Here is a 135,783-nt window from a genome sequence, read left to right as displayed (position 1 = left end):
GGTCATTTTGCATGTCCGGCAATGGTTCCGGCGAGTCGAGCCGGTGGTTCCGGTGTGTCCGGCTGGTGGTCCCGGTCTGTCCAGCAGGTGGTTCTGGTGTGTCCGGCACGTCTGAGAGGTTGTGTCGCCATGCACTTCATGTGATTCCGGCTTGTCCGCCAAGCGGTTCTGCTGTAGCCGGCAGGTGATTTTGGTGTGTGCGGCAGGTGGGACTGGTGAGTCAAGCAGGGGGTTCCGGCGAGTGTTTCCTGTGTTTCCGGTCTGTCCGGGAGATGGTTCCGGCCTGTCCGGCACGTGCTTCTGGCACTTCTGAGAGGTTGTGCTGGCATGCCCAGCAGGTGATTCTGGAGTGTCCGCCAAGTGGTTTTGGCATAGCCGGCATATCATTTTGGCCTGTGAGGCAGGTGGTTCTGGCATGTCCAGCAGGTCGTTCCGGCGTGCTCGGCAGGTGCTTCCGGTCTCTCCGGCATGTGGTTGTGGCATGTCTGAGAGACGGTTCCGGCATGCCCGGCAGGTGATTCCAGAGTATCCGGAATGTGGTTCTGGCACCTCTGAGAGGTGGTTCCGGCATGCCCGGCAGGTGATACCGGAGTCTCCGGCATTTGGTTCTGGCACCTCTGACAGGTGGTTCCGGAATGCCTGGCATGTGATTCCAGAGTGTCTGCCGAGTGGTTCTGGCATAGCCGGAAGTTGATTTTGGCGTGTCCACTAGGTGGTTCTGGGGTGTGGATCAGCTGGTTCCGGAGTACTCGGCAGGTGGTACCGGCGTGTCCAGAACATGGTTCTGGCAAGTCTGAGAGGTGGTTCCGGCATGCCCGACAGGTGATTCCGGAGTGTCCGCTAAGTGTTTCTGGCGTACCCGGCAGGTGATTTTGGCATGTCCGACAGGTGTTTCTTGCGAGTCGAGCAGGTGGCTCAGGCATGCTCAGCTGGTGCTTCCGGCGTCTCTGGCACGTGGTTCTGGTGTGACTGAGAGCTGGTTCTGGCATGTCTGGCGGATGATTCCGGAGTGTCCACCAAGTGGTTCTGGTATACCTGGCAGGTGATTTTGGCGTGTCAGGAAGGTGGTTCCGGCTAGTTGAGCAGGTGGATCAGGCGTGCTCGCCAGGGGGTTCAGGCGGGTCTGGCAGGTGGTTTCGGTCTGTTCGGGGATTGGTTCCGGCATCTCAGGTACATGGTTCTGGCACGTTTGAGAGGTGGTTCCGGCCGGCCCGACAGGTGTTTCCGGAGTGTCCGCCAAGTGGTTCTGGTGTAGCTGAAAGCTGATGTTGGCGTGACCGGTAGGTGGTTCCAGCAAGCCCGGCAGTTGATTCCGGAGTGTCTGCCGAGTGGTTCTGGCGTAGCCGGCAGGTGATTTTGGCGTGTCCAGCAGGTGGTTCCGGCGAGCTCGGCAGGTGGTACCGGCGTGTCTGGAACATGGTTCTGGCACGTCTGAGATATGGTTCCGGCATGCCCAGCAGGTGATTCCGGAGTGTCCAGCATGTGGTTCTGGCAAACTTAGAGGTGGTTCCGGCCTGCCAGGCAGGTGGTTCCGGAGTGTCAGCCGAGTGGTTCAGGCGTAGCCGGAAGGTGATTCTGGCGTGTCCAGCAGCAGCTTCTGGGGCGTGGATCAGGTGGTTCCGGCATACTCGACAGGTGGTACCGGCGTGTCCGGAACATGGTTCTGGCACGTCTGAGAGGTGTTTCCGGCATGCCCGACAGGTGATTCCGGAGTGTTCGCCAAGTGGTTCTGGCGTAGCCGGCAGGTCATTTTGCATGTCCGGCGGTGGTTCCGGCAAGTCGAGCCGGTGATTCCAGCGTGTCCAGGAGGTGGTTCCGGGCTGTCCGGCAGGTGGTTCTGGCGTGTCCGGCACGAGGTTCTGGCACGTCTGAGAGGTGGTTCCGGCATGCCCGGCAGGTGATTCCGGAGTGTTCGCCAAGTGGTTCTGGCGTAGCCGGCAGGTCATTTTGCATGTCCGGCAATGGTTCCGGCGAGTCGAGCCGGTGGTTCCGGTGTGTCCGGCAGGTGATTCCGGTCTGTCCAGCAGGTGGTTCTGGTGTGTCCGGCACATCTGAGAGGTTGTGTCGCCAGGCAGTTCACGTGATTCTGGCTTGTCCGCCAAGCGGCTCTGGTGTAGCGGGCAGGTGATTTTGACGTGTCCGGCAGGTGGGACCGGTGAGTCAAGCAGGGGGTTCCGGCGAGTGTTTCCTGTGTTTCCGGTCTGTCCGGGAGATGGTTCCGGCCTGTCCGGCACGTGCTTCTGGCACTTCTGACAGGTTGTGCTGGCATGCCCGGCAGGTGATTCTGGAGTGTCCGCCAAGTGGTTTTGGCGGAGCCGGCATATGATTTTGGCGTGTCCACTAGGTAGTTCTGGGGAGTGGATCAGCTGGTTCCGGCATACTCGGCAGGTGGTACCGGCGTATCCAGAACATGGTTCTGGCAAGTCTGAGAGGTGCTTCCGGCATGCCCGACAGGTGATTATGGAGTGTCCGACAAGTGTTTCTGGCGTACCCGGCAGGTGATTTTGGCATGTCCGACAGGTGTTTCTTGCGAGTCGAGCAGGTGGCTCAGGCATGCTCAGCTGGTGCTTCCGGCGCCTCTGGCACGTGGTTCTGGTGTGTCTGAGAGCTGGTTCTGGAATGTCCGGAAGATGATTCCGGAGTGTCCACCAAGTGGTTCTGGTATAACCGGCAGGTGATTTTGGCATGTCAGGAAGGTGGTTCCGGCTAGTTGAGCAGGTGGATCAGGCGTGCTCGCCAGGGGATTCTGGCGGGTCTGGCAGGTGGTTTCGGTCTGTTCGGGGTGTGGTTCCGGCATCTCAGGCACATGGTTCTGGCACGTCTGAGAGGTGGTTCCGGCCGGCCCGACAGGTGTTTCCATGGTGTCCGCCAACTGGTTCTGGCATAGCTGGCAGGTGATGTTGGCGTGACCGGCAGGTGGTTCCAGCCAGCCCGGCAGGTGATTCCGAAGTGTTCACCCAATGGTTGTGGCGTAGCCGGCAGGTGATTTTGGCGTGTCCAGCAGGTGGTTTTGGCGAGTCGAGCAGGTGGTTCTGGCGTGCTCGGCAGGTGATTCCGGTGTCATTGGCATGTGGTTCCGGCATGTCTGAGAGGTGGTTCCGCCATGCCCGGCAGGTGATTCCGGAGTGTTCGCCAAGTGGTTCTGGCGTAGCCGGCAGGTGATTTGGCATGTCCGGCAATGGTTCCGGCGAGTCGAGCCGGTGGTTCCGGCCTGTCCGTCAGGTGCTTCGGGCACTTCTGAGAGATTGTGCTGGCATGCCCGGCAGGTGGTTCCAGAGTGTCTGCCGAGTAGTTCTGGCGTAGCCAGCAGGTGATATTGGCGTGTTCAGCAGCTGTTTCTATGGAGTGGAACAGGTGGTTCCGGCATACTCGGCAGTTGGTCCCGGCGTGTCCGTCACATGGTTCTGATACGTCTGACAGGTGGTTCCAGCATGCCCGGCAGGTGATCCCGGAGAGTCCTCCAAGTGGTTCTGGCGTACCCCGCATGTGTTTCTGGTGTGTCCGGCAGGTGGCTCTGGTGAGTCGAGCAGCTGGTTCCGGCGTGCTCGTCAGGTGGTTCCGGCAGGTCCGGCAGGTGTTTGCCGTCTGTCCATGACGTGGTTCCGCCTTGCCCGCAAGTTGATTCTGGAGTGTCCACCAAGTGGTTTTGGCGTAGCCAGCATATGATTTTGGCCTGTGAGGCAGGTGGTTCCGGCATGTCCAGCAGGTGGTTCCGGCGCGCTCGGCAGGTGCTTCCGGTCTCTCCGGCACGTGGTTGTGCCACGTCTGAGAGATGGTTCCGGCATGCCCGGCAGGTGATTCCGGAGTGTCCGGCATGTGGTTCTGGCACCTCTGAGATGTGGTTCCAGCATGCCCTGCAGGTGATTCCGGAGTGTCTGCCGAGTGCTTCTGACGTAGCTGACAGGTGATTCTGGCGTGTCCAGCAGGTGGTTCTGGGGAGTGGATCAGGTGGTTCCGGCATACTCGGCAGGTGGTAACGGCGTGTCCGGAAGATGGTTCTGGCACGTCTGAGAGGTGGTTCCGGCATGCCCGGCAGGTGATTCCGGAGTGTCCGGCATGTGGTTCTGGCACCTCTGAGATGTGGTTCCAGCATGCACTGCAGGTGGTTCCGGAGTGTCTGCCGAGTGCTTCTGAGGTAGCTGGCAGGTGATTCTGGCGTGTCCAGCAGGTGGTTCTGGGGAGTGGATCAGGTGGTTCCAGCATACTCGGCAGGTGGTAACGGCGTGTCCGGAAGATGGTTCTGGCACGTCTGAGAGGTGGTTCCGGCATGCCCGGCAGGTGATTCCGGAGTGTTCGCCAAGTGGTTCTGGCGTAGCCGGCAGGTCATTTTGCATGTCCGGCAATGGTTCCGGCGAGTCGAGCCGGTGGTTCCGGCGTGTCCGGCAGGTGGTTCCAGTCTGTCCAGCAGGTGGTTCTGGTGTGTCCGGCACGTCTGAGAGGTTGTGTCGCCATGCAATTCACGTGATTCCGGCTTGTCCGCCAAGCGGCTGTGGTGTAGCAGGCAGGTGATTTTGGCGTGTCCGGCAGGTGGGACCGGTGAGTCAAGCAGGGTGTTCCGGCGAGTGTTTCCTGTGTTTCCGGTCTGTCCGTGAGATGGTTCCGGCCTGTCCGGCACGTGCTTCTGGCACTTCTGAGAGGTTGTGCTGGCATGCCCGGCAGGAGATTCTGGAGTGTCCGCCGACTGGTTCTGGCATAGCCGGCAGGTGATTTTGGCGTGTCCGGCAGGTGGTTCTTGGGAGTGGATCAGGAACTTCCGGCATTCTCGGCAGGTGCTTCCGCCGTCTCCGGCATGTGGTTGTGGCACCTCTGAGAGGTGGTTCCAGCATGCCCGGCAGCTGATTCCGGAGTGTCCGACAAGTGGTTGTGGCGTAGCCGGCTGGTGATTCTGGCGAGTCCGGCAGGTGGTTCTGGCGAGTCAAGCAGGTGGTCCCGGCGTGTCCGGCAGCTGGTTCCGGTCTGTCCTGGAGGTGGTTCCGGAGTGTCTGCCGAGTGGTTCTGGCGTAGCCGGCAGGTGATTTTGGCGTGTCCAGCAGGTGGTTCTGGGGAGTGGAGCAGGTGGTTCCGGCATACTCGGCAGGTGGTTCCGGCGTGTCCGGCACATGGTTCTGGCCCGTCTGAGAGGTGGTTCCGGCATGCCAGGCAGGTGATCCCGGAGAGTCCTCCAAGTGGTTCTGGCGTGCCCCGCAGGTGTTTCTGGTGTGTCCGGCAGGTGGCTCTGGTGAGTCGAGCAGGTGGTTCCGGCGTGCTCGGCAGGTGGTTCCGGCAGGTCCGACAGGTGTTTGCCGTCTGTCCATGACGTGGTTCCGGCATGCCCGCAAGGTGATTCTGGAGTGTCCACCCAGTGGTTTTGGTGTAGCCGTCATATGATTTTGGCCTGTGAGGCAGGTGGTTCCGGCATGTCCAGCAGGTGGTTCCGGAGAGCCCGGCAGGTGCTTCCGGTCTCTCCGGCACGTGGTTGTGGCACGTCTGAGAGAAGGTTCCGGCATGCCCGGCAGTTGATTCCAGAGTCTCCGGCATGTGGTTCTGGCACCTTTGATAGGTGGTTCCGGCAGGCCAGGCAGGTGATTCCGGAGTCTCCGGCATGTGGTTCTGGCACCTCTGAGAGGTGGTTCCGGAATGCCTGGCATGTGATTCCGGAGTGTCTGCCGTGTGGTTCTGGCGTAGCCGGCAGTTGATTTTGGCGTGTCCAGTAGGTGGTTCTGGGGAGTGGATGAGCTGGTTCCGGAATGCTCGGCAGGTGGTACCGGCGTGTCCAGAACATGGTTCTGGCAAGTCTGAGAGGTGGTTCCGGCATGCCCGACAGGTGATTCCGGAGTGTCCGCCAAGTGTTTCTGGCGTACCCGGCAGGTGATTTTGGCCTGTCCGACAGGTGTTTCTTGCGAGTCGTGCAGGTGGCTCAGGCATGCTCAGCTGGTGCTTCCGGCATCTCTGGCACGTGGTTCTGGTGTGTCTCAGAGCTGGTTCTGGCATGTCTGGCAGATGATTCCAGAGTGTCCACCAAGTGGTTCTGGTATACCTGGCAGGTGATTTTGGCGTGTCAGGAAGGTGGTTCCGGCTAGTTGAACAGGTGGATCAGGCGTGCTCGCCAGGGCGTTCAGGCGGGTCTGGCAGGTGGTTTCGGTCTGTTCGGGGTGTGGTTCCCGCATCTCAGGCACATGGTTCTGGCACGTCTGAGAGGTGGTTCCGGCCGGCCCGACAGGTGTTTCCATTGTGTCCGCCAAGTGGTTCTGTCGTAGCTGGCAGGTGATGTTGGCGTGACCGGCAGGTGGTTCCAGCAAGCCCGGCAGGTGATTCTGGATTTCCGACAAGTGGTTGTGGCGTAGCCGGCAGGTGATTTTGGCGTGTCCAGCAGGTGGTTCCGGCGAGCTCGGCAGGTGGTAGCGGCGTGTCTGGAACATGGTTCTGGCACGTCTGAGAGATGGTTCCGGCATGCCCGGCAGGTGATTCCGGAGTGTCCGCCATGTGGTTCTGGCACGTCTGAGAGGTGCTTCCGGCATGCCCGGCAGGTGGTTCCTGAGTGTCTGCCGAGTGGTTCTGGCGTAGACGGCAGGTGATTCTGGCGTGTCCAGCAGGTGGTTCCGGGGAGTGGATCAGGTGGTTCCGGCATACTCGGCAGGTGGTACCGGCGTGTCCGGAACATGGATCTGGCAAGCCTGATAGGTGGTTCCCGCATGCCCGGCAGCTGATTCGGGAGTGTTCGCCAAGTGGTTCTGGCGTAGCCGGCAGGTGATTTTGCATGTCCGGCGGTGGTTCCGGCGAGTCGAGCAGGTGGTTCCGGCGTGTCCGGCAGGTGGTTCCGGTCTGTCCGGCAGGTGGTTCTGGCGTGTACAGCACGAGGTTCTGGCACGTCTGAGAGGTGGTTCCGGCATGCCCGGCAGCTGATTCGGGAGTGTTCGCCAAGTGGTTCTGGCGTAGCTGGCAGGTGATGTTGGCGTGACCGGCAGGTGGTTCCAGCAAGCCCGGCAGGTGATTCTGGATTTCCGACAAGTGGTTGTGGCGTACCCGGCAGGTGATTCTGGCGTGTCCAGCAGGTGGTTCCGGGGAGTGGATCAGGTGGTTCCGTCATACTCGGCAGGTGGTACCGGCGTGTCCGGAACATGGTTCTGGAAAGCCTGATAGGTGGTTCCCGCATGCTCGGCAGCTGATTCGGGAGTGTTCGCCAAGTGGTTCTGGCGTAGCCGGCAGGTGATTTTGCATGTGCGGCGGTGGTTCTGGCGTGTCCGGCAGGAGGTTCTGGCACGTCTGAGAGGTGGTTCCGGCATGCCCGACAGGTGATTCCGGAGTGTCCGCCACGTGGTTCTGGCGTACCCGGCAGGTGATTTTGGCGTGTCTGGCAGGTCTTTCTTGCAAGTCGAGCATGTGGCTCAGGCATGCTCAGCACGTGCTTCCGGCGTGTCCGGCACGTGGTTCTGGTGTGTCTGAGAGCTGGTTCTGGCATGTCCGGCGGATGATTCCGGAGTGTCCACCAAGTGGTTCTGGCATACCCGGCAGGTGATTTTGGCGTGTCAGGTAGGTGGTTCCGGCGAGTCGAGTAGGTGGTTCCGGCGTGCTCGGCAGGTGGTTCAGGCGGGTCTGGCAGGTGGTTTCGGTCTGTTCGCGGTGTGGTTCCGGCATCTCTGGCACATGGTTCTGGCACGTCTGAGAGGTGGTTCTGGCCGGCCCGACAGGTGTTTCCATTGTGACCGCCAAGTGGTTCTGGCATAGCTGGCAGGTGATGTTGGCGTGACCGGCAGGTGGGTCCAGCCAGCCCGGCAGGTGATTCCGAAGTGTTCACCAAATGGTTGTGGCGTAGCCGGCAGGTGATTTTGGCGTGTCCAGCAGGTGGTTTAGGCGAGTCGAGCAGGTGGTTCTGGCGTGCTCGGCAGGTGCTTCCGGTGTCATTGGCATGTGGTTCCGGCATGTCTGAGAGGTGGTTCCGCCATGCCCGGCAGGTGATTCCGGAGTGTTCGCCAAGTGGTTCTGGCGTAGCCGGCAGGTGATTTTGCATGTCCGGCAATGGTTCCGGCGAGTCGAGCCGGTGGTTCTGGCATGTCCAGCAGGTGGTCCCGGCATGCCCGGCAGGTGATACCGGTCTGTCCGGCATTTGGTTCTGGCACCTCTGAGAGGTGGTTCCGGAATGCCTGGCATGTGATTCCGGAGTGTCTGCCGAGTGGTTCTGGCGTAGCCGGCAGGTGATTTTGGCGTGTCCATCAGGTGGTTCCGGCGAGCTCGGCAGGTGGTTCCGGCATGTAGGGTACATGGTTCTGGCACGTCTGAGAGATGGTTCCGGCATGCCCGGCAGGTGATTCCGGAGTGTCCGGCATGTGGTTCTGGCACCTCCGGCAGGTGATTTTGCATGTCCGGCGGTGGTTCCGGCGAGTCGAGCTGGTGGTTCCGGCGCGTCCGGCAGGTGGTTCCGGTCTGTCCGGCAGGTGGTTCTGGCGTGTCCAGCACGAGGTTCTGGCAAATCTGAGAGGTGGTTCCGGGATGCCCTACAGGTGTTTCCGGAGTGTCCGCCAGCTGGTTCCGGCGTAGCTGAAAGGTGATGTTGGCGCGACCAGGAGGTGGTTGCACACAGCCCGGCAGGTGATTCCGGAGTGTCTGCTGAGTGGTTCTGGCGTAGCCGGCAGGTGATTTTGGCGTGTCCAGCAGTTGGTTCCGGCGAGCTCGGCAGGTGTTACCGGCATGTCCGGAAAATGGTTCTGGCACGTCTGAGAGATGGTTCCGGCATGCCCGGCAGGTGATTCCGGAGTGTCCGGCATGTGGTTCTGGCACCTCTGAGAGGTGGTTCCGGAAGGCCTGGCAGGTGGTTCCGGAGTGTATGCCGAGTGGTTCTGGCGTAGCCGGCAGTTGATTTTGGCGTGTCCACTAGGTGGTTCTGGGGAGTGGATCAGCTGGTTCCGGCATACTCGGCAGGTGGTACCGGCGTGTCCAGAACATGGTTCTGGCAAGTCTGAGAGGTGGTTCCGGCATGCCCGACAGGTGATTCCGGAGTGTCCGCCAAGTGTTTCTGGCGTACCCGGGAGGTGATTTTGGCATGTCAAACAGGTGTTTCTTGCGAGTCGAGCAGGTGGCTCAGGCATGCTCAGCTGGTTCTTCCGGCGTCTCTGGCACGTGGTTCTGGTGTGTCTGAGAGCTGGTTATGGCATGTCCGGCAGATGATTCCGGAGTGTCCACCAAGTGGTTCTGGTATACCTGGCAGGTGATTTTGGCGTGTCAGGAAGTTGGTTCCGGCTAGTTGAGCAGGTGGATCAGGCATGCTCGCCAGGGGGTTCAGGCGGGTCTGGCAGGTGGTTTCGGTCTGTACGGGGAGTGCTTCCGGCATCTCAGGTACATGGCTCTGGCACGTCAGAGAGGTGGTTCCGGCCGGCCCGACAGGTGTTTCCGGAGTGTCCGCCAAGTGGTTCTGGCGTAGCTGAAAGGTGATGTTGGCGTGACCGGCAGGTGGTTCCAGCAAGCCCGGCAGGTGATTCCGGAGTGTCTGCCGAGTGGTTCTGGCGTAGCCGGCAGGTGATTTTGGCATGTACAGCAGGTGATTCCGGCGAGCTCAGCTGGTTGTACCGGCGTGTCCGGAACATGGTTCTGGCACGTCTGAGAGATGGTTCCGGCATGCCCGGAAGGTGATTCCGGAGTGTCTGGCATGTGGTTCTGGCACCTTTGAGAGGTGGTTCCGGCATGCCCGGCAGGTGGTTCCGGAGTGTCTGGCGAGTGGTTCTGGCATAGCCGGCAGGTGATTCTGGCGTGTCCAGCAGGTGGTTCTGGGGAGTGGATCAGGTGGTTCCGGCATACTCGACAGGTGGTACCGGAGTGTCCGGAACAGGGTTCTGCCAAGTCTGAGAGGTGTTTCCGGCATGCCCGACAGGTGATTCCGGAGTGTTCGCCAAGTGGTTCCGGCGTAGCCGGCAGGTGATTTTGCATGTCCGGCAGTGGTTCCTGCAAGTCGAGCCGGTGGTTCCGGCGTGTCCAGCAGGTGGTTCTGGGCTGTCCGGCAGGTGGTTCTGGTGTGTCTGGCACGTCTGAGAGGTTGTGTCGCCATGCACTTCACGTGATTCCGGCTTGTCCGCCAAGCGGCTCTGGTGTAGCGGGCAGGTGATTTTGGCGTGTCCGGCAGGTGGGACCGGTGAGTCAAGCAGGGGGTTCCGGCGAGTGTTTCCTGTGTTTCCGGTCTGTCCGGGAGATGGTTCCGGCCTGTCCGGCACGTGCTTCTGGCACTTCTGAGAGGTTGTGCTGGCATGCCCGGCAGGAGATTCTGGAGTGTCCGCCAAGTGGTTTAGGCGTAGCCGGCATATAATTTTGGCCTGTGAGGCAGGTGGTTCCGGCATGTCCAGCAGGTGGTTCCGGCGAGCTCGGAAGCTGCTTCTGGTCTCTCCGGCACGTGGTTGTGACATGTCTGAGAGATGGTTCCGGCATGCCCGGCAGGTGAGTCCGGAGTGTCCGGCATGTGGTTCTGGCACCTCTGAGAGGTGGTTACGGAATGCCTGGCATGTGATTCCGGAGTGTCTGCCGAGTGGTTCTGGCGTAGCCGGCAGTTGATTTTGGCGTGTCCACTAGGTGGTTCTGGGGAGTGGATCAGCTGGTTCCGGCATACTCGGCAGGTGGTACCGGCGTGTCCAGAACATGGTTCTGGCAAGTCTGAGAGGTGGTTCCGGCATGCCCGGCAGCTGATTCGGGAGTGTTCGCCAAGTGGTTCTGGCGTAGCCGGCAGGTGATTTTGCATGTCCGGCGGTGGTTCCGGCGAGTTGAGCTGGTGGTTCCGGCGTGTCCGGCAGGTGGTTCCGGTCTGTCCGGCAGGTGGTTCTGGCGTGTCCGGCACGAGGTTCTGGCACGTCTGAGAGGTGGTTCCGGAATGCCCGACAGGTGATTCCGGAGTGTCCGCCACGTGGTTCTGGCGTACCCGGCAGGTGATTTTGGCGTGTCTGGCAGGTGTTTCTTGCAAGTCGAGCATGTGGCTCAGGCATGCTCAGCACGTGCTTCCGGAGTGTCCGGCACGTGGTTCTGGTGTGTCTGAGAGCTGGTTCTGGCATGTCCGGCAGATGATTCCGGAGTGTCCACCAAGTGGTTCTGGCATACCCGGCAGGTGATTTTGGCGTGTCAGGTAGGTGGTTCCGGCGAGTCGAGTAGGTGGTTCCGGCGTGCTCGGCAGGTGGTTCAGGTGGGTCTGGCAGGTGGTTTCGGTCTGTTCGGCATGTGGTTCCGGCATCTCAGGCACATGGTTCTGGCACGTCTGAGAGGTGGTTCCGGCCGGCCCGACAGGTGTTTCCATGGTGTCCGCCAAGTGGTTCTGGCATAGCTGGCAGGTGATGTTGGCGTGACCGGCAGGTGGTTCCAGCCAGCCCGGCAGGTGATTCCGAAGTGTTCACCAAATGGTTGTGGCGTAGCCGGCAGGTGATTTTGGCGTGTCCAGCAGGTGGTTTTGGCGAGTCGAGCAGGTGGTTCTGGCGTGCTCGGCAGGTGCTTCCGGTGTCATTGGCATGTGGTTCCGGCATGTCTGAGAGGTGGTTCCCCCCTGCCCGGCAGGTGATTCCGGAGTGTTCGCCAAGTGGTTCTGGCGTAGCCGGCAGGTGATTTTGCATGTCCGGCAATGGATCCGGCGAGTCGAGCCGGTGGTTCTGGCGTGTCCGGCAGGTGGTTCCGGTCTGTCCAGCAGGTGGTTCTGGGGTGTCCGGCACGAGGTTCTGGCACGTCTGAGAGGTTGTGTCGGTATGCCCTTCACGTGTTTCCAGCTTGTCCACCAAGTGGCTCTGGTGTAGCGGGCAGGTGATTTAGGCGTGCCGGCAGCTGGGACCGGTGAGTCAAGCAGGTGGTTCCGGCGAGTGTTTCCTGTGTTTCCGGTCTGTCCGGGAGATGGTTCCGGCCTGTCCGGCACGTGCTTCTGGCACTTCTGAGAGGTTGTGCTGGCATGCCCGGCAGGTGATTCTGGAGTGTCCGCCGAGTGGTTCTGGCGTAGCCGCCAGGTGATTTTGGCGTGTCCGGCAGGTGGTTCTGGGGCGTGGATCAGGAACTTCCGGCATTCTCGGCAGGTGCTTCCGCCGTCTCCGGCATGTGGTTGTGGCACCTCTGAGAGGTGGTTCCAGCATGCCCGGCAGCTGATTCCGGAGTGTCCGACAAGTGGTTGTGGCGTAGCCGGCTGGTGATTCTGGCGTGTCCGGCAGGTGGTTCTGGCGAGTCAAGCAGGTGGTCCCGGCGTGTCCGGTGGCTGGTTCCGGTCTGTCCTGGAGGTGGTTCCGGAGTGTCTGCCAAGTGGTTCTGGCGTAGCCGGCAGGTGATTTTGGCGTGTCCAGCAGGTGGTTCTGGGGAGTGGAGCAGGTGGTTCCGGCATACTCGGCAGGTGGTTCCCGCGTGTCCGGCACATGGTTCTGGCACGTCTGAGAGGTGGTTCCGGCATGCCCGGCAGGTGATCCTGGAGAGTCCTCCAAGTGGTTCTGGCGTACCCCGCAGGTGTTTTTGGTGTGTCCGGCAGGTGGCTCTGGTGAGTCGAGCAGGTGGTTCCGGCGTGCTCGGCAGGTGGTTCCGGCAGGTCCGGCAGGTGTTTGCCGTTTGTCCATGACGTGGTTCCGGCATGCCCGCAAGGTGATTCTGGAGTGTCCACCCAGTGGTTTTGGCGTAGCCGGCATATGATTTTGGCCTGTGAGGCAGGTGGTTCCGGCATGTCCAGCAGGTGGTTCCGAAGAGCTCGGCAGGTGCTTCCGGTCTCTCCGGCACGTGGTTGTGGCACGTCTGAGAGAAGGTTCCGGCATGCCCGGCAGGTGATTCCAGAGTCTCCGGCATGTGGTTCTGGCACCTTTGATAGGTGGTTCCGGCATGCCCGGCAGGTGATTCCGGAGTCTCCGGCATGTGGTTCTGGCACCTCTGAGAGGTGGTTTCGGAATGCCTGGCATGTGATTCCGGAGTGTCTGCCGTGTGGTTCTGGCATAGCCGGCAGTTGATTTTGGCGTGTCCAGTAGGTGGTTCTGGGGAGTGGATCAGCTGGTTCCGGCATACTCGGCAGGTGGTACCGGCGTGTCCAGAACATGGTTCTGGCAATTCTGAGAGGTGGTTCCGGCATGCCCGACAGGTGATTCCGGAGTGTCCGCCAAGTGTTTCTGGCGTACCCGGCAGGTGATTTTGGCCTGTCCGACAGGTGTTTCTTGCGAGCCGTGCAGGTGGCTCAGGCATGCTCAGCTGGTGCTTCGGGCGTCTCTGGCACGTGGTTCTGGTGTGTCTGAGAGCTGGTTCTGGCAGGTCCGGAAGATGATACCAGAGTGTCCACCAAGTGGTTCTGGTATACCTGGCAGGTGATTTTGGCGTGTCAGGAAGGTGGTTCCGGCTAGTTGAACAGGTGGATCAGGTGTGCTCGCCAGGGGGTTCAGGCTGGTCTGGCAGGTGGTTTCGGTCTGTTCGGGGTGTGGTTCCGGCATCTCAGGCACGAGGTTCTGGCACGTCTGAGAGGTGGTTCCGGCATGCCCGACAGGTGATTCCGGAGTGTCCGCCACGTGGTTCTGGCGTACCCGGCAGGTGATTTTGGCGTGTCTGGCAGGTGTTTCTTGCAAGTAGAGCATGTGGCTCAGGCATGCTCAGCACGTGCTTCCGGCGTGGCCGGCACGTGGTTCTGGTGTGTCTGAGAGCTGGTTCTGGCATGTCCGGCGGATGATTCCGGAGTGTCCACCAAGTGGTTCTGGCATACCCGGCAGGTGATTTTGGCATGTCAGGTAGGTGGTTCCGAGGAGTCGAGTAGGTGGTTCCGGCGTGCTCGGCAGGTGGTTCAGGCGGGTCTGGCAGGTGGTTTCGGTCTGTTCGGGGTGTGGTTCCGGCATCTCAGGCACATGGTTCTGGCACGTCTGAGAGGTGGTTCCGGCCGGCCCGACAGGTGTTTCCATGGTGTCCGCCAAGTGGTTCTGGCATAGCTGGCAGGTGATGTTGGCGTGACCGGCAGGTGGTTCCAGCCAACCCGGCAGGTGATTCCGAAGTGTTCACCAAATGGTTGTGGCGTAGCCGGCAGGTGATTTTGGCGTGTCCAGCAGGTGGTTTTGGCGAGTCGAGCAGGTGGTTCTGGCGTGCTTGGCAGGTGCTTCCGGTGTCATTGGCATGTGGTTCCGGCATGTCTGAGAGCTGGTTCCGCCATGCCCGGCAGGTGATTCCGGAGTGTTCGCCAAGTGGTTCTGGCGTAGCCGGCAGGTGATTTTGCATGTCCGGCAATGGTTCCGGCGAGTCGAGCCGGTGGTTCTGGCGTGTCCGGCAGGTGGTTCCGGTCTGTCCAGCAGGTGGTTCTGGGGTGTCCGGCACGAGGTTCTGGCACGTCTGAGAGGTTGTGTCGGCATGCCCTTCACGTGATTCCGGCTTGTCCACCAAGTGGTTCTGGTGTAGCGGGCAGGTGATTTTGGCGTGTCCGGCAGGTGGGACCGGTGAGTCAAGCAGGTGGTTCCGGCGAGTGTTTCCTGTGTTTCCGGTCTGTCCGGGAGATGGTTCCGGCCTGTCCGGCACGTGCTTCTGGCACTTCTGAGAGGTTGTGCTGGCATGCCCGGCAGGTGATTCTGGAGTGTCCGCCGAGTGGTTCTGGCGTAGCCGCCAGGTGATTTTGGCGTGTCCGGCAGGTGGTTCTGGGGAGTGGATCAGGAACATCCGGCATTCTCGGCAGGTGCTTCCGCCGTCTCCGGCATGTGGTTGTGGCACCTCTGAGAGGTGGTTCCAGCATGCCCGGCAGCTGATTCCGGAGTGTCCGACAAGTGGTTGTGGCGTAGCCGGCTGGTGATTCTGGCGTGTCCGGCAGGTGGTTCCGGTCTGTCCTGGAGGTGGTTCCGGAGTGTCTGCCGAGTGGTTCTGGCGTAGCCGGCAGGTGATTTTGGCGTGTCCAGCAGGTGGTTCTGGGGAGTGGAGCAGGTGGTTCCGGCATACTCGGCAGGTGGTTCCGGCGTGTCCGGCACATGGTTCTGGCACGTCTGAGAGGTGGTTCCGGCATGCCCGACAGGTGATTCCGGAGTGGCCGCCAAGTGTTTCTGGCGTACCCGGCAGGTGATTTTGGCCTGTCCGACAGGTGTTTCTTGCGAGTCGTGCAGGTGGCTCAGGCATGCTCAGCTGGTGCTTCCGGCGTCTCTGGCACGTGGTTCTGGTGTGTCTGAGAGCTGGTTCTGGCATGTCCGGAAGATGATTCCAGAGTGTCCACCAAGTGGTTCTGGTGTACCTGGCAGGTGATTTTGGCGTGTCAGGAAGGTGGTTCCGACTAGTTGAACAGGTGGATCAGGCGTGCTCGCCAGGGGGTTCAGGCGGGTCTGGCAGGTGGTTTCGGTCTGTTCGGGTTGTGGTTCCGGCATCTCAGGCACATGGTTCTGGCACGTTTGAGAGGTGGTTGCGGCCAGCCCGACAGGTGTTTCCGGAGTGTCTGCCAAGTGGTTCTGGCGTAGCTGGCAGGTGATGTTGGCGTGACCGGCAGGTGGTTCCAGCAAGCCCGGCAGGTGATTCTGGAGTGTCCGCCAAGTGGTTCTGGCGTAGCCGGCAGGTGATTTTGGCGTGTCCAGCAGGTGGTTCCGGCGAGCTCGGCAGGTGGTAGCGGCGTGTCCGGAACATGGTTCTGGCACGTCTGAGAGATGGTTCCGGCATGCCCGGCAGGTGATTCCGGAGTGTCCGGCATGTGGTTCTGGCACCTCTGAGAGGTGGTTCCGGCATGCCCGGCAGGTGGTTCCGGAGTGTCTGCCGAGTGGTTCTGGCGTAGACGGCAGGTGATTCTGGCGTGTCCAGCAGGTGGTTCTGGGGAGTGGACCAGGTGGTTCCGGCATACTCGGCAGGTGGTACCGGCGTGTCCGGAACATGGTTCTGGCAAGCCTGATAGGTGGTTCCCGCATGCCCGGCAGCTGATTCGGGAGTGTTCGCCAAGTTGTTCAGGCGTAGCCGGCAGGTGATTTTGCATGTCCGGCGGTGGTTCCGGCGAGTCGAGCTGGTGGTTCCGGCGTGTCCGGCACGTGGTTCCGGTCTGTCCGGCAGGTGGTTCTGGCGTGTCCGGCACGAGGTTCTGGCACGTCTGAGAGGTGGTTCCGGCATGCCCGACAGGTGATTCCGGAGTGTCCGCCACGTGGTTCTGGCGTACCCGGCAGGTGATTTTGGCGTGTCTGGCAGGTGTTTCTTGCAAGTCGAGCATGTGGCTCAGGCATGCTCAGCACGTGCTTCCGGCGTTTCCGGCACGTGGTTCTGGTGTGTCTGAGAGCTGGTTCTGGCATGTCAGGCGGATGATTCCGGAGTGTCCACCAAGTGGTTCTGGCATACCCGGCAGGTGATTTTGGCGTGTCAGGTAGGTGGTTCCGGCGAGTCGAGTAGGTGGTTCCGGCGTGCTCGGCAGGTGGTTCAGGCGGGTCTGGCAGCTGGTTTCGGTCTGTTCGGGGTGTGGTTCTGGCATCTCAGGCAAATGGTTCTGGCACGTCTGAGAGGTGGTTCCGGCCGGCCCGACAGGTGTTTCCATGGTGTCCGCCAAGTGGTTCTGGCATAGCTGGCAGGTGATGTTGGCGTGACCGGCAGGTGGTTCCAGCCAGCCCGGAAGGTGATTCCGAAGTGTTCACCAAATGGTTGTGGCGTAGCCGGCAGGTGATTTTGGCGTGTCCAGCAGGTGGTTTTGGCGAGTCGAGCAGGTGGTTTTGGCGATTCGAGCAGGTGGTTCTGGCGTGCTCGGCAACTGCTTCCGGTGTCATTGGCATGTGGTTCCGGCATGTCTGAGAGGTGGTTACGCCATGCCCGGCAGGTGATTCCGGAGTGTTCGCCAAGTGGTTCTGGCGTAGCCGGCAGGTGATTTTGCATGTCCGGCAATGGTTCCGGCGAGTCGAGCCGGTGGTTCTGGCGTGTCCGGCAGGTGGTTCCGGTCTGTCCAGCAGGTGGTTCTGGGGTGTCCGGCACGAGGTTCTGGCACGTCTGAGAGGTTGTGTCGGCATGCCCTTCACGTGATTCCGGCTTGTCCACCAAGTGGTTCTGGTGTAGCGGGCAGGTGATTCTGGCGTGACCGGCAGTTGGGACCGGTGAGTCAAGCAGGTGGTTCTGGTGAGTGTTTCCTGTGTTTCCGGTCTGTCCGGGAGATGGTTCCGGCCTGTCCGGCACGTGCTTCTGGCACTTCTGAGAGGTTGTGCTGGCATGCCCGGCAGGTGATTCTGGAGTGTCTGCCGAGTGGTTCTGGCGTAGCCGGCAGTTGATTTTGGCGTGTCCACTAGGTGGTTCTGGGGAGTGGATCAGCTGGTTCCGGCATACTCGGCAGGTGGTACCGGCGTGTCCAGAACATGGTTCTGGCAAGTCTGAGAGGTGGTTCCGGCATTCCCGACAGGTGATTCCGGAGTGTCCGCCAAGTGTTTCTGGCGTACCCGGGAGGTGATTTTGGCATGTCAAACAGGTGTTTCTTGCGAGTCGAGCAGGTGGCTCAGGCATGCTCAGCTGGTTCTTCCGGCGTCTCTGGCACGTGGTTCTGGTGTGTCTGAGAGCTGGTTATGGCATGTCCGGCAGATGATTCCGGTGTGTCCACCAAGTGGTTCTGGTATACCTGGCAGGTGATTTTGGCGTGTCAGGAAGTTGGTTCCGGCTAGTTGAGCAGGTGGATCAGGCGTGCTCGCCAGGGGGTTCAGGCGTGTCTGGCAGGTGGTTTCGGTCTGTACGGGGAGTGCTTCCGGCATCTCAGGTACATGGCTCTGGCACGTCAGAGAGGTGGTTCCGGCCGGCCCGACAGGTGTTTCCGGAGTGTCCGCCAAGTGGTTCTGGCGTAGCTGAAAGGTGATGTTGGCGTGACCGGCAGGTGGTTCCAGCAAGCCCGGCAGGTGATTCCGGAGTGTCTGCCGAGTGGTTCTGGCGTAGCCGGCAGGTGATTTTGGCATGTACAGCAGGTGATTCCGGCGAGCTCACCTGGTTGTACCGGCGTGTCCGGAACATGGTTCTGGCACGTCTGAGAGATGGTTCCGGCATGCCCGGAAGGTGATTCCGGAGTGTCTGGCATGTGGTTCTGGCACCTTTGAGAGGTGGTTCCGGCATGCCCGGCAGGTGGTTCCGGAGTGTCTGGCGAGTGGTTCTGGCATAGCCGGCAGGTGATTCTGGCGTGTCCAGCAGGTGGTTCTGGGGAGTGGATCAGGTGGTTCCGGCATACTCGACAGGTGGTACCGGAGTGTCCGGAACAGGGTTCTGCCAAGTCTGAGAGGTGTTTCCGGCATGCCCGACAGGTGATTCCGGAGTGTTCGCCAAGTGGTTCCGGCGTAGCCGGCAGGTGATTTTGCATGTCCGGCAGTGGTTCCTGCAAGTCGAGCCGGTGGTTCCGGCGTGTCCAGCAGGTGGTTCTGGGCTGTCCGGCAGGTGGTTCTGGTGTGTCTGGCACGTCTGAGAGGTTGTGTCGCCATGCACTTCACGTGATTCCGGCTTGTCCGCCAAGCGGCTCTGGTGTAGCGGGCAGGTGATTTTGGCGTGTCCGGCAGGTGGGACCGGTGAGTCAAGCAGGGGGTTCCGGCGAGTGTTTCCTGTGTTTCCGGTCTGTCCGGGAGATGGTTCCGGCCTGTCCGGCACGTGCTTCTGGCACTTCTGAGAGGTTGTGCTGGCATGCCCGGCAGGAGATTCTGGAGTGTCCGCCAAGTGGTTTAGGCGTAGCCGGCATATAATTTTGGCCTGTGAGGCAGGTGGTTCCGGCATGTCCAGCAGGTGGTTCCGGCGAGCTCGGAAGCTGCTTCTGGTCTCTCCGGCACGTGGTTGTGACATGTCTGAGAGATGGTTCCGGCATGCCCGGCAGGTGAGTCCGGAGTGTCCGGCATGTGGTTCTGGCACCTCTGAGAGGTGGTTACGGAATGCCTGGCATGTGATTCCGGAGTGTCTGCCGAGTGGTTCTGGCGTAGCCGGCAGTTGATTTTGGCGTGTCCACTAGGTGGTTCTGGGGAGTGGATCAGCTGGTTCCGGCATACTCGGCAGGTGGTACCGGCGTGTCCAGAACATGGTTCTGGCAAGTCTGAGAGGTGGTTCCGGCATGCCCGGCAGCTGATTCGGGAGTGTTCGCCAAGTGGTTCTGGCGTAGCCGGCAGGTGATTTTGCATGTCCGGCGGTGGTTCCGGCGAGTTGAGCTGGTGGTTCCGGCGTGTCCGGCAGGTGGTTCCGGTCTGTCCGGCAGGTGGTTCTGGCGTGTCCGGCACGAGGTTCTGGCACGTCTGAGAGGTGGTTCCGGAATGCCCGACAGGTGATTCCGGAGTGTCCGCCACGTGGTTCTGGCGTACCCGGCAGGTGATTTTGGCGTGTCTGGCAGGTGTTTCTTGCAAGTCGAGCATGTGGCTCAGGCATGCTCAGCACGTGCTTCCGGAGTGTCCGGCACGTGGTTCTGGTGTGTCTGAGAGCTGGTTCTGGCATGTCCGGCAGATGATTCCGGAGTGTCCACCAAGTGGTTCTGGCATACCCGGCAGGTGATTTTGGCGTGTCAGGTAGGTGGTTCCGGCGAGTCGAGTAGGTGGTTCCGGCGTGCTCGGCAGGTGGTTCAGGTGGGTCTGGCAGGTGGTTTCGGTCTGTTCGGCATGTGGTTCCGGCATCTCAGGCACATGGTTCTGGCACGTCTGAGAGGTGGTTCCGGCCGGCCCGACAGGTGTTTCCATGGTGTCCGCCAAGTGGTTCTGGCATAGCTGGCAGGTGATGTTGGCGTGACCGGCAGGTGGTTCCAGCCAGCCCGGCAGGTGATTCCGAAGTGTTCACCAAATGGTTGTGGCGTAGCCGGCAGGTGATTTTGGCGTGTCCAGCAGGTGGTTTTGGCGAGTCGAGCAGGTGGTTCTGGCGTGCTCGGCAGGTGCTTCCGGTGTCATTGGCATGTGGTTCCGGCATGTCTGAGAGGTGGTTCCCCCCTGCCCGGCAGGTGATTCCGGAGTGTTCGCCAAGTGGTTCTGGCGTAGCCGGCAGGTGATTTTGCATGTCCGGCAATGGATCCGGCGAGTCGAGCCGGTGGTTCTGGCGTGTCCGGCAGGTGGTTCCGGTCTGTCCAGCAGGTGGTTCTGGGGTGTCCGGCACGAGGTTCTGGCACGTCTGAGAGGTTGTGTCGGTATGCCCTTCACGTGTTTCCAGCTTGTCCACCAAGTGGCTCTGGTGTAGCGGGCAGGTGATTTAGGCGTGCCGGCAGCTGGGACCGGTGAGTCAAGCAGGTGGTTCCGGCGAGTGTTTCCTGTGTTTCCGGTCTGTCCGGGAGATGGTTCCGGCCTGTCCGGCACGTGCTTCTGGCACTTCTGAGAGGTTGTGCTGGCATGCCCGGCAGGTGATTCTGGAGTGTCCGCCGAGTGGTTCTGGCGTAGCCGCCAGGTGATTTTGGCGTGTCCGGCAGGTGGTTCTGGGGCGTGGATCAGGAACTTCCGGCATTCTCGGCAGGTGCTTCCGCCGTCTCCGGCATGTGGTTGTGGCACCTCTGAGAGGTGGTTCCAGCATGCCCGGCAGCTGATTCCGGAGTGTCCGACAAGTGGTTGTGGCGTAGCCGGCTGGTGATTCTGGCGTGTCCGGCAGGTGGTTCTGGCGAGTCAAGCAGGTGGTCCCGGCGTGTCCGGTGGCTGGTTCCGGTCTGTCCTGGAGGTGGTTCCGGAGTGTCTGCCAAGTGGTTCTGGCGTAGCCGGCAGGTGATTTTGGCGTGTCCAGCAGGTGGTTCTGGGGAGTGGAGCAGGTGGTTCCGGCATACTCGGCAGGTGGTTCCCGCGTGTCCGGCACATGGTTCTGGCACGTCTGAGAGGTGGTTCCGGCATGCCCGGCAGGTGATCCTGGAGAGTCCTCCAAGTGGTTCTGGCGTACCCCGCAGGTGTTTTTGGTGTGTCCGGCAGGTGGCTCTGGTGAGTCGAGCAGGTGGTTCCGGCGTGCTCGGCAGGTGGTTCCGGCAGGTCCGGCAGGTGTTTGCCGTTTGTCCATGACGTGGTTCCGGCATGCCCGCAAGGTGATTCTGGAGTGTCCACCCAGTGGTTTTGGCGTAGCCGGCATATGATTTTGGCCTGTGAGGCAGGTGGTTCCGGCATGTCCAGCAGGTGGTTCCGAAGAGCTCGGCAGGTGCTTCCGGTCTCTCCGGCACGTGGTTGTGGCACGTCTGAGAGAAGGTTCCGGCATGCCCGGCAGGTGATTCCAGAGTCTCCGGCATGTGGTTCTGGCACCTTTGATAGGTGGTTCCGGCATGCCCGGCAGGTGATTCCGGAGTCTCCGGCATGTGGTTCTGGCACCTCTGAGAGGTGGTTTCGGAATGCCTGGCATGTGATTCCGGAGTGTCTGCCGTGTGGTTCTGGCATAGCCGGCAGTTGATTTTGGCGTGTCCAGTAGGTGGTTCTGGGGAGTGGATCAGCTGGTTCCGGCATACTCGGCAGGTGGTACCGGCGTGTCCAGAACATGGTTCTGGCAATTCTGAGAGGTGGTTCCGGCATGCCCGGCAGGTGATTCCGGAGTGTCCGCCAAGTGTTTCTGGCGTACCCGGCAGGTGATTTTGGCCTGTCCGACAGGTGTTTCTTGCGAGTCGTGCAGGTGGCTCAGGCATGCCCAGCTGGTGCTTCCGGCGTCTCTGGCACGTGGTTCTGGTGTGTCTGAGAGCTGGTTCTGGCATGTCCGGCAGATGATTCCAGAGTGTCCACCAAGTGGTTCTGGTATACCTGGCAGGTGATTTTGGCGTGTCAGGAAGGTGGTTCCGGCTAGTTGAACAGGTGGATCAGGCTTGCTCGCCAGGGGGTTCAGGCGTGTCTGGCAGGTGGTTTCGGTCTGTTGGGGGTGTGGTTCCGGCATCTCAGGCACATGGTTCTGGCACTTCTGAGAGGTTGTGCTGGCATGCCCGGCAGGTGATTCTGGAGTGTCCGCCGAGTGGTTCTGGCGTAGCCGGCAGGTGATTTTGGCGTGTCCGGCAGGTGGTTCTGGGGAGTGGATCAGGAACTTCCGGCATTCTCGGCAGGTGCTTCCGCCGTCTCCGGCATGTGGTTGTGGCACCTCTGAGAGGTGGTTCCAGCATGCCCGGCAGCTGATTCCGGAGTGTCCGACAAGTGGTTGTGGCGTAGCCGGCTGGTGATTCTGGCGTGTCTGGCACGAGGTTCTGGCACGTCTGAGAGGTGGTTCCGGCATGCCCGACAGGTGATTCCGGAGTGTCCGCCACGTGGTTCTGGCGTAGCCGGCAGGTGATTTTGCATGTCCGGCGGTGGTTCCGGCGAGTCGAGCTGGTGGTTCCGGCGTGTCCGGCAGGTGGTTCCGGTCTGTCCGGCAGGTGGTTCTGGCGTGTCCGGCACGAGGTTCTGGCACGTCTGAGAGGTGGTTCCGGCATGCCCGACAGGTGATTCCGGAGTGTCCGCCACGTGGTTCTGGCGTACCCGGCAGGTGATTTTGGCGTGTCTGGCAGGTGTTTCTTGCAAGTAGAGCATGTGGCTCAGGCATGCTCAGCACGTGCTTCCGGCGTGGCCGGCACGTGGTTCTGGTGTGTCTGAGAGCTGGTTCTGGCATGTCCGGCGGATGATTCCGGAGTGTCCACCAAGTGGTTCTGGCATACCCGGCAGGTGATTTTGGCATGTCAGGTAGGTGGTTCCGAGGAGTCGAGTAGGTGGTTCCGGCGTGCTCGGCAGGTGGTTCAGGCGGGTCTGGCAGGTGGTTTCGGTCTGTTCGGGGTGTGGTTCCGGCATCTCAGGCACATGGTTCTGGCACGTCTGAGAGGTGGTTCCGGCCGGCCCGACAGGTGTTTCCATGGTGTCCGCCAAGTGGTTCTGGCATAGCTGGCAGGTGATGTTGGCGTGACCGGCAGGTGGTTCCAGCCAACCCGGCAGGTGATTCCGAAGTGTTCACCAAATGGTTGTGGCGTAGCCGGCAGGTGATTTTGGCGTGTCCAGCAGGTGGTTTTGGCGAGTCGAGCAGGTGGTTCTGGCGTGCTTGGCAGGTGCTTCCGGTGTCATTGGCATGTGGTTCCGGCATGTCTGAGAGCTGGTTCCGCCATGCCCGGCAGGTGATTCCGGAGTGTTCGCCAAGTGGTTCTGGCGTAGCCGGCAGGTGATTTTGCATGTCCGGCAATGGTTCCGGCGAGTCGAGCCGGTGGTTCTGGCGTGTCCGGCAGGTGGTTCTGGTCTGTCCAGCAGGTGGTTCTGGGGTGTCCGGCACGAGGTTCTGGCACGTCTGAGAGGTTGTGTCGGCATGCCCTTCACGTGATTCCGGCTTGTCCACCAAGTGGTTCTGGTGTAGCGGGCAGGTGATTTTGGCGTGTCCGGCAGGTGGGACCGGTGAGTCAAGCAGGTGGTTCCGGCGAGTGTTTCCTGTGTTTCCGGTCTGTCCGGGAGATGGTTCCGGCCTGTCCGGCACGTGCTTCTGGCACTTCTGAGAGGTTGTGCTGGCATGCCCGGCAGGTGATTCTGGAGTGTCCGCCGAGTGGTTCTGGCGTAGCCGCCAGGTGATTTTGGCGTGTCCGGCAGGTGGTTCTGGGGAGTGGATCAGGAACATCCGGCATTCTCGGCAGGTGCTTCCGCCGTCTCCGGCATGTGGTTGTGGCACCTCTGAGAGGTGGTTCCAGCATGCCCGGCAGCTGATTCCGGAGTGTCCGACAAGTGGTTGTGGCGTAGCCGGCTGGTGATTCTGGCGTGTCCGGCAGGTGGTTCCGGTCTGTCCTGGAGGTGGTTCCGGAGTGTCTGCCGAGTGGTTCTGGCGTAGCCGGCAGGTGATTTTGGCGTGTCCAGCAGGTGGTTCTGGGGAGTGGAGCAGGTGGTTCCGGCATACTCGGCAGGTGGTTCCGGCGTGTCCGGCACATGGTTCTGGCACGTCTGAGAGGTGGTTCCGGCATGCCCGACAGGTGATTCCGGAGTGGCCGCCAAGTGTTTCTGGCGTACCCGGCAGGTGATTTTGGCCTGTCCGACAGGTGTTTCTTGCGAGTCGTGCAGGTGGCTCAGGCATGCTCAGCTGGTGCTTCCGGCGTCTCTGGCACGTGGTTCTGGTGTGTCTGAGAGCTGGTTCTGGCATGTCCGGAAGATGATTCCAGAGTGTCCACCAAGTGGTTCTGGTGTACCTGGCAGGTGATTTTGGCGTGTCAGGAAGGTGGTTCCGACTAGTTGAACAGGTGGATCAGGCGTGCTCGCCAGGGGGTTCAGGCGGGTCTGGCAGGTGGTTTCGGTCTGTTCGGGTTGTGGTTCCGGCATCTCAGGCACATGGTTCTGGCACGTTTGAGAGGTGGTTGCGGCCAGCCCGACAGGTGTTTCCGGAGTGTCTGCCAAGTGGTTCTGGCGTAGCTGGCAGGTGATGTTGGCGTGACCGGCAGGTGGTTCCAGCAAGCCCGGCAGGTGATTCTGGAGTGTCCGCCAAGTGGTTCTGGCGTAGCCGGCAGGTGATTTTGGCGTGTCCAGCAGGTGGTTCCGGCGAGCTCGGCAGGTGGTAGCGGCGTGTCCGGAACATGGTTCTGGCACGTCTGAGAGATGGTTCCGGCATGCCCGGCAGGTGATTCCGGAGTGTCCGGCATGTGGTTCTGGCACCTCTGAGAGGTGGTTCCGGCATGCCCGGCAGGTGGTTCCGGAGTGTCTGCCGAGTGGTTCTGGCGTAGACGGCAGGTGATTCTGGCGTGTCCAGCAGGTGGTTCTGGGGAGTGGACCAGGTGGTTCCGGCATACTCGGCAGGTGGTACCGGCGTGTCCGGAACATGGTTCTGGCAAGCCTGATAGGTGGTTCCCGCATGCCCGGCAGCTGATTCGGGAGTGTTCGCCAAGTTGTTCAGGCGTAGCCGGCAGGTGATTTTGCATGTCCGGCGGTGGTTCCGGCGAGTCGAGCTGGTGGTTCCGGCGTGTCCGGCACGTGGTTCCGGTCTGTCCGGCAGGTGGTTCTGGCGTGTCCGGCACGAGGTTCTGGCACGTCTGAGAGGTGGTTCCGGCATGCCCGACAGGTGATTCCGGAGTGTCCGCCACGTGGTTCTGGCGTACCCGGCAGGTGATTTTGGCGTGTCTGGCAGGTGTTTCTTGCAAGTCGAGCATGTGGCTCAGGCATGCTCAGCACGTGCTTCCGGCGTTTCCGGCACGTGGTTCTGGTGTGTCTGAGAGCTGGTTCTGGCATGTCAGGCGGATGATTCCGGAGTGTCCACCAAGTGGTTCTGGCATACCCGGCAGGTGATTTTGGCGTGTCAGGTAGGTGGTTCCGGCGAGTCGAGTAGGTGGTTCCGGCGTGCTCGGCAGGTGGTTCAGGCGGGTCTGGCAGCTGGTTTCGGTCTGTTCGGGGTGTGGTTCTGGCATCTCAGGCAAATGGTTCTGGCACGTCTGAGAGGTGGTTCCGGCCGGCCCGACAGGTGTTTCCATGGTGTCCGCCAAGTGGTTCTGGCATAGCTGGCAGGTGATGTTGGCGTGACCGGCAGGTGGTTCCAGCCAGCCCGGAAGGTGATTCCGAAGTGATCACCAAATGGTTGTGGCGTAGCCGGCAGGTGATTTTGGCGTGTCCAGCAGGTGGTTTTGGCGAGTCGAGCAGGTGGTTTTGGCGATTCGAGCAGGTGGTTCTGGCGTGCTCGGCAGGTGCTTCCGGTGTCATTGGCATGTGGTTCCGGCATGTCTGAGAGGTGGTTACGCCATGCCCGGCAGGTGATTCCGGAGTGTTCGCCAAGTGGTTCTGGCGTAGCCGGCAGGTGATTTTGCATGTCCGGCAATGGTTCCGGCGAGTCGAGCCGGTGGTTCTGGCGTGTCCGGCAGGTGGTTCCGGTCTGTCCAGCAGGTGGTTCTGGGGTGTCCGGCACGAGGTTCTGGCACGTCTGAGAGGTTGTGTCGGCATGCCCTTCACGTGATTCCGGCTTGTCCACCAAGTGGTTCTGGTGTAGCGGGCAGGTGATTCTGGCGTGTCCGGCAGGTGGTTCTGGCGAGTCAAGCAGGTGGTCCCGGCGTGTCCGGCAGCTGGTTCCGGTCTGTCCTGGAGGTGGTTCCGGAGTGTCTGCCGAGTGGTTCTGGCATAGCCGGCAGGTGATTTTGGCGTGTCCAGCAGGTGGTTCTGGGGAGTGGAGCAGGTGGTTCCGGCATACTCGGCAGGTGGTTCCGGCGTGTCCGGCACATGGTTCTGGCACGTCTGAGAGGTGGTTCCGGCATGCCCGGCAGGTGATCCCGGAGAGTCCTCCAAGTGGTTCTGGCGTACCCCGCAGGTGTTTCTGGTGTGTCCGGCAGGTGGCTCTGGTGAGTCGAGCAGGTGGTTCCGGCGTGCTCGGCAGGTGGTTGCGGCAGGTCCGGCAGGTGTTAGCCGTCTGTCCATGACGTGGTTCCGGCATGCCCGCAAGGTGATTCTGGAGTGTCCACCCAGTGGTTTTGGCGTAGCCGGCATATGATTTTGGCCTGTGAGGCAGGTGGTTCCGGCATGTCAGGCAGGTGGTTCCGGAGAGCCCGGCAGGTGCTTCCGGTCTCTCCGGCACGTGGTTGTGGCACGTCTGAGAGAAGGTTCCGGCATGCCCGGCAGGTGATTCCAGAGTCTCCGGCATGTGGTTCTGGCACCTTTGATAGGTGGTTCCGGCATGCCCGGCAGGTGATTCCGGAGTCTCCGGCATGTGGTTCTGGCACCTCTGAGAGGTGGTTCCGGAATGCCTGGCATGTGATTCCGGAGTGTCTGCCGTGTGGTTCTGGCATAGCCGGCAGTTGATTTTGGCGTGTCCAGTAGGTGGTTCTGGGGAGTGGATCAGCTGGTTCCGGCATACTCGGCAGGTGGTACCGGCGTGTCCAGAACATGGTTCTGGCAAGTCTGAGAGGTGGTTCCGGCATGCCCGACAGGTGATTCCGGAGTGGCCGCCAAGTGTTTCTGGCGTACCCGGCAGGTGATTTTGGCCTGTCCGACAGGTGTTTCTTGCGAGTCGTGCAGGTGGCTCAGGCATGCTCAGCTGGTGCTTCCGGCATCTCTGGCACGTGGTTCTGGTGTGTCTCAGAGCTGGTTCTGGCATGTCCGGCAGATGATTCCAGAGTGTCCACCAAGTGGTTCTGGTATACCTGGCAGGTGATTTTGGCGTGTCAGGAAGGTGGTTCCGGCTAGTTGAACAGGTGGATCAGGCGTGCTCGCCAGGGGGTTCAGGCGGGTCTGGCAGGTGGTTTCGGTCTGTTCGGGGTGTGCTTCCGGCATCTCAGGCACATGGTTCTGGCACGTCTGAGAGGTGGTTGCGGCTGGCCCGACAGGTGTTTCCATTGTGTCCGCCAAGTGGTTCTGGCGTAGCTGGCAGGTGATGTTGGCGTGACCGGCAGGTGGTTCCAGCAAGCCCGGCAGGTGATTCTGGAGTTCCGACAATTGGTTGTGGCGTAGCCGGCAGGTGATTTTGGCGTGTCCAGCAGGTGGTTCCGGCGAGCTCGGCAGGTGGTAGCGGCGTGTCCGGAACATGGTTCTGGCACGTCTGAGAGATGGTTCCGGCATGCCCGGCAGGTGGTTCCGGAGTGTCCGGCATGTGGTTCTGCCACCTCTGAGAGGTGGTTCCGGCATGCACGGCAGGTGGTTCCGGAGTGTCTGCCGAGAGGTTCTGGCGTAGACGGCAGGTGATTCTGGCGTGTCCAGCAGGTGGTTCCGGGGAGTGGATCAGGTGTTTCCGGCATACTCGGCAGGTGGTACCGGCGTGTCCGGAACATGGTTCTGGCAAGCCTGATAGGTGGTTCCGGCATGCCCGGCAGCTGATTCGGGAGTGTTCGCCAAGTTGTTCAGGCGTAGCCGGCAGGTGATTTTGCATGTCCGGCGGTGGTTCCGGCGAGTCGAGCTGGAGGTTCTGGCGTGTCCGGCAGGTGGTTCCGCTCTGTCCGGCAGGTGGTTCTGGCGTGTCCAGCACGAGGTTCTGGCACGTCTGAGAGGTGGTTCCGGCATGCCCGACAGGTGATTCCGGAGTGTCCGCCATGTGGTTCTGGCGTACCCGGCAGGTGATTTTGGCGTGTCTGGCAGGTGTTTCTTGCAAGTCGAGCATGTGGCTCAGGCATGCTCAACACGTGCTTCCGGCGTGTCCGGCACGTGGTTCTGGTGTGTCTGAAAGCTGGTCCTGGCGTGTCTGGAAGATGATTCCAGAGTGTCCACCAAGTGGTTCTGGTATACCTGGCAGGTGATTTTGGCGTGTCAGGAAGGTGGTTCCGGCTACTTGAACAGGTCGATCAGGCGTGCTCGCCAGGGGGTTCAGGCGGGTCTGGCAGGTGGTTTCGGTCTGTTGGGGGTGTGGTTCCGGCATCTCAGGCTCATGGTTCAGGCACGTCTGAGAGGTGTTTCCGGCATGCCCGACAGGTGATTCCGGAGTGTTCGCCAAGTGGTTGTGGTGTAGCCGGCAGGTGATTTTGGCGTGTCCAGCAGGTATTTTTGGCGAGTCGAGCAGGTGGTTCTGGCGTGCTCGGCAGGTGCTTCCGGTGTCATTGGCATGTGGTTCCGGCATGTCTGAGAGGTGGTTCCACCATGCCCGGCAGGTGATTCCGGAGTGTTCGCCAAGTGGTTCTGGCGTAGCCGGCAGGTCATTTTGCATGTCCGGCAATGGTTCCGGCGAATCGAGCCGGTGGTTCCGGCATGTCCGGCAGGTGGTTCCCGTCTGCCCAGCAGGTGATTCTGGTGTGTCCTGCACGTCTGAGAGGTTGTGTCGCCATGCACTTCACGTGATTCCGGCTTGTCCGCCAAGCGACTCTGGTGTAGCGGGCAGGTGATTTTGGCGTGTCCGGCAGGTGGGACCGGTGAGTCAATCAGGGGGTTCCAGCGAGTGTTTCCTGTGTTTCCGGTCTGTCCGGGAGATGGTTCCGGCCTGTCCGGCACGTGCTTCTGGCACTTCTGAGAGGTTGTGCTGGCATGCCCGGCAGGTGATTCTGGAGTGTCCGCCAAGTGGTTCTGGCGTAGCCGGCATATGATTTTGGCCTGTGAGGCAGGTGGTTCCGGCGTGTCCGGCAGGTGGTTCCGGTCTGTGCAGCAGGTGGTTCTGGTGTGTCCGGCACGAGGTTCTGGCGCGTCTGAGAGGTTGTGTCGCCATGCACTTCACGTGATTCCGGGTTGTCCACCAAGCGGCTCTGGTGTAGCGGGCAGGTGATTTTGGCGTGTCCGGCAGGTGGGACCGGTGATTCAAGCAGTTGGTTCCAGCGAGTGTTTCCTTTGTTTCCGGTCTGTCCAGGAGATGGTTCCGGCCTGTCTGGCACGTGCTTCTGCCACTTCAGAGAGGTTGTGCTGGCATGCCCGGCAGGTGATTCTGGAGTGTCCGCCAAGTGGTTTTGGCGTAGCCGGCATATGATTTTGGCGTGTCCACTAGGTGGTTCTGGGGTGTGGATCAGCTGGTTCCGGCATACTCGGCAGGTGGTACCGGCGTATCCAGAACATGGTTCTGGCAAGTCTGAGAGGTGCTTCCGGCATGCCCGACAGGTGATTATGGAGTGTCTGCCAAGTGTTTCTGGCGTACCCGGCAGGTGATTTTGGCATGTCCGACAGGTGTTTCTTGCGAGTCGAGCAGGTGGCTCATGCATGCTCAGCTGGTGCTTCCTGCGTCTCTGGCACGTGGTTCTGGTGTGTCTGAGAGCTGGTTCTGGAATGTCCGGAAGATGATTCCGGAGTGTCCACCAAGTGGTTCTGGTATAACCGGCAGGTGATTTTGGCATGTCAGGAATGTGGTTCCGGCTAGTTGAGCAGGTGGATCAGGCGTGCTCGCCAGGGGATTCTGGCGGGTCTGGCAGGTGGTTTCGGTCTGTTCGGGGTGTGCTTCCGGCATCTGAGGCACATGGTTCTGGCACGTCTGATAGGTGGTTCCGGCCGGCCCGACAGGTGTTTCCATGGTGTCCGCCAACTGGTTCTGGCATAGCTGGCAGGTGATGTTGGCGTGACCGGCAGGTGGGTCCTTCCAGCCCGGCAGGTGATTCCGAAGTGTTCACCAAATGGTTGTGGCGTAGCCGGCAGGTGATTTTGGCGTGTCCAGCAGGTGGTTTTGGCGAGTCGAGCAGGTGGTTCTGGCGTGCTCGGCAGGTGCTTCCGGTGTCATTGGCATGTGGTTCCGGCATGTCTCAGAGGTGGTTCCGCCATGCCCGGCAGGTGATTCCGGAGTGTTCGCCAAGTGGTTCTGGCGTAGCCGGCAGGTGATTTGGCATGTCCGGCAATGGTTCCGGCGAGTCGAGCCGGTGGTTCCGGCGTGTCCGGCAGGTGGTTCCGGCATGTCCAGCAGGTGGTTCCGGCGCGCTCGGCAGGTGCTTCCGGTCTCTCCGGCACGTGGTTGTGGCACGTCTGAGAGATGGTTCCGGCATGCCCGGCAGCTGATTCCGGAGTGTCCGGCATGTGGTTCTGGCACCTCTGAGATGTGGTTCCAGCATGCACTGCAGGTGGTTCCGGAGTGTCTGCCGAGTGCTTCCGACGTAGCTGGCAGGTGATTCAGGCGTGTCCAGCAGGTGGTTCTGGGGAGTGGATCAGGTGGTTCCGGCATACTCGGCAGGTGGTAACGGCGTGTCCGGAAGATGGTTCTGGCACGTCTGAGAGGTGGTTCCGGCATGCCCGGCAGGTGATTCCGGAGTGTTCGCCAAGTGGTTCTGGCGTAGCCGGCAGGTGATTTGGCATGTCCGGCAATGGTTCCGGCGAGTCGAGCCGGTGGTTCCGGCGTGTCCGGCAGGTGGTTCCGGCATGTCCAGCAGGTGGTTCCGGCGCGCTCGGCAGGTGCTTCTGGTCTCTCCGGCACGTGGTTGTGGCATGTCTGAGAGGTGTTTCCGGCATGCCCGACAGGTGATTCCGGAGTGTTCGCCAAGTGGTTCTGGCGTAGCCGGCAGGTCATATTTCATGTCCGGCGGTGGTTCCGGCAAGTCGAGCTGGTGGTTCCGGCGTGTCCATCAGGTGGTTCCGGGCTGTCCGGCAGGTGGTTCTGGCGTGTCCGGCACGAGGTTCTGGCACGTCTGAGAGGTGGTTCCGGCATGCCCGACAGGTGATTTTGGAGGGTCCGCCACGTGGTTCTGGCGTACCCGGCGGGTGATTTTGGCGTGTCTGGCAGTTGTTTCTTGCGAGTCGAGCATGTGGCTCAGGCATTATCAGCAGGTGCTTCCGGCGTGTCCGGCACGTGGTTCTGGCACCTCTGAGATGTGGTTCCAGCATGCCCTGCAGGTCGTTCCGGAGTGTCTGCCGAGTCCTTCTGACGTAGCTGGCAGGTGATTCTGGCGTGTCCAGCAGGTGGTTCTGGGGAGTGGATCAGGTGGTTCTGGGGAGTGGATCAGGTGGTTCCGGCATACTCGACAGGTGGTACCGGCGTGTCCGGAACATGGTTCTGGCAAGACTGAGAGGTGTTTCCGGCATGCCCGACAGGTGATTCCGGAGAGTTCGCCAAGTGGTTCTGGTGTAGACGGCAGGTCATTTTGCATGTCCGGCGGTGGTTCCGGCACATCGAGCCGTGGTTCCGGCGTGTCTAGCATGTGGTTCCGGGCTGTCCGGCAGGTGGTTCTGGCGTGTCCGGCACGAGGTTCTGGCATGTCTGAGAGGTGGTTCTGGCATGCCCGACAGGTGATTCCGGAGTGTCCGCCACGTGGTTCTGGCGTACCCGGCAGGTGATTTTGGCGTGTCTGGCAGGTTTTTGTTGCAAGTCAAGCATGTGGCTCAGGCATGATCAGCAGGTGTCTGGCACGTGGTTCTGGTGTGTCTGAGAGCTGGTTCTGGCATGTCCGGCGGATGATTCCGGAGTGTCCACCAAGTGGTTCTGGCATACCCGGCAGGTGATTTTAGCGTGTCAGGCAGGTGGTTCCGGCAAGTCGAGTAGGTGGTTCCGGCGTGCTCGGCAGGTGGTTCAGGCGGGTCTGGCAGGTGGTTTCGGTCTGTTCGGGGTGTGGTTCCGGCATCTCAGGCACATGGTTCTGGCACGTTTGATAGGTGGTTCCCGCCGGCCCGACAGGTGTTTCCATGGTGTCCGCCAAGTGGTTCTGGCATAGCTGGCAGGTGATGTTGGCGTGACCGGCACGTGGTTCCAGCCAGCCCGGCAGGTGATTCCGAAGTGTTCACCAAATGGTTGTGGCGTAGCTGGCAGGTGATTTTGGCATGTCCAGCAGGTGGTTTTGGCTAGTCGAGCAGGTGGTTCTGGCGTGCTCGGCAGGTGCTTCCGGTGTCATTGGCATGTGGTTCCGGCATGTCTGAGAGGTGGTTCCGCCATGCCCGGCAGGTGATTCCGGAGTGTTCGCCAAGTGGTTCTGGCGTAGCCGGCAGGTGATTTTGCATGTCCGGCAGTGGTTCCGGCGAGTCGAGCCGGTGGTTCCGGCGTGTCCGGCAGGTGGTTCCGACATGTCCAGCAGGTGGTTCCGGCGCGCTCGGCAGGTGCTTCCGGACTCCCCAGCACGTGGTTGTGGCACGTCTGAGAGATGGTTCCGGCATGCCCGGCAGGTGATTTTGGAGTGTCCGGCATGTGGTTCTGGCACCTCTGAGATGTGGTTCCAGCATGCCCTGCAGGTGGTTCCGGAGTGTCTGCCGAGTGCTTCTGACGTAGCTGGCAGGTGATTCTGGCGTGTCCAGCAGGTGGTTCTGGGGAGTGGATCAGGTGGTTCCGGCATACTCGGCAGGTGGTAACGGCGTGTCCGGAAGATGGTTCTGGCACGTCTGAGAGGTGTTTCCGGAATGCCTGGCATGTGATTCCGGAGTGTCTGCTGAGTGGTTCTGGCGTAGCCGGCAGTTGATTTTGGCGTGTCCACTAGGTGGTTCTGGGGAGTGGATCAGCTGGTTCCGGCATACTCGGCAGGTGGTACCGGCGTGTCCAGAACATGGTTCTGGCAAGTCTGAGAGGTGGTTCCGGCATGCCCGACAGGCGATTCCGGAGTGTCCGCCAAGTGTTTCTGGCGTACCCGGCAGGTGATTTTGGCATGTCCGACAGGTGTTTCTTGTGAGTCGAGCAGGTGGCTCAGGCATGCTCAGCTGGTGCTTCCGGCGTCTCTGGCATGTGGTTCTGGTGTGTCTGAGAGCTGGTTCTGGCATCTCCGGCAGATGATTCTGGAGTGTCCACCAAGTGGTTCTGGTATACATGGCAGGTGATTTTGGCATGTCAGGAAGGTGGTTCCGGCTAGTTGAGCAGGTGGATCAGGCGTGATCGGCAGGGGGTTCAGGTGGGTCTGGCAGGTGGTTTCGGTCTGTTCGGGGAGTGGTTCCGACATCTCAGGTACATGGTTCTGGCACGTCTGTGAGGTGGTTCCGGCCGGCCCGACAGGTGTTTCCGGAGTGTCCGCCAAGTGGTTCTGGCGTAGCTGAAAGGTGATGTTGGCGTGACCGGCAGGTGGTTCTGGGGAGTGGATCAGGTGGTTCCGGCATACTCGGTGATTCCAGAGGGTCTGCCGAGTGGTTCTGGCGTAGCCGGCAGGTGATTCTCGCGTGTCCAGCAGGTGGTTCTGGGGAGTGGATCAGGTGGTTCCGGCATACTCGACATGTGGTACCGGCGTGTCCGGTACATGGTGCTGGCAAGTCTGAGAGGTGTTTCCGGCATGCCCGACAGGTGATTCCGGAGTGTTCGCCAAGTGGTTCTGGCGTAGCCGGCAGGTGATTTGGCATGTCCGGCAATGGTTCCGGCGAGTCGAGCCGGTGGTTCCGGCCTGTCCGTCAGGTGCTTCGGGCACTTCTGAGAGGTTGTGCTGGCATGCCCGGCAGGTGGTTCCGGAGTGTCTGCCGAGTAGTTCTGGCGTAGCCAGCAGGTGATTTTGGCGTGTTCAGCAGCTGTTTCTATGGAGTGGAACAGGTGGTTCCGGCAAACTCGGCATGTGGTTCCGGCGTGTCCGGCACATGGTTCTATCACGTCTGAGAGGTGGTTCCGGCATGCCCGGCAGGTGATCCCAGAAAGGCCTCCAAGTGGTTCTGGCGTACCCCGCAGGTGTTTCTGGTGTGTCCGGCAGGTGGCTCTGGTGAGTCGATCCAGTGGTTCCAGCGTGCTCGGCAGGTGGTTACGGCATGTCCAGCAGGTGGTTCTGGCGAGCTCGGCAGGTGCTTCTGGTCTCTCCGGCAAGTGGTTGTGGCACGTCTGAGAGATGATTCCGGCATGCCCGGCTGGTGATTCCGGAGTGTCCGACAAGTGGTTGTGGCGTAGCCGGCTGGTGATTCTGGCGTGTCCGGCAGGTGGTTCTGGCGAGTCAAGCAGGTGGTCCCGCCGTGTCCGGCAGGTGGTTGCGGTCTGTCCTGGAGGTGGTTCCGGAGTGTCTGCCGAGTGGTTGTGGCATAGCCGGCAGGTGATTTTGGCATGTCCAGCAGGTGGTTCTGGGGAGTGGAGCAGGTGGTTCCGGCATACTCGGCAGGTGGTCCCGGCGTGTCCGGCACATGGTTCTGATACGTCTGACAGGTGGTTCCAGCATGCCCGGCAGGTGATCCCGGAGAGTCCTCCAAGTGGTTCTGGCGTACCCCGCATGTGTTTCTGGTGTGTCCGAAAGGTGGCTCTGGTGAGTCGAGCAGCTGGTTCCGGCGTGCTCGTCAGGTGGTTCCGGCAGGTCCGGCAGGTGTTTGCCGTCTGTCCATGACGTGGTTCCGCCTTGCCCGCAAGTTGATTCTGGAGTGTCCACCAAGTGGTTTTGGCGTAGCCAGCATATGATTTTGGCCTGTGAGGCAGGTGGTTCCGGCATGTCCAGCAGGTGGTTCCGGCGCGCTCGGCAGGTGCTTCCGGTCTCTCCGGCAGGTGGTTGTGGCACGTCTGAGAGATGGTTCCGGCATGCCCGGCAGCTGATTCCGGAGTGTCCGGCATGTGGTTCTGGCACCTCTGAGATGTGGTTCCAGCATGCCCTGCAGGTGATTCCGGAGTGTCTGCCGAGTGCTTCTGACGTAGCTGGCAGGTGATTCTGGCGTGTCCAGCAGGTGGTTCTGGGGAGTGGATCAGGTGGTTCCGGCATACTCGGCAGGTGGTAACGGCGTGTCCGGAAGATGGTTCTGGCACGTCTGAGAGGTGGTTCCGGCATGCCCGGCAGGTGATTCCGGAGTGTCCGGCATGTGGTTCTGGCACCTCTGAGATGTGGTTCCAGCATGCCCTGCAGGTGGTTCCGGAGTGTCTGCCGAGTGCTTCTGAGGTAGCTGGCAGGTGATTCTGGCGTGTCCAGCAGGTGGTTCTGGGGAGTGGATCAGGTGGTTCCGGCATACTCGGCAGGTGGTAACGGCGTGTCCGGAAGATGGTTCTGGCACGTCTGAGAGGTGGTTCCGGCATGCCCGGCAGGTGATTCCGGAGTGTTCGCCAAGTGGTTCTGGCGTAGCCGGCAGGTGATTTTGCATGTCCGGCGGTGGTTCCGGCGAGTCGAGCCGGTGGTTCCGGCGTGTCCGGCAGGTGGTTCCGGTCTGTCCAGCAGGTGGTTCTGGTGTGTCCGGCACGTCTGAGAGGTTGTGTCGCCATGCACTTCACGTGATTCCGGCTTGTCCGCCACGCGGCTCTGGTGTAGCAGGCAGGTGATTTTGGCGTGTCCGGCAGGTGGGACCGGTGAGTCAAGCAGGGTGTTCCGGCGAGTGTTTCCTGTGTTTCCGGTCTGTCCGTGAGATGGTTCCGGCCTGTCCAGCACATGCTTCTGGCACTTCTGAGAGGTTGTGCTGGCATGCCCGGCAGGTGATTCTGGAGTGTCCGCCGAGTGGTTCTGGCGTAGCCGGCAGGTGATTTTGGCGTGTCCGGCAGGTGGTTCTGGGGAGTGGATCAGGAACTTCCGGCATTCTCGGCAGGTGCTTCCGCCGTCTCCGGCATGTGGTTGTGGCACCTCTGAGAGGTGGTTCCAGCATGCCCGGCAGCTGATTCCGGAGTGTCCGACAAGTGGTTGTGGCGTAGCCGGCTGGTGATTCTGGCGTGTCCGGCAGGTGGTTCTGGCGAGTCAAGCAGGTGGTCCCGGCGTGTCCGGCAGCTGGTTCCGGTCTGTCCTGGAGGTGGTTCCGGAGTGTCTGCCGAGTGGTTCTGGCGTAGCCGGCAGGTGATTTTGGCGTGTCCAGCAGGTGGTTCTGGGGAGTGGATCAGGTGGTTCCGGCATACTCGGCAGGTGGTACCGGCGTGTCCGGAACATGGTTCTGGCAAGCCTGATAGGTGGTTCCGGCATGCCCGGCAGCTGATTCGGGAGTGTTCGCCAAGTGGTTCTGGCGTAGCCGGCAGGTGATTTTGCATGTCCGGCGGTGGTTCCGGCGAGTCGAGCTGGTGTTTCCGGCGTGTCCGGCAGGTGGTTCCGGTCTGTCCGGCAGGTGGTTCTGGCGTGTCCAGCACGAGGTTCTGGCACGTCTGAGAGGTGGTTCCGGCATGCCCGACAGGTGATTCCGGAGTGTCCGCCACGTGGTTCTGGCGTACCCGGCAGGTGATTTTGGCGTGTCTGGCAGGTGTTTCTTGCAAGTCGAGCATGTGGCTCAGGCATGCTCAGCACGTGCTTCCGGCGTGTCCGGCACGTGGTTCTGGTGTGTCTGAGAGCTGGTTCTGGCATGTCCGGCGGATGATTCCGGAGTGTCCACCAAGTGGTTCTGGCATACCCGGCAGGTGATTTTGGCATGTCAGGTAGGTGGTTCCGGCGAGTCGAGTAGGTGGTTCCGGCGTGCTCGGCAGGTGGTTCAGGCGGGTCTGGCAGGTGGTTTCGGTCTGTTCGGGGTGTGGTTCCGGCATCTCTGGCACATGGTTCTGGCACGTCTGAGAGGTGGTTCTGGCCGGCCCGACAGGTGTTTCCATGGTGTCCGCCAAGTGGTTCTGGCATAGCTGGCAGGTGATGTTGGCGTGACCGGCAGGTGGTTCCAGCCAGCCCGGCAGGTGATTCCGAAGTGTTCACCAAATGGTTGTGGCGTAGCCGGCAGGTGATTTTGCATGTCCGGCAATGGTTCCGGCGAGTCGAGCCGGTGGTTCCGGCATGTCCAGCAGGTGGTCCCGGCATGCCCGGCAGGTGATACCGGACTGTCCGGCATTTGGTTCTGTCACCTCTGAGAGGTGGTTCCGGAATGCCTGGCATGTGATTCCGGAGTGTCTGCCGAGTGGTTCTGGTGTAGCCGGCAGGTGATTTTGGCGTGTCCAGCAGGTGGTTCCGGCGAGCTCGGCAGGTGGTTCCGGCATGTCCGGAACACGGTTCTGGCACGTCTGAGAGATGGTTCCGGCATGCCCGGCAGGTGATTCCGGAGTGTCCGGCATGTGGTTCTGGCACCTCTGAGAGGTGGTTCCGGCATGCCCGGCAGTTGGTTACGGAGTGTCTGGCGAGTGGTTCTGGAGTAGCCGGCAGGTGATTCTGGCGTATCCAGCACTTGCTTCTGTGGAGTGGATCAGGTGGTTCCGGCATACTCGGCAGGTGGTAGCGGCGTGTCCGGAACTTGGTTCTGGCAAATCTGAGAGGTGGTTCCGGGATGCCCTACAGGTGTTTCCGGAGTGTCCGCCAGCTGGTTCCGGCGTAGCTGAAAGGTGATGTTGGCGCGACCGGGAGGTGGTTGCACACAGCCCGGCAGGTGATTCCGGAGTGTCTGCTGAGTGGTTCTGGCGTAGCCGGCAGGTGATTTTGGCGTGTCCAGCAGGTGGTTCCGGCGAGCTCGGCAGGTGGTACCGGCATGTCCGGAACATGGTTCTGGCACGTCTGAGAGATGGTTCCGGCATGCCCGGGAGGTGATTCCGGAGTGTCCGGCATGTGTTTCTGGCACCTCTGAGAGGTGGTTCCGGAAGGCCTGGCAGGTGGTTCCGGAGTGTATGCCGAGTGGTTCTGGCGTAGCCGGCAGTTGATTTTGGCGTGTCCACTAGGTGGTTCTGGGGAGTGGATCAGCTGGTCCCGGCATACTCGGCAGGTGGTACCGGCGTGTCCAGAACTTGGTTCTGGCAAGTCTGAGAGGTGGTTCCGGCATGCCCGACAGGTGATTCCGGAGTGTCCGCCAAGTGTTTCTGGCGTACCCGGGAGGTGATTTTGGCATGTCAAACAGGTGTTTCTTGCGAGTCGAGCAGGTGGCTCAGGCATGCTCAGCTGGTTCTTCCGGCTTCTCTGGCACGTGGTTCTGGTGTGTCTGAGAGCTGGTTATGGCATGTCCGGCAGATGATTCCGGAGTGTCCACCAAGTGGTTCTGGTATACCTGGCAGGTGATTTTGGCGTGTCAGGAAGTTGGTTCCGGCTAGTTGAGCAGGTGGATCAGGCGTGCTCGCCAGGGGGTTCAGGCGGGTCTGGCAGGTGGTTTCGGTCTGTACGGGGAGTGCTTCCGGCATCTCAGGTACATGGCTCTGGCACGTCAGAGAGGTGGTTCCGGCCGGCCCGACAGGTGTTTCCGGAGTGTCCGCCAAGTGGTTCTGGCGTAGCTGAAAGGTGATGTTGGCGTGACCGGCAGATGGTTCCAGCAAGCCCGGCAGGTGATTCCGGAGTGTCTGGCGAGTGGTTCTGGCATAGCCGGCAGGTGATTCTGGCGTGTCCAGCAGGTGGTTCTGGGGAGTGGATCAGGTGGTTCCGGCATACTCGACAGGTGGTACCGGAGTGTCCGGAACAGGGTTCTGCCAAGTCTGAGAGGTGTTTCCGGCATGCCCGACAGGTGATTCCGGAGTGTTCGCCAAGTGGTTCTGGCGTAGCCGGCAGGTGATTTTGCATGTCCGGCAGTGGTTCCTGCAAGTCGAGCCGGTGGTTCCGGCGTGTCCAGCAGGTGGTTCTGGGCTGTCCGGCAGGTGGTTCTGGTGTGTCCGGCACGTCTGAGAGGTTGTGTCGCCATGCACTTCACGTGATTCCGGCTTGTCCGCCAAGCGGCTCTGGTGTAGCGGGCAGGTGATTTTGGCGTGTCCGGCAGGTGGGACCGGTGAGTCAAGCAGGGGGTTCCGGCGAGTGTTTCCTGTGTTTCCGGTCTGTCCGGGAGATGGTTCCGGCCTGTCCGGCACGTGCTTCTGGCACTTCTGAGAGGTTGTGCTGGCATGCCCGGCAGGTGATTCTGGAGTGTCCGCCAAGTGGTTTAGGCGTAGCCGGCATATAATTTTGGCCTGTGAGGCAGGTGGTTCCGGCATGTCCAGCAGGTGGTTCCGGCGAGCTCGGAAGCTGCTTCCGGTCTCTCCGGCACGTGGTTTTGACATGTCTGAGAGATGGTTCCGGCATGCCCGGCAGGTGAGTCCGGAGTGTCCGGCATGTGGTTCTGGCACCTCTGAGAGGTGGTTACGGAATGCCTGGCATGTGATTCCGGAGTGTCTGCCGAGTGGTTCTGGCGTAGCCGGCAGTTGATTTTGGCGTGTCCACTAGGTGGTTCTGGGGAGTGGATCAGCTGGTTCCGGCATACTCGGCAGGTGGTACCGGCGTGTCCAGAACATGGTTCTGGCAAGTCTGAGAGGTGGTTCCGGAATGCCCGGCAGCTGATTCGGGAGTGTTCGCCAAGTGGTTCTGGCGTACCCGGCAGGTGATTTTGGCCTGTCCGACAGGTGTTTCTTGCGAGTCGTGCAGGTGGCTCAGGCATGCTCAGCTGGTGCTTCCGGCATCTCTGGCACGTGGTTCTGGTGTGTCTCAGAGCTGGTTCTGGCATGTCCGGCAGATGATTCCAGAGTGTCCACCAAGTGGTTCTGGTATACCTGGCAGGTGATTTTGGCGTGTCAGGAAGGTGGTTCCGGCTAGTTGAACAGGTGGATCAGGCGTGCTCGCCAGGGGGTTCAGGCGGGTCTGGCAGGTGGTTTCGGTCTGTTCGGGGTGTGCTTCCGGCATCTCAGGCACATGGTTCTGGCACGTCTGAGAGGTGGTTGCGGCTGGCCCGACAGGTGTTTCCATTGTGTCCGCCAAGTGGTTCTGGCGTAGCTGGCAGGTGATGTTGGCGTGACCGGCAGGTGGTTCCAGCAAGCCCGGCAGGTGATTCTGGAGTTCCGACAATTGGTTGTGGCGTAGCCGGCAGGTGATTTTGGCGTGTCCAGCAGGTGGTTCCGGCGAGCTCGGCAGGTGGTAGCGGCGTGTCCGGAACATGGTTCTGGCACGTCTGAGAGATGGTTCCGGCATGCCCGGCAGGTGGTTCCGGAGTGTCCGGCATGTGGTTCTGCCACCTCTGAGAGGTGGTTCCGGCATGCACGGCAGGTGGTTCCGGAGTGTCTGCCGAGTGGTTCTGGCGTAGACGGCAGGTGATTCTGGCGTGTCCAGCAGGTGGTTCCGGGGAGTGGATCAGGTGTTTCCGGCATACTCGGCAGGTGGTACCGGCGTGTCCGGAACATGGTTCTGGCAAGCCTGATAGGTGGTTCCGGCATGCCCGGCAGCTGATTCGGGAGTGTTCGCCAAGTTGTTCAGGCGTAGCCGGCAGGTGATTTTGCATGTCCGGCGGTGGTTCCGGCGAGTCGAGCTGGAGGTTCTGGCGTGTCCGGCAGGTGGTTCCGCTCTGTCCGGCAGGTGGTTCTGGCGTGTCCAGCACGAGGTTCTGGCACGTCTGAGAGGTGGTTCCGGCATGCCCGACAGGTGATTCCGGAGTGTCCGCCATGTGGTTCTGGCGTACCCGGCAGGTGATTTTGGCGTGTCTGGCAGGTGTTTCTTGCAAGTCGAGCATGTGGCTCAGGCATGCTCAGCACGTGCTTCCGGCGTGTCCGGCACGTGGTTCTGGTGTGTCTGAAAGCTGGTCCTGGCGTGTCTGGAAGATGATTCCAGAGTGTCCACCAAGTGGTTCTGGTATACCTGGCAGGTGATTTTGGCGTGTCAGGAAGGTGGTTCCGGCTACTTGAACAGGTCGATCAGGCGTGCTCGCCAGGGGGTTCAGGCGGGTCTGGCAGGTGGTTTCGGTCTGTTCGGGGTGTGGTTCCGGCATCTCAGGCTCATGGTTCTGGCACGTCTGAGAGGTGTTTCCGGCATGCCCGACAGGTGATTCCGGAGTGTTCGCCAAGTGGTTGTGGTGTAGCCGGCAGGTGATTTTGGCGTGTCCAGCAGGTATTTTTGGCGAGCCGAGCAGGTGGTTCTGGCGTGCTCGGCAGGTGCTTCCGGTGTCATTGGCATGTGGTTCCGGCATGTCTGAGAGGTGGTTCCGCCATGCCCGGCAGGTGATTCCGGAGTGTTCGCCAAGTGGTTCTGGCGTAGCCGGCAGGTCATTTTGCATGTCCGGCAATGGTTCCGGCGAATCGAGCCGGTGGTTCCGGCATGTCCGGCAGGTGGTTCCCGTCTGCCCAGCAGGTGATTCTGGTGTGTCCTGCACGTCTGAGAGGTTGTGTCGCCATGCACTTCACGTGATTCCGGCTTGTCCGCCAAGCGACTCTGGTGTAGCGGGCAGGTGATTTTGGCGTGTCCGGCAGGTGGGACCGGTGAGTCAATCAGGGGGTTCCAGCGAGTGTTTCCTGTGTTTCCGGTCTGTCCGGGAGATGGTTCCGGCCTGTCCGGCACGTGCTTCTGGCACTTCTGAGAGGTTGTGCTGGCATGCCCGGCAGGTGATTCTGGAGTGTCCGCCAAGTGGTTCTGGCGTAGCCGGCATATGATTTTGGCCTGTGAGGCAGGTGGTTCCGGCGTGTCCGGCAGGTGGTTCCGGTCTGTGCAGCAGGTGGTTCTGGTGTGTCCGGCACGAGGTTCTGGCGCGTCTGAGAGGTTGTGTCGCCATGCACTTCACGTGATTCCGGGTTGTCCACCAAGCGGCTCTGGTGTAGCGGGCAGGTGATTTTGGCGTGTCCGGCAGGTGGGACCGGTGATTCAAGCAGTTGGTTCCAGCGAGTGTTTCCTTTGTTTCCGGTCTGTCCAGGAGATGGTTCCGGCCTGTCTGGCACGTGCTTCTGCCACTTCAGAGAGGTTGTGCTGGCATGCCCGGCAGGTGATTCTGGAGTGTCCGCCAAGTGGTTTTGGCGTAGCCGGCATATGATTTTGGCGTGTCCACTAGGTGGTTCTGGGGAGTGGATCAGCTGGTTCCGGCATACTCGGCAGGTGGTACCGGCGTATCCAGAACATGGTTCTGGCAAGTCTGAGAGGTGCTTCCGGCATGCCCGACAGGTGATTATGGAGTGTCTGCCAAGTGTTTCTGGCGTACCCGGCAGGTGATTTTGGCATGTCCGACAGGTGTTTCTTGCGAGTCGAGCAGGTGGCTCAGGCATGCTCAGCTGGTGCTTCCGGCGTCTCTGGCACGTGGTTCTGGTGTGTCTGAGAGCTGGTTCTGGAATGTCCGGAAGATGATTCCGGAGTGTCCACCAAGTGGTTCTGGTATAACCGGCAGGTGATTTTGGCATGTCAGGAAGGTGGTTCCGGCTAGTTGAGCAGGTGGATCAGGCGTGCTCGCCAGGGGATTCTGGCGGGTCTGGCAGGTGGTTTCGGTCTGTTCGGGGTGTGCTTCCGGCATCTGAGGCACATGGTTCTGGCACGTCTGATAGGTGGTTCCGGCCGGCCCGACAGGTGTTTCCATGGTGTCCGCCAACTGGTTCTGGCATAGCTGGCAGGTGATGTTGGCGTGACCGGCAGGTGGTTCCAGCCAGCCCGGCAGGTGATTCCGAAGTGTTCACCAAATGGTTGTGGCGTAGCCGGCAGGTGATTTTGGCGTGTCCAGCAGGTGGTTTTGGCGAGTCGAGCAGGTGGTTCTGGCGTGCTCGGCAGGTGCTTCCGGTGTCATTGGCATGTGGTTCCGGCATGTCTGAGAGGTGGTTCCGCCATGCCCGGCAGGTGATTCCGGAGTGTTCGCCAAGTGGTTCTGGCGTAGCCGGCAGGTGATTTGGCATGTCCGGCAATGGTTCCGGCGAGTCGAGCCGGTGGTTCCGGCGTGTCCGGCAGGTGGTTCCGGCATGTCCAGCAGGTGGTTCCGGCGCGCTCGGCAGGTGCTTCCGGTCTCTCCGGCACGTGGTTGTGGCACGTCTGAGAGATGGTTCCGGCATGCCCGGCAGGTGATTCCGGAGTGTCCGGCATGTGGTTCTGGCACCTCTGAGATGTGGTTCCAGCATGCACTGCAGGTGGTTCCGGAGTGTCTGCCGAGTGCTTCCGACGTAGCTGGCAGGTGATTCAGGCGTGTCCAGCAGGTGGTTCTGGGGAGTGGATCAGGTGGTTCCGGCATACTCGGCAGGTGGTAACGGCGTGTCCGGAAGATGGTTCTGGCACGTCTGAGAGGTGGTTCCGGCATGCCCGGCAGGTGATTCCGGAGTGTTCGCCAAGTGGTTCTGGCGTAGCCGGCAGGTGATTTGGCATGTCCGGCAATGGTTCCGGCGAGTCGAGCCGGTGGTTCCGGCGTGTCCGGCAGGTGGTTCCGGCATGTCCAGCAGGTGGTTCCGGCGCGCTCGGCAGGTGCTTCTGGTCTCTCCGGCACGTGGTTGTGGCATGTCTGAGAGGTGTTTCTGGCATGCCCGACAGGTGATTCCGGAGTGTTCGCCAAGTGGTTCTGGCGTAGCCGGCAGGTCATATTTCATGTCCGGCGGTGGTTCCGGCAAGTCGAGCTGGTGGTTCCGGCGTGTCCATCAGGTGGTTCCGGGCTGTCCGGCAGGTGGTTCTGGCGTGTCCGGCACGAGGTTCTGGCACGTCTGAGAGGTGGTTCCGGCATGCCCGACAGGTGATTTTGGAGGGTCCGCCACGTGGTTCTGGCGTACCCGGCGGGTGATTTTGGCGTGTCTGGCAGTTGTTTCTTGCGAGTCGAGCATGTGGCTCAGGCATGATCAGCAGGTGCTTCCGGCGTGTCCGGCACGTGGTTCTGGCACCTCTGAGATGTGGTTCCAGCATGCCCTGCAGGTCGTTCCGGAGTGTCTGCCGAGTCCTTCTGACGTAGCTGGCAGGTGATTCTGGCGTGTCCAGCAGGTGGTTCTGGGGAGTGGATCAGGTGGTTCTGGGGAGTGGATCAGGTGGTTCCGGCATACTCGACAGGTGGTACCGGCGTGTCCGGAACATGGTTCTGGCAAGACTGAGAGGTGTTTCCGGCATGCCCGACAGGTGATTCCGGAGAGTTCGCCAAGTGGTTCTGGTGTAGACGGCAGGTCATTTTGCATGTCCGGCGGTGGTTCCGGCACGTCGAGCCGTGGTTCCGGCGTGTCTAGCATGTGGTTCCGGGCTGTCCGGCAGGTGGTTCTGGCGTGTCCGGCACGAGGTTCTGGCATGTCTGAGAGGTGGTTCTGGCATGCCCGACAGGTGATTCCGGAGTGTCCGCCACGTGGTTCTGGCGTACCCGGCAGGTGATTTTGGCGTGTCTGGCAGGTTTTTGTTGCAAGTCAAGCATGTGGCTCAGGCATGATCAGCAGGTGTCTGGCACGTGGTTCTGGTGTGTCTGAGAGCTGGTTCTGGCATGTCCGGCGGATGATTCCGGAGTGTCCACCAAGTGGTTCTGGCATACCCGGCAGGTGATTTTAGCGTGTCAGGCAGGTGGTTCCGGCAAGTCGAGTAGGTGGTTCCGGCGTGCTCGGCAGGTGGTTCAGGCGGGTCTGGCAGGTGGTTTCGGTCTGTTCGGGGTGTGGTTCCGGCATCTCAGGCACATGGTTCTGGCACGTTTGATAGGTGGTTCCCGCCGGCCCGACAGGTGTTTCCATGGTGTCCGCCAAGTGGTTCTGGCATAGCTGGCAGGTGATGTTGGCGTGACCGGCACGTGGTTCCAGCCAGCCCGGCAGGTGATTCCGAAGTGTTCACCAAATGGTTGTGGCGTAGCTGGCAGGTGATTTTGGCATGTCCAGCAGGTGGTTTTGGCTAGTCGAGCAGGTGGTTCTGGCGTGCTCGGCAGGTGCTTCCGGTGTCATTGGCATGTGGTTCCGGCATGTCTGAGAGGTGGTTCCGCCATGCCCGGCAGGTGATTCCGGAGTGTTCGCCAAGTGGTTCTGGCGTAGCCGGCAGGTGATTTGGCATGTCCGGCAATGGTTCCGGCGAGTCGAGCCGGTGGTTCCGGCGTGTCCGGCAGGTGGTTCCGGCATGTCCAGCAGGTGGTTCCGGCGCGCTCGGCAGGTGCTTCCGGTCTCTCCGGCACGTGGTTGTGGCACGTCTGAGAGATGGTTCCGGCATGCCCGGCAGGTGATTCCGGAGTGTCCGGCATGTGGTTCTGGCACCTCTGAGATGTGGTTCCAGCATGCACTGCAGGTGGTTCCGGAGTGTCTGCCGAGTGCTTCCGACGTAGCTGGCAGGTGATTCAGGCGTGTCCAGCAGGTGGTTCTGGGGAGTGGATCAGGTGGTTCCGGCATACTCGGCAGGTGGTAACGGCGTGTCCGGAAGATGGTTCTGGCACGTCTGAGAGGTGGTTCCGGCATGCCCGGCAGGTGATTCCGGAGTGTTCGCCAAGTGGTTCTGGCGTAGCCGGCAGGTGATTTGGCATGTCCGGCAATGGTTCCGGCGAGTCGAGCCGGTGGTTCCGGCGTGTCCGGCAGGTGGTTCCGGCATGTCCAGCAGGTGGTTCCGGCGCGCTCGGCAGGTGCTTCTGGTCTCTCCGGCACGTGGTTGTGGCATGTCTGAGAGGTGTTTCCGGCATGCCCGACAGGTGATTCCGGAGTGTTCGCCAAGTGGTTCTGGCGTAGCCGGCAGGTCATATTTCATGTCCGGCGGTGGTTCCGGCAAGTCGAGCTGGTGGTTCCGGCGTGTCCATCAGGTGGTTCCGGGCTGTCCGGCAGGTGGTTCTGGCGTGTCCGGCACGAGGTTCTGGCACGTCTGAGAGGTGGTTCCGGCATGCCCGACAGGTGATTTTGGAGGGTCCGCCACGTGGTTCTGGCGTACCCGGCGGGTGATTTTGGCGTGTCTGGCAGTTGTTTCTTGCGAGTCGAGCATGTGGCTCAGGCATGATCAGCAGGTGCTTCCGGCGTGTCCGGCACGTGGTTCTGGCACCTCTGAGATGTGGTTCCAGCATGCCCTGCAGGTCGTTCCGGAGTGTCTGCCGAGTCCTTCTGACGTAGCTGGCAGGTGATTCTGGCGTGTCCAGCAGGTGGTTCTGGGGAGTGGATCAGGTGGTTCTGGGGAGTGGATCAGGTGGTTCCGGCATACTCGACAGGTGGTACCGGCGTGTCCGGAACATGGTTCTGGCAAGACTGAGAGGTGTTTCCGGCATGCCCGACAGGTGATTCCGGAGAGTTCGCCAAGTGGTTCTGGTGTAGACGGCAGGTCATTTTGCATGTCCGGCGGTGGTTCCGGCACGTCGAGCCGTGGTTCCGGCGTGTCTAGCATGTGGTTCCGGGCTGTCCGGCAGGTGGTTCTGGCGTGTCCGGCACGAGGTTCTGGCATGTCTGAGAGGTGGTTCTGGCATGCCCGACAGGTGATTCCGGAGTGTCCGCCACGTGGTTCTGGCGTACCCGGCAGGTGATTTTGGCGTGTCTGGCAGGTTTTTGTTGCAAGTCAAGCATGTGGCTCAGGCATGATCAGCAGGTGTCTGGCACGTGGTTCTGGTGTGTCTGAGAGCTGGTTCTGGCATGTCCGGCGGATGATTCCGGAGTGTCCACCAAGTGGTTCTGGCATACCCGGCAGGTGATTTTAGCGTGTCAGGCAGGTGGTTCCGGCAAGTCGAGTAGGTGGTTCCGGCGTGCTCGGCAGGTGGTTCAGGCGGGTCTGGCAGGTGGTTTCGGTCTGTTCGGGGTGTGGTTCCGGCATCTCAGGCACATGGTTCTGGCACGTTTGATAGGTGGTTCCCGCCGGCCCGACAGGTGTTTCCATGGTGTCCGCCAAGTGGTTCTGGCATAGCTGGCAGGTGATGTTGGCGTGACCGGCACGTGGTTCCAGCCAGCCCGGCAGGTGATTCCGAAGTGTTCACCAAATGGTTGTGGCGTAGCTGGCAGGTGATTTTGGCATGTCCAGCAGGTGGTTTTGGCTAGTCGAGCAGGTGGTTCTGGCGTGCTCGGCAGGTGCTTCCGGTGTCATTGGCATGTGGTTCCGGCATGTCTGAGAGGTGGTTCCGCCATGCCCGGCAGGTGATTCCGGAGTGTTCGCCAAGTGGTTCTGGCGTAGCCGGCAGGTGATTTTGCATGTCCGGCAGTGGTTCCGGCGAGTCGAGCCGGTGGTTCCGGCGTGTCCGGCAGGTGGTTCCGACATGTCCAGCAGGTGGTTCCGGCGCGCTCGGCAGGTGCTTCCGGACTCCCCAGCACGTGGTTGTGGCACGTCTGAGAGATGGTTCCGGCATGCCCGGCAGGTGATTTTGGAGTGTCCGGCATGTGGTTCTGGCACCTCTGAGATGTGGTTCCAGCATGCCCTGCAGGTGGTTCCGGAGTGTCTGCCGAGTGCTTCTGACGTAGCTGGCAGGTGATTCTGGCGTGTCCAGCAGGTGGTTCTGGGGAGTGGATCAGGTGGTTCCGGCATACTCGGCAGGTGGTAACGGCGTGTCCGGAAGATGGTTCTGGCACGTCTGAGAGGTGTTTCCGGAATGCCTGGCATGTGATTCCGGAGTGTCTGCTGAGTGGTTCTGGCGTAGCCGGCAGTTGATTTTGGCGTGTCCACTAGGTGGTTCTGGGGAGTGGATCAGCTGGTTCCGGCATACTCGGCAGGTGGTACCGGCGTGTCCAGAACATGGTTCTGGCAAGTCTGAGAGGTGGTTCCGGCATGCCCGACAGGCGATTCCGGAGTGTCCGCCAAGTGTTTCTGGCGTACCCGGCAGGTGATTTTGGCATGTCCGACAGGTGTTTCTTGTGAGTCGAGCAGGTGGCTCAGGCATGCTCAGCTGGTGCTTCCGGCGTCTCTGGCATGTGGTTCTGGTGTGTCTGAGAGCTGGTTCTGGCATCTCCGGCAGATGATTCTGGAGTGTCCACCAAGTGGTTCTGGTATACATGGCAGGTGATTTTGGCATGTCAGGAAGGTGGTTCCGGCTAGTTGAGCAGGTGGATCAGGCGTGATCGGCAGGGGGTTCAGGTGGGTCTGGCAGGTGGTTTCGGTCTGTTCGGGGAGTGGTTCCGACATCTCAGGTACATGGTTCTGGCACGTCTGAGAGGTGGTTCCGGCCGGCCCGACAGGTGTTTCCGGAGTGTCCGCCAAGTGGTTCTGGCGTAGCTGAAAGGTGATGTTGGCGTGACCGGCAGGTGGTTCTGGGGAGTGGATCAGGTGGTTCCGGCATACTCGGTGATTCCAGAGGGTCTGCCGAGTGGTTCTGGCGTAGCCGGCAGGTGATTCTCGCGTGTCCAGCAGGTGGTTCTGGGGAGTGGATCAGGTGGTTCCGGCATACTCGACATGTGGTACCGGCGTGTCCGGTACATGGTGCTGGCAAGTCTGAGAGGTGTTTCCGGCATGCCCGACAGGTGATTCCGGAGTGTTCGCCAAGTGGTTCTGGCGTAGCCGGCAGGTGATTTGGCATGTCCGGCAATGGTTCCGGCGAGTCGAGCCGGTGGTTCCGGCCTGTCCGTCAGGTGCTTCGGGCACTTCTGAGAGGTTGTGCTGGCATGCCCGGCAGGTGGTTCCGGAGTGTCTGCCGAGTAGTTCTGGCGTAGCCAGCAGGTGATTTTGGCGTGTTCAGCAGCTGTTTCTATGGAGTGGAACAGGTGGTTCCGGCAAACTCGGCATGTGGTTCCGGCGTGTCCGGCACATGGTTCTATCACGTCTGAGAGGTGGTTCCGGCATGCCCGGCAGGTGATCCCAGAAAGGCCTCCAAGTGGTTCTGGCGTACCCCGCAGGTGTTTCTGGTGTGTCCGGCAGGTGGCTCTGGTGAGTCGATCCAGTGGTTCCAGCGTGCTCGGCAGGTGGTTACGGCATGTCCAGCAGGTGGTTCTGGCGAGCTCGGCAGGTGCTTCTGGTCTCTCCGGCAAGTGGTTGTGGCACGTCTGAGAGATGATTCCGGCATGCCCGGCTGGTGATTCCGGAGTGTCCGACAAGTGGTTGTGGCGTAGCCGGCTGGTGATTCTGGCGTGTCCGGCAGGTGGTTCTGGCGAGTCAAGCAGGTGGTCCCGCCGTGTCCGGCAGGTGGTTGCGGTCTGTCCTGGAGGTGGTTCCGGAGTGTCTGCCGAGTGGTTGTGGCATAGCCGGCAGGTGATTTTGGCATGTCCAGCAGGTGGTTCTGGGGAGTGGAGCAGGTGGTTCCGGCATACTCGGCAGGTGGTCCCGGCGTGTCCGGCACATGGTTCTGATACGTCTGACAGGTGGTTCCAGCATGCCCGGCAGGTGATCCCGGAGAGTCCTCCAAGTGGTTCTGGCGTACCCCGCATGTGTTTCTGGTGTGTCCGAAAGGTGGCTCTGGTGAGTCGAGCAGCTGGTTCCGGCGTGCTCGTCAGGTGGTTCCGGCAGGTCCGGCAGGTGTTTGCCGTCTGTCCATGACGTGGTTCCGCCTTGCCCGCAAGTTGATTCTGGAGTGTCCACCAAGTGGTTTTGGCGTAGCCAGCATATGATTTTGGCCTGTGAGGCAGGTGGTTCCGGCATGTCCAGCAGGTGGTTCCGGCGCGCTCGGCAGGTGCTTCCGGTCTCTCCGGCAGGTGGTTGTGGCACGTCTGAGAGATGGTTCCGGCATGCCCGGCAGCTGATTCCGGAGTGTCCGGCATGTGGTTCTGGCACCTCTGAGATGTGGTTCCAGCATGCCCTGCAGGTGATTCCGGAGTGTCTGCCGAGTGCTTCTGACGTAGCTGGCAGGTGATTCTGGCGTGTCCAGCAGGTGGTTCTGGGGAGTGGATCAGGTGGTTCCGGCATACTCGGCAGGTGGTAACGGCGTGTCCGGAAGATGGTTCTGGCACGTCTGAGAGGTGGTTCCGGCATGCCCGGCAGGTGATTCCGGAGTGTCCGGCATGTGGTTCTGGCACCTCTGAGATGTGGTTCCAGCATGCCCTGCAGGTGGTTCCGGAGTGTCTGCCGAGTGCTTCTGAGGTAGCTGGCAGGTGATTCTGGCGTGTCCAGCAGGTGGTTCTGGGGAGTGGATCAGGTGGTTCCGGCATACTCGGCAGGTGGTAACGGCGTGTCCGGAAGATGGTTCTGGCACGTCTGAGAGGTGGTTCCGGCATGCCCGGCAGGTGATTCCGGAGTGTTCGCCAAGTGGTTCTGGCGTAGCCGGCAGGTGATTTTGCATGTCCGGCGGTGGTTCCGGCGAGTCGAGCCGGTGGTTCCGGCGTGTCCGGCAGGTGGTTCCGGTCTGTCCAGCAGGTGGTTCTGGTGTGTCCGGCACGTCTGAGAGGTTGTGTCGCCATGCACTTCACGTGATTCCGGCTTGTCCGCCACGCGGCTCTGGTGTAGCAGGCAGGTGATTTTGGCGTGTCCGGCAGGTGGGACCGGTGAGTCAAGCAGGGTGTTCCGGCGAGTGTTTCCTGTGTTTCCGGTCTGTCCGTGAGATGGTTCCGGCCTGTCCAGCACATGCTTCTGGCACTTCTGAGAGGTTGTGCTGGCATGCCCGGCAGGTGATTCTGGAGTGTCCGCCGAGTGGTTCTGGCGTAGCCGGCAGGTGATTTTGGCGTGTCCGGCAGGTGGTTCTGGGGAGTGGATCAGGAACTTCCGGCATTCTCGGCAGGTGCTTCCGCCGTCTCCGGCATGTGGTTGTGGCACCTCTGAGAGGTGGTTCCAGCATGCCCGGCAGCTGATTCCGGAGTGTCCGACAAGTGGTTGTGGCGTAGCCGGCTGGTGATTCTGGCGTGTCCGGCAGGTGGTTCTGGCGAGTCAAGCAGGTGGTCCCGGCGTGTCCGGCAGCTGGTTCCGGTCTGTCCTGGAGGTGGTTCCGGAGTGTCTGCCGAGTGGTTCTGGCGTAGCCGGCAGGTGATTTTGGCGTGTCCAGCAGGTGGTTCTGGGGAGTGGATCAGGTGGTTCCGGCATACTCGGCAGGTGGTACCGGCGTGTCCGGAACATGGTTCTGGCAAGCCTGATAGGTGGTTCCGGCATGCCCGGCAGCTGATTCGGGAGTGTTCGCCAAGTGGTTCTGGCGTAGCCGGCAGGTGATTTTGCATGTCCGGCGGTGGTTCCGGCGAGTCGAGCTGGTGTTTCCGGCGTGTCCGGCAGGTGGTTCCGGTCTGTCCGGCAGGTGGTTCTGGCGTGTCCAGCACGAGGTTCTGGCACGTCTGAGAGGTGGTTCCGGCATGCCCGACAGGTGATTCCGGAGTGTCCGCCACGTGGTTCTGGCGTACCCGGCAGGTGATTTTGGCGTGTCTGGCAGGTGTTTCTTGCAAGTCGAGCATGTGGCTCAGGCATGCTCAGCACGTGCTTCCGGCGTGTCCGGCACGTGGTTCTGGTGTGTCTGAGAGCTGGTTCTGGCATGTCCGGCGGATGATTCCGGAGTGTCCACCAAGTGGTTCTGGCATACCCGGCAGGTGATTTTGGCATGTCAGGTAGGTGGTTCCGGCGAGTCGAGTAGGTGGTTCCGGCGTGCTCGGCAGGTGGTTCAGGCGGGTCTGGCAGGTGGTTTCGGTCTGTTCGGGGTGTGGTTCCGGCATCTCTGGCACATGGTTCTGGCACGTCTGAGAGGTGGTTCTGGCCGGCCCGACAGGTGTTTCCATGGTGTCCGCCAAGTGGTTCTGGCATAGCTGGCAGGTGATGTTGGCGTGACCGGCAGGTGGTTCCAGCCAGCCCGGCAGGTGATTCCGAAGTGTTCACCAAATGGTTGTGGCGTAGCCGGCAGGTGATTTTGCATGTCCGGCAATGGTTCCGGCGAGTCGAGCCGGTGGTTCCGGCATGTCCAGCAGGTGGTCCCGGCATGCCCGGCAGGTGATACCGGACTGTCCGGCATTTGGTTCTGTCACCTCTGAGAGGTGGTTCCGGAATGCCTGGCATGTGATTCCGGAGTGTCTGCCGAGTGGTTCTGGTGTAGCCGGCAGGTGATTTTGGCGTGTCCAGCAGGTGGTTCCGGCGAGCTCGGCAGGTGGTTCCGGCATGTCCGGAACACGGTTCTGGCACGTCTGAGAGATGGTTCCGGCATGCCCGGCAGGTGATTCCGGAGTGTCCGGCATGTGGTTCTGGCACCTCTGAGAGGTGGTTCCGGCATGCCCGGCAGTTGGTTACGGAGTGTCTGGCGAGTGGTTCTGGAGTAGCCGGCAGGTGATTCTGGCGTATCCAGCACTTGCTTCTGTGGAGTGGATCAGGTGGTTCCGGCATACTCGGCAGGTGGTAGCGGCGTGTCCGGAACTTGGTTCTGGCAAATCTGAGAGGTGGTTCCGGGATGCCCTACAGGTGTTTCCGGAGTGTCCGCCAGCTGGTTCCGGCGTAGCTGAAAGGTGATGTTGGCGCGACCGGGAGGTGGTTGCACACAGCCCGGCAGGTGATTCCGGAGTGTCTGCTGAGTGGTTCTGGCGTAGCCGGCAGGTGATTTTGGCGTGTCCAGCAGGTGGTTCCGGCGAGCTCGGCAGGTGGTACCGGCATGTCCGGAACATGGTTCTGGCACGTCTGAGAGATGGTTCCGGCATGCCCGGCAGGTGATTCCGGAGTGTCCGGCATGTGTTTCTGGCACCTCTGAGAGGTGGTTCCGGAAGGCCTGGCAGGTGGTTCCGGAGTGTATGCCGAGTGGTTCTGGCGTAGCCGGCAGTTGATTTTGGCGTGTCCACTAGGTGGTTCTGGGGAGTGGATCAGCTGGTTCCGGCATACTCGGCAGGTGGTACCGGCGTGTCCAGAACTTGGTTCTGGCAAGTCTGAGAGGTGGTTCCGGCATGCCCGACAGGTGATTCCGGAGTGTCCGCCAAGTGTTTCTGGCGTACCCGGGAGGTGATTTTGGCATGTCAAACAGGTGTTTCTTGCGAGTCGAGCAGGTGGCTCAGGCATGCTCAGCTGGTTCTTCCGGCGTCTCTGGCACGTGGTTCTGGTGTGTCTGAGAGCTGGTTATGGCATGTCCGGCAGATGATTCCGGAGTGTCCACCAAGTGGTTCTGGTATACCTGGCAGGTGATTTTGGCGTGTCAGGAAGTTGGTTCCGGCTAGTTGAGCAGGTGGATCAGGCGTGCTCGCCAGGGGGTTCAGGCGGGTCTGGCAGGTGGTTTCGGTCTGTACGGGGAGTGCTTCCGGCATCTCAGGTACATGGCTCTGGCACGTCAGAGAGGTGGTTCCGGCCGGCCCGACAGGTGTTTCCGGAGTGTCCGCCAAGTGGTTCTGGCGTAGCTGAAAGGTGATGTTGGCGTGACCGGCAGATGGTTCCAGCAAGCCCGGCAGGTGATTCCGGAGTGTCTGGCGAGTGGTTCTGGCATAGCCGGCAGGTGATTCTGGCGTGTCCAGCAGGTGGTTCTGGGGAGTGGATCAGGTGGTTCCGGCATACTCGACAGGTGGTACCGGAGTGTCCGGAACAGGGTTCTGCCAAGTCTGAGAGGTGTTTCCGGCATGCCCGACAGGTGATTCCGGAGTGTTCGCCAAGTGGTTCTGGCGTAGCCGGCAGGTGATTTTGCATGTCCGGCAGTGGTTCCTGCAAGTCGAGCCGGTGGTTCCGGCGTGTCCAGCAGGTGGTTCTGGGCTGTCCGGCAGGTGGTTCTGGTGTGTCCGGCACGTCTGAGAGGTTGTGTCGCCATGCACTTCACGTGATTCCGGCTTGTCCGCCAAGCGGCTCTGGTGTAGCGGGCAGGTGATTTTGGCGTGTCCGGCAGGTGGGACCGGTGAGTCAAGCAGGGGGTTCCGGCGAGTGTTTCCTGTGTTTCCGGTCTGTCCGGGAGATGGTTCCGGCCTGTCCGGCACGTGCTTCTGGCACTTCTGAGAGGTTGTGCTGGCATGCCCGGCAGGTGATTCTGGAGTGTCCGCCAAGTGGTTTAGGCGTAGCCGGCATATAATTTTGGCCTGTGAGGCAGGTGGTTCCGGCATGTCCAGCAGGTGGTTCCGGCGAGCTCGGAAGCTGCTTCCGGTCTCTCCGGCACGTGGTTTTGACATGTCTGAGAGATGGTTCCGGCATGCCCGGCAGGTGAGTCCGGAGTGTCCGGCATGTGGTTCTGGCACCTCTGAGAGGTGGTTACGGAATGCCTGGCATGTGATTCCGGAGTGTCTGCCGAGTGGTTCTGGCGTAGCCGGCAGTTGATTTTGGCGTGTCCAGTAGGTGGTTCTGGGGAGTGGATCAGCTGGTTCCGGCATACTCGGCAGGTGGTACCGGCGTGTCCAGAACATGGTTCTGGCAAGTCTGAGAGGTGGTTCCGGCATGCCCGGCAGCTGATTCGGGAGTGTTCGCCAAGTGGTTCTGGCGTAGCCGGCAGGTGATTTTGCATGTCCGGCGGTGGTTCCGGCGAGTTGAGCTGGTGGTTCCGGCGTGTCCGGCAGGTGGTTCCGGTCTGTCCGGCAGGTGGTTCTGGCGTGTCCGGCACGAGGTTCTGGCACGTCTGAGAGGTGGTTCCGGCATGCCCGACAGGTGATTCCTGAGTGTCCGCCACGTGGTTCTGGCGTACCCGGCAGGTGATTTTGGCGTGTCTGGCAGGTGTTTCTTGCAAGTCGAGCATGTGGCTCAGGCATGCTCAGCAAGTGCTTCCGGCGTGTCCGGCACGTGGTTCTGGTGTGTCTGAGAGCTGGTTCTGGCATGTCCGGCGGATGATTCCGGAGTGTCCAGCAAGTGGTTCTGGCATACCCGGCAGGTGATTTTGGCGTGTCAGGTAGGTGGTTCCGGCGAGTCGAGTAGGTGGTTCCGGCGTGCTCGGCAGGTGGTTCAGTCGGGTCTGGCAGGTGGTTTCGGTCTGTTCGTGGTGTGGTTCCGGCATCTCAGGCACATGGTTCTGGCACGTCTGAGTGGTGGTTCCGGCCGGCCCGACAGGTGTTTCCATGGTGTCCGCCAAGTGGTTCTGGCATAGCTGGCAGGTGATGTTGGCGTGACCGGCAGGTGGTTCCAGCCAGCCCGGCAGGTGATTCCGAAGTGTTCACCAAATGGTTGTGGCGTAGCCGGCAGGTGATTTTGGCGTGTCCAGCAGGAGGTTTTGGCGAGTCGAGCAGGTGGTTCTGGCGTGCTCGGCAGGTGCTTCCGGTGTCATTGGCATGTGGTTCCGGCATGTCTGAGAGGTGGTTCCGCCCTGCCCGGCAGGTGATTCCGGAGTGTTCGCCAAGTGGTTCTGGCGTAGCCGGCAGGTGATTTTGCATGTCCGGCGGTGGTTCCGGCGAGTCGAGCTGGTGGTTCCGGCGTGTCCGGCAGGTGGTTCCGGTCTGTCCAGCAGGTGGTTCTGGGGTGTCCGGCACGAGGTTCTGGCACGTCTGAGAGGTTGTGTCGGCATGCCCTTCACGTGATTCCGGCTTGACCACCAAGTGGTTCTGGTGTAGCGGGCAGGTGATTTTGGCGTGTCCGGCAGGTGGGACCGGTGAGTCAAGCAGGTGGTTCCGGCGAGTGTTTCCTGTGTTTCCGGTCTGTCCGGGAGATGGTTCCGGCCTGTCCGGCACGTGCTTCTGGCACTTCTGAGACGTTGTGCTGGCATGCCCGGCAGGTGATTCCGGAGTCTCCGGCATGTGGTTCTGGCACCTCTGAGAGGTGGTTCCGGAATGCCTGGCATGTGATTCCGGAGTGTCTGCCGTGTGGTTCTGGCATAGCCGGCAGTTGATTTTGGCGTGTCCAGTAGGTGGTTCTGGGGAGTGGATCAGCTGGTTCCGGCATACTCGGCAGGTGGTACCGGCGTGTCCAGAACATGGTTCTGGCAAGTCTGAGAGGTGGTTCCGGCATGCCCGACAGGTGATTCCGGAGTGGCCGCCAAGTGTTTCTGGCGTACCCGGCAGGTGATTTTGGCCTGTCCGACAGGTGTTTCTTGCGAGTCGTGCAGGTGGCTCAGGCATGCTCAGCTGGTGCTTCCGGCATCTCTGGCACGTGGTTCTGGTGTGTCTCAGAGCTGGTTCTGGCATGTCCGGCAGATGATTCCAGAGTGTCCACCAAGTGGTTCTGGTATACCTGGCAGGTGATTTTGGCGTGTCAGGAAGGTGGTTCCGGCTAGTTGAACAGGTGGATCAGGCGTGCTCGCCAGGGGGTTCAGGCGGGTCTGGCAGGTGGTTTCGGTCTGTTCGGGGTGTGCTTCCGGCATCTCAGGCACATGGTTCTGGCACGTCTGAGAGGTGGTTGCGGCTGGCCCGACAGGTGTTTCCATTGTGTCCGCCAAGTGGTTCTGGCGTAGCTGGCAGGTGATGTTGGCGTGACCGGCAGGTGGTTCCAGCAAGCCCGGCAGGTGATTCTGGAGTTCCGACAATTGGTTGTGGCGTAGCCGGCAGGTGATTTTGGCGTGTCCAGCAGGTGGTTCCGGCGAGCTCGGCAGGTGGTAGCGGCGTGTCCGGAACATGGTTCTGGCACGTCTGAGAGATGGTTCCGGCATGCCCGGCAGGTGGTTCCGGAGTGTCCGGAACATGGTTCTGGCAAGCCTGATAGGTGGTTCCGGCATGCCCGGCAGCTGATTCGGGAGTGTTCGCCAAGTTGTTCAGGCGTAGCCGGCAGGTGATTTTGCATGTCCGGCGGTGGTTCCGGCGAGTCGAGCTGGAGGTTCTGGCGTGTCCGGCAGGTGGTTCCGCTCTGTCCGGCAGGTGGTTCTGGCGTGTCCAGCACGAGGTTCTGGCACGTCTGAGAGGTGGTTCCGGCATGCCCGACAGGTGATTCCGGAGTGTCCGCCATGTGGTTCTGGCGTACCCGGCAGGTGATTTTGGCGTGTCTGGCAGGTGTTTCTTGCAAGTCGAGCATGTGGCTCAGGCATGCTCAGCACGTGCTTCCGGCGTGTCCGGCACGTGGTTCTGGTGTGTCTGAAAGCTGGTCCTGGCGTGTCTGGAAGATGATTCCAGAGTGTCCACCAAGTGGTTCTGGTATACCTGGCAGGTGATTTTGGCGTGTCAGGAAGGTGGTTCCGGCTACTTGAACAGGTCGATCAGGCGTGCTCGCCAGGGGGTTCAGGCGGGTCTGGCAGGTGGTTTCGGTCTGTTCGGGGTGTGGTTCCGGCATCTCAGGCTCATGGTTCTGGCACGTCTGAGAGGTGTTTCCGGCATGCCCGACAGGTGATTCCGGAGTGTTCGCCAAGTGGTTGTGGTGTAGCCGGCAGGTGATTTTGGCGTGTCCAGCAGGTATTTTTGGCGAGTCGAGCAGGTGGTTCTGGCGTGCTCGGCAGGTGCTTCCGGTGTCATTGGCATGTGGTTCCGGCATGTCTGAGAGGTGGTTCCACCATGCCCGGCAGGTGATTCCGGAGTGTTCGCCAAGTGGTTCTGGCGTAGCCGGCAGGTCATTTTGCATGTCCGGCAATGGTTCCGGCGAATCGAGCCGGTGGTTCCGGCATGTCCGGCAGGTGGTTCCCGTCTGCCCAGCAGGTGATTCTGGTGTGTCCTGCACGTCTGAGAGGTTGTGTCGCCATGCACTTCACGTGATTCCGGCTTGTCCGCCAAGCGACTCTGGTGTAGCGGGCAGGTGATTTTGGCGTGTCCGGCAGGTGGGACCGGTGAGTCAATCAGGGGGTTCCAGCGAGTGTTTCCTGTGTTTCCGGTCTGTCCGGGAGATGGTTCCGGCCTGTCCGGCACGTGCTTCTGGCACTTCTGAGAGGTTGTGCTGGCATGCCCGGCAGGTGATTCTGGAGTGTCCGCCAAGTGGTTCTGGCGTAGCCGGCATATGATTTTGGCCTGTGAGGCAGGTGGTTCCGGCGTGTCCGGCAGGTGGTTCCGGTCTGTGCAGCAGGTGGTTCTGGTGTGTCCGGCACGAGGTTCTGGCGCGTCTGAGAGGTTGTGTCGCCATGCACTTCACGTGATTCCGGGTTGTCCACCAAGCGGCTCTGGTGTAGCGGGCAGGTGATTTTGGCGTGTCCGGCAGGTGGGACCGGTGATTCAAGCAGTTGGTTCCAGCGAGTGTTTCCTTTGTTTCCGGTCTGTCCAGGAGATGGTTCCGGCCTGTCTGGCACGTGCTTCTGCCACTTCAGAGAGGTTGTGCTGGCATGCCCGGCAGGTGATTCTGGAGTGTCCGCCAAGTGGTTTTGGCGTAGCCGGCATATGATTTTGGCGTGTCCACTAGGTGGTTCTGGGGAGTGGATCAGTTTGTTCCGGCATACTCGGCAGGTGGTACCGGCGTATCCAGAACATGGTTCTGGCAAGTCTGAGAGGTGCTTCCGGCATGCCCGACAGGTGATTATGGAGTGTCTGCCAAGTGTTTCTGGCGTACCCGGCAGGTGATTTTGGCATGTCCGACAGGTGTTTCTTGCGAGTCGAGCAGGTGGCTCAGGCATGCTCAGCTGGTGCTTCCGGCGTCTCTGGCACGTGGTTCTGGTGTGTCTGAGAGCTGGTTCTGGAATGTCCGGAAGATGATTCCGGAGTGTCCACCAAGTGGTTCTGGTATAACCGGCAGGTGATTTTGGCATGTCAGGAAGGTGGTTCCGGCTAGTTGAGCAGGTGGATCAGGCGTGCTCGCCAGGGGATTCTGGCGGGTCTGGCAGGTGGTTTCGGTCTGTTCGGGGTGTGCTTCCGGCATCTGAGGCACATGGTTCTGGCACGTCTGATAGGTGGTTCCGGCCGGCCCGACAGGTGTTTCCATGGTGTCCGCCAACTGGTTCTGGCATAGCTGGCAGGTGATGTTGGCGTGACCGGCAGGTGGTTCCAGCCAGCCCGGCAGGTGATTCCGAAGTGTTCACCAAATGGTTGTGGCGTAGCCGGCAGGTGATTTTGGCGTGTCCAGCAGGTGGTTTTGGCGAGTCGAGCAGGTGGTTCTGGCGTGCTCGGCAGGTGCTTCCGGTGTCATTGGCATGTGGTTCCGGCATGTCTGAGAGGTGGTTCCGCCATGCCCGGCAGGTGATTCCGGAGTGTTCGCCAAGTGGTTCTGGCGTAGCCGGCAGGTGATTTGGCATGTCCGGCAATGGTTCCGGCGAGTCGAGCCGGTGGTTCCGGCGTGTCCGGCAGGTGGTTCCGGCATGTCCAGCAGGTGGTTCCGGCGCGCTCGGCAGGTGCTTCCGGTCTCTCCGGCACGTGGTTGTGGCACGTCTGAGAGATGGTTCCGGCATGCCCGGCAGGTGATTCCGGAGTGTCCGGCATGTGGTTCTGGCACCTCTGAGATGTGGTTCCAGCATGCACTGCAGGTGGTTCCGGAGTGTCTGCCGAGTGCTTCCGACGTAGCTGGCAGGTGATTCAGGCGTGTCCAGCAGGTGGTTCTGGGGAGTGGATCAGGTGGTTCCGGCATACTCGGCAGGTGGTAACGGCGTGTCCGGAAGATGGTTCTGGCACGTCTGAGAGGTGGTTCCGGCATGCCCGGCAGGTGATTCCGGAGTGTTCGCCAAGTGGTTCTGGCGTAGCCGGCAGGTGATTTGGCATGTCCGGCAATGGTTCCGGCGAGTCGAGCCGGTGGTTCCGGCGTGTCCGGCAGGTGGTTCCGGCATGTCCAGCAGGTGGTTCCGGCGCGCTCGGCAGGTGCTTCTGGTCTCTCCGGCACGTGGTTGTGGCATGTCTGAGAGGTGTTTCCGGCATGCCCGACAGGTGATTCCGGAGTGTTCGCCAAGTGGTTCTGGCGTAGCCGGCAGGTCATATTTCATGTCCGGCGGTGGTTCCGGCAAGTCGAGCTGGTGGTTCCGGCGTGTCCATCAGGTGGTTCCGGGCTGTCCGGCAGGTGGTTCTGGCGTGTCCGGCACGAGGTTCTGGCACGTCTGAGAGGTGGTTCCGGCATGCCCGACAGGTGATTTTGGAGGGTCCGCCACGTGGTTCTGGCGTACCCGGCGGGTGATTTTGGCGTGTCTGGCAGTTGTTTCTTGCGAGTCGAGCATGTGGCTCAGGCATGATCAGCAGGTGCTTCCGGCGTGTCCGGCACGTGGTTCTGGCACCTCTGAGATGTGGTTCCAGCATGCCCTGCAGGTCGTTCCGGAGTGTCTGCCGAGTCCTTCTGACGTAGCTGGCAGGTGATTCTGGCGTGTCCAGCAGGTGGTTCTGGGGAGTGGATCAGGTGGTTCCGGCATACTCGACAGGTGGTACCGGCGTGTCCGGAACATGGTTCTGGCAAGACTGAGAGGTGTTTCCGGCATGCCCGACAGGTGATTCCGGAGAGTTCGCCAAGTGGTTCTGGTGTAGACGGCAGGTCATTTTGCATGTCCGGCGGTGGTTCCGGCACGTCGAGCCGTGGTTCCGGCGTGTCTAGCATGTGGTTCCGGGCTGTCCGGCAGGTGGTTCTGGCGTGTCCGGCACGAGGTTCTGGCATGTCTGAGAGGTGGTTCTGGCATGCCCGACAGGTGATTCCGGAGTGTCCGCCACGTGGTTCTGGCGTACCCGGCAGGTGATTTTGGCGTGTCTGGCAGGTTTTTGTTGCAAGTCAAGCATGTGGCTCAGGCATGATCAGCAGGTGTCTGGCACGTGGTTCTGGTGTGTCTGAGAGCTGGTTCTGGCATGTCCGGCGGATGATTCCGGAGTGTCCACCAAGTGGTTCTGGCATACCCGGCAGGTGATTTTAGCGTGTCAGGCAGGTGGTTCCGGCAAGTCGAGTAGGTGGTTCCGGCGTGCTCGGCAGGTGGTTCAGGCGGGTCTGGCAGGTGGTTTCGGTCTGTTCGGGGTGTGGTTCCGGCATCTCAGGCACATGGTTCTGGCACGTTTGATAGGTGGTTCCCGCCGGCCCGACAGGTGTTTCCATGGTGTCCGCCAAGTGGTTCTGGCATAGCTGGCAGGTGATGTTGGCGTGACCGGCACGTGGTTCCAGCCAGCCCGGCAGGTGATTCCGAAGTGTTCACCAAATGGTTGTGGCGTAGCTGGCAGGTGATTTTGGCATGTCCAGCAGGTGGTTTTGGCGAGTCGAGCAGGTGGTTCTGGCGTGCTCGGCAGGTGCTTCCGGTGTCATTGGCATGTGGTTCCGGCATGTCTGAGAGGTGGTTCCGCCATGCCCGGCAGGTGATTCCGGAGTGTTCGCCAAGTGGTTCTGGCGTAGCCGGCAGGTGATTTTGCATGTCCGGCAGTGGTTCCGGCGAGTCGAGCCGGTGGTTCCGGCGTGTCCGGCAGGTGGTTCCGACATGTCCAGCAGGTGGTTCCGGCGCGCTCGGCAGGTGCTTCCGGACTCCCCAGCACGTGGTTGTGGCACGTCTGAGAGATGGTTCCGGCATGCCCGGCAGGTGATTTTGGAGTGTCCGGCATGTGGTTCTGGCACCTCTGAGATGTGGTTCCAGCATGCCCTGCAGGTGGTTCCGGAGTGTCTGCCGAGTGCTTCTGACGTAGCTGGCAGGTGATTCTGGCGTGTCCAGCAGGTGGTTCTGGGGAGTGGATCAGGTGGTTCCGGCATACTCGGCAGGTGGTAACGGCGTGTCCGGAAGATGGTTCTGGCACGTCTGAGAGGTGTTTCCGGAATGCCTGGCATGTGATTCCGGAGTGTCTGCTGAGTGGTTCTGGCGTACCCGGCAGGTGATTTTGGCATGTCCGACAGGTGTTTCTTGTGAGTCGAGCAGGTGGCTCAGGCATGCTCAGCTGGTGCTTCCGGCGTCTCTGGCATGTGGTTCTGGTGTGTCTGAGAGCTGGTTCTGGCATCTCCGGCAGATGATTCTGGAGTGTCCACCAAGTGGTTCTGGTATACATGGCAGGTGATTTTGGCATGTCAGGAAGGTGGTTCCGGCTAGTTGAGCAGGTGGATCAGGCGTGATCGGCAGGGGGTTCAGGTGGGTCTGGCAGGTGGTTTCGGTCTGTTCGGGGAGTGGTTCCGACATCTCAGGTACATGGTTCTGGCACGTCTGAGAGGTGGTTCCGGCCGGCCCGACAGGTGTTTCCGGAGTGTCCGCCAAGTGGTTCTGGCGTAGCTGAAAGGTGATGTTGGCGTGACCGGCAGGTGGTTCTGGGGAGTGGATCAGGTGGTTCCGGCATACTCGGTGATTCCAGAGGGTCTGCCGAGTGGTTCTGGCGTTGCCGGCAGGTGATTCTCGCGTGTCCAGCAGGTGGTTCTGGGGAGTGGATCAGGTGGTTCCGGCATACTCGACATGTGGTACCGGCGTGTCCGGTACATGGTGCTGGCAAGTCTGAGAGGTGTTTCCGGCATGCCCGACAGGTGATTCCGGAGTGTTCGCCAAGTGGTTCTGGCGTAGCCGGCAGGTGATTTGGCATGTCCGGCAATGGTTCCGGCGAGTCGAGCCGGTGGTTCCGGCCTGTCCGTCAGGTGCTTCGGGCACTTCTGAGAGGTTGTGCTGGCATGCCCGGCAGGTGGTTCCGGAGTGTCTGCCGAGTAGTTCTGGCGTAGCCAGCAGGTGATTTTGGCGTGTTCAGCAGCTGTTTCTATGGAGTGGAACAGGTGGTTCCGGCAAACTCGGCATGTGGTTCCGGCGTGTCCGGCACATGGTTCTATCACGTCTGAGAGGTGGTTCCGGCATGCCCGGCAGGTGATCCCAGAAAGGCCTCCAAGTGGTTCTGGCGTACCCCGCAGGTGTTTCTGGTGTGTCCGGCAGGTGGCTCTGGTGAGTCGATCCAGTGGTTCCAGCGTGCTCGGCAGGTGGTTACGGCATGTCCAGCAGGTGGTTCTGGCGAGCTCGGCAGGTGCTTCTGGTCTCTCCGGCAAGTGGTTGTGGCACGTCTGAGAGATGATTCCGGCATGCCCGGCTGGTGATTCCGGAGTGTCCGACAAGTGGTTGTGGCGTAGCCGGCTGGTGATTCTGGCGTGTCCGGCAGGTGGTTCTGGCGAGTCAAGCAGGTGGTCCCGCCGTGTCCGGCAGGTGGTTGCGGTCTGTCCTGGAGGTGGTTCCGGAGTGTCTGCCGAGTGGTTGTGGCATAGCCGGCAGGTGATTTTGGCATGTCCAGCAGGTGGTTCTGGGGAGTGGAGCAGGTGGTTCCGGCATACTCGGCAGGTGGTCCCGGCGTGTCCGGCACATGGTTCTGATACGTCTGACAGGTGGTTCCAGCATGCCCGGCAGGTGATCCCGGAGAGTCCTCCAAGTGGTTCTGGCGTACCCCGCATGTGTTTCTGGTGTGTCCGAAAGGTGGCTCTGGTGAGTCGAGCAGCTGGTTCCGGCGTGCTCGTCAGGTGGTTCCGGCAGGTCCGGCAGGTGTTTGCCGTCTGTCCATGACGTGGTTCCGCCTTGCCCGCAAGTTGATTCTGGAGTGTCCACCAAGTGGTTTTGGCGTAGCCAGCATATGATTTTGGCCTGTGAGGCAGGTGGTTCCGGCATGTCCAGCAGGTGGTTCCGGCGCGCTCGGCAGGTGCTTCCGGTCTCTCCGGCAGGTGGTTGTGGCACGTCTGAGAGATGGTTCCGGCATGCCCGGCAGCTGATTCCGGAGTGTCCGGCATGTGGTTCTGGCACCTCTGAGATGTGGTTCCAGCATGCCCTGCAGGTGATTCCGGAGTGTCTGCCGAGTGCTTCTGACGTAGCTGGCAGGTGATTCTGGCGTGTCCAGCAGGTGGTTCTGGGGAGTGGATCAGGTGGTTCCGGCATACTCGGCAGGTGGTAACGGCGTGTCCGGAAGATGGTTCTGGCACGTCTGAGAGGTGGTTCCGGCATGCCCGGCAGGTGATTCCGGAGTGTCCGGCATGTGGTTCTGGCACCTCTGAGATGTGGTTCCAGCATGCCCTGCAGGTGGTTCCGGAGTGTCTGCCGAGTGCTTCTGAGGTAGCTGGCAGGTGATTCTGGCGTGTCCAGCAGGTGGTTCTGGGGAGTGGATCAGGTGGTTCCGGCATACTCGGCAGGTGGTAACGGCGTGTCCGGAAGATGGTTCTGGCACGTCTGAGAGGTGGTTCCGGCATGCCCGGCAGGTGATTCCGGAGTGTTCGCCAAGTGGTTCTGGCGTAGCCGGCAGGTGATTTTGCATGTCCGGCGGTGGTTCCGGCGAGTCGAGCCGGTGGTTCCGGCGTGTCCGGCAGGTGGTTCCGGTCTGTCCAGCAGGTGGTTCTGGTGTGTCCGGCACGTCTGAGAGGTTGTGTCGCCATGCACTTCACGTGATTCCGGCTTGTCCGCCACGCGGCTCTGGTGTAGCAGGCAGGTGATTTTGGCGTGTCCGGCAGGTGGGACCGGTGAGTCAAGCAGGGTGTTCTGGCGAGTGTTTCCTGTGTTTCCGGTCTGTCCGTGAGATGGTTCCGGCCTGTCCAGCACATGCTTCTGGCACTTCTGAGAGGTTGTGCTGGCATGCCCGGCAGGTGATTCTGGAGTGTCCGCCGAGTGGTTCTGGCGTAGCCGGCAGGTGATTTTGGCGTGTCCGGCAGGTGGTTCTGGGGAGTGGATCAGGAACTTCCGGCATTCTCGGCAGGTGCTTCCGCCGTCTCCGGCATGTGGTTGTGGCACCTCTGAGAGGTGGTTCCAGCATGCCCGGCAGCTGATTCCGGAGTGTCCGACAAGTGGTTGTGGCGTAGCCGGCTGGTGATTCTGGCGTGTCCGGCAGGTGGTTCTGGCGAGTCAAGCAGGTGGTCCCGGCGTGTCCGGCAGCTGGTTCCGGTCTGTCCTGGAGGTGGTTCCGGAGTGTCTGCCGAGTGGTTCTGGCGTAGCCGGCAGGTGATTTTGGCGTGTCCAGCAGGTGGTTCTGGGGAGTGGATCAGGTGGTTCCGGCATACTCGGCAGGTGGTACCGGCGTGTCCGGAACATGGTTCTGGCAAGCCTGATAGGTGGTTCCGGCATGCCCGGCAGCTGATTCGGGAGTGTTCGCCAAGTGGTTCTGGCGTAGCCGGCAGGTGATTTTGCATGTCCGGCGGTGGTTCCGGCGAGTCGAGCTGGTGGTTCCGGCGTGTCCGGCAGGTGGTTCCGGTCTGTCCGGCAGGTGGTTCTGGCGTGTCCAGCACGAGGTTCTGGCACGTCTGAGAGGTGGTTCCGGCATGCCCGACAGGTGATTCCGGAGTGTCCGCCACGTGGTTCTGGCGTACCCGGCAGGTGATTTTGGCGTGTCTGGCAGGAGTTTCTTGCAAGTCGAGCATGTGGCTCAGGCATGCTCAGCACGTGCTTCCGGCGTGTCCGGCACGTGGTTCTGGTGTGTCTGAGAGCTGGTTCTGGCATGTCCGGCGGATGATTCCGGAGTGTCCACCAAGTGGTTCTGGCATACCCGGCAGGTGATTTTGGCATGTCAGGTAGGTGGTTCCGGCGAGTCGAGTAGGTGGTTCCGGCGTGCTCGGCAGGTGGTTCAGGCGGGTCTGGCAGGTGGTTTCGGTCTGTTCGGGGTGTGGTTCCGGCATCTCTGGCACATGGTTCTGGCACGTCTGAGAGGTGGTTCTGGCCGGCCCGACAGGTGTTTCCATGGTGTCCGCCAAGTGGTTCTGGCATAGCTGGCAGGTGATGTTGGCGTGACCGGCAGGTGGTTCCAGCCAGCCCGGCAGGTGATTCCGAAGTGTTCACCAAATGGTTGTGGCGTAGCCGGCAGGTGATTTTGCATGTCCGGCAATGGTTCCGGCGAGTCGAGCCGGTGGTTCCGGCATGTCCAGCAGGTGGTCCCGGCATGCCCAGCAGGTGATACCGGACTGTCCGGCATTTGGTTCTGGCACCTCTGAGAGGTGGTTCCGGAATGCCTGGCATGTGATTCCGGAGTGTCTGCCGAGTGGTTCTGGTGTAGCCGGCAGGTGATTTTGGCGTGTCCAGCAGGTGGTTCCGGCGAGCTCGGCAGGTGGTTCCGGCATGTCCGGAACACGGTTCTGGCACGTCTGAGAGATGGTTCCGGCATGCCCGGCAGGTGATTCCGGAGTGTCCGGCATGTGGTTCTGGCACCTCTGAGAGGTGGTTCCGGCATGCCCGGCTGTTGGTTACGGAGTGTCTGCCGAGTGGTTCTGGAGTAGCCGGCAGGTGATTCTGGCGTATCCAGCACTTGCTTCTGTGGAGTGGATCAGGTGGTTCCGGCATACTCGGCAGGTGGTAGCGGCGTGTCCGGAACTTGGTTCTGGCAAATCTGAGAGGTGGTTCCGGGATGCCCTACAGGTGTTTCCGGAGTGTCCGCCAGCTGGTTCCGGCGTAGCTGAAAGGTGATGTTGGCGCGACCGGGAGGTGGTTGCACACAGCCCGGCAGGTGATTCCGGAGTGTCTGCTGAGTGGTTCTGGCGTAGCCGGCAGGTGATTTTGGCGTGTCCAGCAGGTGGTTCCGGCGAGCTCGGCAGGTGGTACCGGCATGTCCGGAACATGGTTCTGGCACGTCTGAGAGATGGTTCCGGCATGCCCGGCAGGTGATTCCGGAGTGTCCGGCATGTGTTTCTGGCACCTCTGAGAGGTGGTTCCGGAAGGCCTGGCAGGTGGTTCCGGAGTGTATGCCGAGTGGTTCTGGCGTAGCCGGCAGTTGATTTTGGCGTGTCCACTAGGTGGTTCTGGGGAGTGGATCAGCTGGTTCCGGCATACTCGGCAGGTGGTACCGGCGTGTCCAGAACTTGGTTCTGGCAAGTCTGAGAGGTGGTTCCGGCATGCCCGACAGGTGATTCCGGAGTGTCCGCCAAGTGTTTCTGGCGTACCCGGGAGGTGATTTTGGCATGTCAAACAGGTGTTTCTTGCGAGTCGAGCAGGTGGCTCAGGCATGCTCAGCTGGTTCTTCCGGCGTCTCTGGCACGTGGTTCTGGTGTGTCTGAGAGCTGGTTATGGCATGTCCGGCAGATGATTCCGGAGTGTCCACCAAGTGGTTCTGGTATACCTGGCAGGTGATTTTGGCGTGTCAGGAAGTTGGTTCCGGCTAGTTGAGCAGGTGGATCAGGCGTGCTCGCCAGGGGGTTCAGGCGGGTCTGGCAGGTGGTTTCGGTCTGTACGGGGAGTGCTTCCGGCATCTCAGGTACATGGCTCTGGCACGTCAGAGAGGTGGTTCCGGCCGGCCCGACAGGTGTTTCCGGAGTGTCCGCCAAGCGGTTCTGGCGTAGCTGAAAGGTGATGTTGGCGTGACCGGCAGATGGTTCCAGCAAGCCCGGCAGGTGATTCCGGAGTGTCTGGCGAGTGGTTCTGGCATAGCCGGCAGGTGATTCTGGCGTGTCCAGCAGGTGGTTCTGGGGAGTGGATCAGGTGGTTCCGGCATACTCGACAGGTGGTACCGGAGTGTCCGGAACAGGGTTCTGCCAAGTCTGAGAGGTGTTTCCGGCATGCCCGACAGGTGATTCCGGAGTGTTCGCCAAGTGGTTCTGGCGTAGCCGGCAGGTGATTTTGCATGTCCGGCAGTGGTTCCTGCAAGTCGAGCCGGTGGTTCCGGCGTGTCCAGCAGGTGGTTCTGGGCTGTCCGGCAGGTGGTTCTGGTGTGTCCGGCACGTCTGAGAGGTTGTGTCGCCATGCACTTCACGTGATTCCGGCTTGTCCGCCAAGCGGCTCTGGTGTAGCGGGCAGGTGATTTTGGCGTGTCCGGCAGGTGGGACCGGTGAGTCAAGCAGGGGGTTCCGGCGAGTGTTTCCTGTGTTTCCGGTCTGTCCGGGAGATGGTTCCGGCCTGTCCGGCACGTGCTTCTGGCACTTCTGAGAGGTTGTGCTGGCATGCCCGGCAGGTGATTCTGGAGTGTCCGCCAAGTGGTTTAGGCGTAGCCGGCATATAATTTTGGCCTGTGAGGCAGGTGGTTCCGGCATGTCCAGCAGGTGGTTCCGGCGAGCTCGGAAGCTGCTTCCGGTCTCTCCGGCACGTGGTTTTGACATGTCTGAGAGATGGTTCCGGCATGCCCGGCAGGTGAGTCCGGAGTGTCCGGCATGTGGTTCTGGCACCTCTGAGAGGTGGTTACGGAATGCCTGGCATGTGATTCCGGAGTGTCTGCCGAGTGGTTCTGGCGTAGCCGGCAGTTGATTTTGGCGTGTCCACTAGGTGGTTCTGGGGAGTGGATCAGCTGGTTCCGGCATACTCGGCAGGTGGTACCGGCGTGTCCAGAACATGGTTCTGGCAAGTCTGAGAGGTGGTTCCGGCATGCCCGGCAGCTGATTCGGGAGTGTTCGCCAAGTGGTTCTGGCGTAGCCGGCAGGTGATTTTGCATGTCCGGCGGTGGTTCCGGCGAGTTGAGCTGGTGGTTCCGGCGTGTCCGGCAGGTGGTTCCGGTCTGTCCGGCAGGTGGTTCTGGCGTGTCCGGCACGAGGTTCTGGCACGTCTGAGAGGTGGTTCCGGCATGCCCGACAGGTGATTCCGGAGTGTCCGCCACGTGGTTCTGGCGTACCCGGCAGGTGATTTTGGCGTGTCTGGCAGGTGTTTCTTGCAAGTCGAGCATGTGGCTCAGGCATGCTCAGCAAGTGCTTCCGGCGTGTCCGGCACGTGGTTCTGGTGTGTCTGAGAGCTGGTTCTGGCATGTCCGGCGGATGATTCCGGAGTGTCCAGCAAGTGGTTCTGGCATACCCGGCAGGTGATTTTGGCGTGTCAGGTAGGTGGTTCCGGCGAGTCGAGTAGGTGGTTCCGGCGTGCTCGGCAGGTGGTTCAGTCGGGTCTGGCAGGTGGTTTCGGTCTGTTCGTGGTGTGGTTCCGGCATCTCAGGCACATGGTTCTGGCACGTCTGAGTGGTGGTTCCGGCCGGCCCGACAGGTGTTTCCATGGTGTCCGCCAAGTGGTTCTGGCATAGCTGGCAGGTGATGTTGGCGTGACCGGCAGGTGGTTCCAGCCAGCCCGGCAGGTGATTCCGAAGTGTTCACCAAATGGTTGTGGCGTAGCCGGCAGGTGATTTTGGCGTGTCCAGCAGGTGGTTTTGGCGAGTCGAGCAGGTGGTTCTGGCGTGCTCGGCAGGTGCTCCCGGTGTCATTGGCATGTGGTTCCGGCATGTCTGAGAGGTGGTTCCGCCCTGCCAGGCAGGTGATTCCGGAGTGTTCGCCAAGTGGTTCTGGCGTAGCCGGCAGGTGATTTTGCATGTCCGGCGGTGGTTCCGGCGAGTCGAGCTGGTGGTTCCGGCGTGTCCGGCAGGTGGTTCCGGTCTGTCCAGCAGGTGGTTCTGGGGTGTCCGGCACGAGGTTCTGGCACGTCTGAGAGGTTGTGTCGGCATGCCCTTCACGTGATTCCGGCTTGACCACCAAGTGGTTCTGGTGTAGCGGGCAGGTGATTTTGGCGTGTCCGGCAGGTGGGACCGGTGAGTCAAGCAGGTGGTTCCGGCGAGTGTTTCCTGTGTTTCCGGTCTGTCCGGGAGATGGTTCCGGCCTGTCCGGCACGTGCTTCTGGCACTTCTGAGACGTTGTGCTGGCATGCCCGGCAGGTGATTCCGGAGTGTCCGCCAAGTGTTTCTGGCGTACCCGGCAGGTGATTTTGGCCTGTCCGACAGGTGTTTCTTGCGAGTCGTGCAGGTGGCTCAGGCATGCCCAGCTGGTGCTTCCGGCGTCTCTGGCACGTGGTTCTGGTGTGTCTGAGAGCTGGTTCTGGCATGTGCGGCAGATGATTCCAGAGTGTCCACCAAGTGGTTCTGGTATACCTGGCAGGTGATTTTGGCGTGTCAGGAAGGTGGTTCCGGCTAGTTGAACAGGTGGATCAGGCTTGCTCGCCAGGGGGTTCAGGCGTGTCTGGCAGGTGGTTTCGGTCTGTTGGGGGTGTGGTTCCGGCATCTCAGGCACATGGTTCTGGCACTTCTGAGAGGTTGTGCTGGCATGCCCAGCAGGTGATTCTGGAGTGTCCGCCGAGTGGTTCTGGCGTAGCCGGCAGGTGATTTTGGCGTGTCCGGCAGTTGGTTCTGGGGAGTGGATCAGGAACTTCCGGCATTCTCGGCAGGTGCTTCCGCCGTCTCCGGCATGTGGTTGTGGCACCTCTGAGAGGTGGTTCCAGCATGCCCGGCAGCTGATTCCGGAGTGTCCGACAAGTGGTTGTGGCGTAGCCGGCTGGTGATTCTGGCGTGTCTGGCACGAGGTTCTGGCACGTCTGAGAGGTGGTTCCGGCATGCCCGACAGGTGATTCCGGAGTGTCCGCCACGTGGTTCTGGCGTAGCCGGCAGGTGATTTTGCATGTCCGGCGGTGGTTCCGGCGAGTCGAGCTGGTGGTTCCGGCGTGTCCGGCAGGTGGTTCCGGTCTGTCCGGCAGGTGGTTCTGGCGTGTCCGGCACGAGGTTCTGGCACGTCTGAGAGGTGGTTCCGGCATGCCCGACAGGTGATTCCGGAGTGTCCGCCACGTGGTTCTGGCGTACCCGGCAGGTGATTTTGGCGTGTCTGGCAGGTGTTTCTTGCAAGTCGAGCATGTGGCTCAGGCATGCTCAGCACGTGCTTCCGGCGTGGCCGGCACGTGGTTCTGGTGTGTCTGAGAGCTGGTTCTGGCATGTCCGGCGGATGATTCCGGAGTGTCCACCAAGTGGTTCTGGCATACCCGGCAGGTGATTTTGGCGTGTCAGGTAGGTGGTTCCGAGGAGTCGAGTAGGTGGTTCCGGCGTGCTCGGCAGGTGGTTCAGGCGGGTCTGGCAGGTGGTTTCGGTCTGTTCGGGGTGTGGTTCCGGCATCTCAGGCACATGGTTCTGGCACGTCTGAGAGGTGGTTCCGGCCGGCCCGACAGGTGTTTCCATGGTGTCCGCCAAGTGGTTCTAGCATAGCTGGCAGGTGATGTTGGCGTGACCGGCAGGTGGTTCCAGACAACCCGGCAGGTGATTCCGAAGTGTTCACCAAATGGTTGTGGCGTAGCCCGCAGGTGATTTTGGCGTGTCCAGCAGGTGGTTTTGGCGAGTCGAGCAGGTGGTTCTGGCGTGCTCGGCAGGTGCTTCCGGTGTCATTGGCATGTGGTTCCGGCATGTCTGAGAGCTGGTTCCGCCATGCCCGGCAGGTGATTCCGGAGTGTTCGCCAAGTGGTTCTGGCGTAGCCGGCAGGTGATTTGGCATGTCCGGCAATGGTTCCGGCGAGTCGAGCCGGTGGTTCTGGCGTGTCCGGCAGGTGGTTCCGGTCTGTCCAGCAGGTGGTTCTGGGGTGTCCGGCACGAGGTTCTGGCACGTCTGAGAGGTTGTGTCGGCATGCCCTTCACGTGATTCCGGCTTGTCCACCAAGTGGTTCTGGTGTAGCGGGCAGGTGATTTTGGCGTGTCCGGCAGGTGGGACCGGTGAGTCAAGCAGGTGGTTCCGGCGAGTGTTTCCTGTGTTTCCGGTCTGTCCGGGAGATGGTTCCGGCCTGTCCGGCACGTGCTTCTGGCACTTCTGAGAGGTTGTGCTGGCATGCCCGGCAGGTGATTCTGGAGTGTCCGCCGAGTGGTTCTGGCGTAGCCGGCAGGTGATTTTGGCGTGTCCGGCAGGTGGTTCTGGGGAGTGGATCAGGAACATCCGGCATTCTCGGCAGGTGCTTCCGCCGTCTCCGGCATGTGGTTGTGGCACCTCTGAGAGGTGGTTCCAGCATGCCTGGCAGCTGATTCCGGAGTGTCCGACAAGTGGTTGTGGCGTAGCCGGCTGGTGATTCTGGCGTGTCCGGCAGGTGGTTCCGTTCTGTCCTGGAGGTGGTTCCGGAGTGTCTGCCGAGTGCTTCTGGCGTAGCCGGCAGGTGATTTTGGCGTGTCCAGCAGGTGGTTCTGGGGAGTGGAGCAGGTGGTTCCGGCATACTCGGCAGGTGGTTCCGGCGTGTCCGGCACATGGTTCTGGCACGTCTGAGAGGTGGTTCCGGCATGCCCGGCAGGTGATCCCGGAGAGTCCTCCAAGTGGTTCTGGCGTACCCCGCAGGTGTTTCTGGTGTGTCCGGCAGGTGGCTCTGGTGAGTCGAGCAGGTGGTTCCGGCGTGCTCGGCAGGTGGTTGCGGCAGGTCCGGCAGGTGTTAGCCGTCTGTCCATGACGTGGTTCCGGCATGCCCGCAAGGTGATTCTGGAGTGTCCAACCAGTGGTTTTGGCGTAGCCGGCATATGATTTTGGCCTGTGAGGCAGGTGGTTCCGGCATGTCCAGCAGGTGGTTCCGGAGAGCCCGGCAGGTGCTTCCGGTCTCTCCGGCACGAGGTTGTGGCACGTCTGAGAGAAGGTTCCGGCATGCCCGGCAGGTGATTCCAGAGTCTCCGGCATGTGGTTCTGGCACCTTTGATAGGTGGTTCCGGCATGCCCGACAGGTGATTCCGGAGTGTCCGCCAAGTGCTTCTGGCGTACCCGGCAGGTGATTTTGGCCTGTCCGACAGGTGTTTCTTGCGAGTCGTGCAGGTGGCTCAGGCATGCTCAGCTGGTGCTTCCGGCGTCTCTGGCACGTGGTTCTGGTGTGTCTGAGAGCTGGTTCTGGCATGTCCGGAAGATGATTCCAGAGTGTCCACCAAGTGGTTCTGGTGTACCTGGCAGGTGATTTTGGCGTGTCAGGAAGGTGGTTCCGGCTAGTTGAACAGGTGGATCAGGCGTGCTCGCCAGGGGATTCAGGCGGGTCTGGCAGCTGGTTTCGGTCTGTTCGGGTTGTGGTTCCGGCATCTCAGGCACATGGTTCTGGCACGTTTGAGAGGTGGTTGCGGCCAGCCCGACAGGTGTTTCCGGAGTGTCTGCCAAGTGGTTCTGGCGTAGCTGGCAGGTGATGTTGGCGTGACCGGCAGGTGGTTCCAGCAAGCCCGGCAGGTGATTCTGGAGTGTCCGCCAAGTGGTTCTGGCGTAGCCGGCAGGTGATTTTGGCGTGTCCAGCAGGTGGTTCCGGCGAGCTCGGCAGGTGGTAGCGGCGTGTCCGGAACATGGTTCTGGCACGTCTCAGAGATGGTTCCGGCATGCCCGGCAGGTGATTCCGGAGTCTCCGGCATGTGGTTCTGGCACCTCTGAGAGGTGGTTCCGGAATGCCTGGCATGTGATTCCGGAGTGTCTGCCGTGTGGTTCTGGCATAGCCGGCAGTTGATTTTGGCGTGTCCAGTAGGTGGTTCTGGGGAGTGGATCAGCTGGTTCCGGCATACTCGGCAGGTGGTACCGGCGTATCCAGAACATGGTTCTGGCAAGTCTGAGAGGTGGTTCCGGCATGCCCGACAGGTGATTCCGGAGTGGCCGCCAAGTGTTTCTGGCGTACCCGGCAGGTGATTTTGGCCTGTCCGACAGGTGTTTCTTGCGAGTCGTGCAGGTGGCTCAGGCATGCTAAGCTGGTGCTTCCGGCATCTCTGGCACGTGGTTCTGGTGTGTCTCAGAGCTGGTTCTGGCATGTCCAGCAGATGATTCCAGAGTGTCCACCAAGTGGTTCTGGTATACCTGGCAGGTGATTTTGGCGTGTCAGGAAGGTGGTTCCGGCTAGTTGAACAGGTGGATCAGGCGTGCTCGCCAGGGGGTTCAGGCGGGTCTGGCAGGTGGTTTCGGTCTGTTCGGGGTGTGCTTCCGGCATCTCAGGCACATGGTTCTGGCACGTCTGAGAGGTGGTTGCGGCTGGCCCGACAGGTGTTTCCATTGTGTCCGCCAAGTGGTTCTGGCGTAGCTGGCAGGTGATGTTGGCGTGACCGGCAGGTGGTTCCAGCAAGCCCGGCAGGTGATTCTGGAGTTCCGACAATTGGTTGTGGCGTAGCCGGCAGGTGATTTTGGCGTGTCCAGCAGGTGGTTCCGGCGAGCTCGGCAGGTGGTAGCGGCGTGTCCGGAACATGGTTCTGGCACGTCTGAGAGATGGTTCCGGCATGCCCGGCAGGTGGTTCCGGAGTGTCCGGCATGTGGTTCTGCCACCTCTGAGAGGTGGTTCCGGCATGCACGGCAGGTGGTTCCGGAGTGTCTGCCGAGTGGTTCTGGCGTAGACGGCAGGTGATTCTGGCGTGTCCAGCAGGTGGTTCCGGGGAGGGGATAAGGTGTTTCCGGGATACTCGGCAGGTGGTACCGGCGTGTCCGGAACATGGTTCTGGCAAGCCTGATAGGTGGTTCCGGCATGCCCGGCAGCTGATTCGGGAGTGTTCGCCAAGTTGTTCAGGCGTAGCCGGCAGGTGATTTTGCATGTCCGGCGGTGGTTCCGGCGAGTCGAGCTGGAGGTTCTGGCGTGTCCGGCAGGTGGTTCCGCTCTGTCCGGCAGGTGGTTCTGGCGTGTCCAGCACGAGGTTCTGGCACGTCTGAGAGGTGGTTCCGGCATGCCCGACAGGTGATTCCGGAGTGTCCGCCATGTGGTTCTGGCGTACCCGGCAGGTGATTTTGGCGTGTCTGGCAGGTGTTTCTTGCAAGTCGAGCATGTGGCTCAGGCATGCTCAGCACGTGCTTCCGGCGTGTCCGGCACGTGGTTCTGGTGTGTCTGAAAGCTGGTCCTGGCGTGTCTGGAAGATGATTCCAGAGTGTCCACCAAGTGGTTCTGGTATACCTGGCAGGTGATTTTGGCGTGTCAGGAAGGTGGTTCCGGCTACTTGAACAGGTCGATCAGGCGTGCTCGCCAGGGGGTTCAGGCGGGTCTGGCAAGTGGTTTCGGTCTGTTCGGGGTGTGGTTCCGGCATCTCAGGCTCATGGTTCTGGCACGTCTGAGAGGTGTTTCCGGCATGCCCGACAGGTGATTCCGGAGTGTTCGCCAAGTGGTTGTGGTGTAGCCGGCAGGTGATTTTGGCGTGTCCAGCAGGTATTTTTGGCGAGTCGAGCAGGTGGTTCTGGCGTGCTCGGCAGGTGCTTCCGGTGTCATTGGCATGTGGTTCCGGCATGTCTGAGAGGTGGTTCCACCATGCCCGGCATGTGATTCCGGAGTGTTCGCCAAGTGGTTCTGGCGTAGCCGGCAGGTCATTTTGCATGTCCGGCAATGGTTCCGGCGAATCGAGCCGGTGGTTCCGGCATGTCCGGCAGGTGGTTCCCGTCTGCCCAGCAGGTGATTCTGGTGTGTCCTGCACGTCTGAGAGGTTGTGTCGCCATGCACTTCACGTGATTCCGGCTTGTTCGCCAAGCGACTCTGGTGTAGCGGGCAGGTGATTTTGGCGTGTCCGGCAGGTGGGACTTGTGAGTCAATCAGGGGGTTCCAGCGAGTGTTTCCTGTGTTTCCGGTCTGTCCGGGAGATGGTTCCGGCCTGTCCGGCACGTGCTTCTGGCACTTCTGAGAGGTTGTGCTGGCATGCCCGGCAGGTGATTCTGGAGTGTCCGCCAAGTGGTTCTGGCGTAGCCGGCATATGATTTTGGCCTGTGAGGCAGGTGGTTCCGGCGTGTCCGGCAGGTGGTTCCGGTCTGTGCAGCAGGTGGTTCTGGTGTGTCCGGCACGAGGTTCTGGCGCGTCTGAGAGGTTGTGTCGCCATGCACTTCACGTGATTCCGGGTTGTCCACCAAGCGGCTCTGGTGTAGCGGGCAGGTGTTTTTGGCGTGTCCGGCAGGTGGGACCGGTGATTCAAGCAGTTGGTTCCAGCGAGTGTTTCCTTTGTTTCCGGTCTGTCCAGGAGATGGTTCCGGCCTGTCTGGCACGTGCTTCTGCCACTTCAGAGAGGTTGTGCTGGCATGCCCGGCAGGTGATTCTGGAGTGTCCGCCAAGTGGTTTTGGCGTAGCCGGCATATGATTTTGGCGTGTCCACTAGGTGGTTCTGGGGAGTGGATCAGCTGGTTCCGGCATACTCGGCAGGTGGTACCGGCGTATCCAGAACATGGTTCTGGCAAGTCTGAGAGGTGCTTCCGGCATGCCCGACAGGTGATTATGGAGTGTCTGCCAAGTGTTTCTGGCGTACCCGGCAGGTGATTTTGGCCTGTCCGACAGGTGTTTCTTGCGAGTCGAGCAGGTGGCTCAGGCATGCTCAGCTGGTGCTTCCGGCGTCTCTGGCACGTGGTTCTGGTGTGTCTGAGAGCTGGTTCTGGAATGTCCGGAAGATGATTCCGGAGTGTCCACCAAGTGGTTCTGGTATAACCGGCAGGTGATTTTGGCATGTCAGGAAGGTGGTTCCGGCTAGTTGAACAGGTGGATCAGGCGTGCTCGCCAGGGCATTCTGGCGGGTCTGGCAGGTGGTTTCGGTCTGTTCGGGGTGTGCTTCCGGCATCTGAGGCACATGGTTCTGGCACGTCTGATAGGTGGTTCCGGCCGGCCCGACAGGTGTTTCCATGGTGTCCGCCAACTGGTTCTGGCATAGCTGGCAGGTGATGTTGGCGTGACCGGCAGGTGGGTCCTTCCAGCCTGGCAGGTGATTCCGAAGTGTTCACCAAATGGTTGTGGCGTAGCCGGCAGGTGATTTTGGCGTGTCCAGCAGGTGGTTTTGGCGAGTCGAGCAGGTGGTTCTGGCGTGCTCGGCAGGTGCTTCCGGTGTCATTGGCATGTGGTTCCGGCATGTCTGAGAGGTGGTTCCGCCATGCCCGGCAGGTGATTCCGGAGTGTTCGCCAAGTGGTTCTGGCGTAGCCGGCAGGTGATTTTGCACGTCCGGCAATGGTTCCGGCGAGTCGAGCCGGTGGTTCCGGCGTGTCCGGCAGGTGGTTCCGGCATGTCCAGCAGGTGGTTCCGGCGCGCTCGGCAGGTGCTTCCGGTCTCTCCGGCACGTGGTTGTGGCACGTCTGAGAGATGGTTCCGGCATGCCCGGCAGGTGATTCCGGAGTGTCCGGCATGTGGTTCTGGCACCTCTGAGATGTGGTTCCAGCATGCACTGCATGTGGTTCCGGAGTGTCTGCCGAGTGCTTCCGACGTAGCTGGCAGGTGATTCAGGCGTGTCCAGCAGGTGGTTCTGGGGAGTGGATCAGGTGGTTCCGGCATACTCGGCAGGTGGTAACGGCGTGTCCGGAAGATGGTTCTGGCACGTCTGAGAGGTGGTTCCGGCATGCCCGGCAGGTGATTCCGGAGTGTTCGCCAAGTGGTTCTGGCGTAGCCGGCAGGTGATTTGGCATGTCCGGCAATGGTTCCGGCGAGTCGAGCCGGTGGTTCCGGCGTGTCCGGCAGGTGGTTCCGGCATGTCCAGCAGGTGGTTCCGGCGCGCTCGGCAGGTGCTTCTGGTCTCTCCGGCACGTGGTTGTGGCATGTCTGAGAGGTGTTTCTGGCATGCCCGACAGGTGATTCCGGAGTGTTCGCCAAGTGGTTCTGGCGTAGCCGGCAGGTCATATTTCATGTCCGGCGGTGGTTCCGGCAAGTCGAGCTGGTGGTTCCGGCGTGTCCATCAGGTGGTTCCGGGCTGTCCGGCAGGTGGTTCTGGCGTGTCCGGCACGAGGTTCTGGCACGTCTGAGAGGTGGTTCCGGCATGCCCGACAGGTGATTTTGGAGGGTCCGCCACGTGGTTCTGGCGTACCCGGCGGGTGATTTTGGCGTGTCTGGCAGTTGTTTCTTGCGAGTCGAGCATGTGGCTCAGGCATGATCAGCAGGTGCTTCCGGCGTGTCCGGCACGTGGTTCTGGCACCTCTGAGATGTGGTTCCAGCATGCCCTGCAGGTCGTTCCGGAGTGTCTGCCGAGTCCTTCTGACGTAGCTGGCAGGTGATTCTGGCGTGTCCAGCAGGTGGTTCTGGGGAGTGGATCAGGTGGTTCTGGGGAGTGGATCAGGTGGTTCCGGCATACTCGACAGGTGGTACCGGCGTGTCCGGAACATGGTTCTGGCAAGTCTGAGAGCTGTTTCCGGCATGCCCGACAGGTGATTCCGGAGAGTTCGCCAAGTGGTTCTGGTGTAGACGGCAGGTCATTTTGCATGTCCGGCGGTGGTTCCGGCACGTCGAGCCGTGGTTCCGGCGTGTCTAGCATGTGGTTCCGGGCTGTCCGGCAGGTGGTTCTGGCGTGTCCGGCACGAGGTTCTGGCATGTCTGAGAGGTGGTTCTGGCATGCCCGACAGGTGATTCCGGAGTGTCCGCCACGTGGTTCTGGCGTACCCGGCAGGTGATTTTGGCGTGTCTGGCAGGTTTTTGTTGCAAGTCAAGCATGTGGCTCAGGCATGATCAGCAGGTGTCTGGCACGTGGTTCTGGTGTGTCTGAGAGCTGGTTCTGGCATGTCCGGCGGATGATTCCGGAGTGTCCACCAAGTGGTTCTGGCATACCCGGCAGGTGATTTTAGCGTGTCAGGCAGGTGGTTCCGGCAAGTCGAGTAGGTGGTTCCGGCGTGCTCGGCAGGTGGTTCAGGCGGGTCTGGCAGGTGGTTTCGGTCTGTTCGGGGTGTGGTTCCGGCATCGAAGGCACATGGTTCTGGAACATCTGAGAGGTGGTTCCCGCCGGCCCGACAGGTGTTTCCATGGTGTCCGCCAAGTGGTTCTGGCATAGCTGGCAGGTGATGTTGGCGTGACCGGCACGTGGTTCCAGCCAGCCCGGCAGGTGATTCCGAAGTGTTCACCAAATGGTTGTGGCGTAGCTGGCAGGTGATTTTGGCGTGTCCAGCAGGTGGTTTTGGCTAGTCGAGCAGGTGGTTCTGGCGTGCTCGGCAGGTGCTTCCGGTGTCATTGGCATGTGGTTCCGGCATGTCTGAGAGGTGGTTCCGCCATGCCCGGCAGGTGATTCCGGAGTGTTCGCCAAGTGGTTCTGGCGTAGCCGGCAGGTGATTTTGCCTGTCCGGCAGTGGTTCCGGCGAGTCGAGCCGGTGGTTCCGGCGTGTCCGGCAGGTGGTTCCGACATGTCCAGCAGGTGGTTCCGGCGCGCTCGGCAGGTGCTTCCGGACTCCCCGGCACGTGGTTGTGGCACGTCTGAGAGATGGTTCCGGCATGCCCGGCAGGTGATTTTGGAGTGTCCGGCATGTGGTTCTGGCACCTCTGAGATGTGGTTCCAGCATGCCCTGCAGGTGGTTCCGGAGTGTCTGCCGAGTGCTTCTGACGTAGCTGGCAGGTGATTCTGGCGTGTCCAGCAGGTGGTTCTGGGGAGTGGATCAGGTGGTTCCGGCATACTCGGCAGGTGGTAACGGCGTGTCCGGAAGATGGTTCTGGCACGTCTGAGAGGTGTTTCCGGAATGCCTGGCATGTGATTCCGGAGTGTCTGCTGAGTGGTTCTGGCGTAGCCGGCAGTTGATTTTGGCGTGTCCACTAGGTGGTTCTGGGGAGTGGATCAGCTGGTTCCGGCATACTCGGCAGGTGGTACCGGCGTGTCCAGAACATGGTTCTGGCAAGTCTGAGAGGTGGTTCCGGCATGCCCGACAGGCGATTCCGGAGTGTCCGCCAAGTGTTTCTGGCGTACCCGGCAGGTGATTTTGGCATGTCCGACAGGTGTTTCTTGCGAGTCGAGCAGGTGGCTCAGGCATGCTCAGCTGGTGCTTCCGGCGTCTCTGGCATGTGGTTCTGGTGTGTCTGAGAGCTGGTTCTGGCATCTCCGGCAGATGATTCTGGAGTGTCCACCAAGTGGTTCTGGTATACATGGCAGGTGATTTTGGCATGTCAGGAAGGTGGTTCCGGCTAGTTGAGCAGGTGGATCAGGCGTGATCGGCAGGGGGTTCAGGCGGGTCTGGCAGGTGGTTTCGGTCTGTTCGGGGAGTGGTTCCGACATCTCAGGTACATGGTTCTGGCACGTCTGAGAGGTGGTTCCGGCCGGCCCGACAGGTGTTTCCGGAGTGTCCGCCAAGTGGTTCTGGCGTAGCTGAAAGGTGATGTTGGCGTGACCGGCAGGTGGTTCTGGGGAGTGGATCAGGTGGTTCCGGCATACTCGACATGTGGTACCGGCGTGTCCGGTACATGGTGCTGGCAAGTCTGAGAGGTGTTTCCGGCATGCCCGACAGGTGATTCCGGAGTGTTCGCCAAGTGGTTCTGGCGTAGCCGGCAGGTGATTTGGCATGTCCGGCAATGGTTCCGGCGAGTCGAGCCGGTGGTTCCGGCCTGTCCGTCAGGTGCTTCGGGCACTTCTGAGAGGTTGTGCTGGCATGCCCGGCAGGTGGTTCCGGAGTGTCTGCCGAGTAGTTCTGGCGTAGCCAGCAGGTGATTTTGGCGTGTTCAGCAGCTGTTTCTATGGAGTGGAACAGGTGGTTCCGGCAAACTCGGCATGTGGTTCCGGCGTGTCCGGCACATGGTTCTATCACGTCTGAGAGGTGGTTCCGGCATGCCCGGCAGGTGATCCCAGAAAGGCCTCCAAGTGGTTCTGGCGTACCCCGCAGGTGTTTCTGGTGTGTCCAGCAGGTGGCTCTGGTGAGTCGATCCAGTGGTTCCAGCGTGCTCGGCAGGTGGTTACGGCATGTCCAGCAGGTGGTTCTGGCGAGCTCGGCAGGTGCTTCTGGTCTCTCCGGCAAGTGGTTGTGGCACGTCTGAGAGATGATTCCGGCATGCCCGGCTGGTGATTCCGGAGTGTCCGACAAGTGGTTGTGGCGTAGCCGGCTGGTGATTCTGGCGTGTCCGGCAGGTGGTTCTGGCGAGTCAAGCAGGTGGTCCCGCCGTGTCCGGCAGGTGGTTGCGGTCTGTCCTGGAGGTGGGCCCGGAGTGTCTGCCGAGTGGTTGTGGCATAGCCGGCAGGTGATTTTGGCATGTCCAGCAGGTGGTTCTGGGGAGTGGAGCAGGTGGTTCCGGCATACTCGGCAGGTGGTCCCGGCGTGTCCGGCACATGGTTCTGATACGTCTGACAGGTGGTTCCAGCATGCCCGGCAGTTGATCCCGGAGAGTCCTCCAAGTGGTTCTGGCGTACCCCGCAGGTGTTTCTGGTGTGTCCGAAAGGTGGCTCTGGTGAGTCGAGCAGCTGGTTCCGGCGTGCTCGTCAGGTGGTTCCGGCAGGTCCGGCAGGTGTTTGCCGTCTGTCCATGACGTGGTTCCGCCTTGCCCGCAAGTTGATTCTGGAGTGTCCACCAAGTGGTTTTGGCGTAGCCAGCATATGATTTTGGCCTGTGAGGCAGGTGGTTCCGGCATGTCCAGCAGGTGGTTCCGGCGCGCTCGGCAGGTGCTTCCGGTCTCTCCGGCAGGTGGTTGTGGCACGTCTGAGAGATGGTTCCGGCATGCCCGGCAGGTGATTCCGGAGTGTCCGGCATGTGGTTCTGGCACCTCTCAGATGTGGTTCCAGCATGCCCTGCAGGTGATTCCGGAGTGTCTGCCGAGTGCTTCTGACGTAGCTGGCAGGTGATTCTGGCGTGTCCAGCAGGTGGTTCTGGGGAGTGGATCAGGTGGTTCCGGCATACTCGGCAGGTGGTAACGGCGTGTCCGGAAGATGGTTCTGGCAAGTCTGAGAGGTGGTTCCGGCATGCCCGACAGGTGATTCCGGAGTGGCCGCCAAGTGTTTCTGGCGTACCCGGCAGGTGATTTTGGCCTGTCCGACAGGTGTTTCTTGCGAGTCGTGCAGGTGGCTCAGGCATGCTAAGCTGGTGCTTCCGGCATCTCTGGCACGTGGTTCTGGTGTGTCTCAGAGCTGGTTCTGGCATGTCCGGCAGATGATTCCAGAGTGTCCACCAAGTGGTTCTGGTATACCTGGCAGGTGATTTTGGCGTGTCAGGAAGGTGGTTCCGGCTAGTTGAACAGGTGGATCAGGCGTGCTCGCCAGGGGGTTCAGGCGGGTCTGGCAGGTGGTTTCGGTCTGTTCGGGGTGTGCTTCCGGCATCTCAGGCACATGGTTCTGGCACGTCTGAGAGGTGGTTGCGGCTGGCCCGACAGGTGTTTCCATTGTGTCCGCCAAGTGGTTCTGGCGTAGCTGGCAGGTGATGTTGGCGTGACCGGCAGGTGGTTCCAGCAAGCCCGGCAGGTGATTCTGGAGTTCCGACAATTGGTTGTGGCGTAGCCGGCAGGTGATTTTGGCGTGTCCAGCAGGTGGTTCCGGCGAGCTCGGCAGGTGGTAGCGGCGTGTCCGGAACATGGTTCTGGCACGTCTGAGAGATGGTTCCGGCATGCCCGGCAGGTGGTTCCGGAGTGTCCGGCATGTGGTTCTGCCACCTCTGAGAGGTGGTTCCGGCATGCACGGCAGGTGGTTCCGGAGTGTCTGCCGAGTGGTTCTGGCGTAGACGGCAGGTGATTCTGGCGTGTCCAGCAGGTGGTTCCGGGGAGGGGATAAGGTGTTTCCGGGATACTCGGCAGGTGGTACCGGCGTGTCCGGAACATGGTTCTGGCAAGCCTGATAGGTGGTTCCGGCATGCCCGGCAGCTGATTCGGGAGTGTTCGCCAAGTTGTTCAGGCGTAGCCGGCAGGTGATTTTGCATGTCCGGCGGTGGTTCCGGCGAGTCGAGCTGGAGGTTCTGGCGTGTCCGGCAGGTGGTTCCGCTCTGTCCGGCAGGTGGTTCTGGCGTGTCCAGCACGAGGTTCTGGCACGTCTGAGAGGTGGTTCCGGCATGCCCGACAGGTGATTCCGGAGTGTCCGCCATGTGGTTCTGGCGTACCCGGCAGGTGATTTTGGCGTGTCTGGCAGGTGTTTCTTGCAAGTCGAGCATGTGGCTCAGGCATGCTCAGCACGTGCTTCCGGCGTGTCCGGCACGTGGTTCTGGTGTGTCTGAAAGCTGGTCCTGGCGTGTCTGGAAGATGATTCCAGAGTGTCCACCAAGTGGTTCTGGTATACCTGGCAGGTGATTTTGGCGTGTCAGGAAGGTGGTTCCGGCTACTTGAACAGGTCGATCAGGCGTGCTCGCCAGGGGGTTCAGGCGGGTCTGGCAAGTGGTTTCGGTCTGTTCGGGGTGTGGTTCCGGCATCTCAGGCTCATGGTTCTGGCACGTCTGAGAGGTGTTTCCGGCATGCCCGACAGGTGATTCCGGAGTGTTCGCCAAGTGGTTGTGGTGTAGCCGGCAGGTGATTTTGGCGTGTCCAGCAGGTATTTTTGGCGAGTCGAGCAGGTGGTTCTGGCGTGCTCGGCAGGTGCTTCCGGTGTCATTGGCATGTGGTTCCGGCATGTCTGAGAGGTGGTTCCACCATGCCCGGCATGTGATTCCGGAGTGTTCGCCAAGTGGTTCTGGCGTAGCCGGCAGGTCATTTTGCATGTCCGGCAATGGTTCCGGCGAATCGAGCCGGTGGTTCCGGCATGTCCGGCAGGTGGTTCCCGTCTGCCCAGCAGGTGATTCTGGTGTGTCCTGCACGTCTGAGAGGTTGTGTCGCCATGCACTTCACGTGATTCCGGCTTGTTCGCCAAGCGACTCTGGTGTAGCGGGCAGGTGATTTTGGCGTGTCCGGCAGGTGGGACTTGTGAGTCAATCAGGGGGTTCCAGCGAGTGTTTCCTGTGTTTCCGGTCTGTCCGGGAGATGGTTCCGGCCTGTCCGGCACGTGCTTCTGGCACTTCTGAGAGGTTGTGCTGGCATGCCCGGCAGGTGATTCTGGAGTGTCCGCCAAGTGGTTCTGGCGTAGCCGGCATATGATTTTGGCCTGTGAGGCAGGTGGTTCCGGCGTGTCCGGCAGGTGGTTCCGGTCTGTGCAGCAGGTGGTTCTGGTGTGTCCGGCACGAGGTTCTGGCGCGTCTGAGAGGTTGTGTCGCCATGCACTTCACGTGATTCCGGGTTGTCCACCAAGCGGCTCTGGTGTAGCGGGCAGGTGATTTTGGCGTGTCCGGCAGGTGGGACCGGTGATTCAAGCAGTTGGTTCCAGCGAGTGTTTCCTTTGTTTCCGGTCTGTCCAGGAGATGGTTCCGGCCTGTCTGGCACGTGCTTCTGCCACTTCAGAGAGGTTGTGCTGGCATGCCCGGCAGGTGATTCTGGAGTGTCCGCCAAGTGGTTTTGGCGTAGCCGGCATATGATTTTGGCGTGTCCACTAGGTGGTTCTGGGGAGTGGATCAGCTGGTTCCGGCATACTCGGCAGGTGGTACCGGCGTATCCAGAACATGGTTCTGGCAAGTCTGAGAGGTGCTTCCGGCATGCCCGACAGGTGATTATGGAGTGTCTGCCAAGTGTTTCTGGCGTACCCGGCAGGTGATTTTGGCATGTCCGACATGTGTTTCTTGCGAGTCGAGCAGGTGGCTCAGGCATGCTCAGCTGGTGCTTCCGGCGTCTCTGGCACGTGGTTCTGGTGTGTCTGAGAGCTGGTTCTGGAATGTCCGGAAGATGATTCCGGAGTGTCCACCAAGTGGTTCTGGTATAACCGGCAGGTGATTTTGGCATGTCAGGAAGGTGGTTCCGGCTAGTTGAACAGGTGGATCAGGCGTGCTCGCCAGGGCATTCTGGCGGGTCTGGCAGGTGGTTTCGGTCTGTTCGGGGTGTGCTTCCGGCATCTGAGGCACATGGTTCTGGCACGTCTGATAGGTGGTTCCGGCCGGCCCGACAGGTGTTTCCATGGTGTCCGCCAACTGGTTCTGGCATAGCTGGCAGGTGATGTTGGCGTGACCGGCAGGTGGGTCCTTCCAGCCTGGCAGGTGATTCCGAAGTGTTCACCAAATGGTTGTGGCGTAGCCGGCAGGTGATTTTGGCGTGTCCAGCAGGTGGTTTTGGCGAGTCGAGCAGGTGGTTCTGGCGTGCTCGGCAGGTGCTTCCGGTGTCATTGGCATGTGGTTCCGGCATGTCTGAGAGGTGGTTCCGCCATGCCCGGCAGGTGATTCCGGAGTGTTCGCCAAGTGGTTCTGGCGTAGCCGGCAGGTGATTTTGCACGTCCGGCAATGGTTCCGGCGAGTCGAGCCGGTGGTTCCGGCGTGTCCGGCAGGTGGTTCCGGCATGTCCAGCAGGTGGTTCCGGCGCGCTCGGCAGGTGCTTCCGGTCTCTCCGGCACGTGGTTGTGGCACGTCTGAGAGATGGTTCCGGCATGCCCGGCAGGTGATTCCGGAGTGTCCGGCATGTGGTTCTGGCACCTCTGAGATGTGGTTCCAGCATGCACTGCATGTGGTTCCGGAGTGTCTGCCGAGTGCTTCCGACGTAGCTGGCAGGTGATTCAGGCGTGTCCAGCAGGTGGTTCTGGGGAGTGGATCAGGTGGTTCCGGCATACTCGGCAGGTGGTAACGGCGTGTCCGGAAGATGGTTCTGGCACGTCTGAGAGGTGGTTCCGGCATGCCCGGCAGGTGATTCCGGAGTGTTCGCCAAGTGGTTCTGGCGTAGCCGGCAGGTGATTTGGCATGTCCGGCAATGGTTCCGGCGAGTCGAGCCGGTGGTTCCGGCGTGTCCGGCAGGTGGTTCCGGCATGTCCAGCAGGTGGTTCCGGCGCGCTCGGCAGGTGCTTCTGGTCTCTCCGGCACGTGGTTGTGGCATGTCTGAGAGGTGTTTCTGGCATGCCCGACAGGTGATTCCGGAGTGTTCGCCAAGTGGTTCTGGCGTAGCCGGCAGGTCATATTTCATGTCCGGCGGTGGTTCCGGCAAGTCGAGCTGGTGGTTCCGGCGTGTCCATCAGGTGGTTCCGGGCTGTCCGGCAGGTGGTTCTGGCGTGTCCGGCACGAGGTTCTGGCACGTCTGAGAGGTGGTTCCGGCATGCCCGACAGGTGATTTTGGAGGGTCCGCCACGTGGTTCTGGCGTACCCGGCGGGTGATTTTGGCGTGTCTGGCAGTTGTTTCTTGCGAGTCGAGCATGTGGCTCAGGCATGATCAGCAGGTGCTTCCGGCGTGTCCGGCACGTGGTTCTGGCACCTCTGAGATGTGGTTCCAGCATGCCCTGCAGGTCGTTCCGGAGTGTCTGCCGAGTCCTTCTGACGTAGCTGGCAGGTGATTCTGGCGTGTCCAGCAGGTGGTTCTGGGGAGTGGATCAGGTGGTTCTGGGGAGTGGATCAGGTGGTTCCGGCATACTCGACAGGTGGTACCGGCGTGTCCGGAACATGGTTCTGGCAAGTCTGAGAGCTGTTTCCGGCATGCCCGACAGGTGATTCCGGAGAGTTCGCCAAGTGGTTCTGGTGTAGACGGCAGGTCATTTTGCATGTCCGGCGGTGGTTCCGGCACGTCGAGCCGTGGTTCCGGCGTGTCTAGCATGTGGTTCCGGGCTGTCCGGCAGGTGGTTCTGGCGTGTCCGGCACGAGGTTCTGGCATGTCTGAGAGGTGGTTCTGGCATGCCCGACAGGTGATTCCGGAGTGTCCGCCACGTGGTTCTGGCGTACCCGGCAGGTGATTTTGGCGTGTCTGGCAGGTTTTTGTTGCAAGTCAAGCATGTGGCTCAGGCATGATCAGCAGGTGTCTGGCACGTGGTTCTGGTGTGTCTGAGAGCTGGTTCTGGCATGTCCGGCGGATGATTCCGGAGTGTCCACCAAGTGGTTCTGGCATACCCGGCAGGTGATTTTAGCGTGTCAGGCAGGTGGTTCCGGCAAGTCGAGTAGGTGGTTCCGGCGTGCTCGGCAGGTGGTTCAGGCGGGTCTGGCAGGTGGTTTCGGTCTGTTCGGGGTGTGGTTCCGGCATCGAAGGCACATGGTTCTGGAACATCTGAGAGGTGGTTCCCGCCGGCCCGACAGGTGTTTCCATGGTGTCCGCCAAGTGGTTCTGGCATAGCTGGCAGGTGATGTTGGCGTGACCGGCACGTGGTTCCAGCCAGCCCGGCAGGTGATTCCGAAGTGTTCACCAAATGGTTGTGGCGTAGCTGGCAGGTGATTTTGGCGTGTCCAGCAGGTGGTTTTGGCTAGTCGAGCAGGTGGTTCTGGCGTGCTCGGCAGGTGCTTCCGGTGTCATTGGCATGTGGTTCCGGCATGTCTGAGAGGTGGTTCCGCCATGCCCGGCAGGTGATTCCGGAGTGTTCGCCAAGTGGTTCTGGCGTAGCCGGCAGGTGATTTTGCCTGTCCGGCAGTGGTTCCGGCGAGTCGAGCCGGTGGTTCCGGCGTGTCCGGCAGGTGGTTCCGACATGTCCAGCAGGTGGTTCCGGCGCGCTCGGCAGGTGCTTCCGGACTCCCCGGCACGTGGTTGTGGCACGTCTGAGAGATGGTTCCGGCATGCCCGGCAGGTGATTTTGGAGTGTCCGGCATGTGGTTCTGGCACCTCTGAGATGTGGTTCCAGCATGCCCTGCAGGTGGTTCCGGAGTGTCTGCCGAGTGCTTCTGACGTAGCTGGCAGGTGATTCTGGCGTGTCCAGCAGGTGGTTCTGGGGAGTGGATCAGGTGGTTCCGGCATACTCGGCAGGTGGTAACGGCGTGTCCGGAAGATGGTTCTGGCACGTCTGAGAGGTGTTTCCGGAATGCCTGGCATGTGATTCCGGAGTGTCTGCTGAGTGGTTCTGGCGTAGCCGGCAGTTGATTTTGGCGTGTCCACTAGGTGGTTCTGGGGAGTGGATCAGCTGGTTCCGGCATACTCGGCAGGTGGTACCGGCGTGTCCAGAACATGGTTCTGGCAAGTCTGAGAGGTGGTTCCGGCATGCCCGACAGGCGATTCCGGAGTGTCCGCCAAGTGTTTCTGGCGTACCCGGCAGGTGATTTTGGCATGTCCGACAGGTGTTTCTTGCGAGTCGAGCAGGTGGCTCAGGCATGCTCAGCTGGTGCTTCCGGCGTCTCTGGCATGTGGTTCTGGTGTGTCTGAGAGCTGGTTCTGGCATCTCCGGCAGATGATTCTGGAGTGTCCACCAAGTGGTTCTGGTATACATGGCAGGTGATTTTGGCATGTCAGGAAGGTGGTTCCGGCTAGTTGAGCAGGTGGATCAGGCGTGATCGGCAGGGGGTTCAGGCGGGTCTGGCAGGTGGTTTCGGTCTGTTCGGGGAGTGGTTCCGACATCTCAGGTACATGGTTCTGGCACGTCTGAGAGGTGGTTCCGGCCGGCCCGACAGGTGTTTCCGGAGTGTCCGCCAAGTGGTTCTGGCGTAGCTGAAAGGTGATGTTGGCGTGACCGGCAGGTGGTTCTGGGGAGTGGATCAGGTGGTTCCGGCATACTCGACATGTGGTACCGGCGTGTCCGGTACATGGTGCTGGCAAGTCTGAGAGGTGTTTCCGGCATGCCCGACAGGTGATTCCGGAGTGTTCGCCAAGTGGTTCTGGCGTAGCCGGCAGGTGATTTGGCATGTCCGGCAATGGTTCCGGCGAGTCGAGCCGGTGGTTCCGGCCTGTCCGTCAGGTGCTTCGGGCACTTCTGAGAGGTTGTGCTGGCATGCCCGGCAGGTGGTTCCGGAGTGTCTGCCGAGTAGTTCTGGCGTAGCCAGCAGGTGATTTTGGCGTGTTCAGCAGCTGTTTCTATGGAGTGGAACAGGTGGTTCCGGCAAACTCGGCATGTGGTTCCGGCGTGTCCGGCACATGGTTCTATCACGTCTGAGAGGTGGTTCCGGCATGCCCGGCAGGTGATCCCAGAAAGGCCTCCAAGTGGTTCTGGCGTACCCCGCAGGTGTTTCTGGTGTGTCCAGCAGGTGGCTCTGGTGAGTCGATCCAGTGGTTCCAGCGTGCTCGGCAGGTGGTTACGGCATGTCCAGCAGGTGGTTCTGGCGAGCTCGGCAGGTGCTTCTGGTCTCTCCGGCAAGTGGTTGTGGCACGTCTGAGAGATGATTCCGGCATGCCCGGCTGGTGATTCCGGAGTGTCCGACAAGTGGTTGTGGCGTAGCCGGCTGGTGATTCTGGCGTGTCCGGCAGGTGGTTCTGGCGAGTCAAGCAGGTGGTCCCGCCGTGTCCGGCAGGTGGTTGCGGTCTGTCCTGGAGGTGGTTCCGGAGTGTCTGCCGAGTGGTTGTGGCATAGCCGGCAGGTGATTTTGGCATGTCCAGCAGGTGGTTCTGGGGAGTGGAGCAGGTGGTTCCGGCATACTCGGCAGGTGGTCCCGGCGTGTCCGGCACATGGTTCTGATACGTCTGACAGGTGGTTCCAGCATGCCCGGCAGGTGATCCCGGAGAGTCCTCCAAGTGGTTCTGGCGTACCCCGCATGTGTTTCTGGTGTGTCCGAAAGGTGGCTCTGGTGAGTCGAGCAGCTGGTTCCGGCGTGCTCGTCAGGTGGTTCCGGCAGGTCCGGCAGGTGTTTGCCGTCTGTCCATGACGTGGTTCCGCCTTGCCCGCAAGTTGATTCTGGAGTGTCCACCAAGTGGTTTTGGCGTAGCCAGCATATGATTTTGGCCTGTGAGGCAGGTGGTTCCGGCATGTCCAGCAGGTGGTTCCGGCGCGCTCGGCAGGTGCTTCCGGTCTCTCCGGCAGGTGGTTGTGGCACGTCTGAGAGATGGTTCCGGCATGCCCGGCAGCTGATTCCGGAGTGTCCGGCATGTGGTTCTGGCACCTCTCAGATGTGGTTCCAGCATGCCCTGCAGGTGATTCCGGAGTGTCTGCCGAGTGCTTCTGACGTAGCTGGCAGGTGATTCTGGCGTGTCCAGCAGGTGGTTCTGGGGAGTGGATCAGGTGGTTCCGGCATACTCGGCAGGTGGTAACGGCGTGTCCGGAAGATGGTTCTGGCACGTCTGAGAGGTGGTTCCGGCATGCCCGGCAGGTGATTCCGGAGTGTCCGGCATGTGGTTCTGGCACCTCTGAGATGTGGTTCCAGCATGCCCTGCAGGTGGTTCCGGAGTGTCTGCCGAGTGCTTCTGAGGTAGCTGGCAGGTGATTCTGGCGTGTCCAGCAGGTGGTTCTGGGGAGTGGATCAGGTGGTTCCGGCATACTCGGCAGGTGGTAACGGCGTGTCCGGAAGATGGTTCTGGCACGTCTGAGAGGTGGTTCCGGCATGCCCGGCAGGTGATTCCGGAGTGTTCGCCAAGTGGTTCTGGCGTAGCCGGCAGGTGATTTTGCATGTCCGGCGGTGGTTCCGGCGAGTCGAGCCGGTGGTTCCGGCGTGTCCGGCAGGTGGTTCCGGTCTGTCCAGCAGGTGGTTCTGGTGTGTCCGGCACGTCTGAGAGGTTGTGTCGCCATGCACTTCACGTGATTCCGGCTTGTCCGCCACGCGGCTCTGGTGTAGCAGGCAGGTGATTTTGGCGTGTCCGGCAGGTGGGACCGGTGAGTCAAGCAGGGTGTTCCGGCGAGTGTTTCCTGTGTTTCCGGTCTGTCCGTGAGATGGTTCCGGCCTGTCCAGCACATGCTTCTGGCACTTCTGAGAGGTTGTGCTGGCATGCCCGGCAGGTGATTCTGGAGTGTCCGCCGAGTGGTTCTGGCGTAGCCGGCAGGTGATTTTGGCGTGTCCGGCAGGTGGTTCTGGGGAGTGGATCAGGAACTTCCGGCATTCTCGGCAGGTGCTTCCGCCGTCTCCGGCATGTGGTTGTGGCACCTCTGAGAGGTGGTTCCAGCATGCCCGGCAGCTGATTCCGGAGTGTCCGACAAGTGGTTGTGGCGTAGCCGGCTGGTGATTCTGGCGTGTCCGGCAGGTGGTTCTGGCGAGTCAAGCAGGTGGTCCCGGCGTGTCCGGCAGCTGGTTCCGGTCTGTCCTGGAGGTGGTTCCGGAGTGTCTGCCGAGTGGTTCTGGCGTAGCCGGCAGGTGATTTTGGCGTGTCCAGCAGGTGGTTCTGGGGAGTGGATCAGGTGGTTCCGGCATACTCGGCAGGTGGTACCGGCGTGTCCGGAACATGGTTCTGGCCCGTCTGAGAGGTGGTTCCGGCATGCCCGGCAGCTGATTCGGGAGTGTTCGCCAAGTGGTTCTGGCGTAGCCGGCAGGTGATTTTGCATGTCCGGCGGTGGTTCCGGCGAGTCGAGCTGGTGTTTCCGGCGTGTCCGGCAGGTGGTTCCGGTCTGTCCGGCAGGTGGTTCTGGCGTGTCCAGCACGAGGTTCTGGCACGTCTGAGAGGTGGTTCCGGCATGCCCGACAGGTGATTCCGGAGTGTCCGCCACGTGGTTCTGGCTTACCCGGCAGGTGATTTTGGCGTGTCTGGCAGGTGTTTCTTGCAAGTCGAGCATGTGGCTCAGGCATGCTCAGCACGTGCTTCCGGCGTGTCCGGCACGTGGTTCTGGTGTGTCTGAGAGCTGGTTCTGGCATGTCCGGCGGATGATTCCGGAGTGTCCACCAAGTGGTTCTGGCATACCCGGCAGGTGATTTTGGCATGTCAGGTAGGTGGTTCCGGCGAGTCGAGTAGGTGGTTCCGGCGTGCTCGGCAGGTGGTTCAGGCGGGTCTGGCAGGTGGTTTCGGTCTGTTCGGGGTGTGGTTCCGGCATCTCTGGCACATGGTTCTGGCACGTCTGAGAGGTGGTTCTGGCCGGCCCGACAGGTGTTTCCATGGTGTCCGCCAAGTGGTTCTGGCATAGCTGGCAGGTGATGTTGGCGTGACCGGCAGGTGGTTCCAGCCAGCCCGGCAGGTGATTCCGAAGTGTTCACCAAATGGTTGTGGCGTAGCCGGCAGGTGGTTTAGGCGAGTCGAGCAGGTGGTTCTGGCGTGCTCGGCAGGTGCTTCCGGTGTCATTGGCATGTGGTTCCGGCATGTCTGAGAGGTGGTTCCGCCATGCCCGGCAGGTGATTCCGGAGTGTTCGCCAAGTGGTTCTGGCGTAGCCCGCAGGTGATTTTGCATGTCCGGCAATGGTTCCGGCGAGTCGAGCCGGTGGTTCCGGCATGTCCAGCAGGTGGTCCCGGCATGCCCGGCAGGTGATACCGGAGTGTCCGGCATTTGGTTCTGGCACCTCTGAGAGGTGGTTCCGGAATGCCTGGCATGTGATTCCGGAGTGTCTGCCGAGTGGTTCTGGCGTAGCCGGCAGGTGATTTTGGCGTGTCCAGCAGGTGGTTCCGGCGAGCTCGGCAGGTGGTTCCGGCATGTCCGGAACATGGTTCTGGCACGTCTGAGAGATGGTTCCGGCATGCCCGGCAGGTGATTCCGGAGTGTCCGGCATGTGGTTCTGGCACCTCTGAGAGGTGGTTCCGGCATGCCCGGCTGTTGGTTACGGAGTGTCTGCCGAGTGGTTCTGGAGTAGCCGGCAGGTGATTCTGGCGTATCCAGCACTTGCTTCTGTGGAGTGGATCAGGTGGTTCCGGCATACTCGGCAGGTGGTAGCGGCGTGTCCGGAACTTGGTTCTGGCAAATCTGAGAGGTGGTTCCGGGATGCCCTACAGGTGTTTCCGGAGTGTCCGCCAGCTGGTTCCGGCGTAGCTGAAAGGTGATGTTGGCGCGACCGGGAGGTGGTTGCACACAGCCCGGCAGATGATTCCGGAGTGTCTGCTGAGTGGTTCTGGCGTAGCCGGCAGGTGATTTTTGCGTGTCCAGCAGGTGGTTCCGGCGAGCTCGGCAGCTGGTACCGGTGTGTCCGGAACATGGTTCTGGCACGTCTGAGAGATGCTTCCGGCATGCCCGGCAGGTGATTCCGGAGTGTCTGGCATGTGGTTCTGGCAACTCTGAGAGGTGGTTCTGGAAGGCCCGGCAGGTGGTTCCGGCGTGTCCAGAACATGGTTCTGGCAAGTCTGAGAGGTGGTCCCGGCATGCCCGACAGGTGATTCCGGAGTGTCCGCCAAGTGTTTCTGGCGTACCCGGCAGGTGATTTTGGCCTGTCCGACAGGTGTTTCTTGCGAGTCGTGCAGGTGGCTCAGGCATGCTCAGCTGGTGCTTCCGGCGTCTCTGGCACGTGGTTCTGGTGTGTCTGAGAGCTGGTTCTGGCGTGTCTGGAAGATGATTCCACAGTGTCCACCAAGTGGTTCTGGCGTACCCGGCAGGTGATTTTGGCGTGTCTGGCAGGTTTTTGTTGCAAGTCAAGCATGTGGTTCAGGCATGATCAGCAGGTGTCCGGCACGTGGTTGTGGTGTGACTGAGAGCTGGTTCTGGCATGTCCGGCAGATGATTCCGGAGTGTCCACCAAGTGGTTGTGGCATACCCGGCAGGTGATTTTAGCGTGTCAGGCATGTGGTTCCGGTGAGTCGAGTAGATGGTTCCGGCGTGCTCGGCAGGTGGTTCAGGCGGGTCTGGCAGGTGCTTTCGGTCTGTTCGTGGTGTGGTTCCGGCATCTCAGGCACATGGTTCTGGCACGTCTGAGAGGTGGTTCCGGCCGGCCCGACAGGTGTTTCCATGGTGTCCGCCAATTGGTTCTGGCATAGCTGGCAGGTGATGTTGGCGTGACCGGCAGGTGGTTCCAGCCAGCCCGGCAGGTGATTCCGAAGTGTTCACCAAATGGTTGTGGCGTAGCCGGCAGGTGATTTTGGCGTGTCCAGCAGGTGGTTTTGGCGAGTCGAGCAGGTGGTTCTGGCGTGCTCGGCAGGTGCTTCCGGTGTCATTGGCATGTGGTTCCGGCATGTCTGAGAGGTGGTTCCGCCATGCCCGGCAGGTGATTCCGGAGTGTTCGCCAAGTGGTTCTGGCGTAGTCGGCAGGTGATTTTGCACGTCCGGCAATGGTTCCGGCGAGTCGAGCCGGTGGTTCCGGCGTGTCCGGCAGGTGGTTCCGGCATGTCCAGCAGGTGGTTCTGGCGCGCTCGGCAGGTGCTTCCGGACTCTCCGGCAGGTGGTTGTGGCACGTCTGAGAGATGGTTCAGGCATGCCCGGCAGGTGATTCCGGAGTATCCGGCATGTGGTTCTGGCACCTCTGAGAGGTGGTTCCGGCATGCCCGACAGGTGATTCCGGAGTGGCCGCCAAGTGTTTCTGGCGTACCTGGCAGGTGATTTCGGCCTGTCCGACAGGTGTTTCTTGCGAGTCGTGCAGGTGGCTCAGGCATGCTCAGCTGGTGCTTCCGGCGTCTCTGGCACGTGGTTCTGCTGTGTCTGAGAGCTGCTTCTGGCATGTCCGGAAGATGATTCCAGAGTGTCCACCAAGTGGTTCTGGTATACCTGGCAGGTGATTTTGGCGTGTCAGGATGATGGTTCCGGCTAGTTGAACAGGTGGATCAGGCGTGCTCGCCAGGGGGTTCAGGCGGGTCTGGCAGGTGGTTTCGGTCTGTTCGGGGTGTGGTTCCGGCATCTCAGGCACATGTTTCTGGCACGTCTGAGAGGTGGTTCCGGCCGGCCCGACAGGTGTTTCCATGGTGTCCGCCAAGTGGTTCTGGCATAGCTGGCAGGTGATGTTGGCGTGACCGGCAGGTGGTTCCAGCCAGCCCGGCAGGTGATTCCGAAGTGTTCACCAAATGGTTGTGGCGTAGCCGGCAGGTGATTTTGGCGTGTCCAGCAGGTGGTTTTGGCGAGTCGAGCAGGTGGTTCTGGCGTGCTCGGCAGGTGCTTCCGGTGTCATTGGCATGTGTTTCCGGCATGTCTGAGAGGTGGTTCCGCCATGCCCGGCAGGTGATTCCGGAGTGTTCGCCAAGTGGTTCTGGCGTAGTCGGCAGGTGATTTTGCACGTCCGGCAATGGTTCCGGCGAGTCGAGCCGGTGGTTCTGGCGTGTCCGGAAGGTGGTTCCGGTCTGTCCAGCAGGTGGTTCTGGGGTGTCCGGCACGAGGTTCTGGCACGTCTGAGAGGTGGTTCCGGCATGCCCGACAGGTGATTCCGGAGTGTCCGCCACGTGGTTCTGGCGTACCCGGCAGGTGATTTTGGCGTGTCTGGCAGATTTTTGTTGCAAGTCAAGCATGTGGCTCAGGCATGATCAGCAGGTGTCCGGCACGTGGTTGTGGTGTGTCTGAGAGCTGGTTCTGGAATGTCCGGCGGATGATTCCGGAGTGTCCACCAAGTGGTTGTGGCATACCCGGCAGGTGATTTTAGAGTGTCAGGCATGTGGTTCCGGTGAGTCGAGTAGATGGTTCCGGCGTGCTCGGCAGGTGGTTCAGGCGGGTCTGGCAGGTGGTTTCGGTCTTTTCGGGGTGTGGTTCCGGCATCTCAGGCACATGGTTCTGGCACGTCTGAGAGGTGGTTCCAGCCGGCCCGACAGGTGTTTCCATGGTGTCCGCCAAGTGGTTCTGGCATAGCTGGCAGGTGATGTTGGCGTGACCGGCAGGTGGTTCCAGCCAGCCCGGCAGGTGATTCCGAAGTGTTCACCAAATGGTTGTGGCGTAGCCGGCAGGTGATTTTGGCGTGTCCAGCAGGTGGTTTTGGCGAGTCGAGCAGGTGGTTCTGGCGTGCTCGGCAGGTGCTTCCGGTGTCATTGGCATGTGGTTCCGGCATGTCTGAGAGGTGGTTCCGCCATGCCCGGCAGGTGATTCCGGAGTGTTCGCCAAGTGGTTCTGGCGTAGCCGGCAGGTGATTTTGCACGTCCGGCAATGGTTCCGGCGAGTCGAGCCGGTGGTTCCGGCCTGTCCGTCAGGTGCTTCGGGCACTTCTGAGAGGTTGTGCTGGCATGCCCGGCAGGTGGTTCCGGAGTGTCTGCCGAGTAGTTCTGGCGTAGCCAACAGGTGATTTTGGCGTGCTCAGCAGCTGTTTCTTTGGAGTGGAACAGGTGGTTCCGACATACTCGGCATGTGGTTCCGGCTTGTCCGGCACATGGTTCTATCACGTCTGAGAGGTGGTTCCGGCATGCCCGGCAGGTGATCCCAGAAAGGCCTCCAAGTGGTTCTGGCGTACCCCGCAGGTGTTTCTGGTGTGTCCGGCAGGTGGCTCTGGTGAGTCGATCCAGTAGTTCCAGCGTGCTCGGCAGGTTTTTACGGCATGTCCAGCAGGTGGTTCTGGCGAGCTCGGCAGGTGCTTCTGGTCTCTCCGGCAAGTGGTTGTGGCACGTCTGAGAGATGATTCCGGCATGCCCGGCTGGTGATTCCGGAGTGTCCTACAAGTGGTTGTGGCGTAGCCGGCTGGTGATTCTGGCGTGTCCGGCAGGTGGTTCTGGCGAGTCAAGCAGGTGGTCCCGCCGTGTCCGGCAGGTGGTTGCGGTCTGTCCTGGAGGTGGTTCCGGAGTGTCTGCCGAGTGGTTGTGGCACAGCCGGCAGGTGATTTTGGCATGTCCAGCAGGTGGTTCTGGGGAGTGGAGCAGGTGGTTCCGGCATACTCGGCAGGTGGTGCCGGCGTGTCCGGCACATGGTTCTGATACGTCTGACAGGTGGTTCCAGCATGCCCGGCAGGTGATCCCGGAGAGTCCTCCAAGTGGTTCTGGCGTACCCCGCATGTGTTTCTGGTGTGTCCGGCAGGTGGCTCTGGTGAGTCAAGCAGCTGGTTCCGGCGTGCTCGTCAGGTGGTTCCGGCAGGTCCGGCAGGTGTTTGCCGTCTGTCCATGACGTGGTTCCGCCTTGCCCGCAAGTTGATTCTGGAGTGTCCACGAAGTGGTTTTGGCGTAGCCAGCATATGATTTTGGCCTGTGAGGCAGGTGGTTCCGGCATGTCCAGCAGGTGGTTCCGGCGCGCTCGGCAGGTGCTTCCGGTCTCTCAGGCAGGTGGTTGTGTCACGTCTGAGAGAAGGTTCCGGCATGCCCGGCAGGTGATTCCGGAGTGTCCGGCATGTGGTTCTGGCACCTCTGAGATGTGGTTCCAGCATGCCCTGAAGGTGGTTCCGGAGTGTCTGCCGAGTGCTTCTGACGTAGCTGGCAGGTGATTCTGGCATGTCCAGCAGGTGGTTCTGGGGAGTGGATCAGGTGGTTCTGGCATACTCGGCAGGTGGTTCCGGCGTTTCCGGCACATGGTTCTGGCACGTCTGAGAGGTGGTTCCAGCATGCCCGGCAGGTGATCCCGGAGAGTCCTCCAAGTGGTTCTGGCGTACCCCGCAGGTGTTTCTGGGGTGTCCGGCAGGTGGCTCTGGTGAGTCGACCAGGTGGTTCCGGCGTGCTCGGCAGGTGGTTCCGGCAAGTCCGTCAGGTGTTTGCCGTCTGTCCATGACGTGGTTCCGGCATGCCCGCAAGGTGATTCTGGAGTGTCCACCCAGTGGTTTTGGCGTAGCCGGCATATGATTTTGGCCAGTGAGGCAGGTGGTTCCGGCATGTCCAGCAGGTGGTTCCGGAGAGCTCGGCAGGTGCTTCTGGTCTCTCCGGCACGTGGTTGTGGCACGTCTGAGAGAAGGTTCCGTCATGACCGGCAGGTGATTCCAGAGTCTCCGGCATGTGGTTCTGGCACCTTTGATAGGTGGTTCCGGCATGCCCGGCAGGTGATTCCGGAGTGTCCGTCATGTGGTTCTGGCACCTCTGAGAGGTGGTTCCGGAATGCCTGGCATGTGATTCCGGAGTGTCTGCCGTGTGGTTCTGGCATAGCCGGCAGTTGATTTTGGCGTGTCCAGTAGGTGGTTCTGGGGAGTGGATCAGCTGGTTCCGGCATACTCGGCAGGTGGTACCGGCGTGTCCAGAACATGGTTCTGGCAAGTCTGAGAGGTGGTTCCGGCATGCCCGACAGGTGATTCCGGAGTGTCCGCCAAGTGCTTCTGTCGTACCCGGCAGGTGATTTTGGCCTGTCCGACAGGTGTTTCTTGCGAGTCGTGCAGGTGGCTCAGGCATGCTCAGCTGGTGCTTCCGGCGTCTCTGGCACGTGGTTCTGGTGTGTCTGAGAGCTGGTCCTGGCGTGTCCGGAAGATGATTCCTGAGTGTCCACCAAGTGGTTCTGGTATACCTGGCAGGTGATTTTGGCGTGTCAGGAAGGTGGTTCCGGCTAGTTGAACAGGTGGATCAGGCGTGTTCGCCAGGGGGTTCAGGCGGGTCTGGCAGGTGGTTTCGGTCTGTTCGGGGTGTGGTTCCGGCATCTCAGGCACATGGTTCTGGCACGTCTGAGAGGTGGTTGCAGCCAGCCCGACAGGTGTTTCCGGAGTGTCTGCCAAGTGGTTCTGGCGTAGCCGGCAGGTGATGTTGGCGTGACCGGCAGGTGGTTCCAGCAAGCCCGGCAGGTGATTCTGGAGTGTCCGCCAAGTGGTTCTGGCGTAGCCGGCAGGTGATTTTGGCGTGTCCAGCAGGTGGTTCCGGGGAGCTCGGCAGGTGGTAGCGGCGTGTCCGGAACATGGTTCTGGCACATCTGAGAGATGGTTCCGGCATGCCCGGCAGGTGATTCCGGAGTGTCCGGCATGTGGTTCTGGCACCTCTGAGAGGTGGTTCCGGCATGCCCGGCAGGTGGTTCCGGAGTGTCTGCCGAGTGGTTCTGGCGTAGACGGCAGGTGATTCTGGCGTGTCCAGCTGGTGGTTCTGGGGAGTGGATCAGGTGGTTCCGGCATACTCGGCAGGTGGTACCGGCGTGTCCGGAACATGGTTCTGGCAAGCCTGATAGGTGGTTCCGGCATGCCCGGCAGCTGATTCGGGAGTGTTCGCCAAGTGGTTCTGGCGTAGCCGGCAGGTGATTTTGCATGACCGGCGGTGGTTCCAGCGAGTCGAGCTGTTGGTTCCCGCGTGTCTGGCAGGTGGTTCCGGTCAGTCGGGCAGGTGGTTCTGGCGTGTCCGGCACGAGGTTCTGGCACGTCTGAGAGGTGGTTCCGGCATGGCCGACAGGTGATTCCGGAGTGGCCGCCAAGTGTTTCTGGCGTACCCGGCAGGTGATTTTGGCCTGTCCGACAGGTGTTTCTTGCGAGTCGTGCAGGTGGCTCAGGCATGCTCAGCTGGTGCTTCAGGCATCTCTGGCACGTGGTTCTGGTGTGTCTGAGAGCTGGTTCTGGCATGGCCGGAAGATGATTCCAGAGTGTCCACCAAGTGGTTCTGGTATACCTGGCAGGTGATTTTGGCGTGTCAGGAAGGTGGTTCCGGCTAGTTGAACAGGTGGATCAGGCGTGCTCGCCAGGGGGTTCAGGCGGGTCTGGCAGGTGGTTTCGGTCTGTTCGGGGTGTGGTTCCGGCATCTCAGGCACATGGTTCTGGCACGTCTGAGAGGTGGTTGCGGCCGGCCCGACAGGTGTTTCCATGGTGTCCGCCAAGTGGTTCTGGCGTAGCTGGCAGGTGATGTCGGCGTGAGCGGCAGGTGGTGCAAGCAAGCCGGGCAGGTGATTCTGGATTGTCCACCAAGTGGTTCCGGCGTAGCCGGCAGGTGATTTTGGCGTGTCCAGCAGGTGGTTCCGGCGAGCTCGGCAGGTGGTAGCGGCGTGTCCAGAACATGGTTCTGGCACGTCTGAGAGGTGGTTCCGGCATGCCCGGCAGGTGGTTCCGGATTGTCTGCCGAGTGGTTCTGGTGTAGCGGGCAGGTGATTTTGGCGTGTCCGGCAGGTGGGACCGGTGAGTCAAGCAGGTGGTTCCGGCGAGTGTTTCCTGTGTTTCCGGTCTGTCCGGGAGATGGTTCCGGCCTGTCCGGCACGTGCTTCTGGCACTTCTGAGAGGTTGTGCTGGCATGCCCGGCAGGTGATTCTGGAGTGTCCGCCGAGTGGTTCTGGCGTAGCCGGCAGGTGATTTTGGCGTGTCCGGCAGGTGGTTCTGGGGAGTGGATCAGGAACTTCCGGCATTCTCGGCAGGTGCTTCCGGCGTGTCCGGCACATGGTTCTGGCACGTCTCAGAGGTGGTTCCGGCATTCCTGGCAGGTGATCACGGATAGTCCTCCAAAAGGTTCTGGCGTACCCCGCAGGTGTTTCAGGTGTGTCCGGCAGGTGGCTCTGGTGTGCCGAGCAGGTGGTTCCGGCGTGCTCGGCAGGTGATTCCAGAGTCTCCGGCATGTGGTTCTGGCACCTTTGATAGGTGGTTCCGGCATGCCCGGCAGGTGATTCCGGAGTCTCCGGCATGTGGTTCTGGCACCTCTGAGAGGTGGTTCCGGCATGCCAGGCATGTGATTCCGGAGTGTCTGCCGTGTGGTTCTGGCATAGCCGGCAGTTGATTTTGGCCTGTCAATAGGTGGTTCTGGGGAGTGGATCAGGTGGTTCCGGCATACTCGGCAGGTGGTACCGGCGTGTCCAGAACATGGTTCTGGCAAGTCTGAGAGGTGGTTCCGGCATGCCCGACAGGTGATTCCGGAGTGTCCGCCAAGTGTTTCTGGCGTACCCGGCAGGTGATTTTGGCCTGTCCGACAGGTGTTTCTTGCGAGTCGTGCAGGTGGCTCAGGCATGCTCAGCTGGTGCTTCCGGCATCTCTGGCACGTGGTTCTGGTGTGTCTGAGAGCTGGTTCTGACGTGTCCGGAAGATGATTCCAGAGTGTCCACCAAGTGGTTCTGGTATACCTGGCAGGTGATTTTGGCGTGTCAGGAAGGTGGTTCCAGCTAGTTGAACAGGTGGATCAGGCGTGCTCGCCAGGGGGTTCAGGCGGGTCTGGCAGGTGGTTTCGGTCTCTTCGGGGTGTGGTTCCGGCATCTCAGGCACATGGTTCTGGCACGTCTGAGAGGTGGTTCCGGCCGGCCCGACAGGTGTTTCCATGGTGTCCGCCAAGTGGTTCTGGCATAGCTGGCAGGTGATGTTGGCGTGACCGGCAGGTGGTTCCAGCCAACCCGGCAGGTGATTCCGAAGTGCTCACCAAATGGTTGTGGCGTAGCCGGCAGGTGATTTTGGCGTGTCCAGCAGGTGGTTTTGGCGAGTCGAGCAGGTGGTTCTGGCGTGCTCGGCAGGTGCTTCCGGTGTCATTGGCATGTGGTTCCGGCATGTCTGAGAACTGGTTCCGCCATGCCCGGCAGGTGATTCCGGAGTGTTCGCCAAGTGGTTCTGGCGTAGCCGGCAGGTGATTTTGCATGTCCGGCAATGGTTCCGGCGAGTCGAGCCGGTGGTTCTGGCGTGTCCGGCAGGTGGTTCCGGTCTGTCCAGCAGGTGGTTCTGGGGTGTCCGGCACGAGGTTCTGGCACGTCTGAGAGGTTGTGTCGGCATGCCCTTCACGTGATTCCGGCTTGTCCACCAAGTGGTTCTGGTGTAGCGGGCAGGTGATTCTGGCGTGTCCGGCAGGTGGGACCGGTGAGTCAAGCAGGTGGTTCTGGCGAGTGTTTCCTGTGTTTCCGGTCTGTCCAGGAGATGGTTCCGGCCTGTCCGGCACGTGCTTCTGGCACTTCTGAGAGGTTGTGCTGGCATGCCCGGCAGGTGATTCTGGAGTGTCCGCCGAGTGGTTCTGGCATATCCGGCAGGTGATTTTGGCGTGTCTGGCAGGTGGTTCTGGGGAGTGGATCAGGAACTTCCGGCATTCTCGGCAGGTGCTTCCGCCGTCTCCGGCATGTGGTTGTGGCACCTCTGAGAGGTGGTTCCAGCATGCCCGGCAGCTGATTCCGGAGTGTCCGACAAGTGGTTGTGGCGTAGCCGGCTGGTGATTCTGGCGTGTCCGGCAGGTGGTTCTGGCGAGTCAAGCAGGTGGTCCCGGCGTGTCCGGCAGCTGGTTCCGGTCTGTCCTGGAGGTGGTTCCGGAGTGTCTGCCGAGTGGTTCTGGCATAGCCGGCAGGTGATTTTGGCGTGTCCAGCAGGTGGTTCTGGGGAGTGGAGCAGGTGGTTCCGGCATACTCAGCAGGTGATCCCGGAGAGTCCTCCAAGTGGTTCTGGCGTACCCCGCAGGTGTTTCTGGTGTGTCCGGCAGGTGGCTCTGGTGAGTCGAGCAGGTGGTTCCGGCGTGCTCGGCAGGTGGTTCCGGCAGGTCCGGCAGGTGTTTGCCGTCTGTCCATGACGTGGTTCCGGCATGCCCGCAAGGTGATTCTGGAGTGTCCACCCAGTGGTTTTGGCGTAGCCGGCATATGATTTTGGCCTGTGAGGCAGGTGGTTCCGGCATGTCCAGCAGGTGGTTCCGGAGAGCCCGGCAGGTGCTTCCGGTCTCTCCGGCACGAGGTTGTGGCACGTCTGAGAGAAGGTTCCGGCATGCCCGGCAGGTGATTCCAGAGTCTCCAGCATGTGGTTCTGGCACCTTTGATAGGTGGTTCCGGCAGGCCCGGCAGGTGATTCCGGAGTCTCCGGCATGTGGTTCTGGCACCTCTGAGAGGTGGTTCCGGAATGCCTGGCATGTGATTCCGGAGTGTCTGCCGTGTGGTTCTGGCATAGCCGGCAGTTGATTTTGGCGTGTCCAGTAGGTGGTTCTGGGGAGTGGATCAGCTGGTTCCGGCATACTCGGCAGGTGGTACCGGCGTGTCCAGAACATGGTTCTGGCAAGTCTGAGAGGTGGTTCCGGCATGCCCGACAGGTGATTCCGGAGTGGCCGCCAAGTGTTTCTGGCGTACCCGGCAGGTGATTTTGGCCTGTCCGACAGGTGTTTCTTGCGAGTCGTGCTGGTGGCTCAGGCATGCTCAGCTGGTGCTTCCGGCGTCTCTGGCACGTGGTTCTGGTGTGTCTGAGAGCTGGTTCTGGCGTGTGCGGAAGATGATTCCAGAGTGTCCACCAAGTGGTTCTGGTATACCTGGCAGGTGATTTTGGCGTGTCAGGAAGGTGGTTCCGACTAGTTGAACAGGTGGATCAGGCGTGATTGCCAGGGGGTTCAGGCGGGTCTGGCAGGTGGTTTCGGTCTGTTCGGGGTGTGCTTCCGGCATCTCAGGCACATGGTTCTGGCACGTCTGAGAGGTGGTTGCGGCCAGCCCGACAGGTGTTTCCGGAGTGTCTGCAAAGTGGTTCTGGTGTAGCTGGCAGGTGATGTTGGCGTGACCGGCAGGTGGTTCCAGCAAGCCCGGCAGGTGATTCTGGAGTGTGCGCCAAGTGGTTCTGGCGTAGCCGGCAGGTGATTTTGGCGTGTCCAGCAGGTGGTTCCGGCGAGCTCGGCAGGTGGTAGCGGCGTGTCCGGAACATGGTTCTGGCATGTCTGAGAGATGGTTCTTGCATGCCCGGCAGGTGATTCCGGAGTGTCCTGCATGTGGTTCTGGCACCTCTGAGAGGTGGTTCCGGCATGCCCGGCAGGTGGTTCCGGAGTGTCTGCCGAGTGGTTCAGGCGTAGCCGGCAGGTGATTCTGGCGTGTCCAGCAGGTGGTTCTGGGGAGTGGATCAGGTGGTTCCGGCATACTCGGCAGGTGGTACCGGCGTGTCCGGAACATGGTTCTGGCAAGCCTGATAGGTGGTTCCGGCATGCCCGGCAGCTGATTCGGGAGTGTTCGCCAAGTGGTTCAGGCGTAGCCGGCAGGTGATTTTGCATGTCCGGCGGTGGTTCCGGCGAGTCGAGCTCGTGGTTCTGGTGTGTCCGACAGGTGGTTCCGCTCTGTCCGGCAGGTGGTTCTGGCGTGTCCAGCACGAGGTTCTGGCACGTCTGAGAGGTGGTTCCGGCATGCCCGACAGGTGATTCCGGAGTGTCCGCCATGTGGTTCTGGCGTACCCGGCAGGTGATTTTGGCGTGTCTGGCAGGTGTTTCTTGCAAGTCGAGCATGTGGCTCAGGCATGCTCAGCACGTGCTTCCGGCGTGTCCGGCACGTGGTTCTGGTGTGTCTGAAAGCTGGTCCTGGCGTGTCCGGAAGATGATTCCAGAGTGTCCACCAAGTGGTTCTGGTATACCTGGCAGGTGATTTTGGCGTGTCAGGAAGGTGGTTCCGGCTAGTTGAACAGGTGGATCAGGCGTGCTCGCCAGGGGGTTCAGGCGGGTCTGGCAGGTGGTTTCGGTCTGTTCGGGGTGTGGTTCCGGCATCTCAGGCTCATGGTTCTGGCACGTCTGAGAGGTGGTTGCGGCCAGCCCGACAGGTGTTTCTGGAGTGTCTGCCAAGTGGTTCTGGCGTAGCTGGCAGGTGATGTTGGCGTGACCGGCAGGTGGTTCCAGCAAGCCCGGCAGGTGATTCTGGAGTGTCCGCCAAGTGGTTCTGGCGTAGCCGGCAGCTGATTTTGGCGTGTCCAGCAGGTGGTTCCGGCGAGCTCGGCAGGTGGTAGCGGCGTGTCCGGAACATGGTTCTGGCACGTCTGAGAGATGGTTCCGGCATGCCCGGCAGGTGATTCCGGAGTGTCCGGCATGTGGTTCTGGCACCTCTGAGAGGTGGTTCCGGCATGCCCGGCAGGTGGTTCCGGAGTGTCTGCCGAGTGGTTCTGGCGTAGACGGCAGGTGATTCTGGCGTGTCCAGCAGGTGGTTCTGGGGAGTGGATCAGGTGGTTCCGGCATACTCGGCAGGTGGTACCGGCGTGTCCGGAACATGGTTCTGGCAAGCCTGATAGGTGGTTCCCGCATGCCCGGCAGCTGATTCGGGAGTGTTCGCCAAGTGGTTCTGGCGTAGCCGGCAGGTGATTTTGCATGTCCGGCGGTGGTTCCGGCGAGTCAAGCTGGTGGTTCCGGCGTGTCCGGCAGGTGGTTCCGCTCTGTCCGGCAGGTGGTTCTGGCGTGTCCGGCACGAGGTTCTGGCACGTCTGAGAGGTGGTTCCGGCATGTCCGACAGGTGATTCCGGAGTGTCCGCCACGTGGTTCTGGCGTACCAGGCAGGTGATTTTGGCGTGTCCACTAGGTGGTTCTGGGTAGTGGATCAGCTGGTTCCGGCATACTCGGCAGGTGGTACCGGCGTGTCCAGAACATGGTTCTGGCAAGTCTGAGAGGTGGTTCCGGCATGCCCGACAGGCGATTCCGGAGTGTCCGCCACGTGGTTCTGGCGTACCCGGCAGGTGATTTTGGCGTGTCTGGCAGGTGTTTCTTGCAAGTGGAGCATGTGGCTCAGGCATGCTCAGCACGTGCTTCCGGCGTGTCCGGCACGTGGTTCTGGTGTGTCTGAGAGCTGGTTCTGGCATGTCCGGCGGATGATTCCGGAGTGTCCACCAAGTGGTTGTGGCATACCCGGCAGGTGATTTTGGCGTGTCAGGTAGGTGGTTCCGAGGAGTCGAGTAGGTGGTTCCGGCGTGCTCGGCAGGTGGTTCAGGCGGGTCTGGCAGGTGGTTTCGGTCTGTTCGGGGTGTGGTTCCGGCATCTCAGGCACATGGTTCTGGCACGTCTGAGAGGTGGTTCCGGCCGGCCCGACAGGTGTTTCCATGGTGTCCGCCAAGTGGTTCTGGCATAGCTGGCAGGTGATGTTGGCGTGACCGGCAGGTGGTTCCAGCCAGCCCGGAAGGTGATTCCGAAGTGTTCACCAAATGGTTGTGGCGTAGCCGGCAGGTGATTTTGGCGTCTCCAGCAGGTGGTTTTGGCGAGTCGAGCAGGTAGTTCTGGCGTGCTCGGCAGGTGCTTCCGGTGTCATTGGCATGTGGTTCCGGCATGTCTGAGAGCTGGTTCCGCCATGCCCGGCAGGTGATTCGGGAGTGTTCGCCAAGTGGTTCTAGCGTAGCCAGCAGGTGATTTTGCATGTCCGGCAATGGTTCCGGCGAGTCGAGCCGGTGGTTCTGGCGTATCCGGCAGGTGGTTGCGGTCTGTCCAGCAGGTGGTTCTGGGGTGTCCGGCACGAGGTTCTGGCACGTCTGAGAGGTTGTGTCGGCATGCCCTTCACGTGATTCCGGCTTGTCCACCAAGTGGTTCTGGTGTAGCGGGCAGGTCATTTTGGCGTGTCCGGCAGGTGGGACCGGTGAGTCAAGCAGGTGGTTCCGGCGAGTGTTTCCTGTGTTTCCGGTCTGTCCGGGAGATGGTTCCGGCCTGTCCGGCACGTGCTTCTGGCACTTCTGAGAGGTTGTGCTGGCATGCCCGGCAGGTGATTCTGGAGTGTCCGCCGAGTGGTTCTGGCGTAGCCGGCAGGTGATTTTGGCGTGTCCGGCAGGTGGTTCTGGGGAGTGGATCAGGAACTTCCGGCATTCTCGGCAGGTGCTTCCGCCGTCTCCGGCATGTGGTTGTGGCACCTCTGAGAGGTGGTTCCAGCATGCCCGGCAGCTGATTCCGGAGTGTCCGACAAGTGGTTGTGGCGTAGCCGGCTGGTGATTCTGGCGTGTCCGGCAGGTGGTTCTGGCGAGTCAAGCAGGTGGTCCCGGCGTGTCCGGCAGCTGGTTCCGGTCTGTCCTGGAGGTGGTTCCGGAGTGTCTGCCGAGTGGTTCTGGCATAGCCGGCAGGTGATTTTGGCGTGTCCAGCAGGTGGTTCTGGGGAGTGGAGCAGGTGGTTCCGGCATACTCAGCAGGTGATCCCGGAGAGTCCTCCAAGTGGTTCTGGCGTACCCCGCAGGTGTTTCTGGTGTGTCCGGCAGGTGGCTCTGGTGAGTCGACCAGGTGGTTCCGGCGTGCTCGGCAGGTGGTTCCGGCAGGTCCGGCAGGTGTTTCCATGGTGTCCGCCAAGTGGTTCTGGCATAGCTGGCAGGTGATGTTGGCGTGACCGGCAGGTGGTTCCAGCCAGCCCGGCAGGTGATTCCGAAGTGTTCACCAAATGGTTGTGGCGTAGCCGGCAGGTGATTTTGGCGTGTCCAGCAGGTGGTTTTGGCGAGTCGAGCAGGTGGTTCTGGCATGCTCGGCAGGTGCTTCCGGTGTCATTGGCATGTGGTTCCGGCATGTCTGAGAGGTGGTTCCGCCATGCCCGGCAGGTGATTCCGGAGTGTTCGCCAAGTGGTTCTGGCGTAGCCGGCAGGTGATTTTGCACGTTCGGCAATGGTTCCGGCGAGTCGAGCCGGTGGTTCTGGCGTGTCCGGAAGGTGGTTCCGGTCTGTCCAGCAGGTGGTTCTGGGGTGTCCGGCACGAGGTTCTGGCACGTCTGAGAGGTGGTTCCGGCATGCCCGACAGGTGATTCCGGAGTGTCCGCCACGTGGTTCTGGCGTACCCGGCAGGTGATTTTGGCGTGTCTGGCAGGTTTTTGTTGCAAGTCAAGCATGTGGCTCAGGCATGATCAGCAGGTGTCCGGCACGTGGTTGTGGTGTGTCTGAGAGCTGGTTCTGGCATGTCCGGCGGATGATTCCGGAGTGTCCACCAAGTGGTTGTGGCATACCCGGCAGGTGATTTTAGCGTGTCAGGCATGTGGTTCCGGTGAGTCGAGTAGATGGTTCCGGCGTGCTCGGCAGGTGGTTCAGGCGGGTCTGGCAGGTGCTTTCGGTCTGTTCGGGGTGTGGTTCCGGCATCTCAGGCACATGGTTCTGGCACATCTGAGAGGTGGTTCCGGCCGGCCCGACAGGTGTTTCCATGGTGTCCGCCAATTGGTTCTGGCATAGCTGGCAGGTGATGTTGGCGTGACCGGCAGGTGGTTCCAGCCAGCCCGTCAGGTGATTCCGAAGTGTTCACCAAATGGTTGTGGCGTAGCCGGCAGGTGATTTTGGCGTGTCCAGCAGGTGGTTTTGGCGAGTCGAGCAGGTGGTTCTGGCGTGCTCGGCAGGTGCTTCCGGTGTCATTGGCATGTGGTTCCGGCATGTCTGAGAGGTGGTTCCGCCATGCCCGGCAGGTGATTCCGGAGTGTTCGCCAAGTGGTTCTGGCGTAGCCGGCAGGTGATTTTGCACGTCCGGCAATGGTTCCGGCGAGTCGAGCCGGTGGTTCCGGCGTGTCCGGCAGGTGGTTCCGGCATGTCCAGCAGGTGGTTCCGGCGCGCTCGGCAGGTGCTTCCGGACTCTCCGGCAGGTGGTTGTGGCACGTCTGAGAGATGGTTCAGGCATGCCCGGCAGGTGATTCCGGAGTATCCGGCATGTGGTTCTGGCACCTCTGAGATGTGGTTCCAACAAGACCGGCAGGTGATTCCGGAGTGTCTGCCGAGTGGTTCTGGCGTAGCCGGCAGGTGCTTTTGGCGTGTCCAGCAGGTGGTTCCGGCGAGCTCGGCAGGTGGTAGCGACGTGTCCGGAACATGGTTCTGGCACGTCTGAGAGATGGTTCCGGCATGCCCGGCAGGTGATTCCGGAGTGTCCGGCATGTGGTTCTGGCACCTCTGAGAGGTGGTTCCGGCATGCCCGGCAGGTGGTTCCGGAGTGTCTGCCGAGTGGTTCTGGCATAGCCGGCAGGTGATTCTGGCGTGTCCAGCAGGTGGTTCTGGGGAGTGGATCAGGTGGTTCCGGCATACTCGACATGTGGTACCGGCGTGTCCGGTACATGGTTCTGGCAAGTCTGAGAGGTGTTTCCGGCATGCCCGACAGGTGATTCCGGAGTGTTCGCCAAGTGGTTCTGGCGTAGCCGGCAGGTCATTTTGCATGTCCGGCGGTGGTTCCGGCAAGGCGAGCCGGTGGTTCCGGCGTGTCCAGCAGGTGGTTCCGGGCTGTCCGGCAGGTGGTTCTGGCGTGTCCGGCACGAGGTTCTGGCACGTCTGAGAGGTTGTTCCGGCATGTCCGGCAGATGATTCCGGAGTGTCCACCAAGTGGTTGTGGCATACCCGGCAGGTGATTTTAGCGTGTAAGGCAGGTGGTTCCGGCGAGTCGAGTAGGTGGTTCCGGCGTGCTCGGCAGGTGGTTCAGGCGGGTCTGGCAGGTGGTTTCGGTCTGTTCGGGGTGTGGTTCCGGCATCTCAGGCACATGGTTCTGGCACGTCTGAGAGGTGGTTCCGGCCGGCCCGACAGGTGTTTCCATGGTGTCCGCCAAGTGGTTCTGGCATAGCTGGCAGGTGATGTTGGCGTGACCGGCAGGTGGTTCCAGCCAGCCCGGCAGGTGATTCCGAAGTGTTCACCAAATGGTTGTGGCGTAGCCGGCAGGTGATTTTGGCGTGTCCAGCAGGTGGTTTTGGCGAGTCGAGCAGGTGGTTCTGGCGTGCTCGGCAGGTGCTTCCGGTGTCATTGGCATGTGGTTCCGGCATGTCTGAGAGGTGGTTCCGCCATGCCCGGCAGGTGATTCCGGAGTGTTCGCCAAGTGGTTCTGGCGTAGCCGGCAGGTGATTTTGCACGTCCGGCAATGGTTCCGGCGAGTCGAGCCGGTGGTTCCGGCCTGTCCGTCAGGTGCTTCGGGCACTTCTGAGAGGTTGTGCTGGCATGCCCGGCAGGTGGTTCCGGAGTGTCTGCCGAGTAGTTCTGGCGTAGCCAACAGGTGATTTTGGCGTGCTCAGCAGCTGTTTCTTTGGAGTGGAACAGGTGGTTCCGACATACTCGGCATGTGGTTCCGGCTTGTCCGGCACATGGTTCTATCACGTCTGAGAGGTGGTTCCGGCATGCCCGGCAGGTGAGCCCAGAAAGGCCTCCAAGTGGTTCTGGCGTACCCCGCAGGTGTTTCTGGTGTGTCCGGCAGGTGGCTCTGGTGAGTCGATCCAGTAGTTCCAGCGTGCTCGGCAGGTTTTTACGGCATGTCCAGCAGGTGGTTCTGGCGAGCTCGGCAGGTGCTTCTGGTCTCTCCGGCAAGTGGTTGTGGCACGTCTGAGAGATGATTCCGGCATGCCCGGCTGGTGATTCCGGTGTGTCCGACAAGTGGTTGTGGCGTAGCCGGCTGGTGATTCTGGCGTGTCCGGCAGGTGGTTCTGGCGAGTCAAGCAGGTGGTCCCGCCGTGTCCGGCAGGTGGTTGCGGTCTGTCCTGGAGGTGGTTCCGGAGTGTCTGCCGAGTGGTTGTGGCACAGCCGGCAGGTGATTTTGGCATGTCCAGCAGGTGGTTCTGGGGAGTGGAGCAGGTGGTTCCGGCATACTCGGCAGGTGGTGCCGGCGTGTCCGGCACATGGTTCTGATACGTCTGACAGGTGGTTCCAGCATGCCCGGCAGTTGATCCCGGAGAGTCCTCCAAGTGGTTCTGGCGTACCCCGCAGGTGTTTCTGGTGTGTCCGGCAGGTGGCTCTGGTGAGTCGAGCAGCTGGTTCCGGCGTGCTCGTCAGGTGGTTCCGGCAGGTCCGGCAGGTGTTTGCCGTCTGTCCATGACGTGGTTCCGCCTTGCCCGCAAGTTGATTCTGGAGTGTCCACGAAGTGGTTTTGGCGTAGCCAGCATATGATTTTGGCCTGTGAGGCAGGTGGTTCCGGCATGTCCAGCAGGTGGTTCCGGCGCGCTCGGCAGGTGCTTCCGGTCTCTCAGGCAGGTGGTTGTGGCACGTCTGAGAGAAGGTTCCGGCATGCCCGGCAGGTGATTCCGGAGTGTCCGGCATGTGGTTCTGGCACCTCTGAGATGTGGTTCCAGCATGCCCTGAAGGTGGTTCCGGAGTGTCTGCCGAGTGCTTCTGACGTAGCTGGCAGGTGATTCTGGCATGTCCAGCAGGTGGTTCTGGGGAGTGGATCAGGTGGTTCTGGCATACTCGGCAGGTGGTTCCGGCGTTTCCGGCACATGGTTCTGGCACGTCTGAGCGGTGGTTCCAGCATGCCCGGCAGGTGATCCCGGAGAGTCCTCCAAGTGGTTCTGGCGTACCCCGCAGGTGTTTCTGGGGTGTCCGGCAGGTGGCTCTGGTGAGTCGACCAGGTGGTTCCGGCGTGCTCGGCAGGTGGTTCCGGCAAGTCCGTCAGGTGTTTGCCGTCTGTCCATGACGTGGTTCCGGCATGCCCGCAAGGTGATTCTGGAGTGTCCACCCAGTGGTTTTGGCGTAGCCGGCATATGATTTTGGCCAGTGAGGCAGGTGGTTCCGGCATGTCCAGCAGGTGGTTCCGGAGAGCTCGGCAGGTGCTTCCGGTCTCTCCGGCACGTGGTTGTGGCACGTCTGAGAGAAGGTTCCGTCATGACCGGCAGGTGATTCCAGAGTCTCCGGCATGTGGTTCTGGCACCTTTGATAGGTGGTTCCGGCATGCCCGGCAGGTGATTCCGGAGTGTCCGGCATGTGGTTCTGGCACCTCTGAGAGGTGGTTCCGGAATGCCTGGCATGTGATTCCGGAGTGTCTGCCGTGTGGTTCTGGCATAGCCGGCAGTTGATTTTGGCGTGTCCAGTAGGTGGTTCTGGGGAGTGGATCAGCTGGTTCCGGCATACTCGGCAGGTGGTACCGGCGTGTCCAGAACATGGTTCTGGCAAGTCTGAGAGGTGGTTCCGGCATGCCCGACAGGTGATTCCGGAGTGTCCGCCAAGTGCTTCTGGCGTACCCGGCAGGTGATTTTGGCCTGTCCGACAGGTGTTTCTTGCGAGTCGTGCAGGTGGCTCAGGCATGCTCAGCTGGTGCTTCCGGCGTCTCTGGCACGTGGTTCTGGTGTGTCTGAGAGCTGGTTCTGGCGTGTCCGGAAGATGATTCCTGAGTGTCCACCAAGTGGTTCTGGTATACCTGGCAGGTGATTTTGGCGTGTCAGGAAGGTGGTTCCGGCTAGTTGAACAGGTGGATCAGGCGTGTTCGCCAGGGGGTTCAGGCGGGTCTGGCAGGTGGTTTCGGTCTGTTCGGGGTGTGGTTCCGGCATCTCAGGCACATGGTTCTGGCACGTCTGAGAGGTGGTTGCAGCCAGCCCGACAGGTGTTTCCGGAGTGTCTGCCAAGTGGTTCTGGCGTAGCCGGCAGGTGATGTTGGCGTGACCGGCAGGTGGTTCCAGCAAGCCCGGCAGGTGATTCTGGAGTGTCCGCCAAGTGGTTCTGGCGTAGCCGGCAGGTGATTTTGGCGTGTCCAGCAGGTGGTTCCGGGGAGCTCGGCAGGTGGTAGCGGCGTGTCCGGAACATGGTTCCGGCACATCTGAGAGATGGTTCCGGCATGCCCGGCAGGTGATTCCGGAGTGTCCGGCATGTGGTTCTGGCACCTCTGAGAGGTGGTTCCGGCATGCCCGGCAGGTGGTTCCGGAGTGTCTGCCGAGTGGTTCTGGCGTAGACGGCAGGTGATTCTGGCGTGTCCAGCTGGTGGTTCTGGGGAGTGGATCAGGTGGTTCCGGCATACTCGGCAGGTGGTACCGGCGTGTCCGGAACATGGTTCTGGCAAGCCTGATAGGTGGTTCCGGCATGCCCGGCAGCTGATTCGGGAGTGTTCGCCAAGTGGTTCTGGCGTAGCCGGCAGGTGATTTTGCATGACCGGCGGTGGTTCCAGCGAGTCGAGCTGTTGGTTCCCGCGTGTCTGGCAGGTGGTTCCGGTCAGTCGGGCAGGTGGTTCTGGCGTGTCCGGCACGAGGTTCTGGCACGTCTGAGAGGTGGTTCCGGCATGCCCGACAGGTGATTCCGGAGTGTCCGCCAAGTGTTTCTGGCGTACCCGGCAGGTGATTTTGGCCTGTCCGACAGGTGTTTCTTGCGAGTCGTGCAGGTGGCTCAGGCATGCTCAGCTGGTGCTTCCGGCGTCTCTGGCACGTGGTTCTGGTGTGTCTGAGAGCTGGTTCTGGCATGGCCGGAAGATGATTCCAGAGTGTCCACCAAGTGGTTCTGGTATACCTGGCAGGTGATTTTGGCGTGTCAGGAAGGTGGTTCCGGCTAGTTGAACAGGTGGATCAGGCGTGCTCGCCAGGGGGTTCAGGCGGGTCTGGCAGGTGGTTTCGGTCTGTTCGGGGTGTGGTTCCGGCATCTCAGGCACATGGTTCTGGCACGTCTGAGAGGTGGTTGCGGCCGGCCCGACAGGTGTTTCCATGGTGTCCGCCAAGTGGTTCTGGCGTAGCTGGCAGGTGATGTCGGCGTGAGCGGCAGGTGGTGCAAGCAAGCCGGGCAGGTGATTCTGGATTGTCCACCAAGTGGTTCCGGCGTAGCCGGCAGGTGATTTTGGCGTGTCCAGCAGGTGGTTCCGGCGAGCTCGGCGGGTGGTAGCGGCGTGTCCAGAACATGGTTCTGGCACGTCTGAGAGGTGGTTCCGGCATGCCCGGCAGGTGGTTCCGGATTGTCTGCCGAGTGGTTCTGGTGTAGCGGGCAGGTGATTTTGGCGTGTCCGGCAGGTGGGACCGGTGAGTCAAGCAGGTGGTTCCGGCGAGTGTTTCCTGTGTTTCCGGTCTGTCCGGGAGATGGTTCCGGCCTGTCCGGCACGTGCTTCTGGCACTTCTGAGAGGTTGTGCTGGCATGCCCGGCAGGTGATTCTGGAGTGTCCGCCGAGTGGTTCTGGCGTAGCCGGCAGGTGATTTTGGCGTGTCCGGCAGGTGGTTCTGGGGAGTGGATCAGGAACTTCCGGCATTCTCGGCAGGTGCTTCCGGCGTGTCCGGCACATGGTTCTGGCACGTCTCAGAGGTGGTTCCGGCATTCCTGGCAGGTGATCACGGATAGTCCTCCAAAAGGTTCTGGCGTACCCCGCAGGTGTTTCAGGTGTGTCCGGCAGGTGGCTCTGGTGTGCCGAGCAGGTGGTTCCGGCGTGCTCGGCAGGTGATTCCAGAGTCTCCGGCATGTGGTTCTGGCACCTTTGATAGGTGGTTCCGGCATGCCCGGCAGGTGATTCCGGAGTCTCCGGCATGTGGTTCTGGCACCTCTGAGAGGTGGTTCCGGCATGCCAGGCATGTGATTCCGGAGTGTCTGCCGTGTGGTTCTGGCATAGCCGGCAGTTGATTTTGGCCTGTCAATAGGTGGTTCTGGGGAGTGGATCAGGTGGTTCCGGCATACTCGGCAGGTGGTACCGGCGTGTCCAGAACATGGTTCTGGCAAGTCTGAGAGGTGGTTCCGGCATGCCCGACAGGTGATTCCAGAGTGTCCGCCAAGTGTTTCTGGCGTACCCGGCAGGTGATTTTGGCCTGTCCGACAGGTGTTTCTTGCGAGTCGTGCAGGTGGCTCAGGCATGCTCAGCTGGTGCTTCCGGCATCTCTGGCACGTGGTTCTGGTGTGTCTGAGAGCTGGTTCTGACGTGTCCGGAAGATGATTCCAGAGTGTCCACCAAGTGGTTCTGGTATACCTGGCAGGTGATTTTGGCGTGTCAGGAAGGTGGTTCCAGCTAGTTGAACAGGTGGATCAGGCGTGCTCGCCAGGGGGTTCAGGCGGGTCTGGCAGGTGGTTTCGGTCTGTTCGGGGTGTGGTTCCGGCATCTCAGGCACATGGTTCTGGCACGTCTGAGAGGTGGTTCCGGCCGGCCCGACAGGTGTTTCCATGGTGTCCGCCAAGTGGTTCTGGCATAGCTGGCAGGTGATGTTGGCGTGACCGGCAGGTGGTTCCAGCCAACCCGGCAGGTGATTCCGAAGTGTTCACCAAATGGTTGTGGCGTAGCCGGCAGGTGATTTTGGCGTGTCCAGCAGGTGGTTTTGGCGAGTCGAGCAGGTGGTTCTGGCGTGCTCGGCAGGTGCTTCCGGTGTCATTGGCATGTGGTTCCGGCATGTCTGAGAGGTGGTTCCGCCATGCCCGGCAGGTGATTCCGGAGTGTTCGCCAAGTGGTTCTGGCGTAGCCGGCAGGTGATTTTGCATGTCCGGCAATGGTTCCGGCGAGTCGAGCCGGTGGTTCTGGCGTGTCCGGCAGGTGGTTCCGGTCTGTCCAGCAGGTGGTTCTGGGGTGTCCGGCACGAGGTTCTGGCACGTCTGAGAGGTTGTGTCGGCATGCCCTTCACGTGATTCCGGCTTGTCCACCAAGTGGTTCTGGTGTAGCGGGCAGGTGATTCTGGCGTGTCCGGCAGGTGGGACCGGTGAGTCAAGCAGGTGGTTCTGGCGAGTGTTTCCTGTGTTTCCGGTCTGTCCAGGAGATGGTTCCGGCCTGTCCGGCACGTGCTTCTGGCACTTCTGAGAGGTTGTGCTGGCATGCCCGGCAGGTGATTCTGGAGTGTCCGCCGAGTGGTTCTGGCGTATCCGGCAGGTGATTTTGGCGTGTCCAGCAGGTGGTTCTGGGGAGTGGATCAGGTGGTTCCGGCATACTCGGCAGGTGGTACCGGCGTGTCCGGAACATGGTTCTGGCAAGCCTGATAGGTGGTTCCGGCATGCCCGGCAGCTGATTCGGGAGTGTTCGCCAAGTGGTTCAGGCGTAGCCGGCAGGTGATTTTGCATGTCCGGCGGTGGTTCCGGCGAGTCGAGCTGGTGGTTCTGGCGTGTCCGACAGGTGGTTCCGCTCTGTCCGGCAGGTGGTTCTGGCGTGTCCAGCACGAGGTTCTGGCACGTCTGAGAGGTGGTTCCGGCATGCCCGACAGGTGATTCCGGAGTGTCCGCCATGTGGTTCTGGCGTACCCGGCAGGTGATTTTGGCGTGTCTGGCAGGTGTTTCTTGCAAGTCGAGCATGTGGCTCAGGCATGCTCAGCACGTGCTTCCGGCGTGTCCGGCACGTGGTTCTGGTGTGTCTGAAAGCTGGTCCTGGCGTGTCCGGAAGATGATTCCAGAGTGTCCACCAAGTGGTTCTGGTATACCTGGCAGGTGATTTTGGCGTGTCAGGAAGGTGGTTCCGGCTAGTTGAACAGGTGGATCAGGCGTGCTCGCCAGGGGGTTCAGGCGGGTCTGGCAGGTGGTTTCGGTCTGTTCGGGGTGTGGTTCCGGCATCTCAGGCTCATGGTTCTGGCACGTCTGAGAGGTGGTTGCGGCCAGCCCGACAGGTGTTTCTGGAGTGTCTGCCAAGTGGTTCTGGCGTAGCTGGCAGGTGATGTTGGCGTGACCGGCAGGTGGTTCCAGCAAGCCCGGCAGGTGATTCTGGAGTGTCCGCCAAGTGGTTCTGGCGTAGCCGGCAGCTGATTTTGGCGTGTCCAGCAGGTGGTTCCGGCGAGCTCGGCAGGTGGTAGCGGCGTGTCCGGAACATGGTTCTGGCACGTCTGAGAGATGGTTCCGGCATGCCCGGCAGGTGATTCCGGAGTGTCCGGCATGTGGTTCTGGCACCTCTGAGAGGTGGTTCCGGCATGCCCGGCAGGTGGTTCCGGAGTGTCTGCCGAGTGGTTCTGGCGTAGACGGCAGGTGATTCTGGCGTGTCCAGCAGGTGGTTCTGGGGAGTGGATCAGGTGGTTCCGGCATACTCGGCAGGTGGTACCGGCGTGTCCAGAACATGGTTCTGGCAAGCCTGATAGGTGGTTCCCGCATGCCCGGCAGCTGATTCGGGAGTGTTCGCCAAGTGGTTCTGGCGTAGCCGGCAGGTGATTTTGCATGTCCGGCGGTGGTTCCGGCGAGTCAAGCTGGTGGTTCTGGCGTGTCCGGCAGGTGGTTCCGCTCTGTCCGGAAGGTGGTTCTGGCGTGTCCGGCACGAGGTTCTGGCACGTCTGAGAGGTGGTTCCGGCATGTCCGACAGGTGATTCCGGAGTGTCCGCCACGTGGTTCTGGCGTACCAGGCAGGTGATTTTGGCGTGTCCACTAGGTGGTTCTGGGGAGTGGATCAGCTGGTTCCGGCATACTCGGCAGGTGGTACCGGCGTGTCCAGAACATGGTTCTGGCAAGTCTGAGAGGTGGTTCCGGCATGCCCGACAGGCGATTCCGGAGTGTCCGCCACGTGGTTCTGGCGTACCCAGCAGGTGATTTTGGCGTGTCTGGCAGGTGTTTCTTGCAAGTGGAGCATGTGGCTCAGGCATGCTCAGCACGTGCTTCCGGCGTGTCCGGCACGTGGTTCTGGTGTGTCTGAGAGCTGGTTCTGGCATGTCCGGCGGATGATTCCGGAGTGTCCACCAAGTGGTTCTGGCATACCCGGCAGGTGATTTTGGCGTGTCAGGTAGGTGGTTCCGAGGAGTCGAGTAGGTGGTTCCGGCGTGCTCGGCAGGTGGTTCAGGCGGGTCTGGCAGGTGGTTTCGGTCTGTTCGGGGTGTGGTTCCGGCATCTCAGGCACATGGTTCTGGCACGTCTGAGAGGTGGTTCCGGCCGGCCCGACAGGTGTTTCCATGGTGTCCGCCAAGTGGTTCTGGCATAGCTGGCAGGTGATGTTGGCGTGACCGGCAGGTGGTTCCAGCCAGCCCGGCAGGTGATTCCGAAGTGTTCACCAAATGGTTGTGGCGTAGCCGGCAGGTGATTTTGGCGTGTCCAGCAGGTGGTTTTGGCGAGTCGAGCAGGTAGTTCTGGCGTGCTCGGCAGGTGCTTCCGGTGTCATTGGCATGTGGTTCCGGCATGTCTGAGAGCTGGTTCCGCCATGCCCGGCAGGTGATTCGGGAGTGTTCGCCAAGTGGTTCTAGCGTAGCCAGCAGGTGATTTTGCATGTCCGGCAATGGTTCCGGCGAGTCGAGCCGGTGGTTCTGGCGTATCCGGCAGGTGGTTGCGGTCTGTCCAGCAGGTGGTTCTGGGGTGTCCGGCACGAGGTTCTGGCACGTCTGAGAGGTTGTGTCGGCATGCCCTTCACGTGATTCCGGCTTGTCCACCAAGTTGTTCTGGTGTAGCGGGCAGGTCATTTTGGCGTGTCCGGCAGGTGGGACCGGTGAGTCAAGCAGGTGGTTCCGGCGAGTGTTTCCTGTGTTTCCGGTCTGTCCGGGAGATGGTTCCGGCCTGTCCGGCACGTGCTTCTGGCACTTCTGAGAGGTTGTGCTGGCATGCCCGGCAGGTGATTCTGGAGTGTCCGCCGAGTGGTTCTGGCGTAGCCGGCAGGTGATTTTGGCGTGTCCGGCAGGTGGTTCTGGGGAGTGGATCAGGAACTTCCGGCATTCTCGGCAGGTGCTTCCGCCGTCTCCGGCATGTGGTTGTGGCACCTCTGAGAGGTGGTTCCAGCATGCCCGGCAGCTGATTCCGGAGTGTCCGACAAGTGGTTGTGGCGTAGCCGGCTGGTGATTCTGGCGTGTCCGGCAGGTGGTTCTGGCGAGTCAAGCAGGTGGTCCCGGCGTGTCCGGCAGCTGGTTCCGGTCTGTCCTGGAGGTGGTTCCGGAGTGTCTGCCGAGTGGTTCTGGCATAGCCGGCAGGTGATTTTGGCGTGTCCAGCAGGTGGTTCTGGGGAGTGGAGCAGGTGGTTCCGGCATACTCAGCAGGTGATCCCGGAGAGTCCTCCAAGTGGTTCTGGCGTACCCCGCAGGTGTTTCTGGTGTGTCCGGCAGGTGGCTCTGGTGAGTCGACCAGGTGGTTCCGGCGTGCTCGGCAGGTGGTTCCGGCAGGTCCGGCAGGTGTTTCCATGGTGTCCGCCAAGTGGTTCTGGCATAGCTGGCAGGTGATGTTGGCGTGACCGGCAGGTGGTTCCAGCCAGCCCGGCAGGTGATTCCGAAGTGTTCACCAAATGGTTGTGGCGTAGCCGGCAGGTGATTTTGGCGTGTCCAGCAGGTGGTTTTGGCGAGTCGAGCAGGTGGTTCTGGCATGCTCGGCAGGTGCTTCCGGTGTCATTGGCATGTGGTTCCGGCATGTCTGAGAGGTGGTTCCGCCATGCCCGTCAGGTGATTCCGGAGTGTTCTCCAAGTGGTTCTGGCATAGCCGGCAGGTGATTTTGCACGTTCGGCAATGGTTCCGGCGAGTCGAGCCGGTGGTTCTGGCGTGTCCGGAAGGTGGTTCCGGTCTGTCCAGCAGGTGGTTCTGGCGTGTCCGGCACGAGGTTCTGGCACGTCTGAGAGGTGGTTCCGGCATGCCCGACAGGTGATTCCGGAGTGTCCGCCACGTGGTTCTGGCGTACCCGGCAGGTGATTTTGGCGTGTCTGGCAGGTTTTTGTTGCAAGTCAAGCATGTGGCTCAGGCATGATCAGCAGGTGTCCGGCACGTGGTTGTGGTGTGTCTGAGAGCTGCTTCTGGCATGTCCGGCGGATGATTCCGGAGTGTCCACCAAGTGGTTGTGGCATACCCGGCAGGTGATTTTAGCGTGTCAGGCATGTGGTTCCGGTGAGTCGAGTAGATGGTTCCGGCGTGCTCGGCAGGTGGTTCAGGCGGGTCTGGCAGGTGCTTTCGGTCTGTTCGGGGTGTGGTTCCAGCATCTCAGGCACATGGTTCTGGCACATCTGAGAGGTGGTTCCGGCCGGCCCGACAGGTGTTTCCATGGTGTCCGCCAATTGGTTCTGGCATAGCTGGCAGGTGATGTTGGCGTGACCGGCAGGTGGTTCCAGCCAGCCCGTCAGGTGATTCCGAAGTGTTCACCAAATGGTTGTGGCGTAGCCGGCAGGTGATTTTGGCGTGTCCAGCAGGTGGTTTTGGCTAGTCGAGCAGGTGGTTCTGGCGTGCTCGGCAGGTGCTTCCGGTGTCATTGGCATGTGGTTCCGGCATGTCTGAGAGGTGGTTCCGCCATGCCCGGCAGGTGATTCCGGAGTGTTCGCCAAGTGGTTCTGGCGTAGCCGGCAGGTGATTTTGCACGTCCGGCAATGGTTCCGGCGAGTCGAGCCGGTGGTTCCGGCGTGTCTGGCAGGTGGTTCCGGCATGTCCAGCAGGTGGTTCCGGCGCGCTCGGCAGGTGCTTCCGGACTCTCCGGCAGGTGGTTGTGGCACGTCTGAGAGATGGTTCCGGCATGCCGGGCAGGTGATTCCGGCGTATCCGGCATGTGGTTCTGGCACCTCTGAGAGGTGGTTCCGGCATGCCCGGCAGGTGGTTCCGGAGTGTCTGCCGAGTGGTTCTGGCGTAGACGGCAGGTGATTCTGGCGTGTCCAGCAGGTGGTTCTGGGGAGTGGATCAGGTGGTTCCGGCATACTCGGCAGGTGGTACCGGCGTGTCCGTAACATGGTTCTGGCAAGCCTGATAGGTGGTTCTGGCATGCCCGGCAGCTGGTTCGGGAGTGTTCGCCAAGTGGTTCTGGCGTAGCCGGCAGGTGATTTTGCATGTCCGGCGGTGGTTCCGGCGAGTCGAGCTGGTGGTTCCGGCGTGTCCGGCAGGTGGTTCCGGTCTGTCCGGCAGGTGGTTCTGGCGTGTCCGGCATGAGGTTATGGCACGTCTGAGAGGTGGTTCCGGCATGCCCGACAGGTGATTCCGGAGTGTCCGCCACGTGGTTCTGGCGTACCCGGCAGGTGATTTTGGCGTGTCTGGCAGGTGTTTCTTGCAAGTGGAGCATGTGGCTCAGGCATGCTCAGCACGTGCTTCCGGCGTGTCCGGCACGTGGTTCTGGTGTGTCTGAGAGCTGGTTCTGGCATGTCCGGCGGATGATTCCGGAGTGTCCACCAAGTGGTTCTGGCATACCCGGCAGGTGATTTTGGCGTGTCAGGTATGTGGTTCCGGCGAGTCGAGTAGGTGGTTCCGGCGTGCTCGGCAGGTGGTTCAGGCGGGTCTGGCAGGTGGTTGCGGTCTGTTCGGGGTGTGGTTCCGGCATCTCAGGCACATGGTTCTGGCACGTCTGAGAGGTGGTTCCGGCCGGCCCGACAGGTGTTTCCATGTTGTCCGCCAAGTGGTTCTGGCATAGCTGGCAGGTGATGTTGGCGTGACCGGCAGGTGGTTCCAGCCAGCCCGGCAGGTGATTCCGAAGTGTTCACCAAATGGTTGTGGCGTAGCCGGCAGGTGATTTTGGCGTGTCCAGCAGGTGGTTTTGGCGAGTCGAGCAGGTGGTTCTGGCGTGCTCGGCAGGTGCTTCCGGTGTCATTGGCATGTGGTTCCGGCATGTCTGAGAGGTGGTTCTGCCATGCCCGGCAGGTGATTCCGGATTGTTCGCCAAGTGGTTCTGGCGTAGCCGGCAGGTGATTTTGCATGTCCGGCAATGGTTCCGGCGAGTCGAGCCGGTGGTTCTGGCGTGTCCGGCAGGTGGTTCCGGTCTGTCCAGCAGGTGGTTCTGGGGTGTCCGGCACGAGGTTCTGGCACGTCTGAGAGGTTGTGTCGGCATGCCCTTCACGTGATTCCGGCTTGTCCACCAAGTGGTTCTGGTGTAGCGGGCAGGTGATTTTGGCGTGTCCGGAAGGTGGGACCGGTGAGTCAAGCAGGTGGTTCCGGCGAGTGTTTCCTGTGTTTCCGGTCTGTCCGGGAGATGGTTCCGGCCTGTCCGGCACGTGCTTCTGGCACTTCTGAGAGGTTGTGCTGGCATGCCCGGCAGGTGATTCTGGAGTGTCCGCCGAGTGGTTCTGGCGTAGCCGGCAGGTGATTTTGGCGTGTCCGGCAGGTGGTTCTGGGGAGTGGATCAGGAACATCCGGCATTCTCGGCAGGTGCTTCCGCCGTGTCCGGCATGTGGTTGTGGCACCTCTGAGAGGTGGTTCCAGCATGCCCGGCAGCTGATTCCGGAGTGTCCGACAAGTGGTTGTGGCGTAGCCGGCTGGTGATTCTGGCGTGTCCGGCAGGTGGTTCTGGCGAGTCAAGCAGGTGGTCCCGGCGTGTCCGGCAGCTGGTTCCGGGCTGTCCTGGAGGTGGTTCCGGAGTGTCTGCCGAGTGGTTCTGGCGTAGCCGACAGGTGATTTTGGCGTGTCCAGCAGGTGGTTCTGGGGAGTGGAGCAGGTGGTTCCGGCATACTCGGCAGGTGGTTCCGGTGTGTCCGGCACATGGTTCTGGCACGTCTGAGAGGTGGTTCCAGCATGCCCGGCAGGTGATCCCGGAGAGTCCTCCAAGTGGTTCTGGCGTACCCCGCAGGTGTTTCTGGTGTGTCCGGCAGGTGGCTCTGGTGAGTTGAGCAGGTGGTTCTGGCGTGCTCGGCAGGTGGTTCCGGCAGGTCCGGCAGGTGTTTGCCGTCTGTCCATGACGTGGTTCCGGCATGCCCGCAAGGTGATTCTGGAGTGTCCACCCAGTGGTTTTGGCGTAGCCGGCATATGATTTTGGCCTTTGAGGCAGGTGGTTCCGGCATGTACAGCAGGTGGTTCCGGAGAGCTCGGCAGGTGCTTCCGGTCTCTCCGGCATGTGGTTCTGGCACCTTTGATAGGTGTTTCCGGCATGCCCGGCAGGTGATTCCGGAGTCTCCGGCATGTGGTTCTGGCACCTCTGAGAGGTGGTTCCGGAATGCCTGGCATGTGATTCCGGAGTGTCTGCCGTGTGGTTCTGGCATAGCCGGCAGTTGATTTTGGCGTGTCCAGTAGGTGGTTCTGGGGAGTGGATCAGCTGGTTCCCGCATACTCGGCAGGTGGTACCGGCGTGTCCAGAACATGGTTCTGGCAAGTCTGAGAGGTGGTTCCGGCATGCCCGACAGGTGATTCCGGAGTGTCCGCCAAGTGCTTCTGGCGTACCCGGCAGGTGATTTTGGCCTGTCCGACAGGTGTTTCTTGCGAGTCGTGCAGGTGGCTCAGGCATGCTCAGCTGGTGCTTCTGGCGTCTCTGGCACGTGGTTCTGGTGTGTCTGAGAGCTGGTTCTGGCATGTCCGGAAGATGATTCCAGAATGTCCACCAAGTGGTTCTGGTATACCTGGCAGGTGATTTTGGCGTGTCAGGAAGGTGGTTCCGGCTAGTTGAACAGGTGGATCAGGCGTGCTCGCCAGGGGGTTCAGGCGGGTCTGGCAGGTGGTTTCGGACTGTTCGGGGTGTGGTTCCGGCATCTCAGGCACATGGTTCTGGCACGTTTGAGAGGTGGTTGCGGCCAGCCCGACAGGTGTTTCCGGAGTGTCTGCCAAGTGGTTCTGGCGTAGCTGGCAGGTGATGTTGGCGTGACCGGCAGGTGGTTCCAGCAAGCCCGGCAGGTGATTCTGGAGTGTCCGCCAAGTGGTTCTGGCTAGCCGGCAGGTGATTTTGGCGTGTCCAGCAGGTGGTTCCGGCGAGCTCGGCAGGTGGTAGCGGCGTGTCCGGAACATGGTTCTGGCACGTCTGAGAGATGGTTCCGGCATGCCCGGCAGGTGATTCCGGAGTGTCCGGCATGTGGTTCTGGCACCTCTGAGAGGTGGTTCCGGCATGCCCGGCAGGTGGTTCCGGAGTGTCTGCCGAGTGGTTCTGGCGTAGACGGCAGGTGATTCTGGCGTGTCCAGCAGGTGGTTCTGGGGAGTGGACCAGGTGGTTCCGGCATACTCGGCAGGTGGTACCGGCGTGTCCGGAACATGGTTCTGGCAAGCCTGATAGGTGGTTCCCGCATGCCCGGCAGCTGATTCGGGAGTGTTCGCCAAGTTGTTCAGGCGTAGCCGGCAGGTGATTTTGCATGTCCGGCGGTGGTTCCGGCGAGTCGAGCTGGTGGTTCCGGCGTGTCCGGCACGTGGTTCCGGTCTGTCCGGCTGGTGGTTCTGGCGTGTCCGGCACGAGGTTCTGGCACGTCTGAGAGGTGGTTCCGGCATGCCCGACACGTGATTCCGGAGTGTCCGCCACGTGGTTCTGGCGTACCCGGCAGGTGATTTTGGCGTGTCTGGCAGGTGTTTCTTGCAAGTCGAGCATGTGGCTCAGGCATGCTCAGCACGTGCTTCCGGCGTGTCCGGCACGTGGTTCTGGTGTGTCTGAGAGCTGGTTCTGGCATGTCCGGCGGATGATTCCGGAGTGTCCACCAAGTGGTTCTGGCATACCCGGCAGGTGATTTTGGCGTGTCAGGTAGGTGGTTCCGGCGAGTCGAGTAGGTGGTTCCGGCCTGCTCGGCAGGTGGTTCAGGCGGGTCTGGCAGGTGGTTGCGGTCTGTTCGGGGTGTGGTTCCGGCATCTCAGGCACATGGTTCTGGCACGTCTGAGAGGTGGTTCCGGCCGGCCCGACAGGTGTTTCCATGTTGTCCGCCAAGTGGTTCTGGCATAGCTGGCAGGTGATGTTGGCGTGACCGGCAGGTGGTTCCAGCCAGCCCGGAAGGTGATTCCGAAGTGTTCACCAGATGGTTGTGGCGTAGCCGGCAGGTGATTTTGGCGTGTCCAGCAGGTGGTTTTGGCGAGTCGAGCAGGTGGTTTTGGCGATTCGAGCAGGTGGTTCTGGCGCGCTCGGCAGGTGCTTCCGGTGTCATTGGCATGTGGTTCCGGCATGTCTGAGAGGTGGTTACGCCATGCCCGGCAGGTGATTCCGGAGTGTTCGCCAAGTGGTTCTGGCGTAGCCGGCAGGTGATTTTGCATGTCCGGCAATGGTTCCGGCGAGTCGAGCCGGTGGTTCTGGCGTGTCCGGCAGGTGGTTCCGGTCTGTCCAGCAGGTGGTTCTGGGGTGTCCGGCACGAGGTTCTGGCACGTCTGAGAGGTTGTGTCGGCATGCCCTTCACGTGATTCCGGCTTGTCCACCAAGTGGTTCTGGTGTAGCGGGCAGGTGATTTTGGCGTGTCCGGCAGGTGGGACCGGTGAGTCAAGAAGGTGGTTCCGGCGAGTGTTTCCTGTGTTTCCGGTCTGTCCGGGAGATGGTTCCGGCCTGTCCGGCACGTGCTTCTGGCACTTCTGAGAGGTTGTGCTGGCATGCCCGGCAGGTGTTTCTGGAGTGTCCGCCGAGTGGTTCTGGCGTAGCCGGCAGGTGATTTTGGCGTGTCCGGCAGGTGGTTCTGGGGAGTGGATCAGGAACTTCCGGCATTCTCGGCAGGTGCTTCCGCCGTCTCCGGCATGTGGTTGTGGCACCTCTGAGAGGTGGTTCCAGCATGCCCGGCAGCTGATTCCGGAGTGTCCGACAAGTGGTTGTGGCGTAGCCGGCTGGTGATTCTGGCGTGTCCGGCAGGTGGTTCCGGTCTGTCCTGGAGGTGGTTCCGGAGTGTCTGCCGAGTGGTTCTGGCGTAGCCGGCAGGTGATTTTGGCGTGTCCAGCAGGTGGTTCTGGGGAGTGGAGCAGGTGGTTCCGGCATACTCGGCAGGTGGTTCCGGCGTGTCCGGCACATGGTTCTGGCACGTCTGAGAGGTGGTTCCGGCATGCCCGCCCGGTGATCCCGGAGAGTCCTCCAAGTGGTTCTGGCGTACCCCGCAGGTGTTTCTGGTGTGTCCGGCAGGTGGCTCTGGTGAGTCGAGCAGGTGGTTCCGGCGTGCTCGGCAGGTGGTTGCGGCAGGTCCGGCAGGTGTTAGCCGTCTGTCCATGACGTGGTTCCGGCATGCCCGCAAGGTGATTCTGGAGTGTCCACCCAGTGGTTTTGGCGTAGCCGGCATATGATTTTGGCCTGTGAGGCAGGTGGTTCCGGCATGTCCAGCAGGTGGTTCCGGAGAGCCCGGCAGGTGCTTCCGGTCTCTCCGGCACGTGGTTGTGGCACGTCTGAGAGAAGGTTCCGGCATGCCCGGCAGGTGATTCCAGAGTCTCCGGCATGTGGTTCTGGCACCTTTGATAGGTGGTTCCGGCAGGCCCGGCAGGTGATTCCGGAGTCTCCGGCATGTGGTTCTGGCACCTCTGAGAGGTGGTTCCGGAATGCCTGGCATGTGATTCCGGAGTGTCTGCCGTGTGGTTCTGGCATAGCTGGCAGTTGATTTTGGCGTGTCCAGTAGGTGGTTCTGGGGAGTGGATCAGCTGGTTCCGGCATACTCGGCAGGTGGTACCGGCGTGTCCAGAACATGGTTCTGGCAAGTCTGAGAGGTGGTTCCGGCATGCCCGACAGGTGATTCCGGAGTGGACGCCAAGTGTTTCTGGCGTACCCGGCAGGTGATTTTGGCCTGTCCGACAGGTGTTTCTTGCGAGTCGTGCAGGTGGCTCAGGCATGCTCAGCTGGTGCTTCCGGCATCTCTGGCACGTGGTTCTGGTGTGTCTCAGAGCTGGTTCTGGCATGTCCGGCAGATGATTCCAGAGTGTCCACCAAGTGGTTCTGGTATACCTGGCAGGTGATTTTGGCGTGTCAGGAAGGTGGTTCCGGCTAGTTGAACAGGTGGATCAGGCGTGCTCGCCAGGGGGTTCAGGCGGGTCTGGCAGGTGGTTTCGGTCTGTTCGGGTGTGCTTCCGGCATCTCAGGCACATGGTTCTGGCACGTCTGAGAGGTGGTTGCGGCTGGCCCGACAGGTGTTTCCATGGTGTCCGCCAAGTGGTTCTGTCGTAGCTGGCAGGTGATGTTGGCGTGACCGGCAGGTGGTTCCAGCAAGCCCGGCAGGTGATTCTGGAGTTCCGACAAGTGGTTGTGGCGTAGCCGGCAGGTGATTTTGGCGTGTCCAGAAGGTGGTTCCGGCGAGCTCGGCAGGTGGTAGCGGCGTGTCCGGAACATGGTTCTGGCACGTGTGAGAGATGGTTCCGGCATGCCCGGCAGGTGGTTCCGGAGTGTCCGGCATGTGGTTCTGCCACCTCTGAGAGGTGGTTCCGGCATGCACGGCAGGTGGTTCCGGAGTGTCTGCCGAGTGGTTCTGGCGTAGACGGCAGGTGATTCTGGCATGTCCAGCAGGTGGTTCCGGGGTGTGGATCAGGTGTTTCCGGCATACTCGGCAGGTGGTACCGGCGTGTCCGGAACATGGTTCTGGCAAGCCTGATAGGTGGTTCCGGCATGCCCGGCAGCTGATTCGGGAGTGTTCGCCAAGTTGTTCAGGCGTAGCCGGCAGGTGATTTTGCATGTCCGGCGGTGGTTCCGGCGAGTCGAGCTGGAGGTTCTGGCGTGTCCGGCAGGTGGTTCCGCTCTGTCCGGCAGGTGGTTATGGCGTGTCCAGCACGAGGTTCTGGCACGTCTGAGAGGTGGTTCCGGCATGCCCGACAGGTGATTCCGGAGTGTCCGCCATGTGGTTCTGGCGTACCCGGCAGGTGATTTTGGCGTGTCTGGCAGGTGTTTCTTGCAAGTCGAGCATGTGGCTCAGGCATGCTCAGCACGTGCTTCTGGCGTGTCCGGCACGTGGTTCTGGTGTGTCTGAAAGCTGGTCCTGGCGTGTCTGGAAGATGATTCCAGAGTGTCCACCAAGTGGTTCTTGTATACCTGGCAGGTGATTTTGGCGTGTCAGGAAGGTGGTTCCGGCTAGTTGAACAGGTGGATCAGGCGTGCTCGCCAGGGGGTTCAGGCGGGTCTGGCAGGTGGTTTCGGTCTGTTCGGGGTGTGGTTCCGGCATCTCAGGCTCATGGTTCTGGCACGTCTGAGAGGTGTTTCCGGCATGCCCGACAGGTGATTCCGGAGTGTTCGCCAAGTGGTTGTGGTGTAGCCGGCAGGTGATTTTGGCGTGTCCAGCAGGTGGTTTTGGCGAGTCGAGCACGTGGTTCTGGCGTGCTCGGCAGGTGCTTCCGGTGTCATTGGCATGTGGTTCCGGCATGTCTGAGAGGTGGTTCCACCATGCCCGGCAGGTGATTCCGGAGTGTTCGCCAAGTCGTTCTGGCGTAGCCGGCAGGTCATTTTGCATGTCCGGCAATGGTTCCGGCGAATCGAGCCGGTGGTTCCGGCGTGTCCGGCAGGTGGTTCCCGTCTGTCCAGCAGGTGGTTCTGGTGTGTCCTGCACGTCTGAGAGGTTGTGTCGCCATGCACTTCACGTGATTCCGGCTTGTCCGCCAAGCGACTCTGGTGTAGCGGGCAGGTGATTTTGGCGTGTCCGGCAGGTGGGACCGGTGAGTCAATCAGGGGTTTCCAGCGAGTGTTTCCTGTGTTTCCGGTCTGTCCGGGAGATGGTTCCGGCCTGTCCGGCACATGCTTCTGGCACTTCTGAGAGGTTGTGCTGGCATGCCCGGCAGGTGATCCCGGAGAGTCCTCCAAGTGGTTCTGGCGTACCCCGCAGGTGTTTCTGGTGTGTCCGGCAGGTGGCTCTGGTGAGTCGAGCAGGTGGTTCCGGCGTGCTCGGCAGGTGGTTCCGGCAGGTCCGGCAGGTGTTTGCCGTCTGTCCATGACGTGGTTCCGGCATGCCCGCAAGGTGATTCTGGAGAGTCCACCCAGTGGTTTTGGCGTAGCCGGCATATGATTTTGGCCTGTGAGGCAGGTGGTTCCGGATTGTCCGGCAGGTGGTTCCGGTCTGTGCAGCAGGTGATTCTGGAGTGTCCGCCAAGTGGTTTTGGCGTAGCCGGCATATGATTTTGGCGTGTCCACTAGGTGGTTCTGGGGAGTGGATCAGCTGGTTCCGGCATACTCGGCAGGTGGTACCGGCGTATCCAGAACATGGTTCTGGCAAGTCTGAGAGGTGCTTCCGGCATGCCCGACAGGTGATTATGGAGTGTCTGCCAAGTGTTTCTGGCGTACCCGGCAGGTGATTTTGGCATGTCCGACAGGTGTTTCTTGCGAGTCGAGCAGGTGGCTCAGGCATGCTCAGCTGGTGCTTCCGGCGTCTCTGGCACGTGGTTTTGGTGTGTCTGAGAGCTGGTTCTGGCATGTCCGGAAGATGATTCCGGGGTGTCCACCAAGTGGTTCTGGTATAACCGGCAGGTGATTTTGGCATGTCAGGAAGGTGGTTCCGGCTAGTTGAGCAGGTGGATCAGGCGTGCTCGCCAGGGGATTCTGGCGGGTCTGGCAGGTGGTTTCGGTCTGTTCGGGGTGTGCTTCCGGCATCTCAGGCACATGGTTCTGGCACGTCTGATAGGTGGTTCCGGCCGGCCCGACAGGTGTTTCCATGGTGTCCGCCAACTGGTTCTGGCATAGCTGGCAGGTGATGTTGGCGTGACCGGCAGGTGGGTCCTTCCAGCCCGGCAGGTGATTCCGAAGTGTTCACCAAATGGTTGTGGCGTAGCCGGCAGGTGATTTTGGCGTGTCCAGCAGGTGGTTTTGGCGAGTCGAGCAGGTGGTTCTGGCGTGCTCGGCAGGTGCTTCCGGTGTCATTGGCATGTGGTTCCGGCATGTCTGAGAGGTGGTTCCGCCATGCCCGGCAGGTGATTCCGGAGTGTTGGCCAAGTGGTTCTGGCATAGCCGGCAGGTGATTTGGCATGTCCGGCAATGGTTCCGGCGAGTCGAGCCGGTGGTTCCGGCGTGTCCGGCAGGTGGTTCCGGCATGTCCAGCAGGTGGTTCCGGCGCGCTCGGCAGGTGCTTCCGGTCTCTCCGGCACGTGGTTGTGGCACGTCTGAGAGATGGTTCCGGCATGCCCGGCAGCTGATTCCGGAGTGTCCGGCATGTGGTTCTGGCACCTCTGAGATGTGGTTCCAGCATGCACTGCAGGTGGTTCCGGAGTGTCTGCCGAGTGCTTCCGACGTAGCTGGCAGGTGATTCAGGCGTGTCCAGCAGGTGGTTCTGGGGAGTGGATCAGGTGGTTCCGGCATACTCGGCAGGTGGTAACGGCGTGTCCGGAAGATGGTTCTGCGACGTCTGAGAGGTGGTTCCGGCATGCCCGGCAGGTGATTCCGGAGTGTTCGCCAAGTGGTTCTGGCGTAGCCGGCAGGTGATTTGGCATGTCCGGCAATGGTTCCGGCGAGTCGAGCCGGTGGTTCCGGCGTGTCCGGCAGGTGGTTCCGGCATGTCCAGCAGGTGGTTCCGGCGCGCTCGGCAGGTGCTTCTGGTCTCTCCGGCACGTGGTTGTGGCATGTCTGAGAGGTGTTTCCGGCATGCCCGACAGGTGATTCCGGAGTGTTCGCCAAGTGGTTCTGGCGTAGCCGGCAGGTCATATTTCATGTCCGGCGGTGGTTCCGGCAAGTCGAGCTGGTGGTTCTGGCGTGTCCATCAGGTGGTTCCGGGCTGTCCGGCAGGTGGTTCTGGCGTGTCCGGCACGAAGTTCTGGCACGTCTGAGAGGTGGTTCCGGCATGCCCGACAGGTGATTTTGGAGGGTCCGCCACGTGGTTCTGGTGTACCCGGCGGGTGATTTTGGCGTGTCTGGCAGTTGTTTCTTGCGAGTCGAGCATGTGGCTCAGGCATGATCAGCAGGTGCTTCCGGCGTGTCCGGCACGTGGTTCTGGCACCTCTGAGATGTGGTTCCAGCATGCCCTGCAGGTCGTTCCGGAGTGTCTGCCGAGTCCTTCTGACGTAGCTGGCAGGTGATTCTGGCGTGTCCAGCAGGTGGTTCTGGGGAGTGGATCAGGTGGTTCTGGGGAGTGGATCAGGTGGTTCCGGCATACTCGACAGGTGGTACCGGCGTGTCCGGAACATGGTTCTGGCAATTCTGAGAGGTGTTTCCGGCATGCCCGACAGGTGATTCCGGAGAGTTCGCCAAGTGGTTCTGGTGTAGACGGCAGGTCATTTTGCATGTCCGGCGGTGGTTCCGGCACGTCGAGCCGTGGTTCCGGCGTGTCTAGCATGTGGTTCCGGGCTGTCCGGCAGGTGGTTCTGGCGTGTCCGGCACGAGGTTCTGGCATGTCTGAGAGGTGGTTCCGGCATGCCCGACAGGTGATTCCGGAGTGTCCGCCACGTGGTTCTGGCGTACCCGGCAGGTGATTTTGGCGTGTCTGGCAGGTTTTTGTTGCAAGTCAAGCATGTGGCTCAGGCATGATCAGCAGGTGTCCGGCACGTGGTTCTGGTGTGTCTGAGAGCTGGTTCTGGCATGTCCGGCGGATGATCCCGGAGTGTCCACCAAGTGGTTCTGGCATACCCGGCAGGTGATTTTAGCGTGTCAGGCAGGTGGTTCCGGCAAGTCGAGTAGGTGGTTCCGGCGTGCTCGGCAGGTGGTTCAGGCGGGTCTGGCAGGTGGTTTCGGTCTGTTCGGGGTGTGGTTCCGGCATCTCAGGCACATGGTTCTGGCACGTTTGATAGGTGGTTCCCGCCGGCCCGACAGGTGTTTCAATGGTGTCCGCCAAGTGGTTCTGGCATAGCTGGCAGGTGATGTTGGCGTGACCGGCACGTGGTTCCAGCCAGCCCGGCAGGTGATTCCGAAGTGTTCACCAAATGGTTGTGGCGTAGCTGGCAGGTGATTTTGGCATGTCCAGCAGGTGGTTTTGGCTAGTCGAGCAGGTGGTTCTGGCGTGCTCGGCAGGTGCTTCCGGTGTCATTGGCATGTGGTTCCGGCATGTCTGAGAGGTGGTTCCGCCATGCCCGGCAGGTGATTCCGGAGTGTTCGCCAAGTGGTTCTGGCGTAGCCGGCAGGTGATTTTGCATGTCCGGCAGTGGTTCCGGCGAGTCGAGCCGGTGGTTCCGGCGTGTCCGGCAGGTGGTTCCGACATGTCCAGCAGGTGGTTCCGGCGCGCTCGGCAGGTGCTTCCGGACTCCCCGGCACGTGGTTGTGGCACGTCTGAGAGATGGTTCCGGCATGCCCGGCAGGTGATTTTGGAGTGTCCGGCATGTGGTTCTGGCACCTCTGAGATGTGGTTCCAGCATGCCCTGCAGGTGGTTCCGGAGTGTCTGCCGAGTGCTTCTGACGTAGCTGGCAGGTGATTCTGGCGTGTCCAGCAGGTGGTTCTGGGGAGTGGATCAGGTGGTTCCGGCATACTCGGCAGGTGGTAACGGCGTGTCCGGAAGATGGTTCTGGCACGTCTGAGAGGTGTTTCCGGAATCCCTGGCATGTGATTCCGGAGTGTCTGCTGAGTGGTTCTGGCGTAGCCGGCAGTTGATTTTGGCGTGTCCACTAGGTGGTTCTGGGGAGTGGATCAGCTGGTTCCGGCATACTCGGCAGGTGGTACCGGCGTGTCCAGAACATGGTTCTGGCAAGTCTGAGAGGTGGTTCCGGCATGCCCGACAGGCGATTCCGGAGTGTCCGCCACGTGTTTCTGGCGTACCCGGCAGGTGATTTTGGCATGTCCGACAGGTGTTTCTTGCGAGTCGAGCAGGTGGCTCAGGCATGCTCAGCTGGTGCTTCCGGCGTCTCTGGCATGTGGTTCTGGTGTGTCTGAGAGCTGGTTCTGGCATCTCCGGCAGATGATTCTGGAGTGTCCACCAAGTGGTTCTGGTATACATGGCAGGTGATTTTGGCATGTCAGGAAGGTGGTTCCGGCTAGTTGAGCAGGTGGATCAGGCGTGATCGGCAGGGGGTTCAGGCGGGTCTGGCAGGTGGTTTCGGTCTTTTCGGGGAGTGGTTCCGACATCTCAGGTACATGGTTCTGGCACGTCTGAGAGGTGGTTCCGGCCGGCCCGACAGGTGTTTCCGGAGTGTCCGCCAAGTGGTTCTGTCGTAGCTGAAAGGTGATGTTGGCGTGACCGGCAGGTGGTTCTGGGGAGTGGATCAGGTGGTTCCGGCATACTCGGTGATTCCAGAGGGTCTGCCGAGTGGTTCTGGCGTAGCCGGCAGGTGATTCTCGCGTGTCCAGCAGGTGGTTCTGGGGAGTGGATCAGGTGGTTCCGGCATACTCGACTTGTGGTACCGGCGTGTCCGGTACATGGTGCTGGCAAGTCTGAGAGGTGTTTCAGGCATGCCCGACAGGTGATTCCGGAGTGTTCGCCAAGTGGTTCTGGCGTAGCCGGCAGGTGATTTGGCATGTCCGGCAATGGTTCCGGCGAGTCGAGCCGGTGGTTCCGGCCTGTCCGTCAGGTGCTTCGGGCACTTCTGAGAGGTTGTGCTGGCATGCCCGGCAGGTGGTTTCGGAGTGTCTGCCGAGTAGTTCTGGCGTAGCCAGCAGGTGATTTTGGCGTGTTCAGCAGCTGTTTCTATGGAGTGGAACAGGTGGTTCCGGCAAACTCGGCATGTGGTTCCGGCGTGTCCGGCACATGGTTCTATCACGTCTGAGAGGTGGTTCCGGCATGCCCGGCAGGTGATCCCAGAAAGGCCTCCAAGTGGTTCTGGCGTACCCCGCAGGTGTTTCTGGTGTGTCCGGCAGGTGGCTCTGGTGAGTCGATCCAGTGGTTCCAGCGTGCTCGGCAGGTGGTTACGGCATGTCCAGCAGGTGGTTCTGGCGAGCTCGGCAGGTGCTTCTGGTCTCTCCGGCAAGTGGTTGTGGCACGTCTGAGAGATGATTCCGGCATGCCCGGCTGGTGATTCCGGAGTGTCCGACAAGTGGTTGTGGCGTAGCCGGCTGGTGATTCTGGCGTGTCCGGCAGGTGGTTCTGGCGAGTCAAGCAGGTGGTCCCGCCGTGTCCGGCAGGTGGTTGCGGTCTGTCCTGGAGGTGGTTCCGGAGTGTCTGCCGAGTGGTTGTGGCATAGCCGGCAGGTGATTTTGGCATGTCCAGCAGGTGGTTCTGGGGAGTGGAGCAGGTGGTTCCGGCATACTCGGCAGGTGGTGCCGGCGTGTCCGGCACATGGTTCTGATACGTCTGACAGGTGGTTCCAGCATGCCCGGCAGGTGATCCCGGAGAGTCCTCCAAGTGGTTCTGGCGTACCCCGCATGTGTTTCTGGTGTGTCCGAAAGGTGGCTCTGGTGAGTCGAGCAGCTGGTTCCGGCGTGCTCGTCAGGTGGTTCCGGCAGGTCCGGCAGGTGTTTGCCGTCTGTCCATGACGTGGTTCCGCCTTGCCCGCAAGTTGATTCTGGAGTGTCCACCAAGTGGTTTTGGCGTAGCCAGCATATGATTTTGGCCTGTGAGGAAGGTGGTTCTGGCATGTCCAGCAGGTGGTTCCGGCGCGCTCGGCAGGTGCTTCCGGTCTCTCCGGCAGGTGGTTGTGGCACGTCTGAGAGATGGTTCCGGCATGCCCGGCAGCTGATTCCGGAGTGTCCGGCATGTGGTTCTGGCACCTCTGAGATGTGGTTCCAGCATGCCCTGCAGGTGATTCCGGAGTGTCTGCCGAGTGCTTCTGACGTAGCTGGCAGGTGATTCTGGCGTGTCCAGCAGGTGGTTCTGGGGAGTGGATCAGGTGGTTCCGGCATACTCGGCAGGTGGTAACGGCGTGTCCGGAAGATGGTTCTGGCACGTCTGAGAGGTGGTTCCGGCATGCCCGGCAGGTGATTCCGGAGTGTCTGGCATGTGGTTCTGGCACCTCTGAGATGTGGTTCCAGCATGCCCTGCAGGTGGTTCCGGAGTGTCTGCCGAGTGCTTCTGAGGTAGCTGGCAGGTGATTCTGGCGTGTCCAGCAGGTGGTTCTGGGGAGTGGATCAGGTGGTTCCGGCATACTCGGCAGGTGGTAACGGCGTGTCCGGAAGATGGTTCTGGCACGTCTGAGAGGTGGTTCCGGCATGCCCGGCAGGTGATTCCGGAGTGTTCGCCAAGTGGTTCTGGCGTAGCCGGCAGGTGATTTTGCATGTCCGGCGGTGGTTCCGGCGAGTCGAGCCGTGGTTCCGGCGTGTCCGGCAGGAGGTTCCGGTCTGTCCAGCAGGTGGTTCTGGTGTGTCCGGCACGTCTGAGAGGTTGTGTCGCCATGCACTTCACGTGATTCCGGCTTGTCCGCCACGCGGCTCTGGTGTAGCAGGCAGGTGATTTTGGCGTGTCCGGCAGGTGGGACCGGTGAGTCAAGCAGGGTGTTCCGGCGAATGTTTCCTGTGTTTCCGGTCTGTCCGTGAGATGGTTCCGGCCTGTCCAGCACATGCTTCTGGCACTTCTGAGAGGTTGTGCTGGCATGCCCGGCAGGTGATTCTGGAGTGTCCGCCGAGTGGTTCTGGCGTATCCGGCAGGTGATTTTGGCGTGTCCGGCAGGTGGTTCTGGGGAGTGGATCAGGAACTTCCGGCATTCTCGGCAGGTGCTTCCGCCGTCTCCGGCATGTGGTTGTGGCACCTCTGAGAGGTGGTTCCAGCATGCCCGGCAGCTGATTCCGGAGTGTCCGACAAGTGGTTGTGGCGTAGCCGGCTGGTGATTCTGGCATGTCCGGCAGGTGGTTCTGGCGAGTCAAGCAGGTGGTCCCGGCGTGTCCGGCAGCTGGTTCCGGTCTGTCCTGGAGGTGGTTCCGGAGTGTCTGCCGAGTGGTTCTGGCGTAGCCGGCAGGTGATTTTGGCGTGTCCAGCAGGTGGTTCTGGGGAGTGGATCAGGTGGTTCCGGCATACTCGGCAGGTGGTACCGGCGTGTCCGGAACATGGTTCTGGCAAGCCTGATAGGTGGTTCCGGCATGCCCGGCAGCTGATTCGGGAGTGTTCGCCAAGTGGTTCTGGCGTAGCCGGCAGGTGATTTTGCATGTCCGGCGGTGGTTCCGGCGAGTCGAGCTGGTGTTTCCTGCGTGTCCGGCAGGTGGTTCCGGTCTGTCCGGCAGGTGGTTCTGGCGTGTCCAGCACGAGGTTCTGGCACGTCTGAGAGGTGGTTCCGGCATGCCCGACAGGTGATTCCGGAGTGTCCGCCACGTGGTTCTGGCGTACCCGGCAGGTGATTTTGGCGTGTCTGGCAGGTGTTTCTTGCAAGTCGAGCATGTGGCTCAGGCATGCTCAGCACGTGCTTCCGGCGTGTCCGGCACGTGGTTCTGGTGTGTCTGAGAGCTGGTTCTGGCATGTCCGGCGGATGATTCCGGAGTGTCCACCAAGTGGTTCTGGCATACCCGGCAGGTGATTTTGGCATGTCAGGTAGGTGGTTCCGGCGAGTCGAGTAGGTGGTTCCGGCGTGCTCGGCAGGTGGTTCAGGCGGGTCTGGCAGGTGGTTTCGGTCTGTTCGGGGTGTGGTTCCGGCATCTCTGGCACATGGTTCTGGCACGTCTGAGAGGTGGTTCTGGCCGGCCCGACAGGTGTTTCCATGGTGTCCGCCAAGTGGTTCTGGCATAGCTGGCAGGTGATGTTGGCGTGACCGGCAGGTGGTTCCAGCCAGCCCGGCAGGTGATTCCGAAGTGTTCACCAAATGGTTGTGGCGTAGCCGGCAGGTGATTTTGGCGTGTCCAGCAGGTGGTTTAGGCGAGTCGAGCAGGTGGTTCTGGCGTGCTCGGCAGGTGCTTCCGGTGTCATTGGCATGTGGTTCCGGCATGTCTGAGAGGTGGTTCCGCCATGCCCGGCAGGTGATTCCGGAGTGTTCGCCAAGTGGTTCTGGCGTAGCCCGCAGGTGATTTTGCATGTCCGGCAATGGTTCCGGCGAGTCGAGCCGGTGGTTCCGGCATGTCCAGCAGGTGGTCCCGGCATGCCCGGCAGGTGATACCGGAGTGTCCGGCATTTGGTTCTGGCACCTCTGAGAGGTGGTTCCGGAATGCCTGGCATGTGATTCCGGAGTGTCTGCCGAGTGGTTCTGGCGTAGCCGGCAGGTGATTTTGGCGTGTCCAGCAGGTGGTTCCGGCGAGCTTGGCAGGTGGTTCCGGCATGTCCGGAACATGGTTCTGGCACGTCTGAGAGATGGTTCCGGCATGCCCGGCAGGTGATTCCGGAGTGTCCGGCATGTGGTTCTGGCACCTCTGAGAGGTGGTTCCGGCATGCCCGGCTGTTGGTTACGGAGTGTCTGCCGAGTGGTTCTGGAGTAGCCGGCAGGTGATTCTGGCGTATCCAGCACTTGCTTCTGTGGAGTGGATCAGGTGGTTCCGGCATACTCGGCAGGTGGTAGCGGCGTGTCCGGAACTTGGTTCTGGCAAATCTGAGAGGTGGTTCCGGGATGCCCTACAGGTGTTTCCGGAGTGTCCGCCAGCTGGTTCCGGCGTAGCTGAAAGGTGATGTTGGCGCGACCGGGAGGTGGTTGCACACAGCCCGGCAGGTGATTCCGGAGTGTCTGCTGAGTGGTTCTGGCGTAGCCGGCAGGTGATTTTGGCGTGTCCAGCAGGTGGTTCCGGCGAGCTCGGCAGCTGGTACCGGTGTGTCCGGAACATGGTTCTGGCACGTCTGAGAGATGGTTCCGGCATGCCCGGCAGGTGATTCCGGAGTGTCCGGCATGTGGTTCTGGCACCTCTGAGAGGTGGTTCTGGAAGGCCCGGCAGGTGGTTCCGGAGTGTATGCCGAGTGGTTCTGGCGTAGCCGGCAGTTGATTTTGGCGTGTCCACCAGGTGGTTCTGGGAAGTGGATCAGCTGGTTCCGGCATACTCGGCAGGTGGTACCGGCGTGTCCAGAACTTGGTTCTGGCAAGTCTGAGAGGTGGTTCCGGCATGCCCGACAGGTGATTCCGGAGTGTCCGCCAAGTGTTTCTGGCGTACCCGGGAGGTGATTTTGGCATGTCAAACAGGTGTTTCTTGCGAGTCGAGCAGGTGGCTCAGGCATGCTCAGCTGGTTCTTCCGGCGTCTCTGGCACGTGGTTCTGGTGTGTCTGAGAGCTGGTTATGGCATGTCCGGCAGATGATTCCGGAGTGTCCACCAAGTGGTTCTGGTATAAAGGCAGGTGATTTTGGCGTGTCAGGAAGTTGGTTCCGGCTAGTTGAGCAGGTGGATCAGGCGTGCTCGCCAGGGGGTTCAGGCGGGTCTGGCAGGTGGTTTCGGTCTGTTCGGGGTGTGGTTCCGGCATCTCAGGCACATGGTTCTGGCACGTCTGAGAGGTGGTTCCGGCCGGCCCGACAGGTGTTTCCATGGTGTCCGCCAAGTGGTTCTGGCATAGCTGGCAGGTGATGTTGGCGTGACCGGCAGGTGGTTCCAGCCAGCCCGGCAGGTGATTCCGAAGTGTTCACCAAATGGTTGTGGCGTAGCCGGCAGGTGATTTTGGCGTGTCCAGCAGGTGGTTTAGGCGAGTCGAGCAGGTGGTTCTGGCGTGCTCGGCAGGTGCTTCCGGTGTCATTGGCATGTGGTTCCGGCATGTCTGAGAGGTGGTTCCGCCATGCCCGGCAGGTGATTCCGGAGTGTTCGCCAAGTGGTTCTGGCGTAGCCCGCAGGTGATTTTGCATGTCCGGCAATGGTTCCGGCGAGTCGAGCCGGTGGTTCCGGCATGTCCAGCAGGTGGTCCCGGCATGCCCGGCAGGTGATACCGGAGTGTCCGGCATTTGGTTCTGGCACCTCTGAGAGGTGGTTCCGGAATGCCTGGCATGTGATTCCGGAGTGTCTGCCGAGTGGTTCTGGCATAGCCGGCAGGTGATTTTGCATGTCCGGCGGTGGTTCCGGCGAGTCGAGCCGGTGGTTCCGGCGTGTCCGGCAGGAGGTTCCGGTCTGTCCAGCAGGTGGTTCTGGTGTGTCCGGCACGTCTGAGAGGTTGTGTCGCCATGCACTTCACGTGATTCCGGCTTGTCCGCCACGCGGCTCTGGTGTAGCAGGCAGGTGATTTTGGCGTGTCCGGCAGGTGGGACCGGTGAGTCAAGCAGGGTGTTCCGGCGAGTGTTTCCTGTGTTTCCGGTCTGTCCGTGAGATGGTTCCGGCCTGTCCAGCACATGCTTCTGGCACTTCTGAGAGGTTGTGCTGGCATGCCCGGCAGGTGATTCTGGAGTGTCCGCCGAGTGGTTCTGGCGTACCCGGCAGGTGATTTTGGCGTGTCCGGCAGGTGGTTCTGGGGAGTGGATCAGGAACTTCCGGCATTCTCGGCAGGTGCTTCCGCCGTCTCCGGCATGTGGTTGTGGCACCTCTGAGAGGTGGTTCCAGCATGCCCGGCAGCTGATTCCGGAGTGTCCGACAAGTGGTTGTGGCGTAGCCGGCTGGTGATTCTGGCGTGTCCGGCAGGTGGTTCTGGCGAGTCAAGCAGGTGGTCCCGGCGTGTCCGGCAGCTGGTTCCGGTCTGTCCTGGAGGTGGTTCCGGAGTGTCTGCCGAGTGGTTCTGGCGTAGCCGGCAGGTGATTTTGGCGTGTCCAGCAGGTGGTTTAGGCGAGTCGAGCAGGTGGTTCTGGCGTGCTCGGCAGGTGCTTCCGGTGTCATTGGCATGTGGTTCCGGCATGTCTGAGAGGTGGTTCCGCCATGCCCGGCAGGTGATTCCGGAGTGTTCGCCAAGTGGTTCTGGCGTAGCCCGCAGGTGATTTTGCATGTCCGGCAATGGTTCCGGCGAGTCGAGCCGGTGGTTCCGGCATGTCCAGCAGGTGGTCCCGGCATGCCCGGCAGGTGATACCGGAGTGTCCGGCATTTGGTTCTGGCACCTCTGAGAGGTGGTTCCGGAATGCCTGGCATGTGATTCCGGAGTGTCTGCCGAGTGGTTCTGGCGTAGCCGGCAGGTGATTTTGGCGTGTCCAGCAGGTGGTTCCGGCGAGCTTGGCAGGTGGTTCCGGCATGTCCGGAACATGGTTCTGGCACGTCTGAGAGATGGTTC

The sequence above is a fragment of the Equus caballus genome, chromosome 6 (genome assembly GCF_041296265.1).
Source record: "Equus caballus isolate H_3958 breed thoroughbred chromosome 6, TB-T2T, whole genome shotgun sequence".
Lineage (NCBI taxonomy): Eukaryota > Metazoa > Chordata > Mammalia > Perissodactyla > Equidae > Equus > Equus caballus.
This window is presented reverse-complemented; position numbering follows the sequence as displayed.